This window comes from Ascaphus truei, unplaced genomic scaffold (assembly GCF_040206685.1).
Source record: "Ascaphus truei isolate aAscTru1 unplaced genomic scaffold, aAscTru1.hap1 HAP1_SCAFFOLD_944, whole genome shotgun sequence".
NCBI lineage: Eukaryota > Metazoa > Chordata > Amphibia > Anura > Ascaphidae > Ascaphus > Ascaphus truei.
In genome coordinates, this window is record NW_027457283.1 from 14009 (window position 1) to 142621 (window position 128613).

At 51.5% G+C, this 128613-nt stretch overlaps 1 protein-coding gene and 1 pseudogene across 1 annotated transcript; both read left to right on the top strand.

Annotated features, from left to right (window-relative positions):
• Window positions 1-43949: 43949 nt before the first annotated feature.
• LOC142486548 (importin-8-like) lies at window positions 43950-100510 on the top strand (annotated as a pseudogene).
• LOC142486549 (importin-8-like) lies at window positions 100410-112161 on the top strand. The gene is made up of 3 exons (XM_075585129.1): window positions 100410-100508; window positions 100673-100739; window positions 111916-112161. The coding sequence occupies exons 1-3, from the start codon at window positions 100446-100448 to the stop codon at window positions 112050-112052; spliced, it is 267 nt and encodes an 88-aa protein (XP_075441244.1). The 5' UTR covers window positions 100410-100445; the 3' UTR covers window positions 112053-112161.
• Window positions 112162-128613: the final 16452 nt, after the last annotated feature.

The window sequence follows — 128613 nt, forward strand, 5'->3', positions numbered from 1 at the left end:
AGCATTCCATGTCAGCAGCCCCCACCAAGTTCTCTCTTCCCTCAATATGACACTCTCTCCCCCTCCTCTCCAATATGACACTCTCTCCCCCTCCCCTCAATATACACTCTCTCCCCCTCCCTTCAAATTGACACTCTCTCCCCCTCCCCTCAATATGACACACTCTCCCCCTCCCCTCAATATGACACACTCTACCCTCCCCTCAATATGACACACTCTCCCCCTCCCCTCAATATGACACTCTCTCCCCCTCCCCTCAGTGACACTCTCCCCCTCCCCCTCAGTGACACTCTCCCCCTCCCCTCAATTATGACTCTCCCCCTCCCCTCAATATGACACTCTCTCTCCCCCTCCCCTCAATATGACACTCTCTCCCCCTCCGCCTCAATATGACACTCTCCCCCCTCCTCTCAATATGACAGTCTCTCCCCCTCCCCTCAATTTGACACTCTTCCCCTCCCCTCAATATGACACTCTACCCCTCCCCTCAATATGACACCCTCTCCCCCTCCCCTCAATATGGCACACTCTTCCCCTCCCCCACTCTCTCACGCCTGCTCACTTACTTTCACTATAAGCCTGCTGCAGGTCCCCCATGTGCGGGCTGAGTACTGGGACAGGAGGGAGGGGGGGGCTGTGTGTGTGTGCAGGGAAGGCCCTGCCCCCGCTGCAGGCAGAGATCACACAGGGAGCAGCAGCACGGAGCTTGTGAGCTTCTGGCCGCCCATGCACAGCTCTGCCCGCCCCCAGGCTTCCCCGCACGCGGCCCTGCGCGCCCCCCCCCCCCCAGTTTGCGCACCACTGCGTACAGCATGAGGCCTCGCGCACCTTCTTTCCTTACCAGGGAAGGGGGGGTTGCCGAGGGCCGCACGGGGTGCCCCAGGCCGTATGTTGTGCAGGCCTGATCTAGGGAGTATCTATGGTTAAAATATGCTTACACCTTCAATCAAGTTTTCAGCATTATCTAAGCCAGGGCTGCACAACATACGGCCCGCGGGCCACATGCGGCCCATCTGGCCTCTCAGTGCGGCCCTCGTTGACTCTGGCCCGGCGCCAGTTAATTAAATAAATAAATAAAATAAAAAAAAAGTTTAAAAAAATGGCGGCGATTCATCCCTCCTCCCTCCCTCCCTCTCCCTCCCAGCCCCCTCCCTCTCCCTCCCAGCCCCCGGGTTTTGCAGGCTGCCGTGGAGGTCAGAGCAGGCCGGGGGCAGGGCTTAGTACCGGGGAGAGAGGATGTGCTGAGCTCATCTAAGGGAGATGTGGCTGTGTAAAACGGGCTGGTGGGGGGTGGGGGTGTAAAACTGGCTGGTGGGGGGTGGGTGTGTAAAACGGGCTGGTGGGGGGTGGGTGTGTAAAACAGGCTGGTGAGGGGTGGGTGTGTAAAACGGGCTGGTGGGGGGGGGTTGGTTGTGTAAAACGGGCTGGTCGGGGGTGGGTGTGTAAAACGGGCTGGTGGGGGGTGGGTGTGAAAAACGGGCTGGTGGGGGGTGGGTGTGAAAAACGGTCTGGTGGGGGGTGGGTGTGAAAAACGGGCTGGTGGTGGGTGGGCTGCTGACATGTGAGGGGGGGCTGCTGACATGTGAGGGGGGGCTGCTGACATGTGAGGTGCAGGGGAGGGAAGTGATGTGAGGTGCAGGGGGGGGGGAAGTGATGTGAGGTGCAGGGGGTGGGAAGTGATGTGTGGTGCAGGGGGGGAGAGTGATGTGAGGTGCAGGGGGGGAAGTGATGTGCAGGGGGGGGAAAGTGATGTGAGGTGCAGGGGGGGGGGGAGAGTGATGTGAGGTGCAGGGGGGGGGGAGTGATGTGAGGTGCAGGGGGGGAGAGTGATGTGAGATGCAGGGGGGGGAGAGTGATGTGAGGTGCAGGGGGGGAAGTGATGTGAGGTGCAGGGGGGGGGGAAGTGATGTGAGGTGCAGGGGGTGGGAAGTGATGTGAGGTGCAGGGGGGGGGAAAGTGATGTGAGGTGCAGGGGGTGGGAAGTGATGTGAGGTGCAGGGGGGGGAAGTGATGTGAGGTGCAGGGGGGGAGTGATGTGAGGTGCAGGGGGGGGAGTGATGTGAGGTGCAGGGGGGGAAGTGATGTGAGGTGCAGGGGGGGAAAGTGATGTGAAGTGCAGGGGGGGGAGAGAGTGATGTGAGGTGCAGGGGGGGGAGAGTGATGTGAGGTGCAGGGGGGGAGAGTGATGTGAGATGCAGGGGGGGATAGTGATGTGAGGTGCAGGGGGGGAAGTGATGTGAGGTGCAGGGGGGGAAGTGATGTGAGGTGCAGGGGGGGGAAAGTGATGTGAGGTGCAGGGGGGGGGGAGAGAGTGATGTGAGGTACAGGGGGGGGGAGAGTGATGTGAGGTGCAGGGGGGGAGAGTGATGTGAGATGCAGGGGGGGGAGAGTGATGTGAGGTGCAGGGGGGGAAGTGATGTGAGGTGCAGGGGGGGGGAAGTGATGTGAGGTGCAGGGGGGGAAGTGATGTGAGGTGCAGGGGGGGGAGAGAGTGATGTGAGGTGCAGGGGGGGGAGACTGATGTGAGGTGCAGGGGGGGAGAGTGATGTGAGATGCAGGGGGGGAGAGTGATGTGAGGTGCAGGGGGGTAAGTGATGTGAGGTGCATGGGGGGGGGAAGTGATGTGAGGTGCAGGGGGGGGGGAGAGTGATGTGAGTTGCAGGGGGGGGAGAGTGATGTGAGGTGCTGGGGGGGAGAGTGATGTGAGTGGCAGGGGGGGAGAGTGATGTGAGGTGCAGGGGGGGGGAGTGATGTGAGGTGCAGGGGGGGAGAGTGATGTGAGGTGCAGGGGGGGAGAGTGATGTGAGGTGCAGGGGGGGGAGAGTGATGTGAGGTGCAGGCGGGGGGGAGAGAGTGATGTGAGGTGCAGGGGGGGAGAGAGTGATGTGAGGTGCAGGGGGAGGGTGAGAGTGATGTGAGTTGCAGGGGGGGGTGTGATGTGAGTTGCATGGGGGGGAGAGTGTCATATTGAGGGGAGGGGGAAAGAGTGTCATATTGAGGGGAGGGGGAAAGAGTGTCATATTGAGGGGAGGGGAGAGTCATATTGAGGGGAGGGAGAGAGAGTGTCATTAAGGGGAGGGGGAGAGAGTGTCATATTGAGGGAAGAGAGACATGGGGGGGATGCTGACTTGTGGGGGGGATGCTGACATGGAATTAGCAGGGGGGATGTGGAGGGGGGTATTGTGTGTTTGATGTGGAGGGGGTATTGTGTGGGTGAGGGGGAGAGATGGTGGTATGAGAGATAGATGGGGAGTATCGTAGAGATTGATAGTGAGGGGTTCTGGGGGAGATATGAGGATGAGGATGATGATGATGATGATGATTTAACCCGTGCGGACCAAAATTTTTTTCCTTGGAGCAGTTCGGCCCTTCTCACTTTACGAGTTGGGCAGGCCTGATCTAAGCTGAGAGTCAGTGATCACATGTAATTGCCTACTCATACAGGGCTTATTCAACCGGTTTGTATCAATGCTGCTATACTTTGTGTCAGACTTTTAAGTAGTAGACAATGCGTTTTTTCTATTTGAAAGATATCTCATTGACTGTACAAAAATTGCGTTATCCATCTACACCCTCACAATAAAACAACTATCAGTGGATCTGTGGAATCTAAGATAAACACAAGAATTTGCTATAATGAGCGGCACAATGGACCAAAGTATTAGCCTTTGTGATTTACTCCAATAAAAAGCTGCTCTAACCACCTGGATCCTAATTAAAGGAAAGGAATTTGCTTATAACTGCAAACACAAAGAAAAGACTGTTAGATAAGTGAAGCTGTGATTATACGCGAAATATTGCTACAGAACAATGACAATTGATGAAATGTAGTACTGCTACAGCAATGTTACATTTTATTGGGAAATTTATTCTGTGTACCCTTGGCTAAAAGGTGTTCTAATCAAATTGTATCCAACAACAGGGTGCATGCTAACCATAAGCAAACCCCCAGGTGATACACTGCAATAGCCTGCACTCATGGCTATTGTCCCACACTCAGTCACTCCTACCACCCATTGTGACCAAGCACTGCCATCTACAGCACTTACTCCCTCACGAACTGTCTCTGTAAGTTTCCCATTAAACCTCTTAGATTGTAAGCTCTTCGGGCAGGGATTTCCTTTCCTATTGTTTGATTTTGCTGCACTTATTGTATAATTATAATTCCCTGTACGGTATTCTTTGTGAAGTGCTGAGTACACTTTTGACGCTATATAAATAAAGACATACAATACAATACTTCAAAATAAGATAATAGTAGCAGCACTTTGCTAGTTACTGCCAACACCAGGTTTTTATAGTTCTGTTCCATGTTTCGTGTTTTCACCACTTTTACAATATTATTTTAATATCAATTATTAAAGTTTTTTTTAATTTTAAGAGGCAATCCAAGCTGGGCATTTTTTTCATAATTTTTTACATTCGATTGAAGCAGGGGACACCCAGCTTCCCGGGGATACCTTCATAGTGGGTTCCGGTAGCCGTTCCGGTTCAGTTTCCGGTGTTTATGAAATGGCGGTGTTTCAAACATCTGCTCCCTGTGGGCCAATAGGAAGCCATGACATCATTCAGCGCAGCTTACTGTTGGCTCACATGGCGCGGGAGCTTTAAACTTGTAGTCGCTACCGGCTCTCCCTTCGGAGGTATCTTCAGAAGAAGAGGGTCCCCGGAGCTGAAATGAATCGGCTCCGGAGACCGCCTGCTTCAACCAATGTAAAAAAAATACATTAAAAAAGCTTGGATTGCTCCTAAAGACATAATATCACTTTCAACATGAGTAATAGTGCATTAAGCTCAATCAGAGCAGTCATCTTGTTCTTTTGTTAATAGCCGATATACACTGGCCCTCCTTACATTTCAGGCTTAATTTCTTGCTGTACACCTGCCCGTCTTGTGAGGATCGGGCTTAGCCCCCCCCCCCCCCATAACGACACGGGTGACGCTCCTTACAGTGATAGGAGTGCGCGCAAATGCCGGGCTACCTCTACCAGGACCGGGCTTAGGCTCAACCCCGCGACGCTTCCCATGATGACACAGGTTACTGCTACTAAAAAGTAGTGTTACTTTTACCTTTGTCCTCTCCACCCCAGCGTGCCACAGGACGGTAGACTTCTATAGGTTAAATGAATGAGAACATTGATGCATAATTAATTATTAGCATAAAGAAGGTGGATTTTAAACCCCTTATTCTCCCCCCCCCCCCTGGTCCCCTACAGTACATTCCCCACCCCCTGTGATCCCCCAAACAAGTGTTCGAGTTCAGAGATACTAAAGGGGATAAAAAGTTGCTTACCCTTTTCTTTGTCGGGGTGATGGGCTACAACGCTGGCCAAGGCCAAAGAAAATATTATTTCTAATATCATTTTAGAAATTCTACAGTAGGTGTTTAACCTACTGTAGTAGCTCTGAAATACAGTGCAATGATTTATGCCTCTCAGCTGAATATCTAGAGGTGTGACATCATTGTGACATTATTACATCATCACTGTCCCACTCAATGTTGACAGCAGAGCAAATATAGGATCTCAACAAATGTTTCTGCACTGTCACTATAAATGAGGGTCCTTAAAATTAGTAAGAGAGGTTAGATGGAATAATAGAGAGGTTGTATAGAATAATCAGAGGAGTTAAAGGGAACAATAGGAGGAGTTGTGGAAAGGGGTATTATAGAGTAATAGGAGGAGTTGAAAGGAGCATTTATATGGGGTAATAGGAGGAGTTATTGAAGGGTTATTTGCAGTGGTGGCTTTCCCATAAGGCTAGCTAGGCCTTAGCCTAGAATGGCAATTTTGGGGAGGGGTGAGGGGGGGCAGCAATTTTTTGGGGAGGAAATGTGTGTGTGAGAGTCTTCTCATTTTAGGAGTGGACCCCCTCCTGTAGCGCCACGTCGTCATGATGATCTGACATCAAATGACACTGCAACATCACATGATGACGTGTTGCCATGACAATGCAGCATCAGATGTTGCCATGACGTTACGACTCTAGGGTGGTGGGCCGCTCCTAGGCTAGGGGGGTGGGGGTGGGAACAAGTCCACCACTGGTTATATGGAGTAGTAGAAGGAGTTATAGTTGGCGGTTATATGGGACAATAGAAGGAGATATAGGGAGGGGTTATATGGATTATTAGGAGACTGTATTGGGAGTTACACAGACAGGTAATATGGAGCAGTATCTTATCCGCGTTACATAATCATTCCTTATATTCTAAAATATCTTCATATAAATTCGGTACACTATTAACCAGTTGGTGATTTATAATTGAACTATAATGAATTATGCATGTATTATTATGTATGTTGTATAAGTTCTAGTTGCAGTTTATAATTATTACCGAAAAAGGGGGTAAGGTCACATATATAAATAACCCACCCTGCCTTTATTATTGATCTCTGGTATGTTTTGAATAGTTAAAGTAGTTCTGTTAATTGTGTGCTGCTAAGCGTCCAACTTGTAACAGGCAGATTTATTGGGGGGAGGGTCATGCGACTGCTTAGATCAGGCCCGCACAACTTGTAAAGTGAGAAGGGCTGAACTGCTACAAGGAAAACAGATTCAGTCCGCAGACGTAAAATCATCCTCCTCCACATCCTCCTCATCCTCCTCCCCCAGCATCCCTCATCCTCCCCCAGCATCCCTCATCCTCATATCTTCTCCCCCCAGATCATCATCATATCATCGCCCCCCCACCCCCAGATATGAGGATGATGATGATGATGAGTGGTGCTGGGGGAGATATGAGGATGGTCATACCATACCATACAGGGCCGTAGACAGCTTTCCTGGGGCTCATGACAACAGTTTCCATTGCCCCCCCCCCCCCAGTGTCGGCAGCCTTTGCGAGGCTCCCCCTCTATCTCTCATACTCCATCTCTTAACCTCACCGACACACATAATACTCCCCCTCCACATCACACACAATAACCCCCTGGATATCACACACATCCCCCTGCAGCTCACATCACTCTCTCCTCCTGCATATCACATCACTCTCCCCCCTGCATCTCACATCACTCTCTCCTCCTGCATATCACATCACTCTCCCCCCTGCATCTCACATCACTCTCTCCTCCTGCATATCACATCACTCTCCCACCTGCATCTCACATCACCCTCCTCCTGCATCTCACATCGCCCTCCCCCAACAGCCTCCCCCCTGCATCTCACATCACCCACGCCCCTGCATCTCACATCACCACCCCTGCTGCATCTCACATCATCATATCATCGGTTGCGGTTGAGGCGGTGGAGATGGTGGCGGGCAGCAGACTGAGCAGAGCAGGCAGACTGCACGCGAGGGAAGAAACGCGCGCATGTGCCTGTGCGCGCGCTCTCTAGCAGCAGACTCCTACCCTGCTATCCTCCTCTGAGACTCGTGAGAGCGGGCTCGGGGGAAGGAGGAGGGGGAGAGCGGGCTCGGGGGGGGGGGAGGGGGAAGAGAGGAGAAGGGGTAAAGCGGGCTAAGCCGTCGTGGACCATACAGTGAGTGCGGGCGGCCTCGTGTTGTGCAGGCCGGGCTTAGATGTATAAATTTAATACCAGTTTAAGGGAAAGCATTTGCAGGGTAGCATTTGCATCTAAAATGATGCATGTTAAGTGATCATCTATATGTGAGAATATATAGTTAGACTATTGTTTGACTGGATGTTGACTGGAGGTTGACGGGGGTCTGGATCATCTGCAAACTCTTTTACACAAGACAACAAACGGTGAGCTTATCTGATCACACTATGACCCCATGCTTGTCACTTCAAGCAGCCTGTACTTTTACCCCCTCTGTACACCTTATTTACTGCAGCCCAACAGCTTGCACACAACTGCCCACCACTCAACCCCCAAACCCTCAACACCCCAATGCAAAACCTGAATAGGCCATAGCATTGCAATGCAGCAAAACATTTTGGCAAGGAAAAGGCACACCTCTGCTGTTTAGTCTGCACACACTCACTTGGCTCACAACAGCTTCATGCAACTGTAACCCTGTTTCCCCCCTCCTCTGGGAACAACACTGGCTAGGCTACTAGCTTCTGTGTGGTGCTGAAGTCTACCTGCTGTTTAAGGAGAAGCTGAGCTGTGCGATGTTATGGGCAATGGGACACGTTTTAGGAACATTATTTCTTTACTCACTCATGGTACAGCGCCTCCAGCCATAACAGGATCCTAGGAGTAGGATGTAAGCTCCTATCATTGCAGTCCGTCTACCTCCTGTCCAGTAACTGACACTAAGGCAGAGGCAAGGTGCACACGCATCTTTATTTTATCTCTTTCTTCCTTCTCATTACAGCATAATCTCTGCCGTGCAGGACATCTGGATGGTGCTTGCTCCATCTCTTGAGGCATTCTGGTCTGGATGGTCTCTAAGCCAGCCGGCATAGAATGGCATGCTTGCCCCACAATGGGGAAGACTCATAGCCCTCTCACTCCCATTAAGGAGAAGAGCCAGACCTCATCCTCTCTCATCAGAGGGTAACACTAGACTCTCCTACTCACACCCTCTCCCTTTGGAGGGTAGCGATAGACTCCCTCACACACCCTCTCCCTTAGGAGGGTAGTGCTAGACTTCCTCTCACACCCTCTCCCTTGGGAGGGTAGTGCTAGACTAAATTTAGACCCTCCCCAGAAGACTCTAGAAGGGGCGGGCTCATGAACTGTACCCACCTCCAAGGGGCTGTACACAGGCCATGAGTCACCAGCTTCCTTCCTTCCTCTTCAAGGGAAGCACAAGGCGGAGGGGGAGGGGGGGGACAGTCACAGCCCATAGATTAACCCACTACTGCCTGAAACTTATCAGGGCTTACATAGTAGGTATTCTATGTGGGTGAAAACAGGTACGATGGAGACACACCCTGTTACACAACATTACCTATCTCTGTGATAATGAACCTGCTATATATTTCAACTTTGTTCTTTCTTGTGGCCTCGTGAAAATGTTACTCTCACTATCCATTACAATACCCTCAATCCTGGCCCATATCCAATATTATTATACACCCTGGATTACTCAAAAGCCTTGGATTATCTACTGAATGTTGGTGGAGAACTCTGAAAACCAGCACACCAACCATCGCTTACACTAATGGCAAACATCACAAATTTACAACTTGCAACAAACTACTCAAATTTCTAATACTGTTACTCTCTTTACCAGTTGATATTGAACTTAACCCAGGTCCTCCCCTTTCAATTGTCCCATACAACTGAGAATACCCCCCTTCAAATTCTAAAAAGGTCTATCTGTCGCCCATATAAATATCCGGAGCCTGCTGCCCAAACTGGATGAACTAAGGGCATGGTACCTTATGCATAAACCCAAAGCCATCATTCTTACAGAAACATGGCTAACCCCTAAAACACTTGATGCAGACACCTAACAATTAACACTGTTAAATTGCCCCCCAAGCCCACCCTCTTTTGAAATCCTAGTTGGCAAAATCTGCCTCCCCTTTTCTTTGTTTTGTTTCAAATTGTTTTGATTGTTTTTTCAATTCCATGAAACAATAATAACAGTTACAATAATAGCATAAAAGAAAAGGACATATAAGAACATACTGTAGCATAAAGACATACAAAACTCCTATCAGATGATAACAAAATATTATATGGAATCAAACAGTTCAGGCCAATACTCTACAGTACACTCAAATACACTGTATTTCCATAAATGGACACAATAGGGGGGGGGGGGGTTTACCAACTTCGCTCCGAGGCATATATTTATACTTTTCCAGAACCAGGTTTTGATTTCGATTTCTACCTTTTACCTCTTTTAATACATCGATAATATTGGTAATATTGGTGATGTAATATGATGCAAAATAATACACTTTGACGGGTGAACAGGGTAAGAAACCGCTAGCGAAACATCATAGCTCCAGCCTCATTCATCCTTACTCTTGTTGTTAATCCAGGGTTCCCATGTCTCATAGACCCTATCAGTGTTTAAGGAATGCCGACAACCTCTCCATTAACATGCCATGCTTCTTTCTACTGCTAGTCTTGGTTGGGCAGCAGCTACCGAGCATCTGACGGCTGTTAACATATGATTGATTAGGTGTCTCGTTGTGTGGTTCACATCTTCAATTGGTTTCGCTAGTAGATAGGTTAGTGGGTCTAGCGCAATTTTGAGACCAATTGTTTCTTGGATATACAGTAAATCCAGAATTCTTGTATAATTGGGCATTCCACCAAATGTGGACCATATCCCCAGGGAGGCCGCATCCTCTCCAACATCGATCCGATGATTCGGGATATATTTTGCTGAGCCTCTTTGGGGTAAGGTGCCACTGGTAGATCATTTTATAGATGCTCTCTTTCGTTACTGTACATATGGATGTTTTAGACGGATTCTCCCAGATATCGCTCCAATCCTCACTATCAATTTCTAGACCCAGGTCATTTGATCATGTATCCGTGACCTAGAGGGATATTCCCGATGAGAGCTTATATTTTATTTTAGCACTAGCTGATATACCCGGCGTTGCCCGTGATTTAATGGTCCCGCTCCCCCTCTCTGTCCACTCACCCCCTATCTCCGCTCCCCATTGCCCTTTCTCTGTGGGTGGGTGAGTTAGTGACTGGGTGAGTTAGTGACTGGGTGAGTTAGAGACTGGGTGGGTTAGTGACTGGGCGGGTGAGTTAGTGACTGGGCGGGTGAGCTAGTGAGTTAGTGAGTGGGCGGGTGAGTTAGTGAGCGGGCGGGTGAGTTAGTAAGCGGGCAGGTGAGTTAGTGAGCGGGCGGGTGAGTTAGTGAGCGGGCAAGTTAGTGAGCGGGCAGGTGAGTTAGTGAGCGGGCGGGTGAGTTAGTGAGCGGGCGGGTGAGTTAGTAAGAGGGCGAGTTAGTGAGTGGGCAGGTGAGTTAGTGAGCAGGCGGGTGAGTTAGTGAGCGGGTGGACGGGTGAGTTAGTGAGCGGGCTGGTGGTGAGTTAGTGAGCGGGTGGGTGAGTGAGTTAGTGAGTGGGCAGGTGAGTGAGTTAGTGAGCAGGCAGGTGAGGGTGTTAGTGAGCAGGCAGGTGAGTGAGTTAGTGAGTGGGTGGGTGAGTAAGTTAGTGAGCGGGCGAGTGAGTGACTGGGTGGGTGAGTGACTGGGTGGGTGAGTGACTGGGTGAGTGACTGAGTGAGTGACTGGGTGGGTGATTGACTGGGTGGGTGAGTGACTGGCTGTGTGGATGAGTGAATGGGTGGGTGAGTGAGTGAGTGTGTGGGTGAGTGAGTGGGTGGGTGAGTGGGTGGGTGATTGAGTTGGGGACTGGGTGAGTGAGTGACTGGGTGCGTGAGTGACTGGGTGGGTGAGTTGGGGACTGGGTGAGTGAGTGACTGGGTGGGTGAGTGACTGGGTGGGTGAGTGACTGGGTGGGTGAGTGACTAGGTGGGTGAGTGACTGGGTTTTGACTGGGTGGGTGGGTGAGTGACTGGGTGGGTGAGTGACTGGTGGGTGAGTGACTGGGTGGGTGAGTGAGTGACTGGGTGGGTGGGTGAGTGACTGGGTGGGTGAGTGACTGGGTGGGTGAGTGGGTGTGTGGGTGAGTGACTGTGTGAGTGGGTGAGTTGGGGACTGGGTGAGTGAGTGACTGGGTGGGTGAGTTGGGGACTGGGTGAGTGAGTGCCTGGGTGGGTGAGTGCCTGGGTGGGTGGGTGACTGGGTGGGTGGGTGACTGGGTGGGTGGGTGAGTGACTGGGTGGGTGAGTGACTGGGTGAGCAACTGGCTGAGTGACTGGCTGAGTGACTGGCTGAGTGACTGGCTGAGTGACTGTGTTACTGTGTGAGTGAGTGACTGGGTGAGTGAGTGACTGGGTGAGTGACTGGCTGTGTGGATGAGTGACTGGGTGGGTGGATGAGTGACTGGGTGTGTGGGTGGGTGAGTGACTGGGTGGGTGAGTGACTGGGTGGGTGAGTGACTGGTGGGTGAGTGACTGGGTGGGTGAGTGAGTGACTGGGTGGGTGGGTGAGTGACTGGGTGGGTGAGTGACTGGGTGGGTGAGTGGGTGTGTGGGTGAGTGACTGTGTGAGTGGGTGAGTTGGGGACTGGGTGAGTGAGTGCCTGGGTGGGTGAGTGCCTGGGTGGGTGGGTGACTGGGTGGGTGGGTGACTGGGTGGGTGGGTGAGTGACTGGGTGGGTGGGTGAGTGACTGGGTGGGTGAGTGACTGGGTAGGGGAGTGACTGGGTGGGTGAGTGACTGGGTGGGTGAGTGACTGGGTGAGTGACTGGCTGTGTGGATGAGTGACTGGGTGGGTGGATGAGTAACTGGGTGTGTGGGTGGGTGAGTGACTGGGTGGGTAGGTGAGTGACTGGGTGGGTGAGTGACTGGTGGGTGGGTGAGTGGGTGGGTGAGTGGGTGGGTGAGTGGGTGGGTGAGTGACTGGGTGAGTGACCGGGTGGGTGAGTGACCGGGTGGGTGAGTGACTGGGTGGGTGGGTGAGTGACTGGGTGTGTGGGTGGGTGAGTGACTGGGTGGGTGAGTGACTGGTGGGTGAGTGACTGGGTGGGTGAGTGAGTGACTGGGTGGGTGGGTGAGTGACTGGGTGGGTGAGTGACTGGGTGGTTGAGTGGGTGTGTGGGTGAGTGACTGTGTGAGTGGGTGAGTTGGGGACTGGGTGAGTGAGTGACTGGGTGGGTGAGTTGGGGACTGGGTGAGTGAGTGCCTGGGTGGGTGAGTGCCTGGGTGGGTGGGTGACTGGGTGGGTGGGTGACTGGGTGGGTGGGTGAGTGACTGGGTGGGTGGGTGAGTGACTGGGTGAGCAACTGGCTGAGTGACTGGCTGAGTGACTGGCTGAGTGACTGGCTGAGTGACTGTGTTACTGTGTGAGTGAGTGACTGGGTGAGTGAGTGACTGGGTGAGTGACTGGCTGTGTGGATGAGTGACTGGGTGGGTGGATGAGTGACTGGGTGTGTGGGTGGGTGAGTGACTGGGTGGGTGAGTGACTGGGTGGGTGAGTGACTGGTGGGTGAGTGACTGGGTGGGTGAGTGAGTGACTGGGTGGGTGGGTGAGTGACTGGGTGGGTGAGTGACTGGGTAGGGGAGTGACTGGGTGGGTGAGTGACTGAGTGGGTGAGTGACTGGGTGAGTGACTGGCTGTGTGGATGAGTGACTGGGTGGGTGGATGAGTAACTGGGTGTGTGGGTGGGTGAGTGACTGGGTGGGTGAGTGACTGGGTGGGTGAGTGACTGGTGGGTGAGTGACTGGGTGGGTGAGTGAGTGACTGGGTGGGTGGGTGAGTGACTGGGTGGATGATTGACTGGTTGGGTGAGTGGGTGTGTGGGTGAGTGACTGTGTGAGTGGGTGAGTTGGGGACTGGGTGAGTGAGTGCCTGGGTGGGTGAGTGACTGGTGGGTGAGTGACTGGGTGGGTGAGTGAGTGACTGGGTGGGTGGGTGAGTGACTGGGTGGATGAGTGACTGGGTGGGTGAGTGGGTGTGTGGGTGAGTGACTGTGTGAGTGGGTGAGTTGGGGACTGGGTGAGTGAGTGCCTGGGTGGGTGAGTGCCTGGGTGGGTGGGTGACTGGGTGGGTGAGTGACTGGGTGGGTGGGTGACTGGGTGGGTGGGTGAGTGACTGGGTGGGTGGGTGAGTGACTGGGTGGGTGAGTGACTGGGTAGGGGAGTGACTGGGTGGGTGAGTGACTGGGTGGGTGACTGGCTGTGTGGATGAGTGACTGGGTGGGTGGATGAGTGACTGGGTGGGTGGATGAGTAACTGGGTGTGTGGGTGGGTGAGTGACTGGGTGGGTAGGTGAGTGACTGGGTGGGTGAGTGACTGGTGGGTGGGTGAGTGGGTGGGTGAGTGACTGGGTGGGTGAGTGACTGGGTGGGTGAGTGACTGGGTGGGTGGGTGACTGGGTGGGTGAGTGACCGGGTGGGTGAGTGACAGGGTGGGTGAATGAGTGACTGGGTGGGTGAGTGACTGGGTCGGTGAGTGACTGGGTCAGTGAGTGACTGGGTGGGTGAGTTGGGGACTGGGTGAGTGAGTGACTGGGTGGGTGAGTGCCTGGGTGGGTGGGTGACTGGGTGGGTGGGTGAGTGACTGGGTGGGTGAGTGACTGGGTAGGGGAGTGACTGTGTGGGTGAGTGACTGGGTGGGTGAGTGACTGGGTGGGTGAGTGACTGGGTGAGTGACTGGCTGTGTGGATGAGTGACTGGGTGGGTGGATGAGTGACTGGGTGTGTGGGTGGGTGAGTGACTGGGTGGGTGGGTGAGTGACTGGGTGGGTGAGTGGGTGTGTGGGTGAGTGACTGTGTGAGTGGGTGAGTTGGGGACTAGGTGAGTGAGTGCCTGGGTGGGTGAGTGCCTGGGTGGGTGGGTGACTGGGTGGGTGGGTGACTGGGTGGGTGGGTGAGTGACTGGGTGGGTGGGTGAGTGACTGGGTGGGTGAGTGACTGGGTAGGGGAGTGACTGGGTGGGTGAGTGACTGAGTGGGTGAGTGACTGGGTGAGTGACTGGCTGTGTGGATGAGTGACTGGGTGGGTGGATGAGTAACTGGGTGTGTGGGTGGGTGAGTGACTGGGTGGGTAGGTGAGTGACTGGGTGGGTGAGTGACTGGTGGGTGGGTGAGTGGGTGGGTGAGTGACTGGGTGGGTGGGTGACTGGGTGGGTGAGTGACCGGGTGGGTGAGTGACAGGGTGGGTGAATGAGTGACTGGGTGGGTGAGTGACTGGGTCGGTGAGTGACTGGGTCAGTGAGTGACTGGGTCAGTGAGTGACTGGGTGGGTGAGTGAGTTAGTGACGGGGTGGGTGAGTTAGAGACTGGGTGGGTGAGTGACTGGGTCAGTGAGTGACTGGGTGGGTGAGTGACTGGGTGGGTGAGTGACTGGGTCGGTGAGTGACTGGGTCAGTGAGTGACTGGGTCAGTGAGTGACTGGGTGGGTGAGTGAGTTAGTGACGGGGTGGGTGAGTTAGAGACTGGGTGGGTGAGTGACTGGGTCAGTGAGTGACTGGGTGGGTGAGTGACTGGGTGGGTGAGTGACTGGGTGGGTGAGTGAGTGAGTGGTGAGTGAGTGAGTGACTGGGTTGAGTGAGTGACTGGGTGAGTGAGTGACTGGGTGAGTGAGTGACTGGGTGGGTGAGTGAGTGACTGGGTGGGTGGGTGAGTGACTGGGTGAGTGAGTGGGTGTGTGAGTGAGTGGGTGTGTGGGTGAGTGACTGTGTGAGTGTGTGAGTTGGGGACTGGGTGAGTGAGTGACTGGGTGGGTGAGTGACTGGGTGGGTGAGTTGGGGACTGGGTGAGTGAGTGACTGGGTGGGTGAGTGCCTGGGTGGGTGGGTGACTGGGTGGGTGGGTGGGTGACTGGGTGGGTGGGTGAGTGACTGGGTGGGTGAGTGACTGGGTAGGGGAGTGACTGTGTGGGTGAGTGACTGGGTGGGTGAGTGACTGGGTGGGTGAGTGACTGGGTGAGTGACTGGCTGTGTGGATGAGTGACTGGGTGGGTGCATGAGTGACTGGGTGTGTGGGTGGGTGAGTGACTGGGTGGGTGGGTGAGTGACTGTGTGAGTGGGTGAGTTGGGGACTGGGTGAGTGAGTGCCTGGGTGGGTGAGTGCCTGATTGGGTGGGTGACTGGGTGGGTGGGTGACTGGGTGGGTGGGTGAGTGACTGGGTGGGTGGGTGAGTGACTGGGTGGGTGGGTGAGTGACTGGGTAGGGGAGTGACTGGTTGGGTGAGTGACTGAGTGGGTGAGTGACTGGGTGAGTGACTGGCTGTGTGGATGAGTGACTGGGTGGGTGGATGAGTAACTGGGTGTGTGGGTGGGTGAGTGACTGGGTGGGTAGGTGAGTGACTGGGTGGGTGAGTGACTGGTGGGTGGGTGAGTGGGTGGGTGGGTGAGTGGGTGGGTGAGTGACTGGGTGGGTGAGTGACTGGGTGGGTGAGTGACTGGGTGGGTGACTGGGTGGGTGAGTGACCGGGTGGGTGAGTGACAGGGTGGGTGAGTGACTGGGTGGGTGAGTGACTGGGTCAGTGAGTGACTGGGTGGGTGAGTGACTGGGTGGGTGAGTGACTGGGTGGGTGAGTGAGTGACTGGGTGAGTGAGTGACTGGGTTGAGTGAGTGACTGGGTGAGTGAGTGACTGGGTGGGTGAGTGAGTGACTGGGTGGGTGGGTGAGTGACTGGGTGGGTGAGTGGGTGTGTGAGTGAGTGGGTGTGTGGGTGAGTGACTGTGTGAGTGGGTGAGTTGGGGACTGGGTGAGTGAGTGACTGGGTGGGTGAGTGAATGGGTGGGTGGGTGACTGGGTGGGTGGGTGACTGGGTGGGTGGGTGACTGGGTGGGTGGGTGAGTGACTGGGTGGGTGGGTGAGTGACTGGGTGGGTGAGTGACTGGGTGGGTGAGTGACTGGGTGGGTGAGTGACTGGGTGGGTGAGTGACTGGGTGAGTGACTGGCTGTGTGGATGAGTGACTGGGTGGGTGGATGAGTAACTGGGTGTGTGGGTGGGTGAGTGACAGGGTGGGTAGGTGAGTGACTGGGTGGGTGAGTGACTGGTGGGTGGGTGAGTGGGTGGGTGAGTGGGTGGGTGAGTGGGTGGGTGGGTGAGTGACTGGGTGGGTGAGTGACTGGGTGGGTGGGTGACTGGGTGGGTGAGTGACCGGGTGGGTGAGTGACAGGGTGGGTGAATGAGTGACTGGGTGGGTGAGTGACTGGGTCGGTGAGTGACTGGGTCAGTGAGTGACTGGGTCAGTGAGTGACTGGGTGGGTGAGTGAGTTAGTGACGGGGTGGGTGAGTTAGAGACTGGGTGGGTGAGTGACTGGGTCAGTGAGTGACTGGGTGGGTGAGTGACTGGGTGGGTGAGTGACTGGGTGGGTGAGTGACTGGGTGGGTGAGTGACTGGGTGGGTGAGTGAGTGAGTGGTGAGTGAGTGAGTGACTGGGTTGAGTGAGTGACTGGGTGGGTGAGTGAGTGACTGGGTGGGTGGGTGAGTGACTGGGTGGGTGAGTGGGTGTGTGAGTGAGTGGGTGTGTGGGTGAGTGACTGTGTGAGTGTGTGAGTTGGGGACTGGGTGAGTGAGTGACTGGGTGAGTGACTGGGTGGGTGAGTTGGGGACTGGGTGAGTGAGTGACTGGGTGGGTGAGTGCCTGGGTGGGTGGGTGACTGGGTGGGTGGGTGGGTGGGTGACTGGGTGGGTGGGTGGGTGACTGGGTGGGTGGGTGAGTGACTGGGTGGGTGAGTGACTGGGTAGGGGAGTGACTGTGTGGGTGAGTGACTGGGTGGGTGAGTGACTGGGTGGGTGAGGGACTGGGTGAGTGACTGGCTGTGTGGATGAGTGACTGGGTGGGTGGGTGAGTGACTGGGTGTGTGGGTGGGTGAGTGACTGGGTGGGTGGGTGAGTGACTGGGTGGGTGAGTGGGTGTGTGGGTGAGTGACTGTGTGAGTGGGTGAGTTGGGGACTGGGTGAGTGAGTGCCTGGGTTGGTGAGTGCCTGGGTGGGTGGGTGACTGGGTGGGTGGGTGACTGGGTGGGTGGGTGAGTGACTGGGTGGGTGAGTGACTGGTGGGTGGGTGAGTGGGTGGGTGAGTGGGTGGGTGAGTGGGTGGGTGAGTGGGTGGGTGAGTGACTGTGTGGGTGGGTGAGTGGGTGGGTGAGTGACGTGGTGGGTGAGTGACTCGGTGGGTGGGTGAGTGACTGGGTGGGTGAGTGACTGGGTGGGTGAGTTGGGGACTGGGTGAGTGAGTGACTGGGTGGGTGACTGGGTGGGTGGGTGACTGGGTGGGTGGGTGAGTGACTGGGTGGGTGAGTGACTGGGTAGGGGAGTGACTGTGTGGGTGAGTGACTGGGTGGGTGAGTGACTGGGTGGGTGAGTGACTGGGTGGGTGAGTGACTGGGTGAGTGACTGGCTGTGTGGATGAGTGACTGGGTGGGTGGATGAGTGACTGGGTGTGTGGGTGGGTGAGTGACTGGGTGGGTGGGTGAGTGACTGGGTGGGTGAGTGACTGGGTGGGTGAGTGACTGGGTGGGTGAGTGACTGGTGGGTGGGTGGGTGACTGGGTGGGTGGGTGAGTGGGTGGGTGAGTGACTGTGTGGGTGGGTGAGTGGGTGGATGAGTGACGTGGTGGGTGAGTGACTCGGTGGGTGGGTGAGTGACTGGGTGGGTGAGTGACTGGGTGGGTGAGTGAGTGGGTGAGTGAGTGACTGGGTGGGTGAGTGCCTGGGGGGTGGGTGACTGGGTGGGTGGGTGGGTGACTGGGTGGGTGGGTGAGTGACTGGGTGGGTGAGTGACTGGGTAGGGGAGTGACTGTGTGGGTGAGTGACTGGGTGGGTGAGTGACTGGGTGGGTGAGTGACTGGGTGAGTGACTGGCTGTGTGGATGAGTGACTGGGTGGGTGCATGAGTGACTGGGTGTGTGGGTGGGTGAGTGACTGGGTGGGTGGGTGAGTGACTGTGTGAGTGGGTGAGTTGGGGACTGGGTGAGTGAGTGCCTGGGTGGGTGAGTGCCTGATTGGGTGGGTGACTGGGTGGGTGGGTGACTGGGTGGGTGGGTGAGTGACTGGGTGGGTGGGTGAGTGACTGGGTGGGTGAGTGACTGGGTAGGGGAGTGACTGGGTGGGTGAGTGACTGAGTGGGTGAGTGACTGGGTGAGTGACTGGCTGTGTGGATGAGTGACTGGGTGGGTGGATGAGTAACTGGGTGTGTGGGTGGGTGAGTGACTGGGTGGGTAGGTGAGTGACTGGGTGGGTGAGTGACTGGTGGGTGGGTGAGTGGGTGGGTGGGTGAGTGGGTGGGTGAGTGACTGGGTGGGTGAGTGACTGGGTGGGTGAGTGACTGGGTGGGTGACTGGGTGGGTGAGTGACCGGGTGGGTGAGTGACAGGGTGGGTGAGTGACTGGGTGGGTGAGTGACTGGGTCAGTGAGTGACTGGGTGGGTGAGTGACTGGGTGGGTGAGTGACTGGGTGGGTGAGTGAGTGACTGGGTGAGTGAGTGACTGGGTTGAGTGAGTGACTGGGTGAGTGAGTGACTGGGTGGATGAGTTAGTGACTGGGTGGGTGATTGACTGGGTGGGTGAGTGACTGGATGGGTGAGTGACTGGGTGGGTGAGTGACTGGGTGGGTGAGTGACTGGGTGGGTGAGTGACTGGTGGGTGGGTGAGTGGGTGGGTGAGTGGGTGGGTGAGTGGGTGGGTGAGTGGGTGGGTGAGTGACTGTGTGGGTGGGTGAGTGGGTGGGTGAGTGACGTGGTGGGTGAGTGACGTGGTGGGTGAGTGACTCGGTGGGTGGGTGAGTGACTGGGTGGGTGAGTGACTGGGTGGGTGAGTGAGTGGGTGGGTGAGTTGAGTGGGTGGTTGAGTGAGTGACTGGGTGGGTGAGTGACTGGGTGGGTAAGTGAGTTAGTGACTGGGTGGATGAGTTAGTGACTGGGTGGGTGATTGACTGGGTGGGTGAGTGACTGGGTGGGTGAGAGACTGGGTGGGTGAGTGACTGGGTGAGTGACTGGGTGAGTGAGGGAGTGACTGGGTGGGTGGGTGATTGAGTTTGAGTGGGTGTGTGTGAGTGGGTGGGTGTGTGAGTGAGTGGGTGGGTGAGTGGGTGGGTGAGTGGGTGAGTTGGGGACTGGGTGAGTGAGTGACTGGGTGAGTGAGTGACTGGGTGAGTGACTGGGTGAGTGACTGAATGAGCAACTGGCTGAGTGACTGGCTGAGTGACTGAGTGACTGGCTGAGTGACTGGGTTACTGTGTGAGTGAGTGACTGGGTGAGTGAGTGACTGGGTGAGTGACTGGCTGTGTGGATGATTGACTGGGTGGGTGGATGAGTGACTGGGTGTGTGGGTGGGTGGGTGTGTGGGTTTGAGTGAATGGGTGGGTGGGTGAGTGACTGGGTGGGTGACTGACTGGGTGGGTGAGTGACATTGAGTGACTGGGTGGGTGAGTGACTGGGTGGGTGAGTGACTGGGTGGGTGAGTGACTGGGTGGGTGAGTGACTGGTGGGTGGGTGAGTGGGTGGGTGAGTGGGTGGGTGAGTGGGTGGGTGAGTGACTGTGTGGGTGGGTGAGTGGGTGGGTGAGTGACGTGGTGGGTGAGTGACTCGGTGGGTGGGTGAGTGACTGGGTGGGTGAGTGACTGGGTGGGTGAGTGAGTGGGTGGGTGAGTGAGTGGGTGGGTGAGTGACTGGGTGGGTGGGTGAGTGAGTGACTGGGTGGGTGAGTGACTGGGTGGGTAAGTGAGTTAGTGACTGGGTGGATGAGTTAGTTACTGGGAGGGTGATTGACCAGGTGGGTGAGTGACTGGGTGGGTGAGTGACTGGGTGGGTGAGTGACTGGGTGAGTGACTAGGTGAGTGACTGGGTGAGTGAGGGAGTGACTGGGTGGGTGGGTGATTGAGTGGATGGGTGAGTGGGTGGGTGTGTGAGTGGGTGGGTGAGTGGGTGGGTGTGTGAGTGAGTGGGTGGGTGAGTGGGTGGGTGAGTTGGGGACTGGGTGAGTGAGTGACTGGGTGCGTGAGTGACTGGGTGGGTAAGTTGGGGACTGGGTTAGTGAGTGACTGGGTGGGTGAGTGACTGGGTGGGTGGGTGACTGGGTGGGTGACTGGGTGGGTGAGTGACTGGGTGGGTGGGTGACTGGGTGGGTGGGTGACTAGGTGGGTGGGTGAGTGACTGGGTGGGTGAGTGACTGGATGGGTGAGTGACTGGGTGGGTGGGTGAGTGACTGGGTGGGTGAGTGACTGGGTGGGTGAGTGAGTTGGTGAGTGAGTGACTGGGTGAGTGAGTGACTGGGTGAGTGAGTGACTGGGTGAGTGAGTGACTGGGTGAGTGAGTGACTGGGTGAGTGAGTGACTGGGCAGGTGAGCTAGTGAGTTAGTGAGTGGGCGGGTGAGTTAGTGAGCGGGCGGGTGAGTTAGTAAGCGGGCAGGTGAGTTAGTGAGCGGGCGGGTGAGTTAGTGAGCGGGCGAGTTAGTGAGCGGGCAGGTGAGTTAGTGAGCGGGCGGGTGAGTTAGTGAGCGGGCGGGTGAGTTAGTAAGAGGGCGAGTTAGTGAGTGGGCAGGTGAGTTAGTGAGCGGGCGGGTGAGTTAGTGAGCGGGTGGGCGGGTGAGTTAGTGAGCGGGCTGGTGGTGAGTTAGTGAGCAGGTGGGTGAGTGAGTTAGTGAGTGGGCAGGTGAGTGAGTTAGTGAGCAGGCAGGTGAGTGAGTTAGTGAGCAGGCGGGTGAGTGAGTTAGTGAGTGGGTGGGTGAGTAAGTTAGTGAGCGGGTGAGTGAGTGACTGGGTGGGTGAGTGACTGGGTGGGTGAGTGACTGGGTGAGTGACTGAGTGAGTGACTGGGTGGGTGATTGACTGGGTGGGTGAGTGACTGGGTGGGTGAGTGACTGGGTGGGTGAGTGAGTGAGTGTGTGGGTGAGTGAGTGGGTGGGGGAGTGGGTGGGTGATTGAGTTGGGGACTGGGTGAGTGAGTGACTGGGTGCGTGAGTGACTGGGTGGGTGAGTTGGGGACTGGGTGGGTGAGTGACTGGGTGGGTGAGTGACTGGGTGGGTGAGTGACTGGGTGGGTGAGTGACTGGGTGGGTGAGTGACTGGGTTTTGACTTGAGTGACTGGGTGGGTGAGTGACTGGGTGAGTGAGTGACTGGGTGTGTGAGTGACTGGGTGGGTGAGTGAGTGGGTGGGTGAGTGACTGGGTGAGTGAGTGACTGGGTGAGTGAGTGACTGGGTGAATGAGTGACTGAGTGAGTGAGTGACTGTGTGAGTGAGTGACTGCGTGGTTGAGTGAGTGACTGGGTGGGTGGGTGAGTGACTGGGTTGGTGAGTGAGTGAGTGGGTGAGTGGGTGTGTGGGTGAGTGACTGTGTGAGTGGGTGAGTTGGGGACTGGGTGAGTGAGTGACTGGGTGGGTGAGTGCCTGGGTGGGTGGGTGACTGGGTGGGTGGGTGAGTGACTGGGTGGGTGAGTGACTGGGTGGGTGAGTGACTGGGTGGGTGAGTGACTGGTGGGTGGGTGGGTGACTGGGTGGGTGGGTGAGTGGGTGGGTGAGTGACTGTGTGGGTGGGTGAGTGGGTGGATGAGTGACGTGGTGGGTGAGTGACTCGGTGGGTGGGTGAGTGACTGGGTGGGTGAGTGACTGGGTGGGTGAGTGAGTGGGTGAGTGAGTGACTGGGTGGGTGAGTGCCTGGGGGGTGGGTGACTGGGTGGGTGGGTGGGTGACTGGGTGGGTGGGTGAGTGACTGGGTGGGTGAGTGACTGGGTAGGGGAGTGACTGTGTGGGTGAGTGACTGGGTGGGTGAGTGACTGGGTGGGTGAGTGACTGGGTGAGTGACTGGCTGTGTGGATGAGTGACTGGGTGGGTGCATGAGTGACTGGGTGTGTGGGTGGGTGAGTGACTGGGTGGGTGGGTGAGTGACTGTGTGAGTGGGTGAGTTGGGGACTGGGTGAGTGAGTGCCTGGGTGGGTGAGTGCCTGATTGGGTGGGTGACTGGGTGGGTGGGTGACTGGGTGGGTGGGTGAGTGACTGGGTGGGTGGGTGAGTGACTGGGTGGGTGGGTGAGTGACTGGGTAGGGGAGTGACTGGTTGGGTGAGTGACTGAGTGGGTGAGTGACTGGGTGAGTGACTGGCTGTGTGGATGAGTGACTGGGTGGGTGGATGAGTAACTGGGTGTGTGGGTGGGTGAGTGACTGGGTGGGTAGGTGAGTGACTGGGTGGGTGAGTGACTGGTGGGTGGGTGAGTGGGTGGGTGGGTGAGTGGGTGGGTGAGTGACTGGGTGGGTGAGTGACTGGGTGGGTGAGTGACTGGGTGGGTGACTGGGTGGGTGAGTGACCGGGTGGGTGAGTGACAGGGTGGGTGAGTGACTGGGTGGGTGAGTGACTGGGTCAGTGAGTGACTGGGTGGGTGAGTGACTGGGTGGGTGAGTGACTGGGTGGGTGAGTGAGTGACTGGGTGAGTGAGTGACTGGGTTGAGTGAGTGACTGGGTGAGTGAGTGACTGGGTGGGTGAGTGAGTGACTGGGTGGGTGGGTGAGTGACTGGGTGGGTGAGTGGGTGTGTGAGTGAGTGGGTGTGTGGGTGAGTGACTGTGTGAGTGGGTGAGTTGGGGACTGGGTGAGTGAGTGACTGGGTGGGTGAGTGAATGGGTGGGTGGGTGACTGGGTGGGTGGGTGACTGGGTGGGTGGGTGACTGGGTGGGTGGGTGAGTGACTGGGTGGGTGGGTGAGTGACTGGGTGGGTGAGTGACTGGGTGGGTGAGTGACTGGGTGGGTGAGTGACTGGGTGGGTGAGTGACTGGGTGAGTGACTGGCTGTGTGGATGAGTGACTGGGTGGGTGGATGAGTAACTGGGTGTGTGGGTGGGTGAGTGACAGGGTGGGTAGGTGAGTGACTGGGTGGGTGAGTGACTGGTGGGTGGGTGAGTGGGTGGGTGAGTGGGTGGGTGAGTGGGTGGGTGGGTGAGTGACTGGGTGGGTGAGTGACTGGGTGGGTGGGTGACTGGGTGGGTGAGTGACCGGGTGGGTGAGTGACAGGGTGGGTGAATGAGTGACTGGGTGGGTGAGTGACTGGGTCGGTGAGTGACTGGGTCAGTGAGTGACTGGGTCAGTGAGTGACTGGGTGGGTGAGTGAGTTAGTGACGGGGTGGGTGAGTTAGAGACTGGGTGGGTGAGTGACTGGGTCAGTGAGTGACTGGGTGGGTGAGTGACTGGGTGGGTGAGTGACTGGGTGGGTGAGTGACTGGGTGGGTGAGTGACTGGGTGGGTGAGTGAGTGAGTGGTGAGTGAGTGAGTGACTGGGTTGAGTGAGTGACTGGGTGGGTGAGTGAGTGACTGGGTGGGTGGGTGAGTGACTGGGTGGGTGAGTGGGTGTGTGAGTGAGTGGGTGTGTGGGTGAGTGACTGTGTGAGTGTGTGAGTTGGGGACTGGGTGAGTGAGTGACTGGGTGAGTGACTGGGTGGGTGAGTTGGGGACTGGGTGAGTGAGTGACTGGGTGGGTGAGTGCCTGGGTGGGTGGGTGACTGGGTGGGTGGGTGGGTGACTGGGTGGGTGGGTGAGTGACTGGGTGGGTGAGTGACTGGGTAGGGGAGTGACTGTGTGGGTGAGTGACTGGGTGGGTGAGTGACTGGGTGGGTGAGGGACTGGGTGAGTGACTGGCTGTGTGGATGAGTGACTGGGTGGGTGGGTGAGTGACTGGGTGTGTGGGTGGGTGAGTGACTGGGTGGGTGGGTGAGTGACTGGGTGGGTGAGTGGGTGTGTGGGTGAGTGACTGTGTGAGTGGGTGAGTTGGGGACTGGGTGAGTGAGTGCCTGGGTTGGTGAGTGCCTGGGTGGGTGGGTGACTGGGTGGGTGGGTGACTGGGTGGGTGGGTGAGTGACTGGGTGGGTGAGTGACTGGTGGGTGGGTGAGTGGGTGGGTGAGTGGGTGGGTGAGTGGGTGGGTGAGTGGGTGGGTGAGTGACTGTGTGGGTGGGTGAGTGGGTGGGTGAGTGACGTGGTGGGTGAGTGACTCGGTGGGTGGGTGAGTGACTGGGTGGGTGAGTGACTGGGTGGGTGAGTTGGGGACTGGGTGAGTGAGTGACTGGGTGGGTGACTGGGTGGGTGGGTGACTGGGTGGGTGGGTGAGTGACTGGGTGGGTGAGTGACTGGGTAGGGGAGTGACTGTGTGGGTGAGTGACTGGGTGGGTGAGTGACTGGGTGGGTGAGTGACTGGGTGGGTGAGTGACTGGGTGAGTGACTGGCTGTGTGGATGAGTGACTGGGTGGGTGGATGAGTGACTGGGTGTGTGGGTGGGTGAGTGACTGGGTGGGTGGGTGAGTGACTGGGTGGGTGAGTGACTGGGTGGGTGAGTGACTGGGTGGGTGAGTGACTGGTGGGTGGGTGGGTGACTGGGTGGGTGGGTGAGTGGGTGGGTGAGTGACTGTGTGGGTGGGTGAGTGGGTGGATGAGTGACGTGGTGGGTGAGTGACTCGGTGGGTGGGTGAGTGACTGGGTGGGTGAGTGACTGGGTGGGTGAGTGAGTGGGTGAGTGAGTGACTGGGTGGGTGAGTGCCTGGGGGGTGGGTGACTGGGTGGGTGGGTGACTGGGTGGGTGGGTGAGTGACTGGGTGGGTGAGTGACTGGGTAGGGGAGTGACTGTGTGGGTGAGTGACTGGGTGGGTGAGTGACTGGGTGGGTGAGTGACTGGGTGAGTGACTGGCTGTGTGGATGAGTGACTGGGTGGGTGCATGAGTGACTGGGTGTGTGGGTGGGTGAGTGACTGGGTGGGTGGGTGAGTGACTGTGTGAGTGGGTGAGTTGGGGACTGGGTGAGTGAGTGCCTGGGTGGGTGAGTGCCTGATTGGGTGGGTGACTGGGTGGGTGGGTGACTGGGTGGGTGGGTGAGTGACTGGGTGGGTGGGTGAGTGACTGGGTGGGTGAGTGACTGGGTAGGGGAGTGACTGGGTGGGTGAGTGACTGAGTGGGTGAGTGACTGGGTGAGTGACTGGCTGTGTGGATGAGTGACTGGGTGGGTGGATGAGTAACTGGGTGTGTGGGTGGGTGAGTGACTGGGTGGGTAGGTGAGTGACTGGGTGGGTGAGTGACTGGTGGGTGGGTGAGTGGGTGGGTGGGTGAGTGGGTGGGTGAGTGACTGGGTGGGTGAGTGACTGGGTGGGTGAGTGACTGGGTGGGTGACTGGGTGGGTGAGTGACCGGGTGGGTGAGTGACAGGGTGGGTGAGTGACTGGGTGGGTGAGTGACTGGGTCAGTGAGTGACTGGGTGGGTGAGTGACTGGGTGGGTGAGTGACTGGGTGGGTGAGTGAGTGACTGGGTGAGTGAGTGACTGGGTTGAGTGAGTGACTGGGTGAGTGAGTGACTGGGTGGATGAGTTAGTGACTGGGTGGGTGATTGACTGGGTGGGTGAGTGACTGGATGGGTGAGTGACTGGGTGGGTGAGTGACTGGGTGGGTGAGTGACTGGGTGGGTGAGTGACTGGTGGGTGGGTGAGTGGGTGGGTGAGTGGGTGGGTGAGTGGGTGGGTGAGTGGGTGGGTGAGTGACTGTGTGGGTGGGTGAGTGGGTGGGTGAGTGACGTGGTGGGTGAGTGACGTGGTGGGTGAGTGACTCGGTGGGTGGGTGAGTGACTGGGTGGGTGAGTGACTGGGTGGGTGAGTGAGTGGGTGGGTGAGTTGAGTGGGTGGTTGAGTGAGTGACTGGGTGGGTGAGTGACTGGGTGGGTAAGTGAGTTAGTGACTGGGTGGATGAGTTAGTGACTGGGTGGGTGATTGACTGGGTGGGTGAGTGACTGGGTGGGTGAGAGACTGGGTGGGTGAGTGACTGGGTGAGTGACTGGGTGAGTGAGGGAGTGACTGGGTGGGTGGGTGATTGAGTTTGAGTGGGTGTGTGTGAGTGGGTGGGTGTGTGAGTGAGTGGGTGGGTGAGTGGGTGGGTGAGTGGGTGAGTTGGGGACTGGGTGAGTGAGTGACTGGGTGAGTGAGTGACTGGGTGAGTGACTGGGTGAGTGACTGAATGAGCAACTGGCTGAGTGACTGGCTGAGTGACTGAGTGACTGGCTGAGTGACTGGGTTACTGTGTGAGTGAGTGACTGGGTGAGTGAGTGACTGGGTGAGTGACTGGCTGTGTGGATGATTGACTGGGTGGGTGGATGAGTGACTGGGTGTGTGGGTGGGTGGGTGTGTGGGTTTGAGTGAATGGGTGGGTGGGTGAGTGACTGGGTGGGTGACTGACTGGGTGGGTGAGTGACATTGAGTGACTGGGTGGGTGAGTGACTGGGTGGGTGAGTGACTGGGTGGGTGAGTGACTGGGTGGGTGAGTGACTGGTGGGTGGGTGAGTGGGTGGGTGAGTGGGTGGGTGAGTGGGTGGGTGAGTGACTGTGTGGGTGGGTGAGTGGGTGGGTGAGTGACGTGGTGGGTGAGTGACTCGGTGGGTGGGTGAGTGACTGGGTGGGTGAGTGACTGGGTGGGTGAGTGAGTGGGTGGGTGAGTGAGTGGGTGGGTGAGTGACTGGGTGGGTGGGTGAGTGAGTGACTGGGTGGGTGAGTGACTGGGTGGGTAAGTGAGTTAGTGACTGGGTGGATGAGTTAGTTACTGGGAGGGTGATTGACCAGGTGGGTGAGTGACTGGGTGGGTGAGTGACTGGGTGGGTGAGTGACTGGGTGAGTGACTAGGTGAGTGACTGGGTGAGTGAGGGAGTGACTGGGTGGGTGGGTGATTGAGTGGATGGGTGAGTGGGTGGGTGTGTGAGTGGGTGGGTGAGTGGGTGGGTGTGTGAGTGAGTGGGTGGGTGAGTGGGTGGGTGAGTTGGGGACTGGGTGAGTGAGTGACTGGGTGCGTGAGTGACTGGGTGGGTAAGTTGGGGACTGGGTTAGTGAGTGACTGGGTGGGTGAGTGACTGGGTGGGTGGGTGACTGGGTGGGTGACTGGGTGGGTGAGTGACTGGGTGGGTGGGTGACTGGGTGGGTGGGTGACTAGGTGGGTGGGTGAGTGACTGGGTGGGTGAGTGACTGGATGGGTGAGTGACTGGGTGGGTGGGTGAGTGACTGGGTGGGTGAGTGACTGGGTGGGTGAGTGAGTTGGTGAGTGAGTGACTGGGTGAGTGAGTGACTGGGTGAGTGAGTGACTGGGTGAGTGAGTGACTGGGTGAGTGAGTGACTGGGTGAGTGAGTGACTGGGCAGGTGAGCTAGTGAGTTAGTGAGTGGGCGGGTGAGTTAGTGAGCGGGCGGGTGAGTTAGTAAGCGGGCAGGTGAGTTAGTGAGCGGGCGGGTGAGTTAGTGAGCGGGCGAGTTAGTGAGCGGGCAGGTGAGTTAGTGAGCGGGCGGGTGAGTTAGTGAGCGGGCGGGTGAGTTAGTAAGAGGGCGAGTTAGTGAGTGGGCAGGTGAGTTAGTGAGCGGGCGGGTGAGTTAGTGAGCGGGTGGGCGGGTGAGTTAGTGAGCGGGCTGGTGGTGAGTTAGTGAGCAGGTGGGTGAGTGAGTTAGTGAGTGGGCAGGTGAGTGAGTTAGTGAGCAGGCAGGTGAGTGAGTTAGTGAGCAGGCGGGTGAGTGAGTTAGTGAGTGGGTGGGTGAGTAAGTTAGTGAGCGGGTGAGTGAGTGACTGGGTGGGTGAGTGACTGGGTGGGTGAGTGACTGGGTGAGTGACTGAGTGAGTGACTGGGTGGGTGATTGACTGGGTGGGTGAGTGACTGGGTGGGTGAGTGACTGGGTGGGTGAGTGAGTGAGTGTGTGGGTGAGTGAGTGGGTGGGGGAGTGGGTGGGTGATTGAGTTGGGGACTGGGTGAGTGAGTGACTGGGTGCGTGAGTGACTGGGTGGGTGAGTTGGGGACTGGGTGGGTGAGTGACTGGGTGGGTGAGTGACTGGGTGGGTGAGTGACTGGGTGGGTGAGTGACTGGGTGGGTGAGTGACTGGGTTTTGACTTGAGTGACTGGGTGGGTGAGTGACTGGGTGAGTGAGTGACTGGGTGTGTGAGTGACTGGGTGGGTGAGTGAGTGGGTGGGTGAGTGACTGGGTGAGTGAGTGACTGGGTGAGTGAGTGACTGGGTGAATGAGTGACTGAGTGAGTGAGTGACTGTGTGAGTGAGTGACTGCGTGGTTGAGTGAGTGACTGGGTGGGTGGGTGAGTGACTGGGTTGGTGAGTGAGTGAGTGGGTGAGTGAGTGGGTGGGTGAGTGAGTGGGTGGGTGAGTGAGTGGGTGGGTGAGTGACTGGGTGAGTTGGGGACTGGGTGCATGAGTAACTGGGTGGGTGAGTTGGGGACTGGGTGAGTGAGTGACTGGGTGGGTGAGTGACTGGGTGGGTGAGTGAGTGGGTGGGTGGGTTACTGGGTGGGTGGGTGACTGGGTGGGTGGGTAAGTGACTGGGTGGGTGAGTGACTGGGTGGGTGAGTGACTGGGTGGGTGAGTGACTGGGTGAGTGAGTGACTGGCTGAGTGAGTGAGTGTGTGAGTGAGTGACTGGGTGAGCAACTGGCTGAGTGACTGGCTGAGTGACTGGCTGAGTGACTGGCTGAGTGACTGTGTTACTGTGTGAGTGAGTGACTGGGTGAGTGAGTGACTGGGTGAGTGACTGGCTGTGTGGATGAGTGACTGGGTGGGTGGATGAGTGACTGGGTGTGTGGGTGGGTGAGTGACTGGGTGGGTGAGTGACTGGGTGGGTGAGTGACTGGTGGGTGAGTGACTGGGTGGGTGAGTGAGTGAGTGACTGGGTGGGTGGGTGAGTGACTGGGTGGGTGAGTGGGTGTGTGAGTGAATGGGTGTGTGGGTGAGTGACTGTGTGAGTGGGTGAGTTGGGGACTGGGTGAGTGAGTGCCTGGGTGGGTGAGTGCCTGGGTGGGTGAGTGACTGGGTGGGTGGGTGACTGGGTGGGTGGGTGAGTGACTGGGTGGGTGGGTGAGTGACTGGGTGGGTGGGTGAGTGACTGGGTAGGGGAGTGACTGTGTGGGTGAGTGACTGGGTGGGTGAGTGACTGGGTGGGTGAGTGACTGGGTGGGTGACTGGCTGTGTGGATGAGTGACTGGGTGGGTGGATGAGTAACTGGGTGTGTGGGTGGGTGAGTGACTGGGTGGGTAGGTGAGTGACTGGGTGGGTGAGTGACTGGTGGGTGGGTGAGTGGGTGGGTGAGTGAGTGGGTGGGTGAGTGACTGGGTGGGTGAGTGACTGGGTGGGTGAGTGACTGGGTGGGTGAGTGACTGGGTGGGTGAGTGACTGGGTGGGTGAGTGACTGGGTGGGTGAGTGACCGGGTGGGTGAGTGACAGGGTGGGTGAATGAGTGACTGGGTGGGTGAGTGACTGGGTCGGTGAGTGACTGGGTCAGTGAGTGACTGGGTCAGCGAGTGACTGGGTGGGTGAGTGAGTTAGTGACGGGGTGGGTGAGTTAGAGACTGGGTGGGTGAGTGACTGGGTCAGTGAGTGACTGGGTGGGTGAGTGACTGGGTGGGTGAGTGACTGGGTGGGTGAGTGAGTGACTGGGTGAGTGAGTGACTGGGTTGAGTGAGTGACTGGTTGAGTGAGTGACTGGGTGGGTGAGTGAGTGACTGGGTGGGTGAGTGAGTGTCTGGGTGGGTGAGTGAGTGTCTGGGTGGGTGAGTGGGTGTGTGAGTGAGTGGGTGTGTGGGTGAGTGACTGTGTGAGTGGGTGAGTTGGGGACTGGGTGAGTGAGTGACTGGGTGGGTGAGTGACTGGGTGGGTGAGTTGGGGACTGGGTGAGTGAGTGACTGGGTGGGTGAGTGCCTGGGTGGGTGGGTGACTGGGTGGGTGGGTGACTGGGTGGGTGGGTGTGTGAGTGACTGGGTGGGTGAGTGACTGGGTAGGGGAGTGACTGTGTGGGTGAGTGACTGGGTGGGTGAGTGACTGGGTGTGTGGGTGGGTGAGTGACTGGGTGGGTGGGTGAGTGACTGGGTGGGTGAGTGACTGGGTGGGTGAGTGACTGGGTGGGTGAGTGACTGGGTGGGTGAGTGACTGGTGGGTGGGTGAGTGGGAGGGTGAGTGGGTGGGTGAGTGACTGTGTGGGTGGGTGAGTGGGTGGGTGAGTGACGTGGTGGGTGAGTGACTCAGTGGGTGGGTGAGTGACTGGGTGGGTGAGTGACTGGGTGGGTGAGTGAGTGGGTGGGTGGGTGGGTGAGTGAGTGACTGGGTGGGTGAGTGACTGGGTGGGTAAGTGAGTTAGTGACTGGGTGGATGAGTTAGTGACTGGGTGGGTGATTGACTGGGTGGGTGAGTGACTGGGTGGGTGAGTGACTGGGTGGGTGAGTGACTGGGTGACTGGGTGAGTGAGTGACTGGGTGAGTGAGGGAGTGACTGGGTGGGTGGGTGATTGAGTGGGTGGGTGAGTGGGTGGGTGAGTGGGTGTGTGTGTGAGTGGGTGGGTGAGTGGGTGGGTATGTGCGTGAGTGGGTGGGTGAGTGTGTGGGTGAGTGGGTGAGTTGGGGACTGGGTGAGTGAGTGACTGGGTGAGTGAGTGACTGGTGGGTGGGTGAGTGGGTGGGTGAGTGGGTGGGTGAGTGGGTGGGTGAGTGACTGTGTGGGTGGGTGAGTGGGTGGGTGAGTGACGTGGGTGGATGAGTGACTGGGTGGGTGAGTGACTGGGTGGGTGAGTGACTGGTGGGTGGGTGAGTGGGTGGGTGAGTGGGTGGGTGAGTGGGTGTGTGAGTGGGTGGGTAAGTGACTGTGTGGGTGGGTGAGTTGGTGGGTGAGTGACATAGTGGGTGAGTGACTCGGTGGGTGGGTGAGTGACTGGGTGGGTGAGTGACTGGGTGGGTGAGTGAGTGGGTGGGTGGGTGAGTTGAGTGGGTGGGTGAGTGACTGGGTGGGTGGGTGAGTGACTGGGTGGGTGAGTGACTGGGTGGGTAAGTGAGTTAGTGACTGGGTGGATGAGTTAGTGACTGGGTGGGTGATTGACTGGGTGGGTGAGTGACTGGGTGGGTGAGTGACTGGGTGAGTGATTTGGTGAGTGACTGGGTGAGTGAGTGACTGGGTGAGTGAGTGACTGGGTGAGTGAGGGAGTGACTGGGTGGGTGGGTGATTGAGTGGGTGGGTAAGTGGGTGTGTGTGTGAGTGGGTGTGTGTGTGAGTGAGTGGGTGGGTGAGTGGGTGGGTGAGTGGGTGAGTTGGGGACTGGGTGAGTGAGTGACTGGGTGAGTGACTGGATGAGTGACTGAATGAGCAACTGGCTGAGTGAATGGCTGAGTGACTGAGTGACTGGCTGAGTGACTGGGTTACTGTGTGAGTGAGTGACTGGGTGAGTGAGTGACTGGGTGAGTGACTGGCTGTGTGGATGATTGACTGGGTGGGTGGATGAGTGACTGGGTGTGTGTTGAGTGAATGGATGGGTGGGTGAGTGACTGGGTGGGTGAGTGACTGGGTGGGTGAGTGACATTGAGTGACTGGGTGGGTGAGTGACCGGGTGGGTGAGTGACTGGGTGGGTGAGTGACTGGGTGGGTGAGTGACTGGTGGGTGGGTGAGTGGGTGAGTGGGTGGGTGAGTGGGTGGGTGAGTGACTGTGTGGGTGGGTGAGTGGGTGGGTGAGTGACGTGGTGGGTGAGTGACTCGGTGGGTGGGTGAGTGACTGGGTGGGTGAGTGACTGGGTGGTTGAGTGACTGGGTGGGTGAGTTGAGTGGGTGGGTGAGTGACTGGGTGGGTGGGTGAGTGAGTGACTGGGTGGGTGAGTGACTGGGTGGGTAAGTGAGTTAGTGACTGGGTGGATGAGTTAGTGACTGGGTGGGTGATTGACTGGGTGGGTGAGTGACTGGGTGGGTGAGTGACTGGGTGGGTGAGTGACTGGGTGGGTGAGTGACTGGGTGAGTGACTGGGTGAGTGACTGGGTGAGTGACTGGGTGAGTGAGTGACTGGGTGAGTGAGGGAGTGACTGGGTGGGTGGGTGATTGAGTGGGTGGGTAAGTGGGTGTGTGTGTGAGTGGGTGGGTGAGTGGGTGGGTGTGTGAGTGGGTGGGTGAGTGGGTGGGTGAGTTGGGGACTGGGTGAGTGAGTGACTGGGTGCGTGAGTGACTGGGTGGGTGAGTTGGGGACTGGGTTAGTGAGTGACTGGGTGGGTGAGTGGGTGGGTGACTGGGTGGGTGACTGGGTGGGTGACTGGGTGGGTGACTGGGTGGGTGACTGGGTGGGTGGGTGACTAGGTGGGTGGGTGAGTGACTGGGTGGGTGAGTGACTGGATAGGTGAGTGACTGGGTGGGTGGGTGAGTGAGTTGGTGAGTGAGTGACTGGGCGAGTGAGTGACTGGGTGAGTGAGTGACTGGGTGAGTGAGTGACTGGGTGAGTGAGTGACTGGGTGCGTGAGTGACTGGGTGAGTGAGTGACTGGGTGAGTGAGTGACTGGGTGACTGGGTGAGTGAGTGACTGGGTGACTGGGTGAGTGAGTGACTGGGTGACTGGGTGAGTGAGTGATTGGGTGAGTGAGTGACTGGGTGAGTGACTGTGTGAGTGACTGGGTGAGCGACTGGCTGAGCAACTGGCTGAGCGACTGGCTGAGTGACTGGCTGAGTGACTGGGTTACTGTGTGAATGAGTGACTGGGTGAGTGACTGGCTGTGTGGATGAGTGACTGGGTGGGTGGATGAGTGACTGGGTGGGTGGATGAGTGACTGGGTGAGTGGGTGGGTGAGTGGGTGGGTGAGTGACTGGGTGGGTGAGTGACTGGGTGGGTGAGTGACTGGGTGGGTGGGTGAGTGACTGGGTGGGTAAGTGACTGGTGAGTGGGTGAGTTGGTGAGTGGGTGGGTGAGTGGGTGGGTGAATGACTGGGTGGGTGAGTGACTGGGTGGTTGAGTGACTGGGTGGGTGAGTGACTGGGTGGGTGGGTGACTAGGTGGGTGACTGGGTGGGTGGGTGACTTGAGTGACTGGGTGGGTGGGTGAGTGACTGGGTGGGTGAGTGACTGGGTGGGTAAGTGACTGGGTCAGTGAGTGAGTTACTGGGTGGGTGAGTGACTGGGTCGGTGAGTGACTGGGTCAGTGAGTGACTGGGTCGGTGAGTGACTGGGTGGGTGAGCTAGTGACTGGGTGGGTGAGTTAGTGACTGGGTGGGTGAGTTAGTGACTGGGTGCATGAGTGACTGGGTGGATGAGTGACTGGGTGGGTGAGTGACTGGGTGGGTGAGTGAGTGGGTGAGTGAGTGAGTGGGTGAGTGAGTGGGTGAGTGAGTGGGTGAGTGAGTGACTGGATGGGTGAGTGAGTGACTGGGTGGGTGAGTGAGTGACTGGGTGGGTGAGTGATTGGGTCGGTGAGTGACTGGGTGGGTGAGTGACTGGGTGAGTGAGTGTGTGGGTGAGTGAGTGTGTGGGTGTGTGAGTGGGTGTGTGAGTGGGTGGGTGGGTGGGTGACTGGGTGGGTGAGTGACTGGGTGGGTGAGTGACTGGGTGGGTGAGTGACTGTGTGGGTGAGTGACTGGGTGGGTGAGTTGGGGACTGGGCGAGTGAGTGACTGGGTGCGTGAGTGACTGGGTGGGTGATTTGGGGACTGGGTGAGTGAGTGACTGGGTGAGTAAGTGACTGGGTGGGTGAGTAACTGGGTGGGTGAGTGACTGGGTGGGTGAGTGACTGGGTGGGTGGGTGACTGGGTGGCTGGGTGACTGGGTGGGTGGGTGACTGGGTGGGTGGGTGACTGGGTGGGTGTGTGAGTGACTGGGTGGGTGAGTGACTGGGTGAGTGAGTGACTGGGTGAGTGAGTGACTGGGTGACTGGGTGAGTGAGTGTCTGGGTGGGTGAGTGACTGGGTGGGTGAGTGACTGGGTGGGTGAGTGAGTGGGTGGGTGAGTTGAGTGGGTGGGTGAGTGACTGGGTGGGTGGGTGAGTGAGTGACTGGGTGAGTGAGTGACTGGGTGAGTGAGTGACTGGTTGACTGGGTGAGTGAGTTACTGGGTGACTGGGTGAGTGAGTGACTGGGTGACTGGGTGAGTGAGTGACTGGGTGAGTGAGTGACTGGGTGAGTGAGTGACTGGGTGAGTGAGTGACTGGGTGAGTGACTGGGTGAGCGACTAGCTGAGCAACTGGCTGAGCGACTGGCTGAGTGACTGGCTGAGTGACTGGGTTACTGTGTGAATGAGTGACTGGGTGAGTGACTGGCTGTGTGGATGAGTGACTGGGTGGGTGGATGAGTGACTGGGTGGGTGGATGAGTGACTGGGTGAGTGGGTGGGTGAGTGGGTGGGTGAGTGACTGGGTGGGTGAGTGACTGGGTGGGTGAGTGACTGGGTGGGTGACTGGGTGGGTGAGTGACCGGGTGGGTGAGTGACAGGGTGGGTGAGTGACTGGGTGGGTGAGTGACTGGGTGCGTGAGTGACTGGGTGGGTGATTTGGGGACTGGGTGAGTGAGTGACTGGGTGAGTAAGTGACTGGGTGGGTGAGTAACTGGGTGGGTGAGTGACTGGGTGGGTGAGTGACTGGGTGGGTGGGTGACTGGGTGGCTGGGTGACTGGGTGGGTGGGTGACTGGGTGGGTGGGTGACTGGGTGGGTGTGTGAGTGACTGGGTGGGTGAGTGACTGGGTGAGTGAGTGACTGGGTGAGTGCGTGACTGGGTGACTGGGTGAGTGAGTGTCTGGGTGGGTGAGTGACTGGGTGGGTGAGTGACTGGGTGGGTGAGTGAGTGGGTGGGTGAGTTGAGTGGGTGGGTGAGTGACTGGGTGGGTGGGTGAGTGAGTGACTGGGTGAGTGAGTGACTGGGTGAGTGAGTGACTGGTTGACTGGGTGAGTGAGTTACTGGGTGACTGGGTGAGTGAGTGACTGGGTGACTGGGTGAGTGAGTGACTGGGTGAGTGAGTGACTGGGTGAGTGAGTGACTGGGTGAGTGAGTGACTGGGTGAGTGACTGGGTGAGCGACTAGCTGAGCAACTGGCTGAGCGACTGGCTGAGTGACTGGCTGAGTGACTGGGTTACTGTGTGAATGAGTGACTGGGTGAGTGACTGGCTGTGTGGATGAGTGACTGGGTGGGTGGATGAGTGACTGGGTGGGTGGATGAGTGACTGGGTGAGTGGGTGGGTGAGTGGGTGGGTGAGTGACTGGGTGGGTGAGTGACTGGGTGGGTGAGTGACTGGGTGGGTGGGTGAGTGACTGGGTGGGTAAGTGACTGGTGAGTGGTTGAGTTCGTGAGTGGGTGGGTGAGTGGGTGGGTGAGTGGGTGGGTGAGTGACTGGGTGGTTGAGTGACTGGGTGGGTGAGTGACTGGGTGGGTGGGTGACTGGGTGGGTGACTGGGTGGGTGGGTGGGTGACTTGAGTGACTGGGTGGGTGGGTGAGTGACTGGGTGGGTGAGTGACTGGGTGGGTGAGTGACTGGGTCAGTGAGTGAGTTACTGGGTGGGTGGGTGAGTGACTGGGTCGGTGAGTGACTGGGTCAGTGAGTGACTGGGTCGGTGAGTGAGTGACTGGGTGGGTGAGTGAGTGGGTGGGTGAGTTGAGTGGGTGGGTGAGTGACTGGGTGGGTGGGTGGGTGAGTGAGTGACTGGGTGAGTGAGTGACTGGGTGAGTGAGTGACTGGGTGAGTCAGTGACTGGTTGACTGGGTGAGTGAGTTACTGGGTGACTGGGTGAGTGAGTGACTGGGTGACTGGGTGAGTGAGTGACTGGGTGAGTGAGTGACTGGGTGAGTGAGTGACTGGGTGAGTGACTGGGTGAGTGACTGGGTGAGCGACTGGCTGAGCAACTGGCTGAGCGACTGGCTGAGTGACTGGCTGAGTGACTGGGTTACTGTGTGAATGAGTGACTGGGTGAGTGACTGGCTGTGTGGATGAGTGACTGGGTGGGTGGATGAGTGACTGGGTGGGTGGATGAGTGACTGGGTGAGTGGGTGGGTGAGTGGGTGGGTGAGTGACTGGGTGGGTGAGTGACTGGGTGGGTGAGTGACTGGGTGGGTGAGTGACTGGGTGGGTGGGTGAGTGACTGGGTGGGTAAGTGACTGGTGAGTGGTTGAGTTCGTGAGTGGGTGGGTGAGTGGGTGGGTGAGTGGGTGGGTGAGTGACTGGGTGGTTGAGTGACTGGGTGGGTGAGTGACTGGGTGGGTGGGTGACTGGGTGGGTGACTGGGTGGGTGGGTGGGTGACTTGAGTGACTGGGTGGGTGGGTGAGTGACTGGGTGGGTGAGTGACTGGGTGGGTGAGTGACTGTGTCAGTGAGTGAGTTACTGGGTGGGTTAGTGACTGGGTCGGTGAGTGACTGGGTCAGTGAGTGACTGGGTCGGTGAGTGACTGGGTGGGTGAGCTAGTGACTGGGTGGGTGAGTTAGTGACTGGGTGGGTGAGTTAGTGACTGGGTGCATGAGTGACTGGGTGGGTGAGTGAGTGGGTGAGTGAGTGAGTGGGTGAGTGAGTGGGTGAGTGAGTGACTGGGTGGGTGAGTGACTGGGTGGGTGAGTGAGTGACTGGGTGGGTGAGTGACTGGGTCGATGAGTGACTGGGTGGGTGAGTGACTGGGTCGATGAGTGACTGGGTGGGTGAGTGACTGGGTGGGTGAGTGGGTGGGTGAGTGAATGTGTGGGTGTGTGAGTGGGTGTGTGAGTGGGTGGGTGGGTGAGTGACTGGGTGGGTGGGTGACTGGGTGGTGAGTGACTGGGTGGGTGGGTGAGTGACTGTGTGGGTGAGTGACTGGGTGGGTGAGTTGGGGACTGGGCGAGTGAGTGACTGGGTGGGTGAGTGACTGGGTGGGTGAGTGACTGGGTGACTGGGTGGGTGGGTGACTGGTTGGGTGGGTGAGTGACTGGGTGGGTGAGTGACTGGGTGGGTGAGTTGGGGACTGGGTGAGTGAGTGACTGGGTGCGTGAGTGACTGGGTGGGTGATTTGGGGACTGGGTGAGTGAGTGACTGGGTGAGTAAGTGACTGGGTGGGTGAGTAACTGGGTGGGTGAGTGACTGGGTGGGTGAGTGACTGGGTGGGTGGGTGACTGGGTGGCTGGGTGACTGGGTGGGTGGGTGACTGTGTGGGTGTGTGAGTGACTGGGTGGGTGAGTGACTGGGTGACTGGGTGAGTGAGTGTCTGGGTGACTGGGTGAGTGAGTCACTGGGTGAGTAACTGGGTGAGTGACTGAGTGAGCGACTTGCTGAGCGACTGGCTGAGTGACTGGGTTTCTGTGTGAGTGAGTGAGTGACTGGGTGAGTGAGTGACTGGGTGGGTGGGTGAGTGACTGGGTGGGTGAGTGAGTGGGTGAGTGAGTGAGTGGGTGAGTGAGTGGGTGAGTGAGTGACTGGGTGAGTGAGTGAGTGACTGGGTGGGTGAGTGAGTGACTGGGTGGTTGAGTGACTGGGTCGGTTAGTGACTGGGTGGGTGAGTGACTGGGTGGGTGAGTGGGTGGGTGAGTGAGTGGGTGGGTGTGTGAGTGGGTGTGTGAGTGGGTGGGTGGGTGAGTGACTGGGTGGGTGGGTGACTGGGTGGGTGAGTGACTGGGTGGGTGGGTGAGTGACTGTGTGGGTGAGTGACTGGGTGGGTGAGTGACATTGAGTGACTTGGGTGAGTGACTGGGTGGGTGAGTGACTGGGTGGGTGAGTGACTGGGTGGGTGAGTGACTGGTGGGTGGGTGAGTGGGTGAGTGGGTGGGTGAGTGGGTGGGTGAGTGACTGTGTGGGTGGGTGAGTGGGTGGGTGAGTGACTGGGTGGGTGAGTGAGTGGGTGGGTGAGTGGGTGGGTGAGTTGAGTGGGTGGGTGAGTGACTGGGTGGGTGGGTGAGTGAGTGACTGGGTGGGTGAGTGACTGGGTGGGTAAGTGAGTTAGTGACTGGGTGGATGAGTTAGTGACTGGGTGGGTGATTGACTGGGTGGGTGAGTGACTGGGTGGGTGAGTGACTGGGTGGGTGAGTGACTGGGTGAGTGACTGGGTGAGTGACTGGGTGAGTGACTGGGTGAGTGACTGGGTGAGTGAATGGGTGAGTTAGTGACTGGATGAGTGAGGGAGTGACTGGGTGGGTGGGTGATTGAGTGGGTGGGTGAGTGGGTGTGTGTGTGAGTGGGTGGGTGTGTGAGTGGGTGGGTGAGTGGGTGGGTGAGTTGGGGACTGGGTGAGTGAGTGACTGGGTGCGTGAGTGACTGGGTGGGTGAGTTGGGGACTGGGTTAGTGAGTGACTGGGTGGGTGAGTGGGTGGGTGACTGGGTGGGTGAGTGACTGGGTGGGTGGGTGACTGGGTGGGTGGGTGACTAGGTGGGTGGGTGAGTGACTGGGTGGGTGAGTGACTGGATGGGTGAGTGACTGGGTGGGTGGGTGAGTGACTGGGTGGGTGAGTGACTGGGTGGGTGAGTGAGTTGGTGAGTGAGTGACTGGGTGAGTGGGTGACTGGGTGAGTGAGTGACTGGGTGAGTGAGTGACTGGGTGAGTGCGTGACTGGGTGACTGGGTGAGTGAGTGACTGGGTGACTGGGTGAGTGAGTGACTGGGTGACTGGGTGAGTGAGTGACTGGGTGAGTGAGTGACTGGGTGAGTGAGTGACTGGGTGGGTGAGTGACTGGGTGACTGGGTGAGTGAGTGTCTGGGTGACTGGGTGAGTGAGTCACTGGGTGAGTAACTGGGTGAGTGACTGAGTGAGCGACTTGCTGAGCAACTGGCTGAGTGACTGGGTTTCTGTGTGAGTGAGTGAGTGACTGGGTGAGTGAGTGACTGGGTGGGTGGGTGAGTGACTGGGTGGGTGAGTGAGTGGGTGAGTGAGTGAGTGGGTGAGTGAGTGGGTGAGTGAGTGACTGGGTGAGTGAGTGACTGGGTGGGTGAGTGTGTGACTGGGTGGTTGAGTGACTGGGTCGGTTAGTGACTGGGTGGGTGAGTGACTGGGTGGGTGAGTGGGTGGGTGAGTGAGTGGGTGGGTGTGTGAGTGGGTGTGTGAGTGGGTGGGTGGGTGAGTGACTGGGTGGGTGACTGGGTGGGTGAGTGACTGGGTGGGTGGGTGAGTGACTGTGTGGGTGAGTGACTGGGTGGGTGAGTGACATTGAGTGACTTGGGTGAGTGACTGGGTGGGTGAGTGACTGGGTGGGTGAGTGACTGGGTGGGTGAGTGACTGGTGGGTGGGTGAGTGGGTGAGTGGGTGGGTGAGTGGGTGGGTGAGTGACTGTGTGGGTTGGTGAGTGGGTGGGTGAGTGACGTGGTGGGTGAGTGACTCGGTGGGTGGGTGAGTGACTGGGTGGGTGAGTGAGTGGGTGGGTGAGTGAGTGGGTGGGTGAGTTGAGTGGGTGGGTGAGTGACTGGGTGGGTGGGTGAGTGAGTGACTGGGTGGGTGAGTGACTGGGTGGGTAAGTGAGTTAGTGACTGGGTGGATGAGTTAGTGACTGGGTGGGTGATTGACTGGGTGGGTGAGTGACTGGGTGGGTGAGTGACTGGGTGGGTGAGTGACTGGGTGAGTGACTGGGTGAGTGACTGGGTGAGTGACTGGGTGAGTGACTGGGTGAGTGAATGGGTGAGTGAGTGACTGGATGAGTGAGGGAGTGACTGGGTGGGTGGGTGATTGAGTGGGTGGGTGAGTGGGTGTGTGTGTGAGTGGGTGGGTGAGTGGGTGGGTGTGTGAGTGGGTGGGTGAGTGGGTGGGTGAGTTGGGGACTGGGTGAGTGAGTGACTGGGTGCGTGAGTGACTGGGTGGGTGAGTTGGGGACTGGGTTAGTGAGTGACTGGGTGGGTGGGTGACTGGGTGGGTGAGTGACTGGGTGGGTGGGTGACTGGGTGGGTGGGTGACTAGGTGGGTGGGTGAGTGACTGGGTGGGTGAGTGACTGGATGGGTGAGTGACTGGGTGGGTGGGTGAGTGACTGGGTGGGTGAGTGACTGGGTGGGTGAGTGAGTTGGTGAGTGAGTGACTGGGTGAGTCAGTGACTGGGTGAGTGAGTGACTGGGTGAGTGAGTGACTGGGTGACTGGGTGAGTGAGTGACTGGGTGACTGGGTGAGTGAGTGACTGGGTGACTGGGTGAGTGAGTGACTGGGTGAGTGAGTGACTGGGTGAGTGAGTGACTGGGTGAGTGACTGGGTGAGCGACTGGCTGAGCAACTGGCTGAGCGACTGGCTGAGTGACTGGCTGAGTGACTGGGTTACTGTGTGAATGAGTGACTGGGTGAGTGACTGGCTGTGTGGATGAGTGACTGGGTGGGTGGATGAGTGACTGGGTGGGTGGATGAGTGACTGGGTGAGTGGGTGGGTGAGTGGGTGGGTGAGTGGGTGGGTGAGTGACTGGGTGGGTGAGTGACTGGGTGGGTGAGTGACTGGGTGGGTGGGTGAGTGACTGGGTGGGTAAGTGACTGGTGAGTGGGTGAGTTGGTGAGTGGGTGGGTGAGTGGGTGGGTGAGTGACTGGGTGGGTGAGTGACTGGGTGGTTGAGTGACTGGGTGGGTGAGTGACTGGGTGGGTGGGTGACTGGGTGGGTGACTGGGTGGGTGGGTGACTTGAGTGACTGGGTGGGTGGGTGAGTGACTGGGTGGGTGAGTGACTGGGTGGGTGAGTGACTGGGTCAGTGAGTGAGTTACTGGGTGGGTGAGTGACTGGGTCGGTGAGTGACTGGGTCAGTGAGTGACTGGGTCGGTGAGTGACTGGGTGGGTGAGCCAGTGACTGGGTGGGTGAGTTAGTGACTGGGTGGGTGAGTTAGTGACTGGGTGCATGAGTGACTGGGTGGGTGAGTGACTGGGTGGGTGAGTGACTGGGTGGGTGAGTCAGTGGGTGAGTGAGTGAGTGAGTGGGTGAGTGAGTGGGTGAGTGGGTGAGTGAGTGACTGGGTGGGTGAGTGAGTGACTGGGTGGATAAGTGACTGGGTCGGTGAGTGACTGGGTGGGTGAGTGACTGGGTGGGTGAGTGGGTGGGTGAGTGAGTGTGTGGGTGTGTGAGTGGGTGTGTGAGTGGGTGGGTGGGTGAGTGACTGGGTGGGTGACTGGGTGGGTGAGTGACTGGGTGGGTGGGTGAGTGACTGTGTGGGTGAGTGACTGGGTGGGTGAGTTGGGGACTGGGCGAGTGAGTGACTGGGTGGGTGAGTGACTGGGTGGGTGAGTGACTGGATGAGTGAGTGACTGGGTGGGTGGGTGACTGGTTGGGTGGGTGAGTGACTGGGTGGGTGATTGACTGGGTGGGTGAGTTGGGGACTGGGTGAGTGAGTGACTGGGTGCGTGAGTGACTGGGTGGGTGATTTGGGGACTGGGTGAGTGAGTGACTGGGTGAGTAAGTGACTGGGCGGGTGAGTAACTGGGTGGGTGAGTGACTGGGTGGGTGAGTGACTGGGTATGTGGGTGACTGGGTGGCTGGGTGACTGGGTGGGTGGGTGACTGGGTGGGTGTGTGAGTGACTGGGTGGGTGAGTGACTGGGTGAGTGAGTGACTGGGTGAGTGAGTGACTGGGTGACTGGGTGAGTGAGTGTCTGGGTGACTGGGTGAGTGAGTCACTGGGTGAGTAACTGGGTGAGTGACTGAGTGTGCGACTTGCTGAGCAACTGGCTGAGTGACTGGGTTTCTGTGTGAGTGAGTGACTGGGTGAGTGAGTGACTGGGTGGGTGATTGCCAAATGGACCCCGGTACAAATACCTCCTCCTGACCACCTGATATACCTGAAGCAGTATAGGCTACCGGGAGAGCAGAATGAGAAAAGGGAAGACTGTCCAGGCATTGCTGGAGTCAGAGGTAATGCAGCCTGCAGCCAGTCTGTTCAATGCTCCTGTCTGGTCTGTGAAAAAAACAGACGGGTCGTGGAGGATGGCTATGGACTGTAGAGCCCTAAACAAGGAAGCGCCCCCGGTGGCCGCTGTCATCCCCGACATGGTTACTTTGGTGAAACATTTGGTTAGGTATGTGGGAGCCTGCCATGCTGTGATTGACTCAGAAGATGATTCCTCCTTCAGTATTCCCACTAGTGCCAATTCACAGGACAATTTTGCCTTTACCTGGGAAGGGCGCCAATACACCTTTCAGGTGGTCGTGCAAGGATATCTGCACTCACCTACCATATGTCATGCAATGGTGGCCATTGACCTGGCTACCCTAACACTGTGCGCTAAAATGTTTCATTATAGCAATGATGTGATGGTGACTGAAACTGAAGAACAGGTGGAGACAAACCTCAAGACTATAATGACCCATATGATTGACTAAGGCTGGACTATACACAGCAAGAATATACAGGGCCCCGGACCAGAGGTACAGTTTTTGGGTTAGATGGGGTTTGGGCTCAGTCGACAGATCCCCTCCAAAGCATTGGAATCCATCATGTGACACCCACACCAAAGACCTCTAAAGAAGTGTTGTATTTTGTGGGCGCCTTGGGCTTTTGGAGGCATTTCCATCTGGGATTGATTTTGTGGCCCATCTACAATGTGACCCACAAGAAGCCGCTATTCGTGTGGGGGGGCAGAACAACAGAGTGCCTTCCAAGCAGCTAAGGAGGCAATACCATAACATCAAGGTTTGGGCCCTCCGGAGCCAGGAATATATTTTTTTCAAAGTTGAATGTTACCTGAACCGACAATGTGATGTCCCAGGGATTATGTCAGGAATCCAGTGAAGCTAACCAGAAGCAGAAAATGCCTGTGGGATCCTGATCAAAACAACTCACAGAGGCCCAACAACGCATTACCCCACGGAAAAGACATTGTTTGGGGTCTGCACAGCCCTTCAAGCGGTGGAACCAATCATCGGGCCGGACAAAGTTACAGTGAAAACTGACCTACCCATAGGACCGTGGGTATGAGACCAGGGCCTTATAGCCCACAGCCATGTCACACAACAGGCAGCCATGCTGAAGTGGAAATGGTACCTACAGGAGAGATGAGGAATCCAAGCCGGGGAGCGGAGAAAGCTATATCAACAAATGGCTGGCCTGTTAACTTATGAAAGTCTGAAAGAGACACTGGGGAATGGGGTACCTATACTCGACCCCTCCCCTGTGTCAGAAGCCACACCAATTGAGCAGCTGCCAGAAAATGAGAGAAGCAGTGCCTGGTTCACTGATGGATCCACTGTAGTAACATACCAAGGGCGGCATTGGATAGCAATGGCCAGAGAAGGATGTGACCTTTGCACAGAAATTAAGAAATGGCCTATTGAGAAAAAGGCCACTGGGACCCTAAGATGCGGGGATTTACAAGGAACTACCCTTAAAGCTCTGCAACAGGTGGTCCTAGCCTATGGGATCCCTGAGGAGACTCAATCAGATCAGAGTACACACTTCACTGGATCCATGGTCCAGGCGTGGGCAAAGGACAGTGGAGTACAATGGAGAATGCATATTCCTTACCACCCACAAGCAGCGGGTCTAATTGAACGCAGCAATGGGTTGCTGGAGGGGCAGGTGAAAGCAATCACAGCATCACACACCCTCATTGGGTGGGCAACAGGGGAGGTGACATTGGTGACTGACATTCATCAGTGGCAAACACAGCCGACTGGGACCAAGATAGACCGATATATTGAGACAGGCACTGTGCTTGGTATAGTCAATATAGGCGTCCCAGTGCCCATTGCCATACAGGTGGACTCAGGGGACCCGAGTTGCAGAAGGGCGTTAAGGTTTGGGTTCTGAACCCATCAGGAAAAAAGAAGAGAAGCAGGAGGGGGGATAATGCAGCAGAACAGGAAAGTACCTGTTTAATGCTCATAGATGGGGATAATAGGCCTGTGTATTAACCCTCATAAAGTTTAATACCTATTGCTTAATGCTTCCTTCTTTTCTTACAGATGGTGGTTCCAGGTGCAGCTAATGTATGTGGTCGACCAGTACTTTTGTGACAACATGCCAGCAGCCAGAACCAAACAGATTGCTTTGGAGCCTTTTCGAAATGGATACCTTAGCTGTTCCATGGACTTACTAAGACTGCAATCTGTCCATATTGGGTGGTGCTGATGTACCCTTTCTTTCTCCTTTAATTTTACAATATGATCGTCTGATGATCAAGATATCACCATTGGCTGCTGGTACCATGGAGAATGATGACCAAGATACATCGAGGGACCAAAACAACAGGAGCCGACACCGGGAATTGAACCAAACTCCCCTACTTCAAAGTGCCAGTCAGTGTCATTACTCACTGAGCTACTCCCTCTCTTTTAGAATCTTAGCATGATTTGAAAACCTCTAAATATGAAAATATTCCCTCCACTCTCTGTTGTCTATGTGCGGGATACAGTACTGCGTTATCCTGGTGTTTAAGAAGCTAACAGGTAACAACTTGCCTGCTCTCTGCCCTCAGTATGCGCTGCCGCTCCAGCTGGTGAATAATCAGATGATGACCCAATGGATGGGTGTTTTCAGCAGCATCACTGACAGGGACGTGCCTCCAGTAAGACTGGACGTGGATAATCTGCTTTGCATTATTCGCACGAATAAATCACGTTTTCATGATGGACCTTGACATTTTCAGAGATGGTGTTGTGTGAGGTTAGAAGATTAGCAGCATAATAACCTTTTAAAAGGGCATAAATAGAGAGGCAGGATACCAGGAGCCAGCTTACCTTGGCACACCTTAAAGATATGAAAAACTATATAACATATTTAAGCATGTTCTAATGCCAACATTTTGTTACAACAATGGTACCTTTATCAACGAATGATTGGGGTGTTGTACCTGCCCATAGGGGCTTGGGCTATCTCCACAGACTTTGTCCATGTCACTTGGTGATGGTCTCTTAGTCAGATCAAGCTGCTGCCTTTTAAATTAGAATTTCTTTATTGCTTTGTGCTGTATATATTTTCAGCCTGTAGCAGCACAAGCTCTGTTATGCTGTATGTTCTCATCACAGAACAAGCAAATGGAGTGAAATTAGTCTGGATAAACTGGACGGTGAAATCTGATGCAGTTTCACCAAGAAAGGGAGTAGGTTCAGCAGTAAATGTGGGGTGGCAGGGTGAGCTCTGTGAATAAATGGGGAGTTCACATCTGCTCCATGAAGCTGCACAGCTTATTTCATGCTGAACAGAAGTTCTGTCTATTTACAGTATAACAGTTTGTTGACTATCTTCTGTCTGACAGGAAACATTGCAGGTGGATGAGGATGATTGTCCGGAGCTGTTGTGGTGGAAGTGTAAGAAGTGGGCGCTTCACGTCATCACGCGTCTATTTGAGCGGTAACGTTCCTGTTTAGTCCTGTACCAGGTGACACATTCCCTGGGCAATCAGGGAGCTAGTGGCCTGTGTGGCGTATTGACGGGGGGAGTACCACACTTTGGACCCCCCCTAAAAAAATATATATCTATTAAACGAGAGAAAGCCACGCACTTTCTCTATTCCCTTCCCACATGGCCCCTCCCAAAGAAAATGTCACTGTCATGTGTTCACTTGGTCCTCCTCAGAAGCCTTTGAGTTTCTCATATAATGTTAATACCTTGATCCCTTTAGCATGTCCTGTTCTTAAAATAAAAAAACAGCATTGGAAAGTGTAAAACTTTATACTGCAAAAAATGGCGAGCAGTGTGGATTGCGCTTTAGGACCTGTTTTAGTTACGCTCCCTACACAATTTGTAATGGAATTACATAGCATCCTTGTCTATTCACTGATTTCACTCTTAGAAGATCCATGTTCAATTTTTGTGTTTCTGTTTCTCGGCTCGGTTTTGTGGGTTGTTGTGTCCCCATTGCACCACACATCACTTTGTGGGCTACTATTACTAAATCCCAACACATCCTTCTCCTACTTCTCACCCTAATGTGACTATTTAATTCCCCATCATGTCTGTGGCCTGGACTTTGTCCCTCCACATGTCTGTGTGGGCTGGTCATGGTCCCCTTTCTCTCTCCACCCCCCCCCCCCCCCCATGGCATGTCTGTGCGGACTGGTCATGGTGGCCATGGTCCTTTTCCTCCCCATTGCATGTCTGTGTGGGCCTGACATGCTCCCCTCACTCCTGCATGAGTTGTGAGTTGTACTGTGCCTGTTGCTGATGAGTGCCTTGTCCTTGGTAGGTATGGGAGCCCGGGGAACGTCACCAAGGAATATTTTGAATTTTCAGAGTTTTTTCTGAAGACATACGCTGTTGGGATTCAGCAGGTAACACTTCAGAGATTTGAAATGAAAGATTATGGCATTGTTGCAGGGCTAGGGACAGGGGCTGGCTGACAAATTGTAGCCTGTGGGCAAACACAACCTACTGCTCATGGACTAGTATCCCACGGAAACAAATACATGAACTTCTGAAATTGGATAGATACACACGGGCAGTAGTTCATAAATACATAATATGGACATAAGCTATGTCAAAGCACATCTTAGGCAATTTCCCAGTTACCTTTTAGAGTAGAGTGCTTCTGGAGGCTCCCTGATTTGCCTTTTCAGCCCATTACCCATTTACAATTTGTTGTGTCTGTCTGCCTTGAACCGGTTTCTCTCCACTTCTTGAGTCTCTTTGGCATGTGCCTTATGTCTCACCCCTGATCCCTGTGTTTCACCACAATGTATTTTCCCATGTCTGTCTCCTCAATGCCAGGGAAGGCCACTTCTCTATATAACTCTGCAGCAGGTAGGGAGCTGGTAAAGTAGAGAGGTGAGAATTAGGTTTCCCATGGGTCCTACTGCTTACCGCATCCTGAGACAGATACAGCTTTCAGCTGTTGAGGTCAGAAAGATTTTGTTTCTTAGACACTGGTCCAAGTAATTAAGGCGGCCCAGGGGGAATTGCTGCCTTCTACCCCAGCCAGTCCAGCCCTGGGTAGGGTGAATTTATGGTGAGGGTTGGTAGAGTTATGGGACATCAATCCAGTAAAAGCATAAATCCCTGTTGTTCTTTTACATAATTGTGACTGGGGAGTCCCCGGGAGTTAGGTAACATTATTCCTAGCTCTGTGGGACCCTGTGGTTCCAAAGATGTTTACTGTATGTCCCAGTAAAATAAAAACAGGTTGCTGTGGTTCTCCAAAAAGAAGCTGAAATGTGGGAGTGGGGCTTGGGTGGCAGCCATGTTAATTTCCCAAAAGTGACCAGAAACAACGGCACACGAGAATGTAAATATCTCAGGAAAATCTGGCCTCCCCGTGTCTTAAACACGACTCTGCTTCCGTTTCAATAGTATGACGTTCCCTGTAAGTCATAAGACCCCCGGTGTGCCAGCCCCCATGACCTACTGGATACGTCGTAAGGGCAGCCTGGAGGTAAAATTAGAATAAATTAATGGGCTAATGATAATGAATTGCAGTCTTTATACGTTTTGTTATAGAAAATGTAGAAATAATATTTCATGCTAATAGATTGTTTGGGCTTTATTCAGAATGAAACCAAAGCTGCACTCAATGCGATGATACTCTGGATATAAGCAAAATAGTACATTTAATGTTAACACATATCAGCGAACATAACATACAGATATAGATGCACAGTAATTGCAGAAAAAGGGGAAGCAGTTACTCAAGGTGTAAAAAAAATACCTGTGAGTAAAAAGGTGAAAATGAGGACAAGGGATTGGGGAAGGAAGGGAAAAAAATGGGGGAGGTGGGGAGGGGGAAAAAATGGGGTTTAGCAGAATAAAGGCAATTGAGGGGGGCAACATTTCGGGGATAGACCCCTTCTTTTGGCCCGTTCCCTGCGATCTGTAGGACCAAAGGTACTTCCCTTGCTCTATATCCTGACCTCCTAAAATCAAGAAACGTGAACCAATGCAACTAAAGAAGTCTCTGTGGGGGTAAGCCCAGGCATACCCAAATTGGTACAGAAAGCAGCCAAAGCACTGGTTCGGGCACTACGGGTCTGTAAGAATAAAATAAGTAGGAAGCCCTGGAGCCGCGCTTGTCCCTGCCAATGGAGGGCTTAGTTGGCCAATGATGCTCAAGTGGTAAAGCGTACATAAAAACTCCACCGTACTCTACTCTATCAGCAGTGAACTCTTCTGGGTCACAATTAACACTGAAATCTACATGATGCTGTAAAAATAAATATGCCAAATTCAGAAACAAACAAAAGCGACGTTTTGACAAACATGGCTCAATCCACCGAATCTTTGCTCCAAAAATAGAAATAAAAAAACAAACAAAACTTCAGTCTCCTTCGAGGGCTAATTCAGGGGCATGGTGGCCCTCTCTAATCCCTGACCATATCGGCGTTGATGGTGAGAATTAGATCCTCTGCCTTCATATCTCCTTTTGTTCCCTCTTCAATGGGGTTTTGTTTTTTAGGTTTTTTTTTATCTCCTTTTTCTTCTTTTCAGCTCTTGCTCCCTTAGGTCCCGCTTCCACTACAGTGTTTATATCAGGGGTCTCAAAGTCAGTCCTCAAGGGCCACTAACAGGCCAGTTTTTATGGATATCCCTGCTTCAGCACAGGTGGTGCAGTCTTCCACTAAGCCACTGATGGAGCCACATGTGCTGAAGCAGGGATATTGATAAAAGCTCTCCTGTTGGTAGCCCATGAGGACTGAGTTTGAGACCCCTGGTTTATAGTGTCTGCCCCCCCACCCCCCTCATATGCATGTGGCATAAAAATATTGCCATGGTAAAAATAATTGTACTGCTGACAATATGCCTCTAATGAATAGGTTGTTGTAAATAAAAAGCAATGTAGGGAGATCTCAACCTTAAGGTGAATCAGGCATTATGTTGGGGGGGAATGTAGATGTGTTGTTTTGTTGCCTACTGCTTGTATTTCTAGGTTTGTGGGGGGGATTGGATTATATGAGTTGGTAGTGGGAATCAGCATCTGATATGATTTACAGCAGGCATGTCAAACATGCGGCCCGCGGGCCGCATACGGCCCGCAACGGATATTTTTGCGGTCCGCTCACAACCAGCGCGGCGGTCGTGTGTGTCGGCGAGCGCGTGGGCGGCGGTTAAAAGTTTTGGCCGCGGGAGAAGCGAGCGCGGGTGTGGGGGAAGAGAGTAGCATGGGCGGAAGTAAAATCTGGCCTGCAGGGGCTGGAGGCGTACGGTGGCCGGGTGCAGTCAATCTGCACTCGTGCCGTGTGTGGGAGGACACGGGGGCGGAGTCAAAACCCCGGCGGAGACATTCTCCTTGAAGCCTGGTAAACCTGGGGGGGGGGAGTGTGTGTGTGTGTGTTTGAGTGAATGTGTGAGTGAGCATCTCAGTGTGTGTGTGTATCTCAGTGTTTGTGTGTGTGTGTGTGTGTGTGTGTGTTCAGCTCTCAGGCTTACATGAATGATGAGCTTTCCTCTCCAGCACTGCAGCATGGAAATCACTATCATGCCCCCTCCGGGAGGAGGGCACAAGGTATATACCTATCCCATAGGTCTCAGACCTGGAAGTCACAAGCCTCCTGCATAATGTATTGTACAAGGAGGAGAACAGCAGCAGCACTGGGTTTCTCCCCTAGATCCAAATCACTCGGATCGCAGGGACACAAGATTTCCCCTGAATGCAGTGATCCCTGCAGAGGGCGTGTGCGTTGGCGAGCGCGTGGGCGGCGGTAGCAAGCATGTGACCGGGAGTTGCGAGTGCAGTGGCGGGCGGATGTGGCAAGCACGGCTGAAGGAAGAGCTGGCCTGCTGGGGCTGTATGGTGGCCGGGCGCAGTCATCCTGCACTCGTGCCATGTGTGGGATGTGGAGAGCACAGCAGAGGCGGAGCCAACTCCCCGGCGGAGAAAGCTTCAGAGACGTCTGTGGGACTGCCTCCTGCCTGGAAGCCTGGGAATAAGGTAAGGACAAGATGCTGATGAGGCATGGGGGCCAGCCTGGGGTCACCCACCCGACCCGTCACCCCCTGCCCCTGTCACCTCCTGCCCGTCACCCCCTGCCAACCCCTGCCACCCCGTCACCCCCTGCCTCTGTCACCCTCTGTCACCCCCTGCCCCTGTCACCCACTGCCCCTGTCACCCCCTGTCACCCCCTGCCCCTGTCACCCCCTGTCCATATCACCCCCTGTCACCCCCTGCCCCTTTCACCCCCTGCCAACCCCTGCCACCCCGTGTCACCCCCTGCCTCTGTCACCCTCTGTCACCCCCTGCCTCTGTCACCCCCTGCCCCTGTCACCCCCTGCCTCTGTCACCCCGTCACCCCCTGCCTCTGTCACCCCCTGCCTCTGTCACCCCCTGCCTGTCACCCCCTGCCCCTGTCATCCCCTGCCTCTGTCACCCCCAGTCACCCCATGCCCCTTTCACCCCCTGCATCTGTCACCCCCTGCCTCTGTCACCCCTTGCCTCTGTCACCCCCTGCCTCTGCCACACCCTGCCACCCCCTGTCCATATCACCCCCTGTCAAGCCCTGCCCGTCACCCCCTGCCTCTGTCAACCCCTGCCCCTGTCACCCCCTGCCCCTGTCAACCCCTGTCACCCCTTGCCTCTGTCACCCCCTGCCTCTGTCACCCCCTGCCTCTGTCACCCCCTGCCCCTTTCACCCCCTGCCTTTGTCACCCCCTGCCTCTATCACCCCCAGTCACCCCCTGCCCCTGTCACCCCCTGCCTCTATCACCCCCAGTCACCCCCTGCCCCTTTCACCCCCTGCATCTGTCACCCCCTGCCACCCCCTGCCTCTGTCACTCCCTGTCACCCCCTGCCACCCTGTAACAGTGTTACGCCGATGCTCGCCACAAACCGGGACCGGACCGCGGGGCTGAGGTGGGGTTATATAATCACCGACCTTAGTCCACGCAGACTGATCCGGAGTGCGCAGTTCGTAGTCGTACATCGCAGGGTCAGGATTGGAGAAGGCAGCATCGTCGTTAATGAAGCAGGAGTTCGGCAACAGGAAATCAGGAGTGCCCCGCTTCAGCTTAGGAGCGTGAGCGCGGGGGTGGCTTCTGCGCGAGGAGCGGCCTCGGCCCATGACGCCGATCTCAGCAGGAGGAGACAGCAGGCTGGCCGAAGTTCACCGCAGGGCAGCGTCGGGAAGAACCAACGCTTCAGCGCAGAAGTCCAAGGCAGGCCACTGCAAGAGGATCGCAGCAGGCCGCAGGAAAGGAAGGGTAGCCACTGCTAGGAGGGAATGCAGCAGTTACCAGTGCTGGCATCAACGCTTCAGCACAGGCGTCCAGGGTAGGCCACTGCAGGAGAATAGCAGCAGGCCGCAGGACAGGAAGGGTAGCCACTGCTAGGAGGGAATGCAGCAGTACCAGTGCTGGCATCAACGCTTCAGCACAGGCGTCCAGGATAGGCCACTACAGGAGAATAGCGGCAGACCACAGGACAGGAAGGGCAGCCACTGCCAGGAGGGAATGCAGCAGTCACCAGTGCTGGCATCAACGCTTCAGCACAGACGTCCAGGGTAGGCCACTGCAAGGAGATAGCAGCAGGCCAGTGCTGGCAACAACGCTTCAGCACAGACGTCCAGGACCAGGCCTCTGGATACTCAGGAACTTGGAAGGTAAGAACGCTAGGAGAGAGGCCTGGGGTGGTTTGTGGCAGAGACAGTAACATAGAGGTAGGAATAGTTATGCTCGGCGCTGGTTCAGAGCCAACGCCTAGAATATAAAGGGCGGAGATCCAATCACAGGAGGAGGGTGTGTGAGAATTCCTCCAATGAAGTAGCACAGGGCAGAAGCTGCAATGAGAGGCAGCACCTGTGCCATAGACTGCCAGAGGAAGCCTGCAACTGCACAGGTCTGCACGGCTATAGTCAAAGCCAGTAGTGGATTCCTTACAGTACCCCCCCCTTCAGGTGAGACCTCCGGACGAACAAGATCCATCACAGATTTGGGGGACATGGAATTGTTCCTAAACCTCCTTAGGCGAGAGGTGGCGTTGAAAGCCCATAGTTTGTTGGGATTCCTTACAGTACCCCCACCACTGGGTGAGAAGCCTGAGTGAACAGGACCATTCATAGGTCTGGGAGACATTGAGTTGTTCCTGAAGTGTCTCCGGCGAGAATTAGGTCCGCAATCCAGATGTACATTGGCGAGTGCCATGAAAGACAGCGGTGGTACTGCAGTTCTTGGTACATGGACAATGGGACCTGAGGGCTCCGGAATGGGAACATCGGAAGGACAGTAGCCAGGTGTCCGGTGCATAGTAATAGTCCAAGAGTACGGGACACAGGACACAGATTGTCGGACAAAAATGGCAGAGGGACCTTCAGAGAAGGCAATGTCTTTGGTGAAATCAGCACGGAGGAGGTTGCGAGAGTCTTTAGCTTCCAAGGAATTCCGGGTGGTGGTTAGCAAGGGAATGGGGCGGGAGGGTTCACTACACACTATTGCAGAGGTACTTTTGATACCAAGCAGGGTTGCTATCCCAAGCAATTTGCGAGAGTCTGTAGCAGTGTGTATGCAACTCATGGTACTGGCAGTTGAAGAAGGATCCGCTTCCTTTGGTTTGTGATCTTTAGAGAGAATCAAATCCGAAATTGTGGCCTTGGCAAAGGACATAATAAGCATGTCTATACCCATAGTGGACCCATAGAGAACAGGAACGGACGCTTAAGGTAAAGCGACGAGGTCCAGTAAGGGTGTCTTCATCTTAGGGAGAGGCCAATTGCCATACAGATCGGGCACTTTGGGCACCGCACAGAGACCTGCGAGTAAGGAGTCTGTTTGAAAGGTGAGAAAACAGATTTTATCCAAAAAACAAGGCAGGCGGTTAAGCGGTGCATCAACCTTAGGGAAAAAAGTCTTGGGGTTAAAGCTGGGTGCCTCCAACACAGAGAAAGAAGACAGAGAACTAGAGCTTGGCTTCGGAGTGGAGGTCCCAGGTACCCAGGTCTCACATGATACTGTGGGAGAAGCAATGCAAATTGTTACTGTTTTAAACATAGGGTTTTTAACATCGGTAGCTCCAGGCACCTTTTTGAGAGGTAACCCTAGTTTTGGGACAGGACAGTCAATAGCAAGTACCCCAAGTATTGTGGAAGACACAGAGAAAAATAAGTCCATTTTAAAGACGGGATCTTCTGAAAAAAGGGAAAGTTCCAAATGCGATACCCCTGAGTTCGTGGTAGTAGACATACAGTCAGTAGTGGATACCCCGAATACTGTGGGCGAATCAGCGTGAAACAGTATTATTACAGGAATGGGCATCCCAGATAGGACAGACAGAAGTAAGCTAGGCAAGGTTGCTTCTATAACAGAAGATTTGGCAGCCGCAAAGCTTAACTCAGCGGCTGCTGGAGAACTTTTAACTACAGTGAGAAGGGACTGCAGATTTACAAAGTCAGGGATAAAGGGAGTCTCAAACTTGAAAGCCTGATCCTTCAAAAAGAAGGGCCCTAACTTTAATGGTTCTGAGGGAGCAACAGCAGATACGCTGATCTCAGTAGGGGTCACTTGGAAAGGAGCATAATATGTACTGTTCGCTTTAAACCCTAGGATTTGAGAAAAGGAGAACTCAGACAGTGCAAGTGGGGCAACCACACCTGTGCTGGTCTCTGAAGTGGGTATTTGGGAAAGAGTGTCTGGGACATCAGAAACGACAACAGATTCCACGAAAAGGGGTCTATGCTCAGAAGCAGGGGTCTCAGCTCTCTGAGTGACAGACGGGGTGAGTGAAATACCTAGGAGTAGGAATTCTGCGAACAGGTTTAGAGAAACAAACGGCTCCAGAGTACTTTTTACTGGAGCCAGTATTATTGCCGAAAGTTCAGGGGGCATAACCCCGAGAATTTTAGCCGAGTCAGAGGACAAAAGGGGTTGATCCTCTGAGGCTAAGGAGGTGTCCCTGACTGACGAACTAAAGGGATCTACCAAGGAAGGTTCACAGGGCTGACCTGCAGGGGTTAACATAGGAAAAACCCCAAGGGTTAAATTACTCTGTACCTGAGAATCAGAGAAATAGAAGCTAGTCTCCGAGAGTGGGGTCATAGGGGGTTCTGCCTCTTGCCCTAGGGACCTATCATTAGACTGCGGAATACTAGGGTTAGCAGTAGGGACCTCACAGAGCAGACTAGCAGGGGTTAATACAGAAAAAACCTCGGAAACAGAGCTTAGAATTTTTGGGTTAGGAAAAGAGGGCAAACAGGATTCATTCTCTGGTGCTAGGGAAGACCCACTGACCTGGGGACAGCAGGGATTTACAGTGGGGGACGCATAGGCCTGACTAGCAGGGGTTAAGACCGAAATAACCTCAGGGACAGAACTTAGGGAGGTTAACTCAGGATTAGGGAGCGTGGCAGCTTCTTCCTTAGCGGGCAGCGACAGAGAAATGGTTTGACCATTCTTAGGAGAGAGAGGTACCCCCACAGGTTTAGCAACAGGACTGGCAGCATAGAGAATCTGCCAAGCAGCAGCGTAGCTGGCAAGGAGGGGATCCTGTTCTATTATGTGAATGTCTAGTGTTGAGGAAAGTACATGGAGTGTATCTTGAGACTGAGCCAACATGAGGAGGGCGCCCTGTTGTACTAGGGGAATGTCCAGTGATGAGGCCAGGAGGTAGAGTGCCTCTTGGGCGTCGGCCAGTTCCATAGGGTACACGTTATCCCAGGTTATAGGGGAATCAGGAGAGCGAATACAAGCGGCCAGAGACTGTTTTAAGTTCAGGATGCAGTAAGCCTTAATAAAGAGATCACAACGGCATTGTCTTTGCAAAGGGGTTAAACCTTCATAGGTAAACATTTCATCCATCAGGGGTATTACTTCACACAAATACTGGCCTTCATAGTGGGACTGATACGCAGGCCGGGACATAACTTCAGTTGGTAAATTGCCATCCCCCGCCACGGCGCGGTCCGGTTTTAATGGGCCGAGCATACTGTTACGCCGATGCTCGCCACAAACCGGGACCGGACCGCGGGGCTGAGGTGGGGTTATATAATCACCGACCTTAGTCCACGCAGACTGATCCGGAGTGCGCAGTTCGTAGTCGTACATCGCAGGGTCAGGATTGGAGAAGGCAGCATCGTCGTTAATGAAGCAGGAGTTCGGCAACAGGAAATCAGGAGTGCCCCGCTTCAGCTTAGGAGCGTGAGCGCGGGGGTGGCTTCTGCGCGAGGAGCGGCCTCGGCCCATGACGCCGATCTCAGCAGGAGGAGACAGCAGGCTGGCCGAAGTTCACCGCAGGGCAGCGTCGGGAAGAACCAACGCTTCAGCGCAGAAGTCCAAGGCAGGCCACTGCAAGAGGATCGCAGCAGGCCGCAGGAAAGGAAGGGTAGCCACTGCTAGGAGGGAATGCAGCAGTTACCAGTGCTGGCATCAACGCTTCAGCACAGGCGTCCAGGGTAGGCCACTGCAGGAGAATAGCAGCAGGCCGCAGGACAGGAAGGGTAGCCACTGCTAGGAGGGAATGCAGCAGTACCAGTGCTGGCATCAACGCTTCAGCACAGGCGTCCAGGATAGGCCACTACAGGAGAATAGCGGCAGACCACAGGACAGGAAGGGCAGCCACTGCCAGGAGGGAATGCAGCAGTCACCAGTGCTGGCATCAACGCTTCAGCACAGACGTCCAGGGTAGGCCACTGCAAGGAGATAGCAGCAGGCCAGTGCTGGCAACAACGCTTCAGCACAGACGTCCAGGACCAGGCCTCTGGATACTCAGGAACTTGGAAGGTAAGAACGCTAGGAGAGAGGCCTGGGGTGGTTTGTGGCAGAGACAGTAACATAGAGGTAGGAATAGTTATGCTCGGCGCTGGTTCAGAGCCAACGCCTAGAATATAAAGGGCGGAGATCCAATCACAGGAGGAGGGTGTGTGAGAATTCCTCCAATGAAGTAGCACAGGGCAGAAGCTGCAATGAGAGGCAGCACCTGTGCCATAGATTGCCAGAGGAAGCCTGCAACTGCACAGGTCTGCACGGCTATAGTCAAAGCCAGTAGTGGATTCCTTACAAACAGGAGACTTATCCCTATTCAGGTAATGTGCCTCTAATCCAGCAGTGTGGTGGTTAACCTGTGGTAGTTAATTACTAAACACCACCTGCCTTATTAGATGGCTTAGAAAGCCTGTCTTTTGAAACAGGAAGTGAGAACTCTTTAGCTGACACCTGAGCTGAACTTAGAGACACACTGGTCTTGAGCTCTGCAAAAGAGATAGCAGAGAGGCTTTCAAGACACAGGGAAACCTTCTAAACCTGTATGCTGACCAACCCTGGAGACAAGGGAGCTGAAGCAGGGACAGTGAGAAGATTTTCCCTCCAAGAAACAGATAAGACTTTTATTCTTAAGAGACTGCTTATATCTGCTTATTTTCATGCTATATGTTTTGGGGCTGCGAGAACTGCTTAACTAATAGGAGATGTGAACTAATTGCATAGGATTTCACTAGAAATACTCCCAAGTGAATGGAAGCTTTGTTCCCCCCCTGTGTTTGGATAATTTCCTGATGAAAAGGAACAGGCACAATAAAGCCTATTATAATTTCACATTATAAAGCCTCCTAAGTGTGTACCTCTGTGAACGTCCATCCACACACCCCCTGCCTCTGTCACCCCCTGTCAACCCCTGCCCCTGTCAACCCCTGTCACCCCCTGCCTGTCACCCCCTGCCTTTGTCACCCCCTGTCAACCCCTGCCCCTGTCACCCCCTGCCCCTGTGTGTGGGGGGGGGAGTGTGTGTGTGGGGGGGGGCGTGTGTGTGTGTGTGTGTGTATCAGTGGCTGTGTGTGTATGTCTATGCAGACCAGCAGTGACTGTGTGGGTGTCTGTGCGTGGTCAGTGTCTTTGTTGGTCTGTCTGTGTGTGTCTGTAGGTCAGTGGCTGTGTGCGTCTGTGCAGGTCAGAGAGAGAATGGGGGGGGGGGGGAGAGAATGGAGGGGGGGGGGAGAGAATGGAAGGGGGGGAGAGGGAGATGGGTGGGGAGAGAGAAGAGGGGATTGCGAGAATGGGGGAGGGAAGGGAGAGAAAATGGGGGGAAAAAATGGGGGGGAAGTAGAGAATGAGGGACAAGGCCGCCAACAGGGGGTCTGCCGGGGTTGACATCCCGGGCCTGGTGAGTCAGTCAACCACCCTCTCTCCCCCTCTCTCTCTATCTCCCTGTCTCTCTCACTCTCCATCTGTTTCTCTCACTCTCTGTTTCTCTGTCTCTCTCTGTCTCTCTCACTCTCTCACTCTCTCTGTCTCTCTCACTCTCTCTGTCTCTCTCACTCTCTCTGTCTCTCTCACTCTCTCTGTCTCTCTCACTCTCTCTGTCTCTCTCACTCTGTCTCTCACTCTCTCTGTCTCTCCCACCCTCTCTCACTCTCCCACCCTCTCTCACTCTCCCACCCTCTCTGTCTGCCTCCCTCCCTCTCTGCCTCCCTCCCTCCCTCTCTGTCTGCCTCCCTCCCTCTCTGTCTGCCTCCCTCCCTCTCTGTCTGCCTCCCTCCCTCTCTGTCTGCCTCCCTCCCTGTCTGCCTCCCTCCCTCTCTGTCTGCCTCCCTCCCTCTCTGTCTGCCTCCCTCCCTCTCTGTCTGCCTGCCTCCCTCTCTGTCTGCCTGTCTCCCTCTCTGTCTGCCTGCCTCCCTCCCTCCCTCTCTGCCTGCCTCCCTCCCTCCCTCCCTCTCTGTCTGCCTCCCTCCCTCTCTGTCTGCCTCTCTCCCTCCCTCTCTGTCTGCCTCCCTCCCTCTCTGTCTGCCTCTCTCCCTCCCTCTGTGTCTGCCTCCCTCCCTCCCTCTCTGTCTGCCTCCCTCCCTCCCTCTCTGTCTGCCTCCCTCCCTCCCTCTCTGTCTGCCTCCCTCCCTCCCTCCCTCTCTGTCTGCCTCCCTCCCTCCCTCCCTCTCTGTCTGCCTCCCTCCCTCCCTCCCTCTCTGTCTGCCTCCCTCCCTCCCTCTTTGTCTGCCTCCCTCCCTCCCTCTCTGTCTGCCTCCCTCCCTCTCTGTCTGCCTCCCTCCCTCCCTCTCTGTCTGCCTCCCTCCCTCCCTCCCTCTCTGTCTGCCTCCCTCCCTCCCTCTCTGTCTGCCTCCCTCCCTCCCTCTCTGTCTGCCTCCCTCCCTCCCTCTCTGTCTTCCTCCCTCTCTCTCTGTCTGCCTCCCTCTCTGTCTGTCTCTCTCTGTGTCACCCTCTATCTCTCTCTGTGTCACCCTCTCTCTGTTTGTCACCCTCACCCACTCTCTTCGTTTTTATCTTAACTGCCCTATACCTACACCGAAATAACCTATTCTGCTTTCTTCCAGACCTGACTCTCAAGTTTCACATGGGGGACATTAGAAGACAGGTAAGGAACACCTCCCCTCCAGTATACTACGTTGAGAGACTGTGGATCAAGTAAGATCCCAGGTGGGATTGCTGCTTTGGAAATTGTTAAGAGGGGGCATCCTGACACTGGTTAATGCGTTCAGAATCATTCACATCTGGCTTTTTTTTTTTTAGGTCATCCGACACACACACAGACACACACAGACACACACACACACACACTGTACTTTTCGAAATAAACCTACGGTTCGATGAAAATGTAAGTTTTTATTTTTTTGCGTCCCACCTAGACTTAAACCTTGTTTATTTGGCCCTTGTTAGCATTTGAGTTTGACATGCTTGATTTACAGGATATGATCATCTTGTCGGGGGGGGAGGGGTCTGTAATTATATCGCCCAACCCTGGCAATGTCCAATAGAGAAGGGGATTTTGCCATTTTTAGTGCAATTTGATTTCTGAAGTTTAGACTGAAGCAGTGATTCTGTCCCGTGAGTTGTCTGCATTGTGCTTGACCCTTGTACAACCAGAGATGCCAATATATTATCTTGTGGAGAATCACATTATGTCTCCAAGTCTAGAGCTGCAAGGTTTGAAATGTGAGACGGAGGCATCTCTTACAAGGATGTTCAGACTCGCAAGATCTGTTCTGATGGTCTGCATATACTGGCAGCCTTACTCCCTATCAAGGCCCCCTCTTCCCTAGTGTTGAGCTGTCCAACTGATCCCATAGATATGTCAACCCCATTGTCCCTGAATGAAACAGAAAAGCAGAGGTTTGCTGTGTACGCAATGCAGCTTTTTGCCATGTATAGCAAGCCTCCGTTTGGAGGCTTTAATTCTTAACCTCTTTATTGCAGTGTACCAGGCCTCCCAGCGTAGGGTTGGGGTTAAATTGCCGCACATGCAACTACCACTGTTGGCTGAAGGTTAAATTGCTCCTGCACTAGGTTCTGTTGAAGGTATTGGAGTAACATCGACAGGATCAATATATCGCCCCGCAGGTTCTCCAGCAGACACTCAACTATCTGAACCTAGGTTTGTCTCACTCCGTCACGTGGAAGCAGCTGAAGCCACACATGCAGGTGAGTGCAAAATAGAAAGAAAGTGGCCTCTCCCACTGTGTGCCTGACTGATAACTCGGAGGAGGAGCTGGGATATCTTTGTGACACTCAGAAGTTGTTTGTGGCTTTAACACGATTAGAACACCAGGTTCTATAAATCTTTCACAGATAATACCATAGTTCATGTGTCATACTGTCCGTGCTCGTTATTAGACCGCCATGATATTTAAATGTTTAGTATTTCGCCTGTTAATGCTGCCCTATTCATTTTACTTTTTCTGCCTGCTTCAGCTTTTTTGGTTAAATAGAATATTGTGTTTCTTCTGGAGGCCTCCCCACCCAGGATATGTTCTTCTCTCCTAGGGTATTGCTGAAGATGTCATTTTCCCTCTTATGTGCTACGAGGATGAGGATCTGTGGCAGGACGATCCCTATGAATATATTCGCATGAAGTTTGGTAATCTCTCCCCCCCCCCCCCCTTATATTTTTTTTTTTACTGTGCAAGTTGTATGGGTTGCAGAAGAACAAATATACATAAATGTAAAAAAAGAGCAATTACTGTATGCAAAAAGGCAAAATAGAGGGTAATCCGGAAAAGGGGGAGCAAGGGGTGACATGTAGTCACCATCTGCAAATCATCTGAAATCAGAAAGACATCCCAATTTGTATCTTCATGTTATGCCATGTCTGGCCAATCTCCACACCTCATTGGTAGGAATTGTCACGGTGTACAAATGATAGGTTCTCAGTGCTGGACAGCTCCTTTGGTTGGTGATGGGTGAAAAAATCTGTACACTTTCAATCTTTGTTTCCTCGATATTTCCACGTGTATCTGTAATCCTCCATGAACCCTCTCGTTTCTTGATTTGGGCGACACCTAGCTGGACACTGGTTAAACGTGTTTATTTGAATGGCATAACTGCCATATCATATAGTTCTCTACATGTGTATAGGTGCTCATTACACACCCATCTACTTTCTTTGTTTCCTAGATGTATTTGAAGACTGTGTGTTTCCATCCTCCGCAGCACAAAACCTTCTATATACTGCATCAAAGAAAAGAAGAGGTGGGCTTGAGACTGGATGAATGTCTGGATTTCTGTCGGCCAGACATTAAATGTCTCTTTGCTTTAGGTCTTGCCGAAGATGATGGCCTTTTGTTACCAGATCCTTACAGCGTCCTCTGTAGATCCTCGGAAGAAGGATGGGGCTCTGCATGTTGTGGGGTCCCTGGCAGAGATCTTATTGAAGGTAATTCTGTAATATTTTAGGATGAGGTCTTTGTAGAAGTACAGAAAGAGCCTACTCTTGATACTCATAAACATTCATTTGCTAGATTTTTTATTGTTGTTTCATAAAACGTCACTTTTTAATATGTGCATTTTTTAAAAAGAAAATAGTACAAAATAAATAAATCAAAAGTGCACTTTATTTACATGTGACGCAATGTTTGTGAAAACAGCTGTAAGCCTTGACTCCACATTAGGATATTCTGGGACAATGTTCCCTTATATTCTCTGTGGATTAGTGGACATTTTAGAGTAGTTTGTAGGGAGAGACTTGCTGATAAGGGGAAGGGGTGGGGGGTAGTGTAATTGACAAACTGATGGGAAGGGGTAACGGGGGGAACGCAGGAGTTTTTTAAGGCAAAAAGTGGAATATTCTGCAATGGCCGAGTCAATCACCTGATCTCAACCCGATCGAGCATGCATTTCACTTGCTGAAGACAAAACTTAAGACAGAAAGACCCACGAACAAAGAACAACTGAAGACAGCTGCAGTAAAGGCCTGGCAAAGCATAGCAAAGGAGGAAACACATCGTTTGGTGATGTCCATGCGTTCCAGACTTCAAGCAGTCATTGCCTGCAAAGGATTCTCGACAAAGTATTAAAAATTAACATTTTATTTATTGTGTTAATTTGTCCAATTACATTTGAGCCCCTGAAATAAGGGGACTGTGTATGAAAATGGTTGCAATTCCTAAAGTTTCATACGATATTTTTGTTCTACCCCTTGAATTAAAGCTGAAAGTCTGCACTTCTATTGCATCTCGGTTGTTTCATTTCAAATTCATTGTGGTGGCGTACAGAGCCAAAATTATGAAAATTGTGTCAGTGTCCAATTATTTCCGGACCTAACTGTATATGAGTGACAAATATTTAAAAGAAATTATATATCTACTTATATCCTGAAGCTAGGGTCACGTGTTGAGGTATGAATAGCTTCAGTTAGCTTTAACTCATGTCTTCCCTCTTCCAAAGCATGACAAGTCCTTAATGTCTTTCTTAACTTTATTGCAGGAGTAGAAAACAACAGGAACTTGTAGGTGTAGTGTAGGCAGAGAGTACTTCTCTATGTGGGATGCTTCTATGAGGTTAGACTATGGTAAGAGAGAAAGGCCTTACCAGGGGTGGATGCAGACATGTCTGTACTCACTGTGATCTAGGGTGGAAAAGGAAGTGAGGAGCAATGTGGGTAAAGGAAATAGCCTTGGGACAGACTATCTTGAACAAACAGGAGGGGGGGCAGACTAGCCCATTCTGGTGAGGATCTCAGAGGCTGCAGTAGCAGCTCACTGATTTCATGCCCAGAGGCAAGAAAGGCAACATTGTTGCATGTCACGCAGGCACAGAATGTGTGTGCAAACTCCATGCAGCTGAGAATAAGATCTGACAGGCAGAAGCTGCAAAGGAGAGAGGGGGGTGAATCAGAAATGTAGTTCTTGTTCCATGACAACTTACGTGGGGTTCAAATAGTTTGTTTGCGACACAATTTCTCATATGTATACAGCGGTTTTAGCATAATCTTTGTCATGTAAATACTGTAGTGTGCACTTTTTTAATATTTGCTTTTGAAAAAATACACTAAGTAAAAATGTTTTATAAAACAGCAATAATACAAAACAAGTAAATGAATGTTTGACGAGGGCATCAACAGTAAGCTTTCTCTCTCTGTACTTTTACAAACACCTCATCCTAAATTCTTTATCTTAAATCCTTGGTAGTAACCACACGAAATGATAACTCTAAGACAAAAATAAACCACGGGTCTGAGCGAGATCAGCCATTCTGTAAGACTGTAATATGTGTGTGATATATGTGCATACTGTATAGTATATTTCAAGACATAGATTTGTCTACATATGTGTCCAGTACTGTATTGGTATTAATTTAATCTTTGTGATCCTGATGAATAAGCACAGTTTGTTGGCTTTGTCAAGATAGCATGTTTATAGCATGCACAAAACATCACACAAAGATCCAAGGTGGGACTGAAATGTTGATCCAGTTCAATAAATGTTATACTTTTTTAATCTAGACCATAGGAGTGTCTGGATATTCTTTTCTTCTCCTTCTATAGACAGTCGACAGGTTGGTTTGTCTCAATTCTGACCTTGTAATTCCAGATGTTCCCACAGATGTAGTATTTGTAATTTTTTTTGCTGTGTTTGGATTCTGCAACACGTTGACACCGCAGAGTAGAGTGAGGCAGACCATGGTATATATTATTCATAGCACAATGTTTTTACTCAATATGTTCATTTTTCACTTACAGTACTTACAGAAATCTGTATACAAGGATCAGATGGAAGGTTTTCTTCAGAATCAGGTCTTCCCCCTCTTCTCCTCTGACCTGGGCTACCTCCGTGCAAGAGTGCGTTCTTACGGTCGGTTGAATTATTATTATAGGCCAAGGGTCATCAAACTCTTAGTCCAAAAGAGCCAAATATGAGTAGCACAACGATTTAGAATTTTTCAAAGAGCCATAAATATATTTTTACACCCCCCCCCCCCCCACCCCATCACATCAGGCTGGCCACCCCATCATTATTCCCCCATCACATCAGGCTGGCCCCCCATCACCTTACCGCCCCCCCCATCAGATCAGGCTGGACCCCATCATCATCTTACACCCTCCCTCCCCCCCATCACATCAGGCTGCCCCCCCCCTAGGGTGACCAGATTTTGAAAATTAAAAACCTGGACACATTTTTTTTTTACATAACAGTTTATTAATTGTAGTACACTTATAGTTTACTACCATTAGTCCTTGTTACGTGTGTGTGTGTGTGTGTGTGTGTGTGTGTGTGTGTGTGTGTGTGTGTGTGTGTGTGTGTGTGTGTGTGTGTGTGTGTGTGTGTGTGTGTGTCGGATGACCTCACTAATCAAACCAAAAAAAAAAGCCAGATGTGAATGATTCTGAACCCCTTAACCAGTGTCAGGATGCCCCTCTTCACAATTTCTAAAGCAGCAATCCCGCCTGGGATCTTACCTGATCCGCAGTCCCTCAAGGTACTATACTGGAGGGGAGGTGTTTCCTACCTGTCTTCCGATATCTCCCGCGTGAAACTTGAGTCAGATCTGAAGAAAGCAGGATAGGTTACTTAGGTGTAGGTATAAGGCAGTTAAGATAAGACATTGAGGGTGAGGGGAGACAGGGAAGGTGAGGGAGACAGGGAAGGTGAGGGAGACAGGGAAGGTGAGGGAGACAGGAGGTGAGAGGGAGACAGGGAGGGGAGAGGGAGACAGGGAGGGGGGAGACAGGGAGGGGGAGACAGGAAGGGGGAGAGGGGAGACATGGAGGGGGAGACAGGGAGGGGGGAAGGGAGAGAGGGAGAAAGGGAGGGGGAGACAGGAATGGGGAGAGGGAGACAGGGAGGGGAGAGGGAGACAGGGAGGGAGAGACAGGGAGGAAGAGAGGGAGACAGGGAGGGGAGGACAGGGAGGGGGAGAGGGAGACAGGGAGAGGGAGAGAGAGAGGGAGACAGGGAGGGGGAGAGGGAGACAGGGGAGGGGGAGACAGGGAGGGATAGAGGGAGGGAGACAGGGAGGGAGAGAGACAGACAGGAGGGAGGGAGACAGGGAGGGAGGGAGGGTGACAGGGAGGGAGGGAGGGAGACAGGGAGGGAGGGAGATAGGGATGGAGACAGGGAGGGAGGTAGACAGGGAGGGAGTGAGACAGGGAGTGAGACAGGGAGACAGGGAGGGAGACAGGGAGACAGGGAGGGAGGGAGACGGAGGGAGAGGGAAGGAGGAGACAGGGAGGGAGGGAGACGGAGGGAGGGAGACGAGGGAGGGAGACGGAGGGAGGGAGACGGAGGGAGGGAGGGGGAGACAAACAGATGGAGGGAGGGAGGGAGGCAGAGGGAGACAGACAGACCGAGGGAAGCAGAGGGAGACAGACAGACAGACGGAGGGAGGGAGACAGTGAGGGAGAGAGAAAGTGAGGGAGAGAGGGAGGGAGGAAGACATGGAGACAGAGTGAGGGAGACAGAGGGAGGAAGACAGAGGGAGGGAGGGAGACAGAGGGAGGGAGACAGACGGAGGGAGGGAGACAGACGGAGGGAGACGGAGGGAGGGAGACGGAGGGAGGGAGACGGAGGGAGGGAGGGAGACGGAGGGAGGGAGACGGAGGAGGGAGACAGAGGGTACACTGGTACACACACGCGCACACACTGGTACACACACACACACACAGGTACTCACACACACACTGGTACACACACACACTGGTACACACACACACACTGGTACACACACACACACTGATACACACACACACACTGATACACACACACACTGATACACACACTCACACTGATACACACACTCACACTGATACACACACACATTGATACACACACACACTGATATACACACACACACACTGATACACACACATGATACACACACACTGATATACACACACACACACACACACTGATACACACACAGATATACACACACACACAGATATTAAACACACACAGATATACACACACACAGATATACACACACACACAGATACACACACACATACACACACCCACACACATACACACTGACACACACACACACTGATACACACACACACACACACAGATACACACACACACACACAGATACACACACACACACAGATACACACACACACACTCACACACACACACACACACCACACACACACACACACACACACATACACACACACAGACACAGATACACACACACACAGTGGAGTACAAGGCAGAGGCAGCCACGAGCAGGCGGCTCCCCGCCTCCCCCTGCACCCACCCCCGCGTCCATCTCCCGCACCAAGGGGGAGGGGGGTGGATGGGAGCGCCGGGACGCCCCCCTCCCCCAGCAGGCAGCCTATCACCCCGGGCAGCCACCACTGCCCGCTCCCGCGCCCATCTCCCGCACCAAGGGGACCGGGGGGGGGGGGAAAGGGAGCACCAGGACAGGAGGCAAACGTGGAGGCAAAGGCACAAAAACCCACCTGCTATCACCCCAGGCGGGCAGAGGGGGGGGAGACACCGCGCAGAGGAGCCATGAGCGGGCAGAGACACACACACCACGTGTGCTCTGCAGACGGAAGCGTAAGTCCCGCCCCCAGCACTCTTCTGACTTGCAGCCAATCCCCTGCGCCCGGCCGGCATTCTAAGTCCCGCCCCCCGGCAACCATTCATTCAACATAGAAAAAAAACTTACCTGCCCTCGCATGGCATCCTCCTCACCGCCGCCACCACAAATCCTTAGAAGAGCTGCACGGTCGTGCCCGAAGAGCCGCGGTTTGACAACCCCTGTTATAAGCTAAAGCAGTAAAATTCAGGGCATTATTGAAAACCCTGCTTTCTGATTGGTTACAATTCCGGGCATTATCCAATCAGTAATGCCCGGAAATTTAGCAGTTTGCAAAGTGCAGTTTTCAATCTGTTTATTTCTAGCCAATCAGCTTTCAGAACAGCTGAGACAGGGTGGGGGATTGGTTAGATTGAAGTAACAGCTCTGAGACAGGGCAGGGGATTGGTCAAAAAGTATCAGCCACGGTTTGACTCCTCCCCCTCCCGAGCTGACTGAGATTTTCTGAGCAGATTCAATTGAATTGGGGGAGAGGGGGGTCGGCAAATAAGTAAGTGGCTGCCTGCTGTTTGTTTGTGGCTGCAGTTTCTGTGTGTCTCAGTAGCAGTGTGTGTGCTGTTGTATATCTGTGTAGAGGTGCTGTGTGTGTGTATAGAGCTCCAGTGTGTGTGTGTGTGTGTGTGTGTGTGTCAGTGTCAGCAGCAGTGTTTATGGGTGTAGCATGTGTGTGTAGCAGCAGCAGTGTGTGTGTGTGTGTGTGTGTGTGTGTGTGTGTGTGTGTGTGTGTGTGTGTGTGTGTGTGTGTGTGTGTGTGTGTGTGTGTGTAAAGGTGCTGAGTATAGAGGTGCTGAGTATAGAGGTGCAGTGTTGTGTGTGTGTATGTTGTGTGTGTAGAGGTGATGTGTTGTGTATAGAGGTGCAGTGTTGTGTGTGTGTGTGGTGGGGGGGGTTGTAGAGGTGCTGTGTTGTGTGTAGAGGTGGGGGGGAGTGCAAATTTTAGTAAGTTGCTGCATTTTTTATTGTGGTGCAGTGTGTGTGTGTGTGTGTGTGTGTGTGTGTGTGTGTGTGTGTGTTGTATGTGTAGTAGAAGTTTGTGTGTGTGTAGAGCTGATGTGTGTGTAGAGCTACTGTGTTTATGTGTATAGAGCTCCAGTGTGTGTGAGTGTCAGCTGCAGTGTTATGGGTGTAGCATGTGTGTGTAGCAGCAGAGTTTGTGTGTGTAGAGCTGTTGTGATGTGTGTGTGTGTAGACCTGCTGAGTTGTGAGTGTAGAGGAGGTGCTGTGTTGTGTGTCTAGAGCTCCAGTGTGTGTCTGTGTGTGTGTGTGTGTGTATGTAGAGCTGCTGTGATGTGTGTGGTGTGCTTGTGTGTGTAGAGGTGGTGTGTGTGTGTGTGTGTAGCAGCAGTTTGTGTGTGTGTTTGTGTGTGTGTACACAGAGGGGGTGGCAGTGTGTGGATATAGATATCTGCAGTGTAAGAGTATATAGAGTTGGTTTCATGTATTTACCATTTTATTTTAATTAAAAAAATCTATTTAACTATACAAAAATGTCTATTATTTACGCCTTATATATAATAAGCCTATAATAGTAATAATCCCCTCAGAACAGGGCATTACTGGCCAATAAGGCCCTGGCTGGGTTAAAATCCCTCGGCTTCGCCTCGGGCCTTCAACTCTTCCAGCCAGGGCATTATTGGCCAGTAATGCCCTGTTCTTCAGGGATTATTACTTAAATAAAGCGAGTGGCTGTAACCCCAACGTCTTACATGTTCTTTCTCTTGTGTTACAGTCCTGCTGGGTCTTCACTCATTCAGTACATTAAAATTCCATAATGAGCTGAACCTGAGAAATGCGGTGGAGTTGCAAAGAAAAGTCTCATTGGGATAAAGAGCTGCCGGTGAAAGTGGAGGCTGCGATCGCACTGCAGATGTTGATAAGCAACCAGGGCCAGGTAAGACAAGTGATGGACATTTGTGAAGCATTATGCTGTTTATGGTTCCTAGATGGGATAATTGCGGGATCTAACAATGTTCTCCCCTTACTCTCTGTCTGTTATCAATCTGACATGTATTTGGCACTGAATCCATTCTTTCTTTTGCTACCTCTTCTTCTATTTTCTTGGCTTTCTTGTGATTGGCTCTCTCGCTGCATGTAATTTGGCTGCTGCCTCATGGTTGGCTGCTTTATTATTGGCTGTCTTGTGATTTGGATCTTTGCTGTGTTGTCTTGTAGTTACTTCCTGACTGCAGCGTTGTGTCTCCTAGCTAAAGAGCATTTGAGACCATACATCAGGCATGTTATGCAAGAACTGCTTCACATAGTCAAAGAGACGGAGAACGATGACCTGACCAACGTTATTCAGAAGAGGATCTGTGAATACAGCCAGGAGGTGGCTCCCATTGCAGTAGACATGACAAGGCATCTGGTAAGTGGGAAAATATTTTCTTTATATGTAATGTATATTTAAGCTTGGCCCCCTGCAGAAGCACTTACCAGAATGCCCTCCTACTGTCTCTGTACGTCCTTCCTACCTATCAATTAGATTGTAAGCTCTTCGGAGCAGGAACTCCTTTTCCTAAATGTTACTTTTGTCTGGAGCACTGATCTGTTGTTTGTATTATTTGTTATTTATATAAGATTGTCAAGTGTATTACTGCTGTGAAGCACTATGTACATTAATGGTGCTATATAAATAAAGAGATATACATATTTTTATCTTTCACTAGCTGAAAGACCAGGCGTTTGCCCATGAGTTAAATTTCCCGCTAGGAGAAGGGGGGGGGGGAAGGGGGAGGAGGGGGGGGTAGGGGGGAGGAGGGGAGGGACAGTGGACAGGAGGAGGGGAGGGGGGGAGGGACAGTGGACAGGAGGAGGGAGGGGGAGGGACAGTGGATAGGAGGAGGGGGGGACAGTGGACGGGAGGGGGGGGGGCAGTGGATGGGAGGGGGGGGACAGTGGACAGGACCCCCCCCCCATGCGTAGCTCCGGTCCCCACCCTAGAGTGTCTGACACACACACAGTGACTCACACACACACATAGTGTCACACTCACACACACAGTGTAACACACACACACACACACACAGTGTCACACACACAGTGTCACACACACACACACACACACACACACACACACACACACACACACACACACACACACACACACACACACACACACACAGTGTCCCCCCCCACACACACAGTGTCACACACACACACACACAGTGTCCCCCCCCCACACACACAGTGTCAAACACACACACACACACAGTGAGACACACACACACACAGTGACACACATACACACACAGTGAGACACACACACACGTCACCTCTCCTTCTGGCCGCCGCCATCTTAGTTACTCCGCGAGGGAGGAAGGGGGTCCTTCCGGGTGCCGCCATCTTAGGCGCCGCATGGCAGCTGCAGGCTGCCTGCCCACTGCCTGTTGGAGCACCGGGGGTAGGTGAGCGGAGCACCGGGGGGGAGGTGAGCGGAGCACCGGGGGGGAGGTGAGCAGAGCACGGGGGGAGCTGAGCGGAGCACCGGGGGGGAGCTGAGCGGAGCACCGGGGGGGAGCTGAGCGGAGCACCGGGGGGGAGCTGAGCGGAGCACAGGGGGGGGAGCTGAGCGGAGCACAGGGGGGGGGAAAGCTGAGCGGAGCACCGGGGGGGAGCTGAGCGGAGCACCGGGGGGGAGCTGAGCGGAGCATCGGGGGGGAGCTGAGCGGAGCACCGGGGGGGAGCTGAGCGGAGCACCGGGGGGGGGGAGCTGAGTGGAGCACCGGGGAGGGGGGGAGGTGAGTGTGATGGTTTGGGGGGAGAGGACAGAGAGAGAGAGGGGGTGTGTGTGTGTGTGTGTGTGTGTGTGTGTCCTTTGGCCCGTCACTCCCGCCTCAGGCCAATGAGAGGTGTGCGGGGGAGGGTGGGCCAAGGGACCAATGAGATTTCCCCTAGGGACAGAGACCATGCAGACATCCAGACAGGCATACAGTGCTTTCACAAATATAGTATAAGATTATAAGGCAGCAAGATATTGTGTAAGGTAGTAACAGAAGGTGAGAGACAATAATGCAATGTGGCAATCTATGAACACTCTCCAGTTGTAATCCAGGGGGAGCATGAAGGGAAAAGAACATAAAACAAGAAAAACAATCTAAGTGCAGACAATAAAATTCAAGTGATATAAATTCTGCGTTCTTTCTTGGCTCATATGTGATGTCTACTTACAAGATGTAAGTCAAAATCAAGCGGTTTTTACACTCAATGGTCTCTGCTGTGCAGGTATTCCCACCAGGTGATAGGGTCTCCAGCTCTCAGCTCCGCAGCAAAGTGTATGTAAAAGAAATACAAACCATAGTGCAGACCAGTATAATGTAAAAAAACTAGACTTTATGGGGTTTAAAAAATGAACACTTACAATAAAAACAAGTATTTCAGGCATGTACCACAATCATTGTGATCAAAGAGAGAAGATTTTTGGTTTACACTTCAGGCTCACCCGCCTCCTCCGGTGTGACTTGGTGTGGACCACCACTCTCAGGTACTTTGTACCTCCAGCGGTGGGCGCATTGATCAGGTCTCTCTCCCCTCGTGGGTTCCTCTTCTGTGGGTCAATCACCTTCCATAACAGCTGCCCGCAGGCACTGTGGAGTTCTCCACTGGGATACAGCCTCTCGGATGGATGTTTCAGCTTCACTCGCACACCGATGCGTCACTTCCGCTCCGTCCCGATACGTCACTTCCGGTCGCGGTTCTGTGAGTATCTGTCAGTAAATTTCTCCTCTCTTCTCTCTCCTCTCTGGGCGGCTACCACTCTACGCGTTTCGCCAAAAAAGGGTGTGCGGCTTCCTCAGGAGTGTACCGCCCCCCTACTCTAAGGTGACATTATATACCTTCCTTAATTGGAATTTGATCTGGAACACTTGTGCATAAAAAAACTGGTCTGCACTTATTACCATCTGTGCCTTTGTATGCATGAAGGAGCGATTCCAAATAGGGAAAAAAACCTCTGACTCATGACAGGATTAACCTGTTATTTTCTGGAACCGCAATATGAGGTGATAAAACGGATAATACTCATAGCTTTTTTTATGGGTAATCTGATCGTCAGGAGGGTGATTCTATGGAATCTAAATTTTGTCCAAAAAAATTGGAAACAGTGTAATATAATAGGGATTAACTGTGGTAATATAGGGTTGAATCAGAATATTTCATGCTGTATATGATTACATTAGCATATTTCTATCTAGCAGGGAAGGGGTTAAATTGTGTCCTTATCATTGTTTCCATAATAGGGGAGATGTTACTTATTCTCACAAGTGGGCTTAGATTAGGGGGCGGTACACTCCTGAGGAAGCCACACACCCTTTTTTGGCGAAACGCGTAGAGTGGTAGCCGCCCAGAGAGGAGAGAGAAGAGAGGAGAAATTTACTGACAGATACTCACAGAACCGCGACCGGAAGTGACGTATCGGGACGGAGCGGAAGTGACGCATCGGTGTGCGAGTGAAGCTGAAACATCCATCCGAGAGGCTGTATCCCAGTGGAGAACTCCACAGTGCCTGCGGGCAGCTGTTATGGGAAGGTGATTGACCCACAGAAGAGGGAACCCACGAGGGGAGAGAGACCTGGATCAATGCGCCCACCGCTGGAGGTACAAAGTCCCTGAGAGTGGTGGTCCACACCAAGTCACACCGGAGGAGGCGGGTGAGCCTGAAGTGTAAACCAAAAAATCTTCTCTCTTTGATCACAATGATTGTGGTACATGCCTGAAATATTTGAACTTTGAAATACTGAACTTGAATTTTATTGTCTGCACTTAGATTGTTTTTCTTGTTTTATGTTCTTTTCCCTTCATGCTCCCCCTGGATTACAACTGGAGAGTGACGATTTGTGGGACTAGCGAAACCAGTCCCCACCAGCTGGGTTTGAGCAGGGGGTTTGAACCTTTCAATAATATTATCACGTTATTTGAACACAATATCACTGTTTAACAATTAATTGATTTGGTCAAAATATTCACTGTATATTATTAGTGTACACTAATAGAGTTAGCGCCGTTTTTCTTTCACCTTCACGTAGCACAAATCTATGAACATTGACAGAGAAAAGAGTCTGTAAACATGAGCTTATGAAGTCAATTCTAGGAGAGAGTGAGCGCACAAGGTATAGTGGGGGAGAGACTGGCTGGGCAGGGTGTAATGTTGGGCGAGGGGCTAGCAACATATAATGCTAGGAGACTGACCAGATTGGTTCTTAAGCTGGTCTCCATGAGCAGTATGGGGCCAGCTTGGCTCTGCTTGTGTCAGTATGGGGGCAGGAGGATGTTGGATAGGCTTCCCTTAAGAATTGAACTTTCACGGCACCTTTTACATGTGTGTAAGGGATGTTGCAGGATGGATTTGACCTGGCTTTCAAGGGCAAGTACGAGAAAGGTGCAGAGGCAAATATGTAGAGTAGAATACATTATTAATAATCATAGTAATGCATGTTCTTGTATAGTGCTACTAGTTTTACGTAGCCTTTTAGAGACATTTTGCAGGCACAGGTCCCTGCCCCATGGAGCTTACACTCTATGTTTTTGGTGCCTGAGGCACAGGGAGATTAAGTGACTTGCCCAGGGTCACAAGGAGCTGACACTGGGAATTGAACCAGGTTCCCCTGCTTAAAACTCAGTGCCAGTCAGGGTCTTTACTCACTGAGCCACTCCTACATTGGCATATACTCTGTGGCTAAACTACTGCTGCCTTTAGAAATGTTAACCCTTTAGTTACAGCAGACGTCTATAACATATGGTACTGTATGGGATCGAAAAACACGTTTATGTTGGGTATAGTCAATGCAATGCATATTGGAGTCCAGTAAAAACATTCTCTGCAATGCATGTCGTTTTGGAATCATAATGTGATATTGAAGTGATTTCAATCTTGGAATTCTGGGAAAAATAACTGGATATTTTAGCATCCATCACATCACCTACTTACTGCCTGTCCCGTCCATCACGGACATCACCATTATTCCAAACACTCAGGAATATCTCATACTTTACAGCAGGAGTGTCCAACTGCAGTCCTCAATGGTCACCAACTGATCAGGAATTAAGGATATCCCTGCTTCAGCACAGGTGGCTCAGTCAACAACTGAGCCACTGGTTGAGCCACCTGTGCTGAAACGGATATCCTTAAATGCTGACCTGTAGGTGGCCCTAGAGGACCTGAGTTGGCTATCCCTGCTGCTTTACAGCAAGGGTTTATATTTGGTTCATCAGCTGCTATTTTAGGAGTCTTGGTGCTTGTTTTATCCATCTTGTGCATCTTAATCTTCTAAGGCAAATATGTGAAAGCTCTTGATGCAAAATCTAAATGTGTGATAAGCCGCATTATGCCTCAGTTTAATTTACCTCCTGGTTATCCAATTACGCTGCAGTGATATTAGTCTTCACATCTTGACACCAGTGTGACACTGTGTCTTTCTTTCAAGGCTGACATATTTGCAAGGTTCTTCAGAGTGAGGAGTATGAAGAGGTGGAGGATAAGACAGTGATGGCCATGGGCATCCTGCACACAATCGATATTGTCCTGACCGTGGTGGAGGATTACAAGGAGGTGAGTGCACTCTGCTACTGCCTTTAACTGCTCTCTGCTGAGTGATCCCGCATAGCACCTTCTCTTTTCCTCCACTGTCTGCTTTGTTTGTTTGTGCCTGGAAATTATTCTTTACTGGGACACCTTTTATTTTCGGGATTGTAGCCTCTTTTGTTTTTTTTCAGGTAAAACAGCAGTTGGAGGAAATATGTTTACAGATCATTGGCCTTGTTTTGCAGAAACACATCATAGGTATCTTTCAAATATTCAGGTTTTAAATAACAGGACTCATGAGCCTGGCTGGCCTTTATGCACAAACCCAGGGTTTGTTTGGTTTCCAAACATTGGTTTACTACACATACAGTACACTGCATATAATATTTTTTTGTGTTATAGATCTTGCAGGGGTGGCAATTTTTTGGGGTTGGAGGGCCACTTGACAAGCTTGGGTAAACGTTGCCGGCTGCAAACATAATGTAGAATCTACACAAAGTCTGGGGTTCGCAAAGTTTATCATAGCTCCCCTTCTCGCAACCGGCATCTCACCTACCCACCTCACTCTCTCACTCACTTTCCCTCTTCTCTTTTAATAATCACTCTTCTTTTTTTTAATCTTCCCTATTCACTCCTCACTCTGATCCCCTTGCTCCTTTCTCCTCCTCCCCTTCCTCCTCCTTGCTCCCCTTCCTCCTCCTCACTCACCCTCTTTATCCCTCACTGTCCTTCAATCTCCCTCCTCTCCCCAACTTCCCTTCCCCCTCTCCTCCGGTCTCTACATGGGGTGCGGGCAACGGAGGCAGCAGCAGATGCTCTGCGTGCGTAGGTGACGGCACTGTAGCTGGATGTCCACCCATATAGTTATTTATGGAAGTTGGGCCCGACTTTCAGTCCATCCTAACTTCCATTTTAGGACCACCTGGGTGGGCTCCAGCCATGCTACTGTCTCAGCTGCCGAGCTGCTGCTGCTGCCACTGACGCTGCCTCAGTCGCCTGCACCATAGGCAATCATCCGACCTGCAGGCCTCACTTTGCCCACCCCGGCTCTAGAGGAAGAGAAATCTTTTCCATCACTCTCCACGGCAAGCAAATTCTGCATCATCCCTGCTGTTACAATAAAGAATATATTTTCAGCAGGTTACATTTCTTCAGCCTTGGTTGGTAATTCCATAGAGCAAGAATCTCCCCTGTAAGTTTTTTTTTGTATTGTTTGATATAGGTGTATATTTTTTTAAAAAAAATAGGAGATGGGGCACACGGATTTCAAAAATAATGAAAATTTATTAAAGCATACATTTATTAAAGCACATGCTTGAATACATTTTCATTATTTTTTAAATCCGTGTGCCCCATCTCCTATTTTTCTTATTTTCATAAGTAAACAGTTCAAATTTGATTAGTATTTCCTCTTACGGCTGACCTTACAGCAATCTGACTCGGCTCAACTACTTTTAGGTTTTCTTAGTTTAGAATCTGTAGTTTAGTTCTGATATATCCTTTTTAACGAATGTGTTCTAAGAATATCGTAGCTTGAGTATGGTATATTCTTCCTGGAGATTTAGAATGGTCAAAATCAGTGTCTGCTTCCCCTATCCATACACCGGTCATGCCATTCTATAGATCACCACTACTCTAAGTTTTCTTTTGGGGATATCTCCTTCCAAACGGGAAATGACTTGGATTAATGTCTTGTATATAATGTATAACCCTGTTCACTTGATGTAACTATGTATTTGTAACCATGTATTTCACATCATAACTCTGTGCCTAGGACATACTTGAAAACAAGAGGTAACGCTCAGTGTATTACGTCCTGGTAAAACATTTTATAAATAAATAAATCCAGTAACCACCAACCTTTTTCCTTCTGACTATCTCTCTCCCACGGCAAATGAAATTCCAGTGCTTACCTAGGCTAATTTTTAGATCAGCGTATGCCATATACACACAGATCTTTTCTTGGTACAGTACGCTAAAGTATATTGGATTCTGCCTTTGAATTTTCTATGACCTTATTGCCAGGTATGCAGGGAATTATGGTTGACAAGTTCCTGACCCACCATTTAGTTTACCAAAATCAATCCTTACGTTCTCCTTTACTCGCTGTTGCACACTTCCCACCCAACCTCTCTCTAATTTTTCAAACACCTTGGATATGGACTTGCCCTACTCTGAAGTGTACGACACTGCATGCTTTAATCACCTCTCTCCAGAGCAAACTCTGAGTAGAGTTATGCATGCCTAATATTTATACAGTACTAGTGTCCGTAATTCTAATTTATCGCTCCTCTTTCTATGCCACTAGGAATTAAAGGGAAAAAAGCCCAGGTTTTATTAGAGTATAGTGAATGACAGTTTAAGGACAAGTAACAAAGACTTTGAATTATTTCAATCGTTTTCAATTCTCTTACAAAAAAACAGTCGTCTTCAACGGATCGTCTTCTTTTTAAAAAAATATTTTTATAGGTGATCATCATAAGAACCACAGAATCCATATTTAGAGACCAAGAAATGTTACGTCCATCACATGTCTTTCAACTGCTGAGTCAGTCAGAAAGCGCCCATGGAATCAGTTTGTTCTGCAGCAGAAAGAAGGGATCTATTGATCTGTAGATTCTGTCCACAGGGTGACACAGATGGAACCTATGACCCATGAAAGCAGTCTCTGCAATGTGACACACTGACATAAACAGGCGGGGCTTCCTATTGACTTCTATAGCTAGGATTTGGTGAGATTAAAGTGTTAATTGGTTCTATCTTTGTGAATTCCTTTTACTGTATTTCTTGCAGAGTTTTATGAGGAGATCCTGTCTTTGGCATACAGTCTGACCAACCAGACCATCTCCTCTCAGATGTGGCAGCTTCTAGGCATCTTGTTTAAAGTCTTTCAGAGGGATTGCTATGAATACTTTACAGGTTCGAGATAATTCAGGTTTCGTTTATTTGCCCTTGTCTAGCTGATCAATTTTTTTTCTAATAACTGTTTATTTGCAAGATTTTGGGCTTACAGAAGAGAAGGGTAATGGGACCCAACATAAATTATAGTAGTAAGACATTTATACAAAAAGACCAAGGAGAGGGTAAACAGGAAGGAAAAAGGGATAAAAACAAATCAGTCCAAGTAAGGCCGCGGCTTGTAGTATAAGTAAAAAGTGCTTCCTCAGGGCCTGATGAAGCTGCACATCGTGGTGTTTGTATGCGTGACCTACGGAATACTTGGCAGCAGAGACCCGTCCACCTTACAGAGAGGAGTCACTTTTTTTAAAATTTTACTACAGGCTGGCAAGCTTCTGAGGCCTATTTTGGACCTAACTTGTCTGATACAAAGTCCGCATTGATGCTCGGGAGAAGGACACTTCTTTCCCTGAGAGATGCTTAGAGTTGTTTCAAAATGGCGATGCTAAGGCCGAGTCCATGCTCCCTGCTTGCTCGCTGAGGCGCACTGAGGCTCAGGAAAGCGGGTGCTTTCCCTGGCCTTGCGGTTGCTTACCGCACGCGCTCTCAGCAGGCCGTCAGGGGGTGGTCCGGGGGTGGGCGTGTCACTGGCCGGGGCAGGCCAGTGACATCACGGAGCTGGTTCGCCCTCATTGGGCGAACCGCTCACGTGACCGGCCTGTCTCGCCGGCAAGCAGGGGAATTTTAAATTCCCCTAAGACCTGCGCTTTCGCAAGCGCGCGGAAGCGCAGGTGAGCCCCTACTAAAGCCGCTCTAATTGCGACTGTAGTGGCTCAGTGCTGAGCGGGAGCGCGCGTCAGCACGCTTCCACCAGCAAGCGGTAAACATGGCCGAGGCCTTAGAGACTCGCAAGTATTCTCAAATTTGAATTGTTTGCCTACCGCGCTGTCCCTTGCACTGAGACTTGCCTCTCTGAACCCCTAAATTACTATCGGGATGTGAAGACGTACTTTATTTGACTTTTTTCTTGTTTGGAATCATTCATCTTTAGTTTTCCTTCACGCATATCTGCAATCCACAATATTCTGGGTCAGTTTGAGTGACGTTATCCAGGCCAATTTCAATTTGCTATTCCCTACGAGGATGGCGGATGCATTTCCTTCCAAGGATCTGAGTCTTTATTCTGGTGGCCGTGCTGATATTACTTTCTTCTCTCTGGTTTATCGTCTTGCATGCACGGACGCTATATTGGGGTCTCCGATTATTTTTGCAGTTGACACTTATGAGTTCTGTTATCGTGCTGTTTTTGTATGTACAGTATGTCTTTATTTATATAGCGCTTCACAGTAGTAATACAAACGGCAATCATATAAATAACAACCAATATAAATAACACGATGGGAATAAGTGCTTCAGACATAAAAGTAACATTAAGGAAGAGGAATCCCTGCTCCTATAAGCTTACAATCTAATTGGTAGGTAGGAAGAATGTACAGAGACAGTAGGAGGGCGTTCTGGTAAGTGTGTCTGCAGGGGGTCAAGGTATATGTATCAGGTGTACAGTATTAGTCACGGAGCTTCTCATACGCTTCTTTAAGCATGTGTGTTTTAAGGTGGGTCTCGGGGTGCTGCCGCGACGCGCTCTTGGAGCAATCACATTAATGTAATAAAATGTGCCTGTCCACTCTGGCGCTGTGCATGTGGACGTACGCTTGCCAATGCTCAGCGCTTTGGGAGACAGGCAAAAGTGATTTTCAAGCGCGCTGAAGGGTCACATGACCCCTCAGCAACGAATCAGACTGAGGGCAAAGAGAAATCCTTTTGTGCCTGCACACAACAGCAACAGATGTAGATTTTGCACTGTGTAGACTAATTAGACTAAACTCTAAATAGCATACAGTAGTTACAATAACAAGAGATCCCACGCATATATTTTATAAAAAATGTATATTTATTATTTCACTAGCTGAGAGACCCGGCGTTGCCCGGGATGTAAATGCGTAATAGGGAGTATTATTTATAAATGGTGGAACAATAGGTGACTGTTTGTTGTAAAGGTTGGATAATAATATTGAAAAGAAAGATGGAAGAAAATGTAATACGATGTTGTATAAAAATGGTTTATTGTAACCTCACCACAGTACAATGTATATTTTGGTGGCATAAGTGATGTAAAAATCTGAGTCGTGTGTCCTGCTAGGGTGTGAGGCGGCGGGTGGCGCGTGGGTTGTGAGTGCTGTGTGCGAGTGGGGGTCCTGCTAGGGTGTGAGGCGGCGGGTGGTGCGTGGGTTGTGAGTGCTGTCTGTGAGTGGGGGTCCTGCAAGGGTGTGAGGCGGCGGCTGGCGCGTGGGTTGTGAGTGCTGTCTGTGAGTGGGGGTCCTGCTAGGGTGTGAGGCGGTGGGTCAGTGATGTCGGTGCGTAGGGGCGGGAGGCAGCAGGTGTGTGTGGCGGCAGGTATGTGTCGAGTGTGGCGGGTGTCTGTTGAGTGCGTGCAGCGGCTGTGAGGCGGTGGGTGAAAGGCAGAGGCGGCCGGAGTAAGGGCGGGTGAAAGGCAGAGGCGGGGGTGGGGAGGCGGTAAGGCGGGCATGAAGGCGAAGGGCGGCGGGAAGCGGAGGAGGGGGTGGAGGAGGGGGGCAAGGGGTGGAGGAGGGGGCAAGGGGTGGAGGAGGGGGCAAGGGGTGGAGGAGGGGGGAAGGGTTAGAGGAGGGGGGGGGAAGGGTTAGAGGAGGGGGGGGGAAGGGTTAGAGGAGGGGGGGGAAGGGTTAGAGGAGGGGGGGAAGGGTTAGAGGAGGGGGGGGAAGTGTTAGAGGAGGGGGGGAAGGGTTAGAGGAGGGGGGGAAGGGTTAGAGGAGGGGGTGGAAGTGTGGGAGGGGGTGGGAGGGGAAAGGGGAAAAAGAGGTGGAGGGGGGGGGGGAAGAGGAGCGGAGGGGGGGGGAAGAGGAGCGGAGGGGGGGGTGGAAAGGGGAGCGGAGGGGGGGTGAAGGGGAGCGGAGGGGGGGAAGGGGAGCGGAGGGGGGGAAGGGGAGCGGGGGGGGAAGGGGAGCGGGAAGGGGAGAAGTGGTGGGAAGGGGGAGGAGGGGGGAGGTGGTGGAAAGGGGGAGAAGGGGGGAGGTGGTGGAAAGGGGGAGAAGGGGGGAGGTGGTGGGAAGGGGGAGAAGGGGGGAGGTGGTGGGAAGGGGGGAGGTGGTGGGAAGGAGGAGGAGGGGGAAGGTGGTGGAAAGGGAGAGAAGGGGGGATGTGGTGGGAAGGGGGAGGAGGGGGAAGGTGGTGGGAAGGGGGAGGAGGGGGAAGGTGGTGGGTTTGGGGGAGGAGGGGGAAGGTGGTGGGAAGGGGGAGGAGGGGGGAGGTGGTGGGAAGGGGGGGAGGGGGGAGGTGGTGGGAAGGGGGGGATGGTGGTGGGAAGGGGGGGAGGTGGTGGGAAGGGGGGGGAGGTGGTGGGAAGGGGGGGAGGTGGTGGAAAGGGGGGGGAGGTGGTGGGAAGGGGGGGGAGGGGTGAGGTGGTGGGAAGGGGGAGGAGGTGGGAAGAGGGAGGCGGAGGGAAGGCGGGGGGTGGGAGGCGGTGGGAAGGCGGGGGGTGGGAGGAGGTGGGAAGGGGGGGGGGCGGGGGGGAGGCGGTGGGAAGGGGGGGGGGCGGTGGGAAGGGGGGGGAGGCGGTGGGAAGGGGGGGGAGGCGGTGGGAAGGTGGAGGGAAGGGGGGGGAGGCGGTGGGAAGGGGGGGGAGGCGGTGGGAAGGGGGGGGAGGCAGTGGGAAGGGGGGGGGAGGCAGTGGGAAGGGGGGGGGGAGGCGGTGGGAAGGGGGGGAGGCGGTGGGAAGGGGGGGTGGAGGGGAGGTGAAGGGGGGGTGGAGGGGAGGTGAAGGGGGGGAGTGGAAGGGAGGTGAAGGGGGGTGGAAGGGAGGTGAAGGGGGGGGTGGAAGGGAGGTGAAGGGGGGGGGGGGTGGAGGGGAGGTGAAGGGGGGGGGGTGGAGGGGAGGTGAAGGGGGGGTGGTGAAGGGGGGGGTGGAGGGGAGGTGGAGGGGGGGGGTGGAGGGGAGGTGAAGGTGGGGGGGTGGAGGGGGGGTGGAGGGGAGGTGAAGGGGGGTGGAGGGGAGGTGAAGGGGGGGGAGTGGAAGGGAGGTGAAGGGGGGGGTGGAAGGGAGGTGAAGGGGGGGGGTGGAAGGGAGGTGAAGGGGGGGGGGTGGAGGGGAGGTGAAGGTGGGGGGGTGGAGGGGGGGGGTGGAGGGGAGGTGAAGGGGGGGTGGAGGGGAGGTGAAGGGGGGGGAGTGGAAGGGAGGTGAAGGGGGGGGTGGAAGGGAGGTGAAGGGGGGGGGTGGAAGGGAGGTGAAGGGGGGAGGTGGAGGGGAGGTGAAGGGGGGGGTGGAGGGGAGGTGAAGGGGGGGTGGTGAAGGGGGGGGGTGGAGGGGAGGTGGAGGGGGGGAGGTAAATGGGGAGGTGAAGGGGGGTGGAAGGGAGAAGTGGAGTGAGGGGAGGTGAAAGGGGGCGAGGGGAGGTGATGGGTGGGTGAGGGGAGGTGAAGGCCGCTCACTCACCCGTCCGGCAGGTCCCACGTGGATCTGAGGCGGGAGGCAGCGTGTTGTGGCCGCTCTCCCGCTGTGTCCCGGGCTGACTGTAGCGGCGCCGGGGGGGGGGGGTATCGGGGAGACACTGACACTGGAGGGGAGGGGGGGGGTGGAGGGGAGGTGAAGGGGGGGTGGAGGGGAGGTGAAGGCCGCTCACTCACCCATCCGGCAGGTCCCACGTGGATCTGAGGCGGGAGGCAGCGTGTTGTGGCCGCTCCCCCGCTGTGTCCCTGGCGCCGCCATCTTGGGCACTCGGCGCCGCGAGGCAGCCTGCCTGGCCACTGGCTGTTCCCCCGCCGGGGAGGGGTGAGTTGTAGCGCCGGGGAGGGGGGGGCATGTATATGTGTGGGGGGGGGGAGAGGTGGGAGATATAGAGGGGGGGTCTCACACGGCCGCTGACACTGGGTGGGGGGGGGGGCGCTGAAGGGGTAATAATAGTGTGTGAGCCCCGCTAATGTATGTAACAGTGTGTGTGTGTGTGTGTGTGTGTGTGTTTCACTGTGTGTGTGTGTCACTGTGTGTGTGTCTGTCATTGTGTGTGTGTGTCCCTGTGTCCGTGTGTGTGTGTGTGTCCCTGTGTCCGTGTGTGTGTGTCCGTGTGTGTGTGTGTGTGTCCGTGTGTGTGTGTCCGTGTGTGTGTGTGTGTGTGTGTGTGTGTGTGTCCCTGTGTGTGTGTGTCCCTGTGTTCCCTGTGTGTGTGTGTGTGTCCCTGTGTGTCCTTTGGCCCGTCACTCCGCCTCAGGCCAATGAGAGGTGTGCGGGGGCGGGCGGGCCAAGGGACCAATGAGATTTCCCCTAGGGACACCGGACATCCAGGCAGGCAGGCAAACATACAGTGCTTTCACTAATATAGTATAAAGAAAGATGGGAACTGCAAAAAAAAAATTAAAACACACACACACCTTTATTATACCTTTCATAACATTTCTGGGAGGTCCATCTCATGGCCTGTGGAGTTTTATGTGATAGACATTAAATACAATTATTCACCACAAATCTTAATTATTGCTATTAAAAAAAAATCCTGAATGAATTTATGGCTAGTCCCCAAACGAGAGCGCTCCCAGTTTAAAGCTTCAATTCTCTTCATTCTACCTTTATCTCCTATGAGAGGCGATTTTTACAAACGAACCTCTGAATGCTTTGTACGCTTCCCATACAGTCGAGCAGTTTGTGTTGGAGAAGTCAAGGTCATTTTTTCATTGTAATAATACCTGGGGATGCATAACAGATGTGATCACTCTCCATTGATGAATCATGTTGCACGGGGCCAGATTATTGATAAGAATATCTATCGTAGCATGATCCGACCATGTAATGTGAATACGCGACTGCTGAATCTGAGAGGCCAGGCGCGTATCCACCAAGTACATGTCAACATGTCAATTCAAGAGTATGATTTATGTGGCACTGAGACAAAAGTATCATCTATGGCCAATGGGTGTAAGTTCCTCCAAATGTCTACCAATTCCAGATCTTTTAACCAATCCAAGAGGATCCTGGACTCCTTTAAAACATGGATGATGGGGGAATCATCGAAATTATGTGATCTATCAAATTTAGTGTTAAGGACAGTATTAAAGTGACCACCCATGATGAGACCTTTTTTGATGTCCTCTAATAAAGAAAAGGTGCTCTCAAAAAAGAGAACTTTCGAAGCGTTAGAAGCGTAAACCTTGGCTAATATTATTACCAGAGGACCACCTACAGTTGCATACAAACCAGAAAAATGTATCTGCCCTCTTTTTTTGTTTTAATCTGGTTTGATTTTAAAAGAGATATTATCAGTTGTCAGAATGGCAACCGCTATCTCTCTTCGCTGGTGCTGAGGAGAGAAACACCTGGGAGTATTGCTTATGAAAATAAGTAGCTGAAGAACGTCTGCTAAAATGCGTTTCTTGTATAAAAACGACGTCCGCTGCTTCTGTTCTATAGTTAGATATGGCTAGTCTACGTTTCTGAGGGCTATTAAATCCCTTATGTTGATGGATTATCATAAGCAAAGACATGAGACTATGCAGTGAAGGTTATGTTGAGTGCCATAGCATTAGCCCCCCCCCCATCCCTCCCTCCCCCAGAATAACCCGTTGAGACGCATTTGATCGAAAAATAAACCACAAGGGAAAATACATTTGAGCAAACAAAAAAAGAGTTGGTAGGAAGCCGAAACACAGGAGTAGAGTAACCATGCCAACTTTGTGACCGGCACGAGACAAAAAAAATGGGGAAAGCACCCACGACACATCATGCGTCTTACGTGGACAGCCAAGACTGAACCCAGGAAGCACATAATACTGCAATAGGCATCTTATCAGCAGATTAAAACTGGCATAGTCATGAAACATAATGACCAAGAATAACTCTGCCAACTTTATCTATATAACGGAACAAAAATGAACCAGAAGACCCTACAAAAGGGAGAGAACCAAGTTATTTTAGAAACTAAGTCAACTATAATGATTTAAACATTTAAAAAAAAACAAGGGAACACAATTTATCAGACGATAACATCAAATGACTGCCATCGTTTGGCTGCGGCGGAGGGTCCTTCTGCGGCCGATCTGCCACTGGAACCTTCGCTGCCAGCCGCGTCTAAGTTGAGTTTTACTAGTTGGGGTAGGGGGTTAATTTAAAGGGGCCTTAGCGGTTAGGGTAGGGGGTTAATTTAAGGGGTTTTAGGGTAAGGGCTTAGTTAAGGGGTTTATGGTAGGGGGTTTGAGGTAAGAGTTTAGGGTAAAGTGGATTAAGGGTAGGGGTTCAAGTTTTTATGGCAGAGGTAGCGTTGGTTTGGGTTTTTGTAGGGTAAGGGTTACATGTCGGGACTTACCTTAGTGGCAAAGCGGCCGGCGGCTGAGCATCCCGGCAACGGGGTGAGTAGCGGCGAAGTGCAGATGGACAGCCACGACAAAATGTACTAGACCATTTCTCAATGTAGCGCCTGAGAAATGTAGCCGAGACCCATAACACCAGAAATGTTTTGTTTGCTACAAATGTTCTCAAATCCTTTAGGGTGCTGCATAGCAATGCACTTGTTTTCATGTGTGAATTAAGAAGAAAATAATGAGTCGGAATTGTCTCTCCTGTTTCTCAGGAGATCTTACTCCATTCAGGTTGTGTTTGTAAGAACAAAAATAGGTTTAGCTCCTGAATATTATTGTGTGACGACCAATTCTGAGGGAGTGAACTGTAACTAAAATCTCCCTCGTGCTCAGTTTAATCAATGCAGGAGTTTCTTGCATTTTAAGAAAATCTAATTATTTAAGCTGCCGATCAATCCATTCGCCCGTGATCGGTGAAAATACTGCTTCTCAAAGTATGGCTGCCTATTGTAAAGCTGCAGTTTAAGTTGCCGTTAAAAAAAAAATCTATATCTACAGCTTAACCTCTTTATAGCGCGGTCCTCGGGGGTTTTGTGGTGGTACTGCGCCCGCCGGAGGGGGAAACCTAAGAACACTCCCAGCCTTCCCAGACCCGGTGGGGCAGCGGCAACACCACGCAGCACTTACCCGGCATCTGGCAGCTCTTCTCCCTGTCTCTGCTTCCTGCTTCTGCTTTCGTCTTGCGAGAGCAAGCTCCCTTATAGAGACAGTGTGTCTCTGTGTGTGTGTGTGTAAGTGTCTGGGAGTCACGCCGCCCTCGGCGTGCTCCTCACTTACCGGCAGCTCTGACGGGTCCTCCCGCGACACGCAGGCAGCCTCTCTACGGAACGCCGATCACTACTCCACGTGGGCGCGCGCGCGCACGCCAAAACTCCCCTTCTACTCTCGGTCCGGCGGCTACGCTCGGTCACGCGGCCGCAAGCACAGCTACACAGAGGCGTGGCCACACGGAGCCGCACCAACCCCTTAAAGGCACAGCACCTCAAACCATTGCTGCAATCCAATGCAGTCTGGGCTGCATACTGGGCTTTATGGCTCCTCCCTTGGGACTCATGCTGGACCTATCCCTGCCGTAGCCTGGCCCTTCCACACACCCCTACCTTGCTGCGCTGCCATTGGACCTGCTCTCCTATATATACCTAACAGTGTCACTGACTCGTTGGCTGAGCATAGAACCAGTTGTTCTCATCACTCTCTGCCTCCCTAGTCCTGTCTTGTCTTGTTTTGTTTTTGCAGTCCTCTACGTGTACCGAACCGGCTTCCGCTACGTCTATCCGCACCTCTGGCATCCGGCAACACGACTCTCCGCACCTCTGGAATCCCAATCCTGGCAAACGGTAAAGGATTACGTCCTTATCTCTAACCTCGGACTTTGCATACAGCACCCTCTACCATCCGTAGCTCTCCTGCCCCGATTCGGACTCCCAGACCACTCTACTCTCAAGACGTGTCCTCGTGGCTGTGGGTGGCGTTATATCCTATCCCACCTCAGCACCGCGGTCCCGTCTCGTTTGTGGTGAGCACGCCCTGACATTATGCTCAGCCCCACAAACATGGACCCCGCTGAGGTGGAGCGCACTATAAATGCCCATACTAATCTCTTCACCAGGCTAGAGACTTATTTGGAACAAGCTGATAGGCGAATGGATACATTACAGCAAAGCCTTCATTCGCTTACTGTTCAAGTCCGAGCTCTCAGTTGGCAACCTTCACCCGTGTCTTCCACAGCCTCCGCAACCGCCTTTCCAGCACCTCCGTTTGCTTTGGAACCTCGTATTCTGGCTCCCAAACACTATGCCGGGGATCCCTCTCGTTTTGTCTCTTCTGTCTCCAGGGTCGGCTATATCGTGGCTCTTCTCATCGACGAGGCGCTGGCATGGGCTTCTCCCATCTGGGAACAACAAGGCCCTCTCACACAGGACATCGATCTCTTCGTCGAGGAATTCCGAAGAGTCTTCGATACTCCTGCACGGCAATTAACGGCAGCATCTTCTCTTCATCACATAACCCAGGGAGATCGACCCGTCGCCCGGTATGCTATGGAGTTCCGTACACTTGCTGCTGAGACGGGATGGAATAACGAAGCACTATCTTCAGCGTTTTGGCAAGGTCTGTCTGAATCCCTAAAGGATGAGCTCGCAGCGCGGGAACGTCCCACTGACCTAGAGGAATTGATCAGTCTGTGTGTTCGAGTGGACCAGCGTCTACAGGAGCGGAGAAATGAACGTTCTCGTTACCGTCAACGGGTTTCAAGGCATCTTGCTCCATCGTTCATGGCTCCTACACCCCCTTCCGTGGACGTCCCGGAACCTATGCAGTTGGGAGGTAACAAGCTGTCTGCTGCTGAAAAACAACGTCGGCGCAATGCCGGTCGCTGCATGTACTGTGGCAATTCCGGTCACATATTACCCCAGTGTCCCCACAAGCCGGGAAATGCCAACTCCCAATGAAATCCCGGAGAGTTTCATTGGGAATACTGACACTTTCTCCCATCGTCAAAGACGTATTTCCCTCCAGGATAATGTTGCCTATAACACTGACTGGAGAGGGATTTCACACTCAAGCACGGACGTTCATTGATTCCGGTTCCGCAGGCAATTTCATCGATGAGACTTTTGCTAGACGGAACAATATTCCATTTATCAATAAGAATATGCCAGTAGGTCTGGAGGCTATTGACGGTCGACCTCTACAGCCGGCATTCATCACGCTACAGACGGTGCCTCTCCTACTGCAGTTCGTCGATGTCCATACAGAGATCATTACTCTCGATGTTATCCACACTCCCTCTGTTGAGCTGATTTTGGGTCTTCCTTGGCTTCAACTCCATAAGCCTCGCATCGACTGGACGGATCAGGAACCTATCCAGTGGAGTGCTTCTTGTGCCAAGACATGTACCAGGAGTTTCCAGAAGATTGGTGGGTTGACTACCCTGCCAGAGAAGGTCGATTCCCTACCTTCTGTGTACTGGGAATTCCGTGATGTGTACGACAAAGCACGTTCCGAGGTTCTACCTCCGCACCGTTCGTTCGACTGTCCGATTGACCTACTACCCGGGGCACCTCTGCCCAGAGGACGATCCTATCCTCTCTCTCTCCCATAGACTAAAGCCATGAACACTTACATTGCAGAGAATTTAGAGAGGGGTTTCATCCGAAAGTCTTCCTCTCCAGTCGGAGCAGGTTTCTTTTTTGTCAAAAAGAAGGACGGTTCTCTTCGTCCATGCATAGACTACCGGGGTTTGAATAACATCACACGCAAGAACCGCTACCCACTGCCCTTGATACCGGAACTCTTCGACCGTCTCCAGGGAGCAACCATCTTTTCTAAATTGGATTTAAGAGGTGCCTACAATTTAGTAAGGATACGTGAGGGGGACGAGTGGAAGACTGCTTTTAACACCCACGACGGCCACTACGAATACCTGGTCAAGCCGTTCGGCCTGTGCAACGCACCAGCAGTTTTCCAGGATTTCATCAATGAGATTTTTCGGGACATTCTTAACACATTTCTTATCGTTTACCTAGATGACATCCTAATCTTTTCGAAATCTCCTCAAGAACACATCAAACATGTTCAACAAGTGCTGTTACGCCTCCGGGAGAACCATCTCTTTGCGAAATTATAGAAATGTCAGTTCCATCTCAAGTCGGTGGCTTTTTTGGGATACATTATCTCTGACTCCGGATTCAATATGGATCCAGAGAAACTTAAGGCTATCTCGGACTGGCCCCGTCCGACCACTCTCAAAGCCGTGCAACGCTTTCTAGGTTTTGCAAATTATTATCGACGCTTCATTCGCAATATTTCTTCTACGGTATCTCCCATAACTGATCTCACTAATCTGGTCTGTAACTGTTCCATACGCTCATAATATATATTTTCTTTAACTGTGCATGCAATGTCTTGTATATAATGTATACCTTGTTCATTTATGTAACTGTATTTGTAACCATGTATTATTTTGTTTTACTCTGTGCCCAGGACATACTTGAAAACGAGAGGTAACTCTCAATGTATTACTTCCTGGTAAAATATTTTTATAAATAAATAAAAAATAAAAAAACTAAGAAGGGTGCAGATCCTTCATCATGGTCTGAGACCGCCATACGGGGATTTAATCTGCTAAAAAAGGCTTTTGTGTCTGCCCCTATCCTCACCCACCCAGATCCTAAACTTCCTTTTACCTTGGAGGTAGATGCCTCGGACATCGGGGCTGGGGCTGTATTGTCCCAAAGGACCTCTCCCTTAGCCAGACTACACCCATGTGCCTTCTTCTCGAAAAAAAATTCGTCCGCAGAACGGAATTACGATGTCGGGAACCGGGAACTTTTGGCGATCAAGTTGGCATTAGAAGAGTGGAGACATTTCTTAGAGTGTACGGAGACACCTATAACCATACTCACAGACCATAAGAACCTTCTCTACTTAGAAGGGGCACGTCGTTTGAGCTCTCGACAAGCCCGCTGGGCACTATTTTTTTCACGATTCAATTTTCTTATCTCCTTTATTCCTGGCTCCAAAAATCTAAAGGCGGACGCCCTGTCTCGACAGTTCCTGGCAGAGGACAAGTCTGAAGAACAGCTAGAGACAATTATTCCCTCTAGATGTATCCTGTCCGTCAATTCCTTTGATATTTTGGACAAAATTCGATCCGAACAATCACAAATTCCAAGGAGGCTTAAGGTTCCGGAGGGAAGACTCTACACGGCACCCCAACACCGCAAAAGGGTTCTCGAGTGGTGCCATTCCTCTAAATCAGCAGGACATCCAGGGATACGGAAAACCAACGACCTTGTTCAACGTACCTTCTGGTGGCCAGAGAGGGCTAAGGATGTGGAGGAGTTTGTTAAAGCGTGTGGTACGTGCGCCCGCAACAAAGTACCACGGGTCAAACCAGCAGGCCTTCTTCTCCCCTTACCCATTCCAGATCGCCCCTGGAACCATATTTCTATTGACTTCATTGTAGAGCTTCCAGACTCCAAAGGAAAGAATACGATTCTTGTTGTCATTGATCGTTTTTCCAAACAGACTCACCTTGTTCCCTTGAGGGGTCTTCCAAATTCCTCCAGGCTTGCGGATGTTTTCATCCAGGAGATTTTTCATCTTCACGGAGTTCCTGCAACCATCGTCTCTGATCGTGGGTCCCAATTTGTGTCAAGATTTTGGCGAGCCTTTTCCCGTAAAATGGGTATTTCACTTCAATACTCCTCGGGATACCACCCACAGACCAATGGGCAGACAGAGAGGGCCAACCAAAACCTGGAACAATACCTTCGGTGTTTCATAACCGATACACAGGATGATTGGGTGGATCTGCTTCCTTGGGCTGAGTTTGCTCTTAACTCCCTTCGCAATGACTCCACTCAAGAATCTCCCTTCTTCATAAATTGTGGTTTTCATCCTTCCCGCCTACCCTTCTCCCCTCTATCCTCAGGAGTACCAGCGGTTGACAAGCGCATCTCCCAGCTGAAAGACTTATGGACGAGGATTCAGGAGAACTTTAAGGTGGCTACAGGGAGACAGAAACTCCAGGCAGACCGCCTTCGACGCCCGGTTCCGGAATTCGTCCCAGGAGACAGGGTTTGGCTTTCTTCCAGGAATATCCGACTAAAGGTTCCTACCATGAAGCTAGCACCTAAGTTCCTCGGCCCCTTTCCTGTGGTCAGGAGGATTAATCCTGTGGCTTATCGCCTACGCCTTCCACCCTCGATGAAGATTCCGTCAGTCTTTCATATATCGTTGCTTAAACCAGCATTCCAGAGTCCTCGCTTTTCTAAGACCACGTCTCCTCCACTTCCTCTTCTGATCCAAGGTCAACAGGAGTACGAGGTTCAGGCTATCCTGGATTCTAGGATTTCCAGAGGTGGAGTACAATACCTGGTCCACTGGAGGGGGTTTGGACCAGAGGAACGTTCCTGGATTCCCAACCGGGATCTCCACGCACCTCAACTCATCCAGGCTTTCCATCGTAAGAATCCCTCCAAGCCATCTCATGGACGCCCGGAGGTCGCCCCTGCAGGGGGGGTGGTACTGTAAGGGTCTGGGAGTCACGCCACCCTCGGTGTGCTCCTCACTTACCGGCAGCTCCGACGGGTCCTCCCGCGACACGCAGGCAGCCTCTATCCGGAACGCCGATCACTACTCCACGTGGGCGCGCGCGCGCACGCCAAAACTCCCCTTCTACTCTCGGTCCGGCGGCTACGCTCGGTCACGCGGCTGCAAGCACAGCTACACAGAGGCGCGGCCACACGGAGCCGCACCAACCCCTTAAAGGCACAGCACCTCAAACCATTGCTGCAATCCAATGCAGTCTGACTACTGGGCTTTATGGCTCCTCCCCTGGGACTCATGCTGGACCTATCCCTGCCGTAGCCTGGCCCTTCCACACACCCCTACCTTGCTGAGCTACCATTGGATCTGCTCTCCTATATATACCTAACAGTGTCACTGACTCATATAACAAACAACAGTAGATGGCGCTCTAATACTTAAACTTAATGTGTGCAAGTGAATAAATAATTCAATTGATTAGGTGTATAAATATACAGGTATACAAGTGCAAAGTGAATATTTAAATATAACTAAACAAGTGCAGTATAGGTACAAACAAAAACACTCAAACCCTTAGATGGACTGTTTCAAGGTCCAAGAAATCATGAGCACAGAAGAACCAGGGGAGCGATGGTACCTTAAAAGTAAAACAAAATCTACATAGTGCAATTTTGTAAGAACACAATAATGTGGCTTCCAGATAATACTTTGAAAGCTATAGAAAGGCTAGAACAATTATAGCCAGCAGGTTGTATGGTCAAAAACCAAAACCAAGGGAGGAGGTGCAATCTCAAGCAGAGAAAGACATAGACAGAGCCAAGAATAAAAACAAAGAGCGTGACCCTACGATTGAGAGGGAGAAAGACTGCTGAGTCCGTGACGTCATCTCCAACCGGCCGGAATCCCGGAAGTGACATGTCGGCTCCTGATCGAGACACAGTCGGGTGGCGTGCAGCAGCGGCGTGAAGTGATCGTGAGATCACCTACTTCCTATGCTGTTTATCCATTTGGATTCTGTAAGCCTCCAATTTTATCGTGTGTGGATAAATCATTTGTTTTTATTCTTGTTTAGATTTTGTTTTACTTTTAAGGTACCATCGCTCCCCTGGTTCTTCTGTGCTCAGTGTCACTGACTCGTTGGCTGAGCATAGAACCAGTTGTTCTCATCACTCTCTGCCTCCCTAGTCCTGTCTTGTCTTGTTTTGTTTTTGCAGTCCTCCTCGTGTACCGAACCGGCTTCCGCTACGTCTATCCGCACCTCTGGCATCCCGAACTCGGCATACGGCAACACGACTCTCCGCACCTCTGGAATCCCGATCCTGGCAAACGGTAAACGATTACGTCCTTATCTCTAACCCCGGACTTTGCATACAGCACCCTCTACCATCCGTACCTCTCCTGCCCCGATTCGGACTCCCAGACCACTCTACTCTCAAGACGTGTCCTCGTGGCTGTGGGTGGCATTATATCCTATCCCACCTCAGCACCGCGATCCCGTCTCGTTTGTGGTGAGCACGCCCTGACAGTGTGTTTGTGTGTGTATTTGACTGTGTGAGATGCTGTGAGTGTATGCAGTGTGCTGTGAGTGTGTGTGTGCAGTGTGCTGTGTGTGTGCTGTGTGTGCAGTGTGCTGTGTGTGCAGTGAGCAGTGTGTGCAGTGAGCAGTGTGTGCAGTGAGCAGTGTGCAGTGTGTGCAGTGAGCAGTGTGTGCTGTGAGTGTGTGCGCGCGCTATGAGTGTGGGTCTGCGCTGTGAGTGTGTGCGTGCTGTGAGTGTGTGTACGCGCTGTGAATGTGCAAAAATTTACGAGGAACTACCCTTAAAGCTCTGCAACAGGTGGTCCTAGCCTATGGGATCCCTGAGATCAGAGTACACACTTCACTGGATCCATGGTCCAGGCGTGGGCAAAGGACAGTGGAGTACAATGGACAATGCATAATCCTTACCACCCACAAGCAGCGGGTCTAATTGAACGCAGCAATGGGTTGTTGGAGGGGCAGGTGAAAGCAATCACAGCATCACACACCCTCAGTGGGTGGGCGACAGGGGGGGGGTGACATTGGTGACTGACATTCATCAGTGGCAAACACAGCCGACTGGGACAAAGATAGACCGATATATTGAGACAGGCACTGTGCTTGGTATAGTCAATATAGGCGTCCCAGTGCCCATTGCCATACAGGTGGACTCAGGGGACCCCGAGTTGCAGAAGGACGTTAAGGTTTGGGTTCTGAACCCATCAGAAAAAAAGAAGAGAAGCAGGGGGGGAGGATAGTGCAGCAGAACAGGAAAGTACCCGTTTAGTGCTCATAGATGGGGAAAATAGGCCTGTGTATTAACCCTCATACAGTTTAATACCTATTGCTTAATGCTTCCTTCTTTTCTTACAGATGCAGCTAATGTATGTGGTTCCAGGTGCAGCTAATGTACTGTATGTGGTCGACCAGTACTTTTGTGACGACATGCCAGCAGCCAGAACCAAACAGATTGCTTTGGAGCCTCTTCGAAATGGATACCTTAGCTGTTCCATGGACTTACTAAGACTGCAATCTGTCCATATTGGGTGGTGCTGATGTACCCTTCCTTTCTCCTTTAATTATACAATATGATCGTCTGATGATCAAGATATCACCATTGGCTGCTGGAGCCATGGAGAATGATGACCAAGAAACATCGAGGGACCAAAACAACAGGAGCCGACACCGGGAATTGAACCAAGCTCCCCTGCTTCAAACTCAGTGCCAGTCAGCGTCCTTACTCACTGAGCTACTCCCTCTCTTTTAGAATATTAGCATGATAAGAAAACTTCTGTGAGCATTTGTCTGCAGGTTCAGAGTTGGCAAGGGTGGAATGGTGTCATGGGCATGATCAGAAGCCTAAATTCCTTTCTATTTTAAATCTCACCACGTAAAATGCCCTCTAAATATGAAAATATTCGCCTCCACTCTCTATTGTAGTCTATGTGCGGGATACAATACTGCGTTATCCTGGTGTTTAAGAAGCTAACAGGTGACAACTTACCTTCTCTTTGCCCTCAGTATGCGCTGCCGCTCCAGCTGGTGAATAATCAGATGATGACCCAATGGATGGGTGTTTTCAGCAGCATCACTGACAGAGATGTCCCTCCAGTAAGACCGGACTTTGATAATCTGCTTTGCATGATTCGCGCGAATAAATCACGTTTTCATGATGGACCTTGACATGTTCAGAGATGGTGTTGTGTGAGGTTAGAAGATTAGCAGCATAATAACACCCTTTTTAAAAGGGCATAAATAGAGAGGCAGGATGCCAGGAGCCAGCTTACCTTGGCACACCTTAAAGATATGAAAAACTATATAACATATTTAAGCATGTTCTAATGCCAACATTTTGTTACAACAATGGTACCTTTATCAACGACTGAATGGGGTGTTGTACCTGCTCATAGGGGCTTGGCCATCTCCACAGATTTTGTCCATGTCACTTGGTGATGGTCTCTTAGTCAGATCAAGCTGCTGCCTTTTAAATTAGAATTACTTTATTGCTTTGTGCTGTTATATATTTTCAGCCTGTAGCAGCACAAGCTCTTTTATGTTGTATGTTCTCATCACAGAACAAGCAAACGGAGAGAAATTAGTCTGGATAAACTGGCCGGTTTCACCAAGAAAGGGAGTAGGTTTCGCAGTAAATGTGGGGTGGCAGGGTGAGCTCTGTGATTAAATGGGGAGTTCACTTCTGCTCCATGAAACTGCACAGCTTATTTCATGCTGAACAGAAGTTCTGTTTATTTACAGTATAACAGTTTGTTGACTATCTTCTGTCTGACAGGAAACATTGCAGGTGGATGAGGATGATTGTCCGGAGCTGTTGTGGTGGAAGTGTAAGAAGTGGGCGCTTCACGTCATCACGCGTCTATTTGAGCGGTAACGTTCCTGTTTAGTCCTGTACCAGGTGACACGTTCCCTGGGCAATCAGGGAGCTAGTGGCCTGTGTGGCGTATTGACGGGAGTACCACACTTTTGACCCCCCTAAAAAAATATATATCTATAAAACGAGAGAGAGCCACGCACTTTCTCTATTCCCTTCCCCCATGGCCCCTCCCAAAGAAAACGTCACTGTCCTGTGTTCACTTGGTCCTCCTCAGAAGCCTTTGAGTTTCTCATATAATGTTAATAGCTTTATCCCCTTAGCATGTCCTGTTCTTAAAATAAAAAAACAGCATTTGAAAGGGTAAAACATTATACTGCAAAAAATGGCGAGCAGCATGGATTGTTACATAGTACATAGTTACATAGTTACATAGTAGATGAGGTTGAAAAAAGACGTACGTCCATCAAGTTCAACCTATGCTAAATTTAGACAACAGATACTTTATCCTATATCTATACTTACTTATTGATCCAGAGGAAGGCAAACAAAAAACCCCATTAAGGGGAAAAATTAATTCCTTCCTGACTCCAAGAATTGGCAGTCGGATTAATCCCTGGATCAACATCCTTCCCATGTATACTTATTTGGTATATCCCTGTATACCTTTCCCATCTAAAAAGATATCCAACCTTTTTTTGAACAAATCTATTGTATCTGCCATCACAGTCTCCATGGGTAATGAATTTCACATTTTAACTGCCCTTACTGTAAAGAACCCTTTCCTTTGTTGCTGGTGAAATTTCCTTTCCTCCAACCTTAAGGAATGGCCCTGAGTCCTTTTGTACTGCCCGTGGGATGAATAGTTCTTTTGAAAGCTCCTTGTATTGTCCCTGAATATATTTATATATTCTGCTGCTTTAAGACCTGTTTTAGTTACGCTCTCTTCACAATTTGTAATGGAACTACATAGCATCCTTGTCTACTCACTGATTTCACTCTTAGAAGATCCATGTTCAATTTTTGTGTTTCTGTTTCTCGGCTCGGTTTTGTGGGTTGTTTGTGTCCACATTGCACCACACATCACTTTGTGGGCTACTATTACTAAATCCCAACACATCCTTCTCCTACTTCTCACCCTAATGTGACTATTTAGTTCCCCATGTCTGTGTGGGCTGGTCATGGTCCCCTTTATCTCTCCCTCCAACCCCCCATGGCATGTCTGTGCGGACTGGTCATGGTCCTTTTCCTCCCCATGGCATGTCTGTGTGGGCCTTTCCCAAAAGTGACCAGAAACAACGGCACACGAGAATGTAAATATCTCAGGAAAATCTGGCCTCCCCTTATCTTAAACATGACTCTCTGCTTCCGTTCCAATAGTATGACGTTCCCTGTAAGTCATAAGACCCCCGGTGTGCCAGCCCCCATGACCTACTGGATACGTCGTAAGGGTAGCCTGGAGGTAAAGTTAGAATATATTAATGGGCTAATGATAATGAATTGCAGTCTTTATAAACCAGGGGTCTCAAACTTAGTCCTCATGGGCTACCAACAGGCCAGCTTTTATCAATATCCCTGCTTCAGCACATGTGGCTCCATCAGTGGCTTAGTGGAAGACTGCACCACCTGTGCTGAAGCAGGGATATTCATAAAAACCGGCCTGCGCCGTATGCACCTGCCCCCTACGCGCCATACCCACCGGCGCTGCCAACACATGCACCCGCACACCATGCCCCTGCGCCTTATGCACCTGCGCCTGGCGCGCCGGCACCAGCCTTGGATCCATCAACGGCAGTCCCACTACCCCAGGCTGCGCGGTGCCCTCCAGTGTCCCGGGCTCCTGCCCCGGTGGACGCAGGAAGCGTCGCTGATCCGGGGAGCAGCAACAGGAGCCGTGCGGTCAAAAGACCCAGGACCGGTCACCCAGGTGCACAAGCCGCAGGATCAGGTGAGCATGATAATGCAGCATTGGAAAGTAATGAGGATGATGTTGATGGTGATGTTAGTGATGGGGGGTCAGTTAGGTCAGGGTCGGACTGTGAGTCCCAGGGGTCAGACAGCGAGGATAGTGAGAGCGCAAGAGCGAGCAGCGAGTAAGACGCAAGCAGCGGCGCAGACAGCGACGAGACCCCAGGGGTAAAGAGCATAAGGGAACAGGTAGAGGCGCTGAGCAAGGCGGTAAAGCTGAGTAGGACAGATAAGGGAAAACGCAAATCGCGCAAAGACAAAGGGGCGGCTTCCACCCACAGCGGGGAGGATTCGTTTGCAGTCGAGACTAGCTCCCTGTACACTTACCTGCCCAGGAGAACACAGAGAGACATAGGTAACAGAAAGTATGTGGATATGTTTAAGCTGTCTGAAAAGGGGCGAGCAGAGAGGAAACGCGCGCGAGAGGCGGGCGGAAAAGGGCAGGTAGTGAGGAATAATGCGAACTGGGTTATTCGTTTCATTGTGTTCGGGGACTGTTTCCTTTCAAAACATCCCAAGGAATTGCATAATGTGATGAAATACATGTGTGATACAGAACATACATGACGAACACGGGTGGTCAGCGTGGTGAGATTATGATGAGCATTTCAGGCACAGGTGGCAGGGAGATACACGGTTGAGTCTGGGGAAGATGGACATGGAACTGTGGATGAAGCTAGTGGGAAACACGAGCCGGGGGGGTAACGCGCCCGTTCGCAAGGGGCCGGGCGGTCGGCCCGGGAGTCATTCAGCAAGCAGAGGCAGCAACGGGGAGTGCTGGGCGTTTAACGATAAATACTGCAGATGGGGGAGAGTTGCAAGTTCAAACATGTGTGTAGCCAGTGCGGGGGTAGCCACCCAGTTAAGAAATACTTCAAAGCCCGGGGCAACCGCAGCCATGGGAGAGGAAGGGAGGCACCTAACACAGGCCCCAACACCGGTCAGCCTTAGCAGGCTGAGCTATTGGTTAAGGGGGTACCCCAACCGGGAGAAAGCAAGGTTCCTGGAAGGGGGATTTAGAAAGGGGTTTTACATACCAGTGGGGGGGGGGTGGGGTGGTACAAGCTAGGGGTGTTAGCCAGAACTTGAAATCCGCTGCAACACACAGACACATAGTTAAAGGAAAAATAGAGAAAGAGATAAAATTGGGGCGTGTGGCGGGCCCATTCGCATCCCCCCCTATCGCCCAGTTAATTATTTCCCCGCTGGGTGTAGTGCCAAAAAAGGACCCGGGCAAATTCAGGCTAATATAACACCTGTCATACCCAAGAGGGGGGTCTGTGAATGACGCCATAGACCCGGAGCTATGCCGGGTACAATACCAATCATTTGACACCGCCATAGGGATAATTAAACCATGTGGGGAGGGAGCACTATTGGCAAAAATCGACATAGAATCAGCCTTCCGGCTGTTACCTTTGGCCCCCAGCAGCTTCAGATTCACAGGGTGTAAATTTGAGGGTGCGTATTACATTGATAAATGTCTCCCCATGGGTTGTGCCATTTCATTGAGGCTTTTAGTACTTTCTTGCATTGGTGCATAGTCAGTCAGACGGGGACTAGCACAGTTGCGCACTATCTGGATGACTTCCTGCTGGTGGGTCCCCCGGGTTCACTGCAGTGCAACAGTTTGCTGGAGAGAACTAAGGGGATCATGAGGGAATTGGGGGTTCCCATAGCAGAGGAGAAAACTGAGGGCCCAACAGAAATCCTGTCATTCCTCGGTATAGAGATTGACACGCTGGCAAGGGAATCACGCTTACCCGCAAACAAGGTCAGGAAGCTTAGAATGAGCCTAGGTCAGTCAGGGAGGCCAGGAAGGTGACCCTGAAACAAATGCAGTCACTCCTGGGTCTGCTAAACTTCGCCTGCAGAGTAATCTGGGTGGAGACGGGGCTAACTAAGAACATGGCTTTCCTGGAGTTGTTCCCCATTGTAGTAGCGGTAGAGCTATGGGCCAAGGAGTTAGCGAACAAGCACATAATATTCTGGTCAGACAATTTGGGGGTAGTGGAGGCAGCGACCGGCCTATCGGCTACGTCAACACCAGTGATAAGGTTGTTGCGCAGGCTGGTCCTGCAGTGCATGCAGGGGAACATAAACTTTAAGGCAAAGCACATCCCCGGGAAGCTTAATGTAATTGCAGACGCACTATCCCGCTTTAACTGGCCTGCATTTAGGCGAGCAGCCCCAGACGCGCAGGCAAGAGGTTTGACCTGCCCAAATTATCTGTACCAGCTAGGGCAGAGGGAGTGATGACTTTGGTGCAGCAATCGCTAGCCCCCCACACCTGGAAGACGTACAACAACACATGTCGGCAATGGCGCAGTTTCCGGAAGACCCCGAAGGGGAGTGGTAAGGTTAGCAGAACCCATCAGCGAATCAATTTTTTACTTACTCAGAAGCGGGCGGGCATGCTAAGTGGTAAGGCGGGCGGTACGCTAGCGGGTATTGATTTTTTCCTGAAGTTGGGGGGGCAGACAGACATCACCAAGGATTTCCTCCTCAGGCGAATACTAATCGGGTGGGGCAGAGGGGAGCGCAAGCGGGGAGTTAAGAGGGAGCCGGTAACGGTGGAGAGGTTACAGAGCTTGAACCAAGCAGCAGAGTCAGTATGCGCAGGACCGTTCAAAATAAATTTATTTAAAGCGGCTTTCACTTTTGCCTTTTTTGGAGCCTTTAGATTAGGGGAACTTGTAGCAGCGTCAAAAACTAGCAGGGACACTGGCCTTTTGCTAGAAAATGTGATTATAGGGGAGGAGACAGTGGCATGCCGCATACACAGGTCAAAAACTAAACAAGCAGGGAAAGGTGCCTGGGTGCACCTGAGACGGCACGAGAATAGGAAGGTATGCCCGGTGAGGGCGGCAAAGCGCTACGCCAGGCAGCGATCGCAAGGGGGCGAGGTTTTCCTGACATAAAGATACAACTCCCCTAACCAAGTTTCAGTTTAACACGATTTTCAAGCGTTGCCTGGAGGCAGGGGGCATAGATGCCACCAATTTTGGGACCCACTCGTTTCGGATTGGGGCAGCAACGGTAGCCTCCGAGCAGGGGCTGCCGATAGCGCAGATTAAGGAATTGGGTAGGTGGAAGTCAAACGCATACAAGGGGTACATTAGGTCCCAGCAGGGGCGCAAGTAGATGATCGTGCAGTTTCTAACATGTTTTCTGTCTTCACAGTGGGAGAAGCAGGTGCAGCGTGGGAAGTCTGGCTGATTGGTCATTCTTTCATGTACTGGGCCAGGGAGTGGGCGGCGAGCACGCTGGGTCTGCAGTTGGGAATCCCACAGGAGAGCATGAAAATACGATGGCTGGGTAAGAGAGGAATGTGCTGGAGAGATTTGGTGCCAACCACCACAAGCGCGCTAGCAGTTTACGGCAGAAAGCCCCACGTGATAATGATCCACCTGGGCGGGAACGATATGGTGGCCACCAAGTCTTTAGACGTAATCCTCCAGATACACGCTGACTGCGCCAGACTTAAAGCCCTATGGAATGACGCAGTCATTATTTGGTCAGAGATCATACCTCGGCTGGCATGGAGGGGGGCGCGCAGCTGGGTGGGCATCGAGAAGGCAAGGCGAGAAGTCAACAGAGACATCCGTAAGTTCATGCTCACTTGTGGGGGGCTGACGGTGAACCACAGGGAATTCGAAGACAGGGGGCGCAGGTGGCACAGGAGGGACGGGGTACACATGACGGACGAGGGCCTGGATATTTTTATTGACAACATTCTCAGGCCGTTGCAAGCGATCAGCAGGCAGGGTTTAGGGTCACAGCTTGGTGTGTGGGGTGAGTCCCCAGTAAGTGGCCTTAATGAGTCCACCGGGTGGCGGAACTGTCAGGCCAGTCATCATAGGGACACCGTAAATACCCAAAATGGGGCTCCACCCGATGCGGATGAGCCGCCAGGTAACAGTCCCCCGGAGAAGATCGTGCGGGCTGGAGGCGCCGACGCAGGCGGTCGGTCGCTGTACCCCTGGCACCAATCTTAGGTAGCTGGGCTCTATCCTATGTGGGTAGGCCCACGCGGCCATAAAAGGGGGGACCTAGTGTGTACGGATGACGGGGCCGTGGTAAGGGGCGAGAGTGCCCCTCACGGCGGAGACTGTGTCTCCCGGTTGACGCGTGTCGTCATTTATGGCCTGACAGTTATTTGATAGTATTGTTAAACAATAAAGCTGTGACCATTTTTACTTCCACAAAAAACTGTGTTGTCTAAGTTTGTATGGTGGGGTAGGCGAATCCCTCGGCAGCACTGGGTCCAGGTTTTCACCTGCTTCACCCCCCACATACCAGCACATCCGTGAGTGTGTTAGCAGTGGCAGTTTGCGGCATCGTGGATCTCTAGAGGCAGAGTTGTGACATCTTCCTACCAGGTTTCGGTTCCAGACAAGGACATTGTGCTACGGGCTTATTAATATTAGCTTTGCTGTAAGTAGGGTTTCAATTTTATCCGTACCGGATGTCATTGCTATATAAGTGTCTCTAGCCCAACATTCAAGTGTTTGTTGTTTTTATATTTATTTTAATTCAATTGCATTAAATTTGTAATCATTTTCTTGTCAACCTTATCAGTGATTTTTTGTTTTCAGTTGCACTATGATCTTTTTCTCTTTTTTTCTTTTTTGTTGTTGTCTTATTCGTTTGTTTGTCATTCTATGAGACTTCATTGAAGAATCTGCCTTGGATCTCATCCCAGCCGTATTGGACTTTATATTTGGTCAGGCTATATTTATATTTTCTTTTGGAGGCGCCGGTTTATTTGTTTTTATTGTCTGTATTGGTTTGTGTGGACCTTTTTTCCTGGCAGCCCCCACTTTAACATTTAAAGTGTGTACAGTATATATTTTATGTTAGTCACCTAAGTGTCACTATTTGTTATTTTTAGCATTAGCGCTGTTCCCACGACCCTTCCCCTTTATCTGCAGTGATATTATGCTTCACATCTTGACACCAGTGTGACACTGTGTCTTTCTTTCAAGGCTGACATATTTGCAAGGTTCTTCAGAGTGAGGAGTATGAAGAGGTGGAGGATAAGACAGTGATGGCCATGGGCATCCTGCACACAATCGATATTGTCCTGACCGTGGTGGAGGATTACACGGAGGTGAGTGCACTCTGCTACTGCCTTTAACTGCTCTCTGCTGAGTGATCCCGCATAGCACCTTCTCTTTTCCTCCACTGTCTGCTTTGTTTGTTTGTGCCTGGATATTATTCTTTACTAGGAGACCTTTTTTTTTCGGTATTGTAGCCTCTTTTGTTTTTTTTCAGGTAAAACAGCAGTTGGAGGAAATATGTTTACAGATCATTGGCCTTGTTTTGCAGAAACACATCATAGGTATCTTTCAAATATTCATGTTTTAAATAACAGGACTCATGAGCCTGGCTGGCCTTTATGCACAAACCCAGGTTTTGTCTGGTTTCCAAACATTGGTTTACTACACATACACTGCATATAATATTTTTTTTTGCCATAGATCTAGCAGGGGTGGCAATTTTTTGGGGTTGGAGGGCCACTTGACAAGCTTGGGTAAACTTTGCGGGCTGCAAATATAATGTAGAATCTACACAAAGTCTGGGGTCCGCAAAGTTTACCATAGCTCCCCTTCTCGCAACCGGCATCTCACCTACCCACCTCACTCTCTGCTTCACTTTCTCACTCACTTTCCCCCTTCTCTTTTAATAATCACTCTTCTTTTTTTAATCTTCCCTCTTCGCTCCTCACTTTGATCCCCTTGCTCCTTTCTCCTCCTCCCCCTTCCTCCTCCTTGCTCCCCTTCCTCCTCCTCGCTCACCCTCTTTCTCCCTCACTGTCCTTCAATCTCCCTCCTCTCCCCAACTTCCCTTCCCCCTCTCCTCTGGTCTCTACGTGGGGTGCGGGCAACGGAGGCAGCAGCAGATGCTCTGCGTGCGTAGGTGACGGCACTGTGGCTGCATGCCCACCCATACGGTGATTTATGGAAGTTGGGCCCGACTTTCAGTCCATCCTAACTTCCATTTTAGGACCACCTGGGTGAGCTCCAGCCATGCTGCTGTCTCAGCTGCCGAGCTGCTGCTGCTGCCACTGACGCTGCCTCAGTCGCCTGCACCATAGGCAATCATCCGACCTGCAGGCCTCACTTTGCCCACCCCGGCTCTAGAGGAAGAGAAATCTTTCCCGTCACTCTCCACGGCAAGCAAATTCTGCATCATCCCTGCTGTTACAATAAAGAATATATTTTCGGCAGGTGACATTTCTTCAGCCTTGGTTGGTAATTCCATAGAGCAAGAATCTCCCCTGTAATATTTTTTTTTTAATTTTTTTATTTTTGTATTGTTTGATATAGGTGTATGTTTTTTTTTTTTTATAAAATGTTTTACCAGGAAGTAATACATTGTGAGTTACCTCTCGTTTTCATGTATGTCCTGGGCATAGAGTTAAGATGACATGGTTACAAATACAGTTACATAAGTATATTGTAATACTATTGCCTTTTAGCTGTTTAATTTTCAAAAGTAATAAAACAAGGGATAAATGCTGCACACAACAATGTAATAAAGAAATTGATACAGTTACTGGTGCTCCCTTCAATGTACGATCGGCTGCGTCCAATCCACGGCATACAATAAAAATAGGAGATGGGGCACACGGATTTCAAAAATAATGAAAATGTATTAAAGCATACATTTATTAAAGCACATGCTTTAATACATTTTCATTATTTTTGAAATCCGTGTGCCCCATCTCCTATTTTTCTTATTTTCAAAAGTAAACCGTTCAGATTTGATTAGTATTTCCTCTTACGGCAGACCTTCCAGCAATCTGACTCGGCTCAACTACTTTTAGGTTTTCTTAGTTTAGAATCTGTAGTTTAGTTCTGATATATCCTTTTTAACGAATGTGTTCTAAGAATATCGTAGCTTGAGTATGGTGTATTCTTCCTGGAGATTTAGAATGGTCAAAATCAGTGTCTGCTTCCCCTATCCATACACCGGTCATGCCATTCTATATTGGAAAAAATGTGTTGTATGGTGCTCTAAAGAAAAAAATCGTAGTCAAAAATGGAATAGTATCTGGAAAAACAACCCTATATTGTATATGTGTCCAATAGGATGTAACCTGGTAGAAAATAATCCCACATAGCAAAGCGGTAAGGATAAAATCATATACACCTGCCGGTGACCAGTAGATAAGACATCCTATAACTTTACTGGACAAATGAATGAATGGTGTCAAACTGGATTAAACTCACTTGGGATAGTTGTCCACGATGAGCAGCAAGTCCAATGTATCCAGTGACCCAGGGTTGGATGTGCCTCCGTTTGAAGATGAATATCGGAGAAAGAGGGCTGGAAAACGAAGCACTATATCCAGTGCTGATGATGCAGCAATAAACCACCAGGAATGCGTTCCCATAAAATAAAGCTATTTTAATGGATCAAAAATATGGTACAAAACACACCAACGCGTTTCGGACTATGAATAGTCCTTTATCAAGGTGAATACACAAACAACATAAGGAGTGCAATTTATACTGATCGCGGCACCAATTGCGTTGACTTCCCGGTGTGACGCGGGCACAAGACCTGTGACGTGGCACCAATTGCATTGACTTCTGGGTGTATCATGTGACGCTAGCACATGACCCACGACCGGTAGACGCAGCACAAATGCATAGCCCATACCAGCGTGTGGCGTCACCGCGCAGGGGGACCAGAGGGGCGTGGCATGCTTGTCAAAGAAAGAACACGCAATGCCAAAACAAACCCCTGAGTCCGTATGGTGGAAAAGGCGCGTGACGTCACCACGTCGATTGGCACGTGACAGAACGTCACAATGCATTGTGCTGCTAGGCAACATGACCCCCACGGGTCAGAACCAGAAGAAACAAGTAAAACAAAACTTTATTAACATTAAACTATAACACTCTCAATGGTTACCTTTATGGATACACAAAGACATGTAAATAAAATCAAGTTACAAAAAATAAGATTAAAAACAATGAGTGATACTCAAATTACAACCTCAGATATTGGGTATCCATAAATCGTAATTACGAATCGTGCATTGCTTGTAATGGTTATGAAGAACATGAATATAAAGATGTTAAATAAAATAAGGTTACATGTAAATATAAACAGAACCTGTCACATAACATACATAAAGTTAATCAAAACCCCCGGAGAACAGAAAGTAAGTGAACAGAGACTGGGATGCGACTGATATCATTTTATAATTTTAGCTAAACCCATTGTTATTAAATACACAATAGATAATTGATTAACATATTATAACTCACAAGCATCAAATAGATGTACAGTTAATTATTATCCAGACAACCTGTGCTGTTGCCAATAACATAATACCAAGAGACCTTATGGAGAAACACTTTCAAATATCAAATAGAAGAGGCCCTATATCCCAGTCTGAATTCAGACCATGAGGGATACAGGTTTGTAAAGTAAAGATCCAATAGAGTTCTCTTCTATTAAGGATATTTAATCTGTTGCCTCCTCTAATCGGACAAGGTACATGTTCAATACCCAAAAATGACATGTTTTTTACATCGCCCATACCGCAATTGCTAAAATGTTGGGACAATGTTGTACCATATTTTTGATCCATTAAAATAGCTTTATTTTATGGGAACGCATTCCTGGTGGTTTATTGCTGCATCATCAGCACTGGATATAGTGGTTCGTTTTTCCATCCCTCTTTCCATGCCATTCTATAGATCACCACTACTCTAAGTTTTCTTTTGGGGATATCTCCTTCAAAACGGGAAATGACTTGGATTAATGTCTTGTATATAATGTATAACCCTGTTCACTTGATGTAACTATGTATTTGTAACCATGTATTTCACATCATAACTCTGTGCCTAGGACATACTTGAAAACAAGAGGTAACGCTCAGTGTATTACTTCCTGGTAAAACATTTTATAAATAAATCCAGTAACCACCAATTTTTTTCCTTCTGACTATCTCTCTCCCACGGCAAATGAAATTCCAGTGCTTACCTAGGCTAATTTTTAGATCAGCGTATGCCATATACACACAGATCTTTTCTTGGTACAGTACGCTAAAGTATATTGGATTCTGCCTTTGAATTTTCTATGACCTTATTGCCAGGTATGCAGGGAATTATGGTTGACAAGTTCCTGACCCACCATTTAGTTTACCAAAATCAATCCTTACGTTCTCCTTTACTCGCTGTTGCACACTTCCCACCCAACCTCTCTCTAATTTTTCAAACACCTTGGATATGGACTTGCCCTATTCTGAAGTGTATGACACTGCACGCTTTAATCACCTCTCTCCAGAGCAAACTCTGAGTAGAGTTATGCATGCCTAATATTTATACAGTACTAGTGTCCGTAATTCTAATTTATCGCTCCTCTTTCTATGCCACTAGGAATTGAAGGGAAAAAGCCCTGCCCAGTTGGGGGGTGGAGGTTTCATCTTTTAACAAATGAGAACCCAGCACCCTTTATATGGCTCCCTGCTCTCCTTTAAACCCCCATTTTTAGTTGTACCTGTCAAGGGGGTAGATTTGTTCCTCACAGGGTTTATTTTTTGGTACACTTTGCCTTTTGGTCTTCCCTGTTGCTAAGCAAAAGAGAAGATTTGGTTCCCTAGTGCCAAGATGCATCCGTCTGGTCAGTGGGGAAGAAGCGGATGTGTAGGGATGTAGTCAGGTTTACTGTCCCCGTGACTGCGAGAAATTACGTGTAAATCCCCAGCATTTATTTGCATTTTTGCGAACACAGTGACTTAGCTTCAAAACTGGAGTTTAGAGTCGGCCATAGTACTTTGCAGGAACAGGTAGGCGGTGCTAGTGTGTCTTAAATGTAAATTCAATGTAAGCCTTCCCTTATTCCCGTTCATTTCATACGAGATGATATATCTCATTTTATTTCAATGTAACCTACCACTTCTTCCCCTAAACTTCAGAAGACTTAAAAGTATTTTTAAAGTATGGCATGGTTTTATTAGAGTATAGGGAATGACAGTTTAAGGACAAGTAACGAAGACTTTGAATTATTTCAATCATTTTCAATTCTCTTACAAAAATACAGTTGTCTTCAACGGATCGTCTTCTTTTAAAAAAAAATATTTTTATAGGTGATCATCATAAGAACCACAGAATCCATATTTAGTGTCCTGGAACTAGATTCCATATTCCTCTGTCTCCCCTTTCAGTTTATGGGATTCATTTCTTCCTTGTTCAGTTGGCTGTTATTTCCCCTGTCTCAGCAGCTTGTTGTATGAGAACATGCAACATTATTGCTACATGTTGTTGTTTCCTTAGACATTTCTGTGAGTTGCTATAGCAACCCCAGCCTTTCTCTCAAATGGGCTAGTCTGCTTTCTCCCCCTCTGCCTTGCCCACAGATGGTCTGTCCCCAGGCTATCTTGCTACCCAGAATACACTGGGGCTTCCTTTTCCACCTTCTACACTGGCTGAGTGAGTACCCCTCCTGTAATTGCTCCAGTGGCAGGGCCGAATCCTTTTGACCTGCCCTTAACTACAAAGCACCCACAGAGAGACATTACACCAACATCTCTTCCACAAGTGCCTGTCTTTATTGCTGCTTTCCCTAAATAAAGTGAAGAAAAGATACAGGACTTGTTGTGCTTTAGAAAGAGGGCCGAGTTGAACCTATCTGGGCGAATCATCCTACACATGACCCTGGCCTCCAGAATAGTGAAAAGGAAGACCGTGTGTTTTGGAAATATACATACAGGAGCTGCTACTCTAAGACTTTATGCTAACACAGTACAGTCACTGCACACAGCCTGCAGCAGCCTTTCAAACAGCAAGCAGCTTGCACTGCACACAAGCCTACAAACTCAGTCAAGGCAGCAGCACTGCACTCAGACTGCAATATACACAGAACTTTGATTGTCTTTTCTCTGTTTGAGCCACTCTCTGCACAGCTCCATAGTGAAGAGCTACCATCTCACCTACCCCTGCGCATGTATCCTGGCTGACGCCACCAAGGGCCACGCCACCGGACACCCGCCAGGACACGGTTCAGAGCCACCGGACACCTGTGAGTACAGCCACCCCTACGCTGAACGCTGCAGGACACCGCTCGGCATCATCTGAGACAGTCGCCCATCTCTGACACAGGTAAAAGACCACACGCCACACGCACTGGCTAAAGGCCTACACACACCTACAGCATGGCAGAACTCAGAGCCTCACCTGATATCACACAGGAGCGTGATCACTCGGACACAGAGACCACTGCGCAACTGCAACAGGCGCAGGCAGACGCAAGGCCTAAACGGACAGTCACAGTGACACAAAAGGCCCGCGAAAAATATGAGACTGACATTGAAGCGCACCGTGCTAAATTAGAGTTGGCCTGGGAAACAACCACACTTGGGATATGCAATGTCGCCGGCGCTGGTAACTATGTACAACAGCTCAAGCAGGCAATAACTCAATTGAAGATAGATCACTTGCGCTATCAAGCAGTGTCACAGGCATTTTTCACCTATCTAACAAGAACTAACACGGAAGATAGCCTGCAAGAACGCGACCTGCAAAAGGCGATCGACCTAGAACGTGATGGCATCATGCAGACCACCATGACGGACGCCCAAAGCGAGAGAAAAGAGCTCCTCCTGGAGACTGCGTCACAGCGCTCAAGCACATCCAGACACTCATCAAGGTCAGCAAGATCAGCGCAATCTAACGCATCCAGTGCAAGCACAAACCCAAGGCGCGAGCCGCCGCAGAGGCCGCACGTGCCAGGGCTGAATATAGTCGAAGAGAGGCAACCGTAAGAGCAGGAAGAGCGCGCATAGAAGAGGAGCAGACAGCCCAAGCTGAAGTCCTAGAAGCAGCCGCGCAACAGGACAGCGGGGAGCAACCGTACAGACGGATAGCCTCAGAGGATCCAGCCCAACGCACTGAAGACTACGTAAGGAGCCTCTTCAGTGTAAACACCAGCGCACCATCTCAACACGGAGGGAGTGACTCCACAGACACAGAAGACTTGCTAGGTCCACGAGGAGAAGACGCTGTTCCTTCAGTGGGACATGCTGCCTGGGATAGCCACAGCCGCAACAGCGATCCACACGCCAGCGCGCACACGGATGCACCACAACAGGCTCGCAATCCAGGTACACCCACACAGGAGAACACAGCCCCTCACACTGACCAGCAGCCATCACGCGTCCACGCCAAGGAAGAGGCGACCGCACGGACCCTCCCAGCAACTACCTCAGAACACGACCAACATGCCGATGCCTCAGGCCTGACCGACATAGCCAAGTACATGATCCGGCGTGACCTGGTGCAAACAGGACTCATCGGCTTCGACGAGCGCCCTGAGAACTACCGGATGTGGAAGTTCACGTTCAACAGCTTGGGCTTCTCGGCAATGGAAGAGCTCAACCAGCTATTCAAGTTCCTGGGGAACGAATCCAGGGAGCACGCAAAGAGACTTCGGTCAGCAAACGCGAACCAACCCCAAGTAGGCCATGACCTAGTGTGGGAAAGGCTAGAAGAGTGCTACGGTAGCCCCGAAGCAGTCGAGGATTCGCTCTTCAAAAGAGTCGACAGCTTCCCCAAGATCACAACTAGAGACTACTCGAAGTTACGAGAGCTCGGAGACCTGCTGCAAGAGCTGGAGTTTGCAAGGAAAGACCATTCCTTAACAGGTCTCAACGTCTTGGACTCAGCTCGTGGAGTGAGAACCATCTTGGAGAAGCTACCCTACAACCTCCAAGAAAAATGGATTTCCCAAGGCTCCAAATACAAAAGGGAGAAGCAAGTCGCCTTCCCCCCCATTCTCATTCTTCTTGAGCTTCATTCGCGAAGCGGCAAGGACAAGGAACGATCCCAGTTTCATCTTAGGTGCGCAAACCACACACAGTGCGAGCTGCCTGAGGAATGAGAGACCAGTGGCGAGATACGGTAACACTCAAATGCCCATCTCGGTCCACAGGACGGACGTGCCTCCCACGACCCAAACTACTCCCGATCAGTCGGTCGCCAGAGACGAGGAACCAAGGGACCCAAACAGGGAATGTCCCATACACAAGAAGCCACACCCACTTAACAAGTGCTTTGGGTTCAGTATGAAGTCCCTAGAGGAACGTAAGAGGTTACTTGGAGAATTCAGAGTTTGCTTCAGATGCTGCGGTTCCACGACTCACCTAGCCAGAGACTCTAAAGAAGAAATCAAATGTACAGTGTGCAAAAGTGACAAGCACGTAACATCTTTACATCCAGAGGCGCTGACACTCCACCAACTCAACAACCCATCCTCCGTAGCGGAGCATGGCGGGGAGGAAGGAGGAGAGACAACATCCGTCACATCTCGGCGCACTGAGGTTTGCGGAAAAGAAAGTGACAAAATGTCCTGCTCCAAAATATGCCTTGTTGCAGTGCACCCCCAGTGTCAACCTGAGAAGGCTATTCGAATGTATGCAATCCTCGACGACCAAAGCAACAGATCATTGGCGAAGACAGAGTTCTTCAACCTATTCAACTTACAAGACAATGCCTCACCCTACACCCTCAGAACCTGTGCAGGGTCAACAGGGAGAAGAGCAAGCGGTTACGTCATATGTTCAGTGGATAACAGAATGAAGATGGCTCCCCCCACACTCATCACGTGCAACCACATGGCCACAAACAGGGACGAGATTCCCACACCAGACGTGGCACGCCATCACCCGCACCTCAGAGGAATAGCCAACGACATCCCGCCGGTAGAACAAGGCGCCAAGATCTTGCTGCTGCTCGGTAGGGACATCTTGAGGATACATAAAGTCTGTAATCAGCATAACGGACTCCACAACGCACCATACGCCCAAAGACTTGACCTAGGTTGGGTGATAGTGGGCAACGCGTGCACTGACAAAGAGCACGGACAAGACTATGTTGACGCCCGCAGAACGGTGATAACAGAATGTGGACACACATCCCTCTCTGAACCATGTGTTGGCCATCTCCAAGTGACAGGAGGGCCAAGTGAAGAGAAGAGACAAGGTCATACCCTTGATCGACAAGAACATCCTTACATCAAGGGGATGTGACAATGGCCTAGGATGCTTAGTGGTTCAGACAACCAAGGATGATGAGTCGACTCCACTGAAGGAAGAAAGTAACCTCCCAAAGGTGACCAACAAAGGGATCATCCAAAAGACAATAAACAAGCGGACGATCCTCCCGCGGGCAATGGCACGGCTAAGATGTACAGTTGTTCCTCTCCACAGAGTAACAAGCGACAAAGCAGCCAGCTGTCACGGCTGGCATAGCCGCAAAAGATTGCGCCCTACAGGTGAAGCCACAGTGTCAAAAAGACTGTCCTCTCACACGTCAAAGAGACAGTCGCAGAGTCATTTCACAAAGGAATTTACAAGGACAAAAGAGACTGTTCTTCGTCATGTCCAGGGAGAGAACAACCTCCTAACGGCAGTTAACAAAGAGGCACAAAAGATGATGGCAAACGCCAACCTAAGATTGCACAAAATAGCTGCCAATAGTGCCATAGTGATGAAGTCGTTCCACGCAGATGATCGCGCAAACAAACTCAAGAATTTGGACCTGGGGGCCGACACGCCTCCCATACAGCGGAGCCTGGGAATTAGCTGGAATCTTAAAACAGATACATTTATGTTCCAGGTAGCCATCGAGGAAAAACCCTACACACAACGCGGAGTCCTGTCCACTATTGACAGTCCTTACAACCCGCTAGGATTTGTAACTCCTGTCACTATACAAGGCAAGTCTCTCCTCAGAGAAATGTCCTTCGAGAAGCAGGACTGGAAAGAGTGGGAAACGTGGAAGTATTCCTTGAAGACTCTTGAACATCTTCAGATCCCACACACTTACTCGCCTATATCTCTCACCGCTACACACAGCAAAGAGCTTTGCCTGTTCTCAGATACCTCCACAAAGGCCATGGCAGCGGTGGCCTACCTAAAAACCATGGGCGTGGGTGGAAGTTACCATATCAGGTTCATCCTTGGCAAGGCTAAGCTGGCGCCACAACCCGACAGCACTATACCCAGACTCGAGCTATGTGGCGCAGTGTTAGCGGCAGAACTGGCAGAACTTTTCGAAAACGAGATGGACTGCAAACCAGATGCTGTCAGATTCTACACAGATAGCAAGGTGGTACTGGGCTACATATGCAACATGAAAAGAAGATTCTACGTATACGCGACCAACCGTGGAGAAAGAATCAGGAAGTCGACCCAACATGGAATTGTTAAAACCTTTTTAAGGCCCACCACAGAGATTATCCTCCTAATGCCTAAATCGAACTATAACAAGGAAGAACTGACTACCAGTTCTGTGGACTCTGAGAGACATTGTGGTGCATCAAGCTAACCTAGAGCTGTGCATTCGCTTACCGAGATGGCAAAGGACTTCAAGCTGGTGGTACAGGCCAGTATCCCATCGTTATGTGCAGTGTTCGACAAACCTATACATTTGCTCGCCCTGGGCGAGTGGATTTAACCCCCGGGCGAGTAAATATTGGCCCAAGCAGCACACGTTTGGTACTAGGTGGCGAGTAGATTTTTTTGTGTGGCGAGTAGATTTTTTGGTGATTTGTCAACCACTGGTTATGTGGACATGAATTTTGCATTGTTATGTTATATTGTACATATGTTCCACATATACCTAGACTATAGTGGTATCTCCAGATACCAGACGGGGAGTGTCCTGGAACTAGATTCCATATTCCTCTGTCTCCCCTTTCAGTTTATGGGATTCATTTCTCCTTTGTTCAGTTGGCTGTTATTTCCCCTGTCCCAGCAGCTTGCTGTATGAGAACATGCAACATTATTGCTACATGTTGTTGTTTCCTTAGACATTTCTGTGAGTTGCTATAGCAACCCCAGCCTTTCTCTCTAATGGCCTAGTCTGCTTTCTCCCCCTCTGCCTTGCCCACAGATGGTCTGTCCCCCAGCTATCTTGCTACCCAGAATACACTGGGGCTTCCTTTTCCACCTTCTACACTTGCTGAGTGAGTACCCCTCCTGTAATTGCTCCAGTGGCAGGGCCGAATCCTTTTCACCTGCCCTTAACTACAAAGCACCCACAGAGAGACATTATTCAATCACCAACATCTCTTCCACAAGTGCCTGTCTTTATTGCTGCTTTCCCTAAATAAAGTGAAGAAAAGATACAGGACTTGTTGTGCTTTAGAAAGAGGGCCGAGTTGAACCTATCTGGGCTAATCATCCTACACATGACCCTGGCCTCCAGAATATTTAGAGACCAAGAAATGTTGCGTCCATCACGTCTTTCAACTGCTGAGTCAGTCAGAAAGCGCCCATGGAATCAGTTTGTTCTGCAGCAGAAAGAAGGGATCTATTGATCTGTGGATTCTGTCCACAGGGTGACACAGATGGAACCTATGACCCATGAAAGCAGTCTCTGCAATGTGACACACTGACATAAACAGACGGGACTTCCTATTGACTTCTATAGCTAGGATTTGGTGAGATTAAAGTGTTAATTGGTTCTATCTTTGTGAATTCCTTTTATTTCTTGCAGAGTTTTATGAGGAGATCCTGTCTTTGGCATACAGTCTGACCAACCAGACCATCTCCTCTCAGATGTGGCAGCTTCTAGGCATCTTGTTTAAAGTCTTTCAGAGGGATTGCTATGAATACTTTACAGGTTCGAGATAATTCAGGTTTCGTTTATTTGCCCTTGTCTAGCTGATCAATTTTTTTTCTAAACTGTTTATTTGCAAGATTTCGGGCTTACAGAAGAGAAGGGTAATGGGACCCAACATAAATTATAGTAGTAAGATATTTATACAAAAAGACCAAAGAAGAGGGTAAACAGGAAGGAAAAAGGGATAAAAACAAATCGGTCCAAGTAAGGCCGCGGCTTGTAGTATAAGTAAAAAGTGCCTCCTCGGGGCCTGATGAAGCTGCACATCGTGGTGTTTGTATGCGTGACCTCCGGAATACTTGGCAGCAGAGACCCGTCCACCTTACAGAGAGCAGTCACTTTTTTTACTTTTACTACAGGCTGGCAAGCTTCTGAGGCCTATTTTGGACCTAATTTGTCTGATATAAAGTCTGTATTGATGCTCGGGAGAAGGACACTTCTTTCCCTGAGAGATGCTTAGAGTTGTTTCAAAATGGTGATGCTAAGAGACTCGCAAGTATTCTCAAATTTGAATTGTTTGCCTACCGCGCTGTCCCTTGCACTGTCCCTTGCACTGAGACTTGCCTCTCTGAACCCCTAAATTACTATCGGGATGTGAAGACGTACTTTATTTGACTGTTTTCTTGTTTGGAATCATTCATCTTTAGTTTTCCTTCACGCATATCTGCAATCCACAATATTCTGGGTCAGTTTGAGTGACGTTATCCAGGCCAATTTCAATTTGCTATTCCCTACGAGGATGGCGGATGCATTTCCTTCCAAGGATCTGAGTCTTTATTCTGGTGGCCGTGCTGATATTACTTTCTTCTCTCTGGTTTATCGTCTTGCATGCACGGACGCTATATTGGGGTCTCCGATTATTTTTGCAGTTGACACTTATGAGTTCTGTTATCGTGCTGTTTTTGTATGTACAGTATGTCTTTATTTATATAGCGCTTCACAGTAGTAATACAAACGACAATCATATAAATAACAACCAATATAAATGACACGATGGGAATAAGTGCTTCAGACATAAAAGTAACATTTAGGAAAAGGAATCCCTGCTCCAAAGAGCTTACAATCAAATTGATTACAAGCAGTGGCTAAAAAGTCTTTAACATCACCTGCAGTACCCTCCGTTCGTTGATCCACGTGTAGTGAGTCAAACCGGCTTCTGCTGCGGACGTCAGGGAGATGTGCGCGCACAATCTCCTCCTGATACTCAAATCCCGCGGGAGTTGGCGGCCGGGGATGAGACTGGATAGCGGCACAGCAGGCTCTGCTCTATTCACTAATTATATGTGGATAAACAAAGCGGACGGGCTCCAAAGTGTGGCGGATGACTCCTTCCTAATTTATCTATTGGCACTGGTCTATAAATGTGGTTTTGTATCTGTAAAGTGCTAACCCCTGAGGAAGTCGCATGCAGCGACGAAACGCGTAGGGAAGGAGTCATATTGGACTTTAAACTATATATTTTTCATCCAAGTACTTTTGGCATTCATCCGCCACACTTTGGAGCCCGTCCGCTTTGTTTATCCACATATAATTAGTGAATAGAGCAGAGCCTGCTGTGCGGGTATCCAGTCTCATCCCCGGCCGCCAACTGTCGCAAGCTTTGAGTATTAGGAGGAGATTGTGCGCGCGCATCTCCCTGACGTCCGCAGCAGGAGCCGGTTTGACACACTACACGTGGATCAATGAACAAAGGGTCCTGCGGGTGATGTTAAAGACTTTTTAACCACTGCTTGTAATCAATTTTTATATTGGAAGTGTCCTTATTCTATCAGCATATACCTTCATTAATATATATATAGATGATAGATAGAGAGAGATAGAGATACATATGTATGTGTATGTGTGTATATGTATATATATGTATAATACAAATAAGACTGCGCCTTGTAATGTGAACCAATCTCCAGCTGTATCCTCGTCCGGTGCATGAGTATATCTCAAACGCTTGTTTTAATTTGTTGTTTGTGAGTTAGCATTTGGTTGGATTTTTTTAGGGAAATAAATGTGTATTTTTTTGGACATATTGCACTAGGATCGGGCGCATTCTTTTTTGTGTTTTTGTAATATATATATATATATATATATATATATATATATATATATATATATATGACATGCAGATGAGCATACAGTTATATTTGCTCTCCTGTGGAGGGTTTTTGTCACTTTTTTTACTCACCATAACTTAACTCAGTGTATATGTATATATATATATATGTATATGTATATGTATATGTATATGTATATGTATATGTGTGTGTATATATATATATATATATATATATATATATATATATATATATATATGAGTTAAGTTATGGTGAGTAAAAAAAAGTGACAAAAACCCTCCACAGGAGAGCAAATATAACTGTATGCTCATCTGCATGTCTTAGGCAACCCCGCCTTTCCCTATTATCACCCAGCATACAGCACTTCCACTGCAGCAAGGGATTCTGGGAAATGACATGCAAATGAGCACACAGTGTCACTTTTTGCCTCAATAACCATTTTTAACATGGTTCCCTATAGGCTTAAGCTTGCTGCATGGTCACAGCTTTGAGCACAGCCAGGGTTAAGGTGCATACCCAGAAAACCACCCACAGACAGCTTTTATTTTTTTGTTTTGAAAATTCTTTTATTATGCAGCGAATCTTTACAACAAGATTATAACAGTACATCATTTTCCAAACGAAAAAAAAAACCGCGACGTTAACAACGGCGCAGTGCATATCCCACACAACTCACATACATTTGTATTAATGGTTTCCCCAAAAGTAAAAAAACTGTGACGAACACGGCGGTGCAGTGCATTTATACGTATGCACCGCACCACAGACATGACATATCATACACACATTATCTCTAACTTTATTGCACAGAAAAACTTTTGGGGCGGGGGAGTAAGGGGGGGGGGGGGGGGGGGAGGAGGGGGTTTAGTCCTCCTCAGGGCCGTCAAAGATGGAATAGTCCTTGAGCAGGCTGTGGAGCAGCCTGCGACAGTCCTGTACCGACATCCTCTTCTTCCCCTTGATCAAACGTTCCCTGGCGAATAGTGAAACGTCCTTGAAACAGCACATTAGACGCCAACCGGCTTCGATTGCGTCCTCTGTGTGTGTTCCTGTGAAAAGTCCGTGGAACACGGAGTAGTACGTGACGCACTTCCTCGGTATACAGTCCTTTAAGTCAGTGTCCAGCGCGCGCAGCAAGGCCTGCGCAAAGGGGCAATTCCAGAAGAGGTGTATGATGCTTTCCTCCACTGGGTTGCACCTGGGGCAGTGCCTCACGAGGCTGAGTTTACTCTGGTACTTGTCCGCATTCACAGGGAGTCCCCCGTGTATGGCCTGCCAAGCAATGTCTTTGTTCATTAGTCTTTTCGATGCCACATTCCTCCACACCGTTCCAAAGGTGTTTGGGTGGAGACCTGGGACCGATTCCATGATGTCTTTAGCCCTGATCATTTTGTAGATGACCTTGGGCTTCCGCAGGTCTGGTTTTACTCCCTCCAGATTGTTCTGCCTCATAAACTTCTTCACGTCCTTGTAGAACCAGGGCGTGCGCCAGCTGTAAGGGATGGAGCTGTCCCACTTGTCCCACCCCAGTGCTCTCCAGAGCGGCAGGAGTAGGAGGCGGGACATGGAGTAGCCAGAGGAGTCTTTGTCGCAGTCTCTCAGGGTGATCCGCACGCAGTTGCTTACAAAGAAGGCGCGCAGCATAGTGGGGATGTCGGGGATTCCTCTACCCCCCTTGTGCGGCTCTTTGTACATCACCTCGCGCTTTCTCCTCTCAAACTTGGCCCCCCAGACAAAGCGGAACACTGCCATGGAGATCTCCTGGCAGGTTCTGGTCGAAGGCGGGTATGCCTGGGCCACGTACTGCAGGACAGGGAGGATCTCGTTCAGCAGTACCAGCTTTTTCCCCTCAATGGTGAGGGGTCTGAGGCGCCACAATCCGATCTTCTGCTTCACCCTGTTCAGCCTCTCGTTCCAGCTCTTCAGGGCAGCGGCCTCGCTCCCCACACCAAACCAGACTCCAAGGATTTGAATGAGGCCTGCTCTGATGGGGAAGGGGAGGGGGTCGGCAGTCAGGTTCCAAAGCCCAAATAGCTTGGTCTCTGACTTCCCGCAGTTGACTTTTGCTCCTGAAGCTTTCCCGAAATCCTCGCACGTCTGGACCAGCGTCTTCACCGACCGGCTATCTGCGCAGAAGATGGTGACGTCATCCATGTAGAGCGAGCACTTCACTTCGCGTCTCTGGGGTCCTGGCACGACGATCCCTCTGATCTCTGCGTCTCGTCTGATGCACTGGGCGAAGAGCTCTATACAACAGACAAAAAGGAGAGGTGAAAGAGGGCAGCCCTGCCTAACCCCTGAGAGGACAGGGAAGGGGTTAGTCTTCCATCCGTTCACGATCACCACACTGCAAATGTCAAGGTACATCAGGTTAACATAAGAACAGAACATCTCCCCCATCCCATACTCACGCAGCACCCTGCCCATGAAATCATGGGAGACACGGTCGAAGGCCTTCTCCTGATCAAGGGTGACCAGGGCTGCGTGTACACGGCGGTCTTTGATGTAGTGGACTGCGTCTCTGATTAGGGCGAGGCTGTCTGCGATCCTGCGTCCAGGGATGCCGCACGTCTGGTCTGGGTGAATGATCTGGCTGATGACCTTCTTCAGTCTGTTCGCTAGGACTTTTGCTAGGATCTTGTAGACCGCGTTCAGGAGCGAGATGGGACGCCAGTTCTTGAGGTCGCACCTCTCCCCCTTCCGTTTGTACAAGAGCGTCAGCATTCCTTCCCTCAGCGTTGGGGGCATCCTACCTTCTGCTTCCAGTTCCCTGTAAAGCTCGAGCAGGTCCGGGCCGATCAGGTCCCACAGCTTCGTGTATAACTCAGCTGGGATACCATCTCCGCCCGGCGTCCTACCCGTCTTAAAGGATTTGGTTGCAGCGTGGAGCTCCTCCAGCGTCAGCGGGGCGTTCATGGCTGCTTTTCCTGCCGGGTCAATGGTGTTTGTAATCCCTGACAGGAATTTGTCAGCCTGGTCTCGGTCTGATGCTTTTGGGGAGTAGAGGTCTCCATAGAAATCTTTCACGACTCCCATGACTTCCTCCTTCCCTTGCTGCACGTTGCCATCTTTGTCTCGCAGCTCCCTCAGGGGCATGTGGGCAGAGTGGAGTTTCTTGAAGAAGAAGGCATTGAATTTCTCCCCCCTCTCAAGGTTCTCCACCTTGGAACGGAAGATGATTCGTCTGGATTCCTCCTCAAAGTGCTTTTGCAGGCTCTCCTTGGTTTCCTCCAGGTCGTCATCCACGTTCCATCCGCAGCGTTTGAGGTCATGCAGGGACTGCAGCTTGCGCTGCAGGCCCTCGAACTCCCCCTTCCTCTCACACGCCAGGCGTCTGCCTTTTGCCTGCAGGAAGCAGCGGATCCTTATCTTCGTGAATTCCCACCACTCTGCAGTGCTGGGGAAACAGGCCTTTTCTTCTTTCCATGCTGTGTATGCTGTTCTCAGCTCCTCCATGATCTCCTCCCTTTCCAGCAGTGCGCAGTTCAGCTTCCAGGATCCTGGCCCTGGGGGGAAACCTCCTCCCAGGCGCCCCTGGAGATGAATGGCTCTGTGGTCAGAGAAATGTACTGCGACCATGGAGTGCTGTCTGTGCTGTACCTGCTTGGTGGTGAACAGGAAGTCAATCCGAGAATGCACGGAACCATTTGGGTGGCACCAAGAGTAGTTTGCGGCACCTGCTCCCATAGATCCCACTGCGTCCTTCAGGGATGCCTCCCCAATCATCGCCATGAGTAGCCTGGACGTCACATCTATCTTTGCTGATTTGCTGGGGGGCACGCGCCCCCCCACCTCAATCGTGCAGTTGAAATCCCCACCCATCACCACTGCCCTGGAGGTTGCGAGCCAAGGGCGAAGGTGCTGGAAAAGTTCCAAGCGCTCATTTCTCCGGGGGGCGGCGTACACATTGATGAGCCTAATCGGCTCCCCTGCCCACGAACCGTCTACGACCAGTAGTCTGCCGCAGACGAGTTCATGGACAGAATCAACAGTGAAACATCCCCCCCGGATCAAAATGGCTACACCCGCGTTCCTGCACCCGTTCCCCCCAGACCAGTAGGAGGGACCGTGAGACCACTGCCCGCTCAGGTGCCTGTAGGATCGAGAAAAAGGTAAGGCACATTCCTGTAGCATATACACATCACATTTCTGTAAAGAAAGGAATGTTAGTACTCTGGCACGTCTCATCCGCTCCCCTATGCTCCTTACGTTAATGGAGAAAATGTTAAAAGACGCCATTTGTTTGGGGATAAAGGGTTGGACAGACATGCAGTGATACTAGTTACCATCCTCGCTGGCGTGGGTGGTCTTGTTGATCTCCTCGCACAGCTGGACTAGCAGATCCATGGTTTGCCCAAGGTTGTCATGGAGGAGGAGGGTCTCTGCTGCCTCTCGCCCCTCTCTTATGAGCTCTTCCACGGTCACCAGTGTCTCGCTAGGTGGCTGTTCTAAAATGGCCGCCTGCTCCTCTGCAATGGCTGCCTCCTGCATCTCTGCTTCCTCCTCCTCCAGGTCGCTTTCAAGGTCACTGTCAGCATCGCTGGAAGTGGGTGAGTCGCCGATTTGCATTTGGGCTCTCTTCTGCTCCAGCCTCTGGTGCGGGCTATCCGTCTCAGGGGCTCTCCTCTTTATTCCCTGCTTCTCTGTTCCGGTCTGGGCTATAGGGGCGGTATCTGTAGCAAGGGAGGAAGAGGGAGGGGGTGCAACAGCCTCGGGGCTGGGGAGAGGTGTTACAGAGGGAGGGGCTGCAGCCTCATGGAGCGTGGGGGGGGCTGCAATGAAGGGTTGGGAGGAGGGGGCAAGGGGTGGTGGGTGGGCGGGGAGGGTGGGGGTTGCAGCAGCAGTGGGTGTGGGAGGGAGTGTTGCTGCAGGGGTGAGGGTGGGAAGGGGTGGGGTGGGGGCTGCTACTGAAGGGGCAGCGGGCTCAGGAGCCGCAGCGGGCGCTGCTTGGGTGGCCTCCTTTTCCCTTTGCTCCTTCTGATACTTACCCCCTTGTGCCTTTACGGGTTGGTTTGCAGGGGGCTTCTTGGCTGCCTTCTGGGTTGCTGTCAGGGGCGCACCCGGTGTTGCGCCTTTCGCCGCGGCCTCTGCGTAGCTCCTGACCCTCAGCTGGCAGTCCCGGAACATGTGGGTTGTCTCTCCGCACAGGTCGCAGGTTTTCTGGCGGGGACAATCCTTTGTTTCGTGTCCGGTGTTCTTGCAGTTTCTGCAGGCTTTCGGGGTGCACTGTTTCCACTGATGCCCCAGGTTCCCGCAATTACCGCAGGTCTGGGGCTGGTCAGGGTAAAAGATCCTCCCTGAGCTGCCCGCAGGTGAAAAACTGGGAGGGAGGTGGTGCAGCCGATCTGCCGCTTCTGGATTTGGCCACAAGCGAACTACCATGCTCCACTTTCCCACCCAGTACCCCAACTGACCCTACGCGTTTCATCCGTCTCAGCGAATTTCATCGGGATGAAACGCGTAGGGTCACGTGGTACAGGAACTACGGTGGCCGAACAGCCCAGGCTCCAGAGCAGAGACGTCAGTCCAGGAGTATCCTGCAATACGATCGGTGGAAGATTGACTGCAGCCAGAAGCACCTATTATTCCAACTGAGGTGAAAAAGAAAGGTTTTACTGGCAGCACATCCCACAGCAGAGCTGATTTACAGCGGCAGTATCTGTATGCAGATGGAGGACAGCTGTGATATCTGGTCGTCGGCGTGGTGCATGGGCTTGTCCCATAAATTGCTTGATTTTATTTGACAAAGTGTGAGCAGGCAATCGTCTGTTCATGGCAAATTAAAACCCTTTATTATCTGATTTTATACAAGGATCGGGCGCTTTTTCTTTCTTTTCTTATTTATATATATATATATATATCACACACACCCCACACCCCACACCCCACACCACCACACCACCACACCACCACACACACACCACACACACCACACACACACACACCACACACACAAAGTGATTAAAGTAGCGCCAATCTTATAACAATAAATATATATGTGAAAATGAAGGAATAATTCAAAATACCTATAAAATACAAATAAAACCATTAATAGTGAAATAGTTGCACACTAGAAAAAACAACCAAGTAAACAGTAGTAATAACGTGAAATATTCAAAGTCCAATGTCCAATCCCTAAGGTAAGTCCTGAAAGGTGACAACAGGACAATATACAGGATCCAGAGGTCCACGGCATCTCTCAAATGGAAGAACCAGTTCCACAGCAAAATCTATAAGAACAAAGAGACAGAGAGCGCACGCCCCATAGTGTAACACTGTAACATTTAATATGGGGAAGGAAAGGTGGGGGGATTAAAAACACTCACAATGTACAAGTAAAAATGAAGCAGTATGTGATATATAATCACCACCAAGGCAGGTAAACTCTTGTATCAAGTAGGCAGTCCAACAACGACTGGAACCAGGCTCCCGACAGCGTTGATTCCTCGGGTTCACTTGAAATCCTCCATTCAATGTGGTATAAGAGCTGTCCTCAATATTACACTGTGCACTCCCCGGCCGTAAAGGATGCACGCAGCGTGATGACGTAGTGTCGTAAGGTACATCCCTGACGCGTTTCGTCGCATCAAAAGCAACTTTATCAAAGATATATATATATATATATGTGTCAGTACCGTGTTAGCCGAGCTTCAATAATCAAAAAATAAATAGATGATACCGTTCTGTGGCTAACGAAATGCTTTTATTTGTGCGAGCTTTCGAGATACACTGATCTCTTCTTCCGGCGATGTTACAATGAATGAAGCAAGGGTATACTTAAATACAGTGTCTCTTGGAATGTTATCTGTGCTGGTCCTTCCCCGGTGTGGATGTGTTTTATGGCTAGAGGTGTCAAAAGGTTCCTGAAAGCAAGTGAAGAAAGTGTGTGTATGTGTATCAGTGTGAATAAAAATGAATGGAGAGCCCACAGTATATACAGTACTTTACAAAAGGTGTGTGTGGAGTGGGAGTGGATATAAATGGTGTGGGTGGGTGTGGAAATGTGAGAGTTTGTAGCACAACTAAAAGTGTGTGTGGTCCCTATTGGTGTATAGGGATGGAAAAACAAGGAGTATTAGTGTAGAGGGAGAAAGGGGGTGGCCCGGTATTAAATGGGTTGCACCCCATATGGCCATCCCCCGGACTTCACCAGAGAGACAAGGGGTTAACTGGACTGCGGTCCAGGGATGTGGTTTGCACCTTGTTATACCTTGAAAATGTAGGTTCCCCTGTTCCCATGTTTCACCTTTAATGTTGTTTCCCAAGGCAGGGATAAAATCCTGCAGAGATTCCTTTGCAGACGCCATCTGCTAGGCTAATATGTCATGAAGGGCAGCCGGCGGATTAGCCTAAGCACGGTGATCAAAAAGTTAACTGCCCTGATTGTTTACTCAAAGTCTAGGAGCCAAGTATTGGTCAAACGACTCTGCCAGTCTAATTGTTACCTGAGGGCGGAGAATCATCAAACTGGAGTGGTTTGTAAGTGTTATGTCTACACCTACAAACAATGCAGATACTTCATTTAGTAAACTGGTCGTCGGCCCTGATTTAATTATGGGGCTACCCATAGAGTCCCAGTACACATGGGCTAATTAGCTGGGGGAGGGCATAGGTTAATCTGTGTCTCCACGTTAGGGACTGGATACAGATAATTGTTCACCAATGGTCTGTATTCAATGTTAAGAATAGGGTTGCACAGGTATATAAACTGTGTCAACCCTACCGTTTTTAGTTGTGCTTCTGATTCCACCTGGAATGTCACCGGATTGATGGAGAATTGCTAGCTGATACTTCTCCATCTCCAACCCTAAGTAAGTGTTACCTTCTTGTCTGTTAATTGTACTATATTGCTGTGTTCACCTTTTTTAAGGAATACATTATATTTTATTATATCTAAGCCTCGTTCAGTTCAACCCAGATATTTGGTGTTTATTATATCTTGTCTTAAGATACCGTGACAATTAGTATGTGTGAGAGACAGCTGTGTGTGCATACATATAGCACAGTATGTACAGACATGGCCTTTAGCGCTCATGGGAAGAGAGTTCACTTGTGTCAGTAATGACTCATAACATTTTGATCTCTGTTTAGGCCACTGCTATGTGTCCCGAACAGTTGCATAAATTTGTATTCATGCAACCGTCTCTCTTTCGTTTTTTTAAGATTACCTTTGAGTATGGCAACCCTCAGATCGTTCATCTTATGGCCAGAGTCAGAGAAATGTTCGCCAACAGGACTGTCTCTTGTTCCGTGCGATGCTGTGGCGATGCAAGTTCATTCTCTTGTTTAGCCCCTGCCCTGTCTCACCTATGTAGTAGCAGCCCCCTGGGCGCCGTATTATCTCTGGATCTGGCACACTTACCGTGAATATTTCTGGCTGGATGGAGGGCATTCTAAAACCACTTGTCAGGAACACACTCAGCTATATCCAGGATACCACCGACCTGCTAAACAAACTGAATGCCATTGGCCCCCTCCCAACAGGAACACTACTTGCAACTATGGATGTAGAGTCACTCTATACAAACATCCCCCACGAGGATAGGATTTCAGCCTGCAGATACTTTCTGGGACCGCAGGAGCCAGTCACAGAGACAGTGACTAAATGCATCGAATTTATTCTGACCCATAACTACTTCACATTTGGAAATGACACATACCTCCAGACAACCGGGTCCGCTATGGGTACTCGGATGGCGCCACAGTATGCCAATCTATTCTGCGCAAAACTGGAAAGTGACTTTCTTTCCACCTGTCACTTGAAACCCCTTACATACCTTCGCTACATCGATGACATCCTCCTGATTTGGACCTCTAGCGAACAGGACCTCCTACAGTTCTATGACGACTTTAATACTTTCCACCCGACCATCAACTTCAAACTCACCCATTCCCCGGATGAAGTACATTTCCTAGACACCACCATTACTATAAAGAACAACCAACTTTAGACTTCTGTATACCCCAAACCTACAGACAGAGCCAGCTATTTGAGGGACAACAGCTTCCACCCGACACACACAACATGCAACCATCTACAGTCAAGCCATACGATACAACCGGATATGCTCCGACACAGCAGACAGAGACCAGCGGATTAAAGCCTTGAGATCAGACTTTATAAACCGTGGCTATATCCACAGAATTGTAGACCAGCAAATTCACAAAGCCACAAGAATACCAAGAAGTGATCTCCTTGAATATAAACAGGAGGAGACAAGCGACAGGGTACCTTTGGTGGTCACATATAACCCACACCTAGGAGCCCAACGCAAGATCGCCAGGAAACTACAACGCATCCTCCAGGAAGATACAAGACTGCAACAGGTCTTCCCTGAAGCACCCTTATTATCATACAGACAACCCCATAATCTCAAGAATATTATGGTGAGGAGTAAAGTATTCAGCAGTACAACTGAATGTGGGACAAAACCATGCCAGGACCCAAGATGCAAAACCTGCGCAATGCTCTACACAGTGGACACAATACAAATACCACACAGGAATCGGGAATACAAAATCAGAGGAAGGTTCACCTGTTCCTCCAGCAATGTCGTGTACCTCATCATGTGCATGAAATGCCCAGGGGGCTGCTACTACATAGGTGAGACAGGGCAGGGGCTAAACAAGAGAATGAACCTGCATCGCCACCGCATCACACGCAGAACAAGAGACAGTCCTGTTGGCGAACATTTCTCTGACTCTGGCCATAAAATGAACGATCTGAGGGTTGCCATACTCAAAGGTAATCTTAAAACACCGAAAGAGAGACGGTTGCATGAATACAAATTTATGCAACTGTTCATGACACTTAGCAGTGGCCTAAACAGAGATCGAAATTTTATGAGTCATTACTGACACAAGTGAACTCTCTTCCCATGAGCGCTAAAGGCCATGTCTGTACATACTGTGCTATATGTATGCACACATAGCTGTCTCTCACAGATACTAATACTCCTTGTTTTTCCATCCCTATACACCAATAGGGACCACAAAGTATCCACACACACTTTTAGTTGTGCTACAAACTCTCACATTTCCACACCCACCCACACCATTTATATCCACTCCCACTCCACACACACCTTTTGTAAAGCACTGTATATACTGTGGGCTCTCCATTCATTTTTATTCACACTGATACACATACACACACTTTCTTCACTTGCTTTCAGGAACCTTTTGACACCTCTAGCCATAAAACACATCCACACCGGGGAAGGACCAGCACAGATAACATTCCAAGAGACACTGTTTTCAAGTATACCCTTGCTTCATTCATTGTAACATCGCCGGAAGAAGAGATCAGTGTATCTCGAAAGCTCGCACAAATAAAAGCATTTCGTTAGCCACAGAATGGTATCTATTCATTTTTTGATTTTATATATATATATATATATAGCTCATTTGCATGTCATTTCCCAGAATCCCTTGCTGCAGTGGAAGTGCTGTATGCTGGGTGATAATGGGGAAAGGCGGGGTTGCAGACCTGCCTAAGACATGCAGATGAGCATACAGTTGTATTTGCATATATATATATATCTATCTATCTCTATATCTATATCTCTATCTATCTATCTATCTATCAACCATAATACTGAGTTAAGTTATGGTGAGTAAAAAAAGTGACAAACGCTCCACAGGAAAGCGAATATAACTGTATGCTCATCTGCATGTCTTAGGCAGGTCTGCAACCCCGCCTTTCCCCATTATCACACAGCATACAGCACTTCCACTGCAGCAAGGGATTCTGGGAAATGACATGCAAATGAGCACACAGTGTCACTTTTGCGCCTCAATAACCATTTTTAACATGGTTCCCTATAGGCTTAAGCTTGCTGCATGGTCACAGCTTTGAGCACAGCCAGGGTTAAGGTGCATACCCAGAAAACCACCCACAGACAGCTGTTTCGACCTTGATGGGTCTCATCAGTGTGGGGTTGATTTTACTGGGAATGCAGGAGAGGGTATGGGATAGGCTAAACCATAATACTGAGTTAAGTTATGGTGAGTAATATTATATATATATCTATATATATATATCTATATATCTATATATATTTATCTATATATATATATTTATATATATATATATATATTTATATATATATATATATATTATATATATATATATATATATATATATATATATATATTTATATATATATATATATATTATATATATATATATAGATAGATTATATATATATATATAGATTATATATATATATAGATTATATATATATATATATATATAGATTATATATATATATATATATAGATTATATATATATATATATATATAGATTATATATATATATATATATATAGATTATATATATATCTATATAGATTATATATATATCTATATATAGATTATATATATATCTATATATAGATTATATATATATCTATATATAGATTATATATATATCTATATATAGATTATATATATCTATATATAGATTATATATATATCTATATATAGATTATATATATCTATATATAGATTATATATATATCTATATATAGATTATATATATATCTATATATAGATTATATATATATCTATATATAGATTATATATATATCTATATATAGATTATATATATATATAATCTATAGATAGATGTGTATATATGTAAATACAACTGTATGCTCATCTGCATGTCTTAGGCAGGTCTGCAACCCCGCCTTTCACTTTTTGCTTCAAAAACCATTTTAACATGGTTCCCTATAGGCTTAAGCTTGCTGCATGGTCACAGCTTTGAGCACAGCCAGGGTTAAGGTGCATACCCAGAAAACCCACCCACAGACAGCTGTTTCGACCTTTATGGGTCTCATCAGTGTGGGGTTGGTAAACTGGGTATGCAGAGAAGCAATAGATATAGATATAAATAGAGAGAGAGATATATATATATATAGTGGTTGACAAATCACCAAAAAATCTACTCGCCACACAAAAAAATCTACTCGCCACCTAGTACCAAACGTGTGCTGCTTGGGCCAATATTTACTCGCCCGGGGGTTAAATCCACTCGCCCGGGGCGAGCAAATGTATAGGTTTGTCGAACACTGTATATATATATATCTCGAAAGCTCGCACAAATAAAAGCATTTCGTTAGCCACAGAAAGGTATCATCTATTTATTTTTTGATTATTGAAGCTCGGCTAACACGGTACTGATACCTCTACATATCTCTCTCTCTCTCTATATATATACAGTGCTTGACAAATCACCCAAAAATCTACTCGCCGAACCAAAAAAATCTACTCGCCACCTAGTCCCGCCCCCAACCCCGCATTTTTAAAAAAGCCATAAATTAAATAAATTGAATAAATTCCTAGTAAGAACATTCGTTTTTGATATTAGTTTATTTATTGTATTACATTATACTACAATTAGTCCTTGGTGTGTGTGTGTGTGTGTGTGTGTGTGTGTATAAATGTCGAATCTAGAAAAAAAAAGCCAGATGTGAATGACTAGTTTCCTGCACCCCTTAACTAGTGTCTGGATGCCCCCGCTTCACAATATTTAAAGCAGCAATCCCGTCTGGGATCTTATCTGATCCGCAGACCCTCAAAGTCCAGGTACCCTCATTCCCGCAATGTTATACATTGGAGGGGAGGTGTTCGTTACCTGTCTTCTGGGTTAGGGGAGGTTCGATGTCTTCCGTGTGAAGCTTGAGTCAGATCTGGAAGTAAGCAGTATAGGTTATTTCAGTGTAGTATAGGGCAGTTAAGATATCCAGAGTGTGAGAGTGTGTGGGGGAGAGAGCGAGAGTGTGTGGGGGAGAGAGCGAGAGTGTGTGGGGGAGAGAGCGAGAGTGTGTGGGGGATCTCTCTCAAGTGTGTGGGGGAGAGAGCGAGAGTGTGTGGGGGAGAGAGCGAGAGTGTGTGGGGGAGAGAGCGAGAGTGTGTGGGGAGAGAGAGAGAGTGTGTGGGGGAGAGAGAGCGTGTGTGGGGGAGAGAGAGCGTGTGTGGGGGAGAGAGAGCGTGTGTGGGGGAGAGAGAGCGTGTGTGGGAGAGAGAGAGAGTGTGTGGGAGAGAGAGAGAGTGTGTGGGGGAGAGAGAGAGTGTGTGGGGGAGAGAGAGTGTGGGAGAGAGAGTGTGGGAGAGAGAGAGAGTATGGGAGAGAGAGAGAGTGTGGGAGAGAGAGAGAGAGTGTGGGAGAGAGAGAGAGAGTGTGGGAGAGAGAGAGAGAGAGTGTGGGAGAGAGAGAGAGAGTGTGGAGAGAGAGAGAGAGAGTGTGGGAGAGAGAGAGAGAGATGTGGAGAGAGAGAGAGAGTGTGGAGAGAGAGAGAGAGAGAGTGTGGGAGAGAGAGAGAGAGAGAGAGAGAGTGTGGGAGAGAGAGTGTGGGAGAGAGAGAGAGAGAGAGAGTGTGGAGAGAGAGAGAGAGAGAGAGTGTGGGAGAGAAGAGAGAGAGTGTGGAGAGAGAGAGAGAGAGTGGAGAGAGAGAGAGTGTGGAGAGAGAGAGAGAGTGTGGAGAGAGAGAGAGTGTGGGAGAGAGAGAGAGTGTGGGAGAGAGAGAGAGTGTGGGAGAGAGAGAGAGTGTGTGAGAGAGAGAGAGAGAGTGTGGGAGAGAGAGAGAGTGTGGAGGAGAGAGAGAGAGAGAGTGTGGGAGAGAGAGAGAGTGTGGGGAGAGAGAGAGAGTGTGTGGGGAGAGAGGTGGAGAGAGAGTGTGGAGAGAGAGAGAGGTGTGGGGGAGAGAGAGAGTGTGTGGGAGAGAGAGAGAGTGTGTGGGGGAGAGAGAGAGTGTGGGAGAGAGAGAGAGAGAGGTGTGGGAGAGAGAGAGAGTGTGTGGGAGAGAGAGAGAGAGTGAGGGGAGAGAGAGAGATGTGGGAGAGAGAGAGTGAGAGAGATGAGTGTGAGAGAGAGAGAGTGTGGAGAGAGAGAGAGAGTGTGGGAGAGAGAGAGAGTGTGGAGAGAGAGAGAGGTGTGGAGAGAGAGAGTGGTGAGGGAGAGGAGAGAGAGATGTGTGTGGGAGAGAGAGAGTGTGGAGTGAGAGGTGTGGAGAGGTGTGAGTGAGGAGAGTGTGAGTGTGGAGTGAGAGAGAGAGTGTGGAGAGGAGAGAGAGTGTGGTGAGAGAGAGAGGTGGGAGAGAAGTGGGAGAGAGAGAGAGTGTGGGGAGGGAGGAGTGTGAGTGTGGGGGTGTGTGGAGTGAGTGGTGGGTGTGTGTGAGGGAGGGGTGTGTTGGTGAGAGTGTGTTGTGGGAGAGAGAGAGGGTGGGAGAGAGAGAGTGTGGGAGGGAGAGAGAGTGTGGGAGTGAGGAGGTGGGAGAGTGAGAGTGTGGGGGAGGAGAGTGTGGAGAGAGAGAGAGTGTGGAGAGAGAGAGAGTGTGGGTGTGAGAGAGAGAGTGTGGGAGGAGAGAGAGAGTGTGGTGGGAGAGTGAGAGAGTGTGGGAGAGAGAGAGAGGAGTGTGGGAGAGAGTGTGAGAGTGTGTGGTGAGTGTGTGTTGTTGTGTGTGGGAGTTTGTTGAGGAGAGTGTGGTGTTGGAGAGA

What these genes read in the sequence shown, in the direction of transcription:
- LOC142486549 (XM_075585129.1), top strand. Translation starts at nt 100,446, where the DNA reads ATGGCCATGGGCATCCTGCACACAATCGATATTGTCCTGACCGTGGTG. An exon ending in TGGTGGAGGATTACACGGAG is followed by an intron (nt 100,509 to 100,672) that starts GTGAGTGCACTC and finishes GTTTTTTTTCAG; the next exon opens with GTAAAACAGCAGTTGGAGGA. An exon ending in TTTGCAGAAACACATCATAG is followed by an intron (nt 100,740 to 111,915) that starts GTATCTTTCAAA and finishes TATTTCTTGCAG; the next exon opens with AGTTTTATGAGGAGATCCTG.